This window comes from Clarias gariepinus, chromosome 21, assembly GCF_024256425.1.
Source record: "Clarias gariepinus isolate MV-2021 ecotype Netherlands chromosome 21, CGAR_prim_01v2, whole genome shotgun sequence".
Taxonomy (NCBI): domain Eukaryota; kingdom Metazoa; phylum Chordata; class Actinopteri; order Siluriformes; family Clariidae; genus Clarias; species Clarias gariepinus.
Genome location: NC_071120.1, coordinates 15,487,081 through 15,595,351, shown reverse-complemented (window position 1 = coordinate 15,595,351; position 108,271 = coordinate 15,487,081). Strand labels below are relative to the sequence as shown.

The 108,271-nt window shown below is 37.7% G+C and overlaps 4 protein-coding genes across 5 annotated transcripts; 3 read left to right on the top strand and 1 right to left on the bottom strand.

The window, feature by feature from the left end:
• Nucleotides 1-775: 775 nt before the first annotated feature.
• On the top strand, nt 776-11,976 carry erap2 (endoplasmic reticulum aminopeptidase 2). The gene is made up of 19 exons (XM_053481442.1): nt 776-897; nt 2,762-3,360; nt 3,464-3,602; nt 3,984-4,118; nt 4,208-4,328; nt 4,449-4,603; nt 4,787-4,900; nt 4,993-5,124; nt 6,741-6,872; nt 6,980-7,048; nt 7,142-7,317; nt 7,408-7,487; nt 7,567-7,750; nt 8,970-9,126; nt 9,721-9,905; nt 10,006-10,167; nt 10,332-10,472; nt 11,331-11,412; nt 11,509-11,976. The coding sequence occupies exons 2-19, from the start codon at nt 2,837-2,839 to the stop codon at nt 11,653-11,655; spliced, it is 2,835 nt and encodes a 944-aa protein (XP_053337417.1). The 5' UTR covers nt 776-897; nt 2,762-2,836; the 3' UTR covers nt 11,656-11,976.
• Nucleotides 11,977-13,704: 1,728 nt separating this feature from the next.
• lnpep (leucyl/cystinyl aminopeptidase) lies at nt 13,705-38,857 on the top strand. Its single transcript, XM_053480849.1, has 18 exons — nt 13,705-14,134; nt 17,492-18,317; nt 18,438-18,576; nt 20,110-20,241; nt 20,420-20,540; nt 20,677-20,828; nt 21,319-21,432; nt 21,695-21,826; nt 21,923-22,054; nt 22,133-22,284; nt 24,858-24,949; nt 25,139-25,322; nt 26,078-26,234; nt 26,377-26,555; nt 34,224-34,385; nt 34,469-34,609; nt 35,105-35,186; nt 35,271-38,857. Exons 1-18 carry the CDS (start codon nt 14,116-14,118, stop codon nt 35,400-35,402), a joined length of 3,048 nt encoding a protein of 1,015 aa, XP_053336824.1. The 5' UTR covers nt 13,705-14,115; the 3' UTR covers nt 35,403-38,857.
• Nucleotides 38,858-47,237: 8,380 nt separating this feature from the next.
• slc14a2 (solute carrier family 14 member 2) lies at nt 47,238-87,455 on the bottom strand. Of its 2 annotated transcripts, XM_053481524.1 has the most exons (10): nt 54,638-54,707; nt 54,505-54,549; nt 53,190-53,376; nt 49,793-49,982; nt 49,584-49,712; nt 48,755-48,947; nt 48,399-48,546; nt 47,916-48,050; nt 47,746-47,795; nt 47,238-47,660 (listed from the first exon to the last, which is right to left on the bottom strand). In XM_053481524.1, exons 1-10 carry the CDS (start codon nt 54,659-54,661, stop codon nt 47,382-47,384), a joined length of 1,380 nt encoding a protein of 459 aa, XP_053337499.1. In that variant the 5' UTR covers nt 54,662-54,707; the 3' UTR covers nt 47,238-47,381. The 2 variants fall into 2 exon arrangements, with proteins under 2 accessions (XP_053337499.1, XP_053337500.1); XM_053481525.1 differs by lacking the exons at nt 49,793-49,982; nt 53,190-53,376; nt 54,505-54,549; nt 54,638-54,707 and adding an exon at nt 87,279-87,455.
• mcts1 (MCTS1 re-initiation and release factor) lies at nt 78,411-83,240 on the top strand. Its single transcript, XM_053481527.1, has 6 exons — nt 78,411-78,588; nt 80,745-80,897; nt 81,024-81,121; nt 81,868-82,001; nt 82,098-82,165; nt 83,015-83,240. The coding sequence occupies exons 1-6, from the start codon at nt 78,578-78,580 to the stop codon at nt 83,094-83,096; spliced, it is 546 nt and encodes a 181-aa protein (XP_053337502.1). The 5' UTR covers nt 78,411-78,577; the 3' UTR covers nt 83,097-83,240.
• Nucleotides 87,456-108,271: the final 20,816 nt, after the last annotated feature.

Here is a 108,271-nt window from a genome sequence, read left to right as displayed (position 1 = left end):
CATGAACGATTCGTTCTTGAGAGTGAGAATGAGAGTGATTCGTTCATTTTCTACTGGGCGCGCATGCGCAAATAATCGCCAAACTCGCGTAGGTTATGTACTTAAAACAGAATTGAGCGGTTCTTTCTCCATGACTCTTTTACACCGAGTCGTTTGTCCTTTTTGTCACGTGACTCCCAAAGACGCTATGCAATGCAGTATACAGGAAACAAAATTGAACGATTCCAACGAACCTTCAAGTCCCGAGTCGTTCGTTCTTTTGTCACGTGACTCCCATAGACGCTTTGCAGTGCAATTGATTCAAAAGAACAAACGACTCAGACTGGAAGATATAAGAGGTGAGCTACTCATTCTGTTTATTATAATATGTCCTTAGCTTGATTACTGAAACTATAGACAAAATTTGCGTCTGTAGACATATTGGAGGTCTGTTTATTTTATTTCTTATTAAAAAAATGAACTAAATGACTCAAAAAAAGATTCGTTCATTTTAATGAACCGAGTCACTGAAATGATTCAAACTTCTCATCACTACTAGTGAACTGGCGACAGGGTTATGGGTGGCCAAGATCAATATGAATAAAAAAGGTAAATGTTGGTTGTGGTAGAAAAGTGTTAGGACACACTGCGCATCACTGGTATAGTGGAAAAAGTGGGATCTACTCAATATTAGGCAGGTGGTCATAATGTTAATATAATATAGAATCACCTTTGAATCTTGAGATGAATTGTTTGATTGTGTGTGTGTGAGAGAGGGAGAGAGAACAACACTGAGAGATGAGTGGCGCTAATCCAGCAGCAGCTGCCCGCGCAGGGGATTGTGGGTCATCAGCGGTAACACGAAAGGGAAAATGAAAGCTCAGGCTCGCGCGCCACCGTCTCGCTGCTGAAGCTCAGGTAAACGCATCTGCTTGTTTCTGTAGGATAAACCTTTCTCTATGCGTTCTGCATACTGCGCATGTGTCGTGCAGTTGAGTGTGTACGTTAGTTTCCTTGCTGCTGTGCAAACGTGTGAAGTGTCCTTTACTGAAAGTGCCTGTGTTAAATGTGACTGAGTCGCAGTGTCACATTACAGCTTCATGTCCTGAGTTAGCTGGATCCCACTATATCCTCCTAAAGCCTGCTGCACTTCATATGCCTTTGTGTGAACAAAATATGTGTCCTGTTTGTACAGGACATTCCTTCCTGCATGCCATCCCTGCCAGCTCAAAATGCAGCTGCTGGTCTGGACAGGCATTCCATCAGGAGCAGTATTTCTGCCCAATGCTGCATACTGGCCTCATTTCCATAGCTTCCTGTTTATTTAAAAAATTAATTAAAAGTAGTTTTTTTATACCAAGATGTCCAGGAGTGTGTAGTATGTAAGTGCTTTATAACTTTATTACTCCACTTCCTGGTGTCATGGATGCCAACAAAACAGGTTCAGGTTGGCAAGCACGAGGTTGCATTTACACGGCCTTTATAATTCAACTCCACTTCATTTTCGGAATTAGGAATATAAAGTATTTGTATGAAGATTTTATTAAATTAGTTTTGACGATTCCCAATCTATAGGTCCCTAGTTTGTAAGTTCCTGAAGACATCCTGAAGTCTTCTCTGTGCCTACTGTGGAGGGTTTGAGGGTTTCCCAAAAATCATCTTTTACAATTTGTAATCCCTTGTAAGCCCTTGACTCACAAACTAATAACAAGACCAAATTGGAAAAAAAAAAGGAAAATTTCTTTAAGACCATGGTGATACTCCCCATGGCATGGCCGCCATGACCATTGGAATCAACCATGCTCCAAAAAAAGGTGAAAGTCCGGGAAAAAACAAAAATTTACTTATGCAACAGGAACCATATGTTTAAGACATGCATCAGGACAAAATGTTTCACGTGGCCAACATTTTCATTCATTACAGGAAGCGGTCATATGCTTGCAACATATGACATTGCATTAGAAATGCAATGCCTGAGGAAGCTCCTCCAAGGCAACACAAATGTGATTGCGTTCAAAATTTCAACTTCTTCCACTTCGATTTTTTTAATCAGACTAGATGAATTAATTGAACTAATTGTAATGCTGGTGAGGTTCAGTGGAGGTGAGGCACTTTCTCCTGAATAGAAGCCACATTCTCTTTGGAAGTGTGGCCTGGAGCTCCGTTATGCTGGAATATGAATATTATGAAATGCTTTTCCAATATTTTTTTAGAGGGGACTGTATCTATCCCAAAATTTTGATGAATATTGAGAAGTTTCTAGGAATTTGCTGGTTATTCATCAAGCAAGGATGAAGGCTAAAACTGCTACATGATTTAAAGCTTTGAGAATGGAGGCAGCACGGTTGCTGTAGTGGTTAGCACCGTCACCTTGCACCTCTAGGTTCTGGGTTTGATTCCTGCCTCGGGTCTGTGTGCATGTTTTTCCAGTGCTTGATGGGTTTTCTCTGGGTACTCCAGTTTCCTTTCACAGTCCAAAGACATGCAGATAAGCCTAATCGGTGTGCCCAAATTGCCTGTAATGTGGGAATGAGCATGTGTGTGTGCCCTGGGATGGATTGGCACTCCGCATCCATGTACTGTATAAAGGATAAAGCAGTATTGACGATGACTTTCAAAATGAACTCTTAATGACTTGTGTCTGGTGCCTCCCGTGTCACAGAGGCTATTTTGGCTTACTATTAAAAACTTGTTATTTTTGCTCAAAGTTGTCATAGAATTTTATTTACCTCCATAAGATGCTGACACCCTTAAATTCTTCCTTTTTTCTCTCCGATTTCAGGATAAATTAAACACAATTCTTGCTGAAGCATAAGAGTATGAGAACAGCAAGTTCTAATACTACCATCCATCATTAATGCATTTTGTTCAAACTTTCAGTATGGATTTACTTTTTCCATTCACCTTATTGGCATTCATTGGTACATGCCTGTCCTCTGAAAGCATCAAAAACACAGCAGCTGAAAACATCCACATCGCGACCAATGGCCTCCCTTTCCCCTGGAGCAAGTTGCGTCTTCCGAATTACATCATTCCCATTCATTACCATCTGCTCATCCATCCCAACCTCACCACTATGACGTTCAATGGTTCGGTCAGGATCGAAATCGACGTAAAGAACAACACAAACTGGGTGGTCCTGCACAGCAAGAACATTGAGATCGTTACAGCTACTGTACTGGACGAGAGTGAAGCTCATCTGTCAGATAAAGTGCTTCCTGTCCTGGAGTATCCTTCCCACGAGCAGATTGCCATCTTCTCTCCAAAGATTCTGTCCTCAGGAGAAAAGTACTTTCTTTATTTGGAATTTGGTGCCGCATTGGTTGATGGCTTCTCTGGCTTTTACAAGAGTAACTACAAAACCAAAGAAGGAGAAACAAGGTTTGTGTAAAAATCATGTGTTAATTGTTGTTAATCAAAAATCAAAAATATAAAAGAAAGTAATAATTTCAGGGTTGATTAAATATCCTATGCTTGATTATAGGGTATTGGCATCTACTCACTTTGAGCCGACTTCAGCACGGATGGCCTTTCCGTGTTTTGACGAGCCAACATTCAAAGCCAACTACTCTGTTCGGATCAGGAGGGGAGCCTCACACATTGCGCTATCCAACATGCCCATAGTAAGTTAAGATCAAATGAAAATGATCTGAATCAAATGTTTTGGCCTTCATTAAATGTCAACTCAGTTGATAACCAGTGGTAGATTTTAGACCAATGTGTCCGACAGTCAAACACCAATAACAGGTTTCAGTTAAAAATGTTATTCATGTCATTTGATGTACTTTTACATTAGAGGCAGGATTAGGCACCTTGTACTTAAATTCATCAATAAAGTTATGAATAAGCTTAGTTTTTTGTAATAAGAGTCATCAGAATGCAAAATTAATTTAGCTGAAATGTTTATAAGATCTCCTACAGCTGCTGAATAAATTCTGCTTAATTTGTGCAAATCTGCTCAAAATGTAAGCTGAGACTAAAAAAAAGTTCTTTCTTGTGTGCAGGAGCAGACAGTGAAATTAGATGGTGGTCTGTTTGAGGATCGGTTTGAAACAAGTGTACGGATGAGCACTTACCTCGTGGCCTTCATCGTCTGTGACTTCAAGTCCAACAGCGGGCGAACTACAACTGGCATTGATGTAAATTGGACAGTCCTTAATTAATACTTTACAGGCCATATCATTCAAGGTGACCGACTGCACTCATGTTGTTAATCGTTCTTTTTTAGGTTTCTGTTTACGCTGCCCCACACAAGTGGCACCAAACCCACTATGCTCTTGAAGCTGCTATAAAAATGTTGGAGTTTTATGAGACATACTTCAATATCTACTATCCACTGCCCAAGCTAGGTAAAGAGAGCAAACTTTACTTTCTGCATACTGCATACTGCATACTTTCCCCTTCCTCTTACATTTAGTATGCTGTGTGCACAAATGTATTGTTTTTACTTTCCTGTTAAATTCCTTCAGATTTGGTAGCAATTCCCGATTTCCAGTCTGGAGCGATGGAAAACTGGGGTCTGACCACCTACAGAGAGACGTCGCTTCTCTATGACCCAGAAGTCTCCTCAACTTCAGACCATCTCTGGGTTACTGTGGTGATAGGACATGAGTTGGCCCATCAGGTTGGATACCTGGACATACTGTACATATTGTTTTGTGTTGTAATGTTATGGCTGATTGGTATATATTAGTGTGCTTCGGTTGTGCCACTCTAAAATTCAATCACCGTCCAATTACGTCCCTGATCTATATTTGATTTTTTGATTAATTGCTTTATGTTTGAAATAATTAACCCTCATTCACAGTGGTTTGGAAACCTGGTAACCATGGAGTGGTGGAATGACATATGGCTCAATGAGGGTTTTGCACGATATGCAGAGTTTGTTTCTGTCGAGGCTACATATCCACACCTAAAGGTGGTACGTTCTCGTTTTATCATGTTATAACATTTGAAGTTGAAATGTTTCACCAGGCATTTGTCAGTGTTTCTTCACTTTGATCTGAATTTCAGGAGGATCGCTTGGTGGACACCTGCTTTGCTGCAGTGGGTCGAGATTCACTCAACTCTTCCAGAGCAATCTCATCCTCTGCAGAGAACCCCACTCAGATAAAGGAAATGTTTGATACAGTGTCCTATGACAAGGTGATTTTCCACCAGAGACCTCTTTAAATCCATTTTGAATTAGCACTACCGTATGTTCAGATATTTTCCAACATCATTTTTTTAGATGCATTGAAAGTGTTTTTTTAAGTAGCTTTTAGGCAGATTAAAATTCTGATTTAAGAGTAGACTGTGATTATCTAAACCACTCAGGAGATCTGAGGTGCATTTTGCCATGTTTCAGTACAGACAGAAAGTTTCCAGACTCTTTCAAGTTTTCCACAATTTATCTTTCACACTCATCTTAAACTTAAAAAAAAAAAAAAAATTCTTATTCCTACACAATATTCCCCAATGACAAAGTACAAACTGGTGTTTGGAGAGTTTCGTATGTGTGCCTAACTAAATGCATTGGATATAATAAGGAAAGGCACATAGCTGTCTATATAAGGTGTCACCATGAATGGTGAAAACAAAGCCATGAGGTTAAGAAAATTATCTGCTGACACGATTGTGTCAAAACACAGATTTGGGGAAGGATTCCCCAAGAAACATTCCAGACCATAGAAAGCATCTAAGAGCATAAAAGCCTCCATCATTCTCAAACGGAAAAGATTTGGAGCAACCAAAAGGCTTCCCAGATCTGTTCCGCCAGTCTGACTGAGTGATCAGGGACAAAGAGCCTTGGATAGATGGGTACTATAACCAAGGACCCAACAGTCATTGTAAATGAACTCCACTGTTCACTTGTGGAGCTGGCAGAGACTTACAGAAGGACAAAATTTTTGTCAAAATGCCAGTTCCAAATTCCAAAAGAAAGTTTTACCAAGTGTGTAGGATCATTCACAATGCTTTTACTTTATTGTGGAGTATTGTATGTAGAATGATGAGGAGAGAAAATGAGGAACAAAGCCATCTGTATTTGAATTCTAGCTCTGAATTTTCTTCAGTAATTTCAGCTTCATCACTTGACTTTATAATTGGTCTAAATGTGCACAGATCTACCTACTTGGAATAGATTTATATTTTTCTGCATATGTTTTTCTCTCTATACTGACTACCCACAGCATGATGCTGCCACCACCATGTTTGATTGTAGGGATGGTTTTAATGAGGTGATGCTCAGTGCCTGATTTCCTTTACATTATGTTAAGGGAGTACCCCAAAGCCATCTGTATTTGAAATCTAGCTTCGAACATCCTTCAACTACTTCAGCTACATCACTTGACGATATAATTGGTCTCAATGTGCACAGTTCTGTTTTAACAATACCCTTGGCTATTGTATTTGTAAATGAAATCTGGTGGTTATATTTCTTACAAAATAAACAAATAAGTAGTCTAATTTTAACCACCATGACCCTGACGCAGACTTAGTGATTGACTCAAATGTCAAACGAATGCCTTATTAACCTTTCCCCCAGTGCTTCTAAAAATATATGTGGTACAAAAAGATATATATATATATATATATATAATGTGCATGCCTGTTGTATCTGTTTTTAAATCTGATTAAACAGAAGTTATTTCTGTTTCACAAACGCAACAGGGATCTATGCAATATATTTGATTATATATTGTATGGAGTTAAAAAAACTAATCAAAATTAATAACTAGATTAAGTAACTGATATTAGCCCTGTTTGTGCTTAATGTTTAGGGTGCATGTATACTACACATGCTGAGGCATTTCCTGACAGATGATGTGTTCCAAAGTGGCATAGTCAGGTACCTGAGGAGGTTCAGTTACAAGAACGCCAAAAACGAGGATCTGTGGGACAGCCTGGTCAATGTAATATCTTTTTCTTATTTTTGAGAATTATGTAATTCTGCAATAATAATAATAATAATAATAATTAGTTTTTAATGTGAAGTATTTCATATTTTTCTCCTGTACAGACTTGCTCTGAAGAGGATTTTACATTGGGAGAATACTGCTATAGTGACAAACAGGCTACCAAGAATGCCGTATGACTCATTCTTATAGATTCTTACAGATTATAGATAAAGGTTTCAGCTTCATAATGAAAATGTTTCATTGTTACATTGCTTGTTTTGTAGTATCTCTTTGCAGGGGAGCACATAGACCTGAAGAAGATGATGCACACCTGGACTCTACAGAAGGGCATCCCTTTGGTGACGGTGAAGCGACAAGGAAACAAGCTTTACATTGAGCAGGAGAGATTCATTAAGACAGTCCACCCGAGTGACCCACTATGGCACTCGATGCAAGCTGGGTACTTACCAAAGCTCTCATGTTTACGTATACCTTAATGTAAAAGTTCTTGTGTTCAGTTGTAATAATAACCCATTTTTTTACCTAAAAGCTTTCTGTGGCACATTCCTTTGACCTACAAAACAAGCCACTCCAGGGAAGAACTGCGGCATATATTAAAGACAAAGTCAGGTCTGAGATCATTTAATTTGGCATAGAGTGAAGTAAGGTAGGAGTTACGTGTTTGATAAAATGCTTAATGACTTCTCAGATATGCTGGTCCTGGATCAGGAAGTGGCCTGGGTGAAGTTCAACACAGACATGAACGGCTACTACCTTATCCACTATGACACTGAGGGTTGGAGTGCACTTATTAACCTCCTGCAAGTAAACCACAGTGCTGTGAGCTTTAAGGACAGAGCCAACCTCATCCACAATGCCTTTCAGCTGGTCACGTAAGCCATCACCACAGTATACACGAGAGACTAATCATCTTAAATGGAAAACATTTTGTTACCAGTTAGCACTGTATTAAAAAAAGTTTGTTGCATTGCTATTAAGTAGGGTTGCACGATTCGATAAAAAAAATTACATTGCGATTATTTTGACATATTATGATTGCAATTTAAACTGCAATATGTAACTATTAAATGTATATTTTAGTATAACGAAAATACTTATTTAGGCTTACTGTTAATTAATCCACAAATGATCTTAAAACGATGTTTTTCAATTAAATATTGATTAATCATCATATATATATTTATTGACAAATACCACCTACATTCCTGACAATGTGTGTATTATCTTTGCAGCCTTTTGCAATTTCACATTTCGATTTTTATGTGATTAATTGCGCAGCACTACTATTAATCAACAACAAAAATAATCATTTCCTGGTTTGGACACAAGGTGTCATACTTGAGTAAAAAGCTATCTTAAAAATGGGTCAGCTTTATATCACCAAATTTCTCTCCTAAAAATATTGAAATATGCAAGATTAAAAATGTAAAACTAACATTATAGAGATTTGCAACTTGCACAGTGACAACATTATTTTAGATTTAAAGATATTTTACATTTAGTCTTTTTTTATTTTTATACTTTAAAAGTGTATTGGTTACAGCTAGGTCTCATAAACAACATTGTAACAATTATTACTTTATTTTTGGAGCTGATCAGCGGTAATTGTTTAATTTCTCACAAATCAAAAGATTTTAAAAAGTCATGAAATTAAGTAAAATATTAAATAAATTGACATTAAACCTCACTCAACCTTAATTTATGATTCCTCTCGTCACCACCTGCTTTCAAACGCAATTGAAAGTGGCTCCCTGTTCTTCTAGCTATCATTCTTGCTAACATTTTTGGGATCGATTCTGCTCAGTCTGACAAAATGCACAAAAAAAAAACATAAAAAAATAATATTTTGACTCGCTTTACGAATTTTATTTTGTTTATTTTTGTAACAATCTCGCGGATGTACACTTAACTTAACCCAGCGCTCGGCTCATTCACTCTTATGCCAAAAATACTTTATATGCTGAGGTTAATTTTAAATTTGAGGTACCACTGTACACTGTGTTGTGGATAGCTGATAAGAAATGTTTTCTTTTCTAATGAATTTAATGATTATTTATTTATTCATTTATTAATTTTACCTGAACTCTTCAGGGCAGGGCGCATGACAATGAACCAGGCGTTGGATCTGATCACCTACTTAAAGTCTGAGACACACAATGTTCCCCTCCTTCAAGGCATTGGATATTTAGAATCATTTTACAAGATGGTAGAGAAGAGAAATATACCTGATGTCACTCAAAACCTCAAGGTATTCCACCATCACATTGATGCTTTTTAACTTATTTGTTTGGTTCATAACACACTACAGCAGTGTTTCGCAAAGTGTTCCCTCTACTGGGCATTAAGGGTACTGCAGGTGGGCAGCAAGAGGACATTTACAACAAATAAATAAAACGTTTTTAATTTTAAATTTTGTAATTTAAAATTTACATCAAATACTTGTGATTACATTTTTATATTAAATAAGTAAGTAAAGCTTGTGAATGGCTGCACTACATCATCTGTATAACTACTGTTAAAAGCGCTATTCAAATAAAATTGAATTGAATTGAATTAGTGTAGCAGACCACTGACCACGCTGTCAGTTTGTAATCAGGGGTCATGTCTTGACTTTAACTAGATTAATGTAATGTGCCAGACATCCCTAAACGAGATATTTCCAGGACGTTAGAGTCAATCTAATTTGCACCTTCATTTCCGTCTTTGGCATCTCAATTAAAGAGGGCTGTTTTTAAATGGATTTCTGGGGATTGTACAAATCTGGCCTTTAGGCCATTTTTTTCCCCAGATTGTATTAAAACGATGTGGGTGGAAAATGTGTGTGATTTTGTTTGTCCAATAGACCTACATCCTGCAGTATTTTAAAAATGTGATAGACAAGCAGACCTGGAGTGATGAGGGCACGGTTTCAGATAGGAGGCTGCGCTCTGAGCTTCTGTCTCTGGCGTGTGATCTTGGTTATTCTCCTTGTGTGGAAAAGGCCAAACATTTTTTCCAAAGCTGGATGAACTCAAATGGAACAATAAGGTATTTGATGCAGTATACTACAACATTTGATTTCATTTTTTTAAATCTGACCTACAAATTATCATAAATGCAATACAGCACTGACTTTTTGTGTCTGTAGCTTACCCACTGATGTGGCTGAGACCATCTACACAGTCGGAGCCCAGGACAATTACGGCTGGTACTACCTGCTTGAAACATATGCGCTTTCCATAAGTGATGCAGAGAAAAGCAGAATCCTCTCAGCATTGACCACCAACAAGGATCCCACAAAGCTGCTACGGTATAATATTATATACATAATTATATTTTATTTTACTCAAGTTTATCGACTATAGTATTTTAAAAATATTTTTTGGTATACTGGTATATTTTGGATTGATGCTGATAGCTTGTTGGACATTATGCTTTACATACTGTGACTAATACAACTATATTTAATTTCAGGTTGTTAGAGCTTGGAATGGAAGGCACAGTGATAAAAAATCAGGATTTATCTACAGTAATATACACTGTGGCCGTTAATCCAGCAGGTCATTACTTAGCTTGGGACTTTGTGAAGAGCAACTGGAATAAACTTGTAGAAAAGTAAGCACATTGTACACTAAACCGTTGTATCAGTGTATACTGATCAGTGTATCAGTGGGTCATTTTATATACAGTGTGAAAATGAATTTGCCCTTTCCTGATTTTTATTCTTTTGCATATTTGTCACACTTAAATGATTCAGATAATCAAATAAATTTTTATATTTAGATAACCTGAGTTAGTACAAGATGCAGTTGTTAAATGATCAATTCATTTATTAAGGGAAAAAGCTGTCAAGACCTATGTGAAAAAGTAATTGCCCCTAAAATTAATAACTGGTTGTGCCAGTAACATAGGGGCAGGTACGTTTGGAGGTAGGTTTTCCCTTAATGAATGAAATCATCATTTAAAAACTGCATTTTGGGTTACTTGAGTTATCCTTTATTATAAATAATTAAAATAAAATATACATTTTTTTGGATGGTCTAAATCATATTCGTATGACAAAAAAAGTGAAAATGGATCGGAATGATTCTAATTCTGATTTAATTATTCTAAATAGATGTTAATAAAACAAGAACACAGATTGACATTTTAACCACAAAAATCTTCTGTCCTAAAAACTTTCCCACAAAGGAAAAAAATTACATTACAAAATCTCTAAAACATATTCCATATATGTTAAATAAACATTGCAAAATGTTTCACCATTTCACCATCACAATTGCACATTTGTTTTTCCTAACTAATGATCTATAATTATATTTATAATCTGGTTATTATTATTATTATTATTTAAATGTATTGCAATACGCAAACACATAGTCTCTCTGATTTAACTGTAGGTAGTAAAAGTTTTCAAGTGAAAGCATATCATATGATTTCCAAACAAAGTCCATATTGTTTCCTTTTTTACAGATTTCAGCTTGGATCATTTTGTATCAGAAATATAATCGTAGGTACAACTGGGCAGTTTTCATCGAAAGAGGAGCTCGCTGATGTGAGTTTCATCTTATTTATTTTAAAATGATTCAGCATCTAAAGCACTTTTCCTTAAAAGCCTGACCCAAAAAACATGCATGCCATGATTTTCCAGATAAAGGATTTCTTCCATTCCATTCGGGAACACTCGTCTCAGCTCCGCGTCACTCAGCTGGCTTTGGAGAATGTGGAGAAAAACATTCTTTGGCTGGAGAGAAATGTAGAACCCTTGAGAGTGTGGCTTCAGAACAGACTGAACTAGAAAGTTTATATTCTTCAAAAAAACATGTCGATGAATTAATATAAATTACATGCATACATTTTTTTTATAAACAAATAAGCACATTTCATCTCAGAATGAAGCATTGAAAGTTCTGATGAAAAACACTGTACCTACGTTAAGCATGGTTTGAGTGGTTTATTATTTAGGGGTAAATGGAAATATGGGGAAACAAAATGCATTGTCTGTGTGATGATCAGTGTTCCATTTCTTTTAGGTTTTCTAAAATTATTTGTTAAATATTAAGGCTTAAATATGGTTTGACAACTTTGTAAAATAAAAATTTTAAAAACTGTTTCATAATTTTGACTTCCTGAGTGCTTTATGTATGGCATATCCACTCTTTATGAAGAGATATTATACTGATGTCTAATATGCATGCTTTTTCCTTTAGCCCAAATGTAGAGCTAAACCTTTTCCTGAAAGTTGACACCATGTCAAAGAAGCTGCTTTTCCGGTGTTGTTAACAGCTGACAGTGCTTGCACTTCCTTAGAAACATTTTATGCATGTTCTTAAATAACCCCTTAATGACTTTCTTATAAATCTTTATAATTAACATTTTTATGACATCTGAGATTAATTCGGAAATGAAACTTAAAGAGAACTTAAATTAACCTTTATCAACAAGTAGTTTATCATCAGTTGGTTTCAGTATTACCCACAATGGCTTTTGAATAACCTGTGATCGTACCAGTCATCCCAGCTGTACCATAGTCCTTAAGTCTTCCTATAGTACACACTGCACAAACAGATCAGGTTTCAAACCTTCAACACCAAGGCTAATATCACCATTAGCGTTGTCATCTCATAGATCATTAATAAGCTAAATCACTGCTACTGTATGACTCTTGTAGCTAGTCCACTGCTTCCTGGAACTTTCCATTATTTAGTTCCTCTATATGTCTACATTGAATTTCTCAGTGGCATAGTGGTTAGCACCGTGTCCTCGCATCTCAAGGGTCAAATGTTAGAGTCCTGCCTTCCTGTTGCTGCATGGAGTTTGCATGTTCTCGCTGTGCTTGGTGGGTTTCTTTAAAGTTTATCCCACCTTGTGCCTCCTGGGATAGGATCCAGACCTCACAGGCCCCTGTACAGGATAAGTAAAGAACAAGAGCGTGAGTGAGTTTTACGTTTGAAGTAGTTGAAATGTTTACTTCTGTTAACAATCCACCTGTGATGTCTGAGTGACTCATCGTTTATACCGCATTATCCTGTATACAGGATCGCAGGGGGCTTGGAGCCTATCCCAGAAGACTTCAGGGGCGAAGCGTACACACGATCATTCACACACTACGGGCAATTTGGGGATGCCAGTTGGCCTAATGTGCATGTTTTTGGACTGTGGGAGGAAACCCACTAAGCATACAGTGAAGAACATACAAACTCCACACACACAGACTCTAGATGGGAATTGAACCTCCGACCCTGGAGGTGCAAGGCGACGGTGTTAACCACCTATATAGAAATATGAAAAAAGATTAAAAACAGTATTTAATGTGCTCGGGGTGGAGTTTGGGGACCTCCATGCTCATGGTCATACAAGCAACAGTTTAACCTACGATCATATGACAGTACATTCAGACTATGTAGAGCCACACACAGTGAATAATAGTGAATAATGCAATTGACAGCATGTGACAGCAAACTGGTGTTTAGTGACACTGGGTGCTTCTTTACTCATTGTGGTGAGAATTTTGCTCTGGCTATGGAGTCCGATTGTGTCATAACCCAGTTGGAATATGGATCCATAGGTATGATATAGATATATTTCGTTTTTTTTTTTTAATCCTTTGCTTGCTTCTTTGGATGAATGTGTAATTCTCTTTGCTCTTGCTAATCAGTGCACAGTCCTGGTCCTATTCCTTGTCCTCCAGCGCACACACTAATACTCCAAACATTTAAAGCATTCTTTGAACTGTGAGAAGACACTCGTACGTGCAGTAAAGTGCAGAAGATATCTCCGGACCAGAGTTAGGACTAACCTGTAGATGAGAAACACTGATTTAAAGCTCAGACAATAGTTTGACAGTGCAGTTCCTTGTGCATGCCGCCTGGAGCAGTGCTGAATGGAAACCGGTGCACTTAGCACTCAGGGAAGAACATTTTGTGCTTCTAAACCAGCGACCGTAATGCTTCAACCTGTGTGTCGTTCATATAGCGATTATAATCATAGAGAGGTTATCTCTTTATTTTACTAATGCGCCGAAGTGAGAAAGCTGGAGAGCTGCTCAGGATGCTGGAAGTGAACTAGCTTGCTAGACAAGCTAAGCCAGTTTTTGGCAGCAGCTTAGTTTGTTTGTGTTTACCCGTGTGTTTGAATCAAAATTTTTAATTTTTATATTTTTGTTTTTTATTTAATTTTAATAAGCATTGACTTTGCTGTGTACAGCATTGACGGTTTTTATTCCGCGCTCGACCCGGAATTGAGCTGACATCTAAATATGGATCCGTTTGAAAGTGGTAAGGAAACAAGTACTGACTTGGCTAAGATATATGTTTTAACATGCAAGTATTCCCAAACACTACATATTAATATAACCTGCTTGATAGCATTATGAACGTTTCCTGTCAACCCAGGTTGTTTGTAAAGAAAATGCCGTTAAACCCCCCGTGTTTATTTATGCGACTTGTGCTAAGCTAATCGTGGAAGTTAGCAAACGCGCAAACAAATAGCTGTCGTCGTGTTTCTGTCTAACTGACACCAATTGTACATGCAGATGTTTTCACACCAAGTTGTTTGTTTGCTTTTAACTCGCAAATATATCGATGATACGTAAAAGGCGTCGATACAGAGCATGTGTAAATGAATTTGCCGTGTCAACAATATTCGGTGGGACTTAAGGTCATCAGAGATAATCTGCAGCTTTTGCTTGACTGGCTATACATTTCTGACTCACACTTAAAAAAAACCCTCTATGTTTCATTGTGACTGGAGCGTCACTCAATTATGCATTTGCAATCTGCAAACCTTGATTAAAGTACATAAACAGACCCGGATTTAATATTATAGTCATGTTATAAAGGAATAGTACTGTACCTAGAACCATGAAAGATATGTTCCCTAAGACATTTTTCTCTTTACACATTTTAACCTGCCTATTCTGTTCAGGACAAATGTGACCCATTTCAAGATAACACATTACCTGAATATTAGCTAGTTTTTTTTTTTGTATTGGAACAAGGTTTCAAAACTTGTCAAACATGACATTTTATGTGGTTTTGGAGGTCTCTAGAAAGAATGTCATCAAACAAATATAGAACTGGGAATATCATTTTCAGGTTTCCATTATGTGCTACATGTTAATTATTGAATTCAGGTGTTCCAAATCATGCCCCTTATCCCCAATGAAGGGCAATCTTAATGCTTTAGCATACCAAGACATCTTGGAGAATGCTATGCTTCCAACTTTGTAGCAACAGTTTGGGGAAGATCCTTTTCTGTTCCATCATGACTGGGCCGCAGTGCAAAAAGCAAGGACTATGAAGACATGGTTTGATGAGTTTGGTGTGGGACTGGCCCTAGCACAGCGCCATGACCTCAACCACCATCGAGAACTGGAACGGAGATTGCGAGCCAGGCCTTCTCGTCCAACATCGGTGCTTGAGCTCATAAATGCTCTACAGAATAAATTCCCACAGAAACACTCCAATATCTTATGGAGAGTTTTTCAATAAGTGTGGAAGCTGTTATAGCTGAAAAAGGGGGATCAACTTCACATTGAAGTGTATTTATTTGGATACAGTTTTATTGTAGGTTTGGCCAAATACATTTGTCCATATAGTGTATATATTCAAGGGAACATAGGACCCTGGGAACAATATTGAATAATTTTCAGTGCTCAAGTTTCAGGTGTAGTGTTTAACACCTCCAGAGTCAAGGATCCCGCCTCAGGTCTGTGTGCGTGGGTTTTGTATGTTCTTCCCATGCTTGAGTTTCCTCCGGGCACTTCAGTTTCCTCCCACAGTGCATAGACATGCTGATCAGGCTAATTGGTGTTCCCAAATTGTCTGTTGTGTACGTGTCCTGCTTATCCTGGCCAGGGTGTACGCCGCGTCCTGATATAGGCCCCAGGTCCTGCGACCCTGTACAGGATAAGGGGTATAGAAAATAAATAAAAGATGAATGCTCCCATTATGTGCCATATACACATATCTGAGTACCATAGGACCCAGGGAACATAGAGATAACCTTATTGTTTTAAAGGTACCCTATTAGGTAAAGGTGTTCAGCTCAATGTATGAAAGCTGTACCCTTGAGAGTGCCATTCCGTTAACAATGTTAACAATGAAAGTTGCAGGTGAGTACCCTTTTTAATCTGAGAGTATGTGTGTATTTATGCTGACCAGTTAGAAGCTGAGCTGTTCCAACTTTATCGTCAGGTCAGTTCTGGTGGAAAGGAACGACTTTTTGGATTACCATTACTCAAATTCAACATGCTCTTAAGCAAAACAGTACGATACAAAACAACAACAAAATCTGAAAAAATATCAAATGTGTTGAATGTAACTTATTAGCTCGGCCTGTGTTTTGGTAGTTGATAGGACTAGGATGGAGTTTTCACTAGGATTATTATTTACATCTTATGGATAATGGGTGTGGGTCAGGGATGAGCCTTTTTACTGTGTTTTAAGGCTTTTGGATTAACTGAATAATGATTCCAGCTAGAACAGCATGACAATAAGCATGACACATTATTGTCACACTTAATACCTAGGAATAACACTGTAGTTGAATTCACATACTCTCTCCCTTAGAAAATCTTCAACGTTGACATTACCTGACAGGCTAGTTGGCCAGAAAGGATTTCATCCTGGAATATTTTACTGACACACAAGTTAACATTAATGTGTCTCACGAATAAAATTCACACACTGTCAGTACTGTCTTGTGATCGGTCGATTTTAGAGTCAATATAATGGGGTCAGGCAAACAGTTCTCACAAGTTATAAAACACAATATTGACTTCTTACAGAACTGTGAGACATTATAAAAGATCTGTAGGTGTTCATAGCTATCAGTTAAAAGTATTTTCCATTATATAAAGCAAAGCTAAATAAGAACCAGAGGAGATTTTGAGGTTTAGCTTGATATGTTTATACAGTATCAAAGGAGAAGGAGTTATATCAGCTTCTCTCATACACCTGGGCTGCATGAGAGAAGCTGATATAACTGTTGTTTGCACAAGTGATAGATTATTCGGTTTCTATAGGCCAGAACTTTTCATAAGCAGGTGAAAGAGGAATGTTTTTAATATCTGTAAGCTGCAAAACAGTCATTTATGATTCCATTTTTACTAAATAGCAGGACTTTGATTTCTTGAAACACTCTCTTAGTGTGTTTTAACAGGATGGCACAACCTGTTTTTCTGACAGGTTCTCAGAGGAGGAAATGAAAGAAGGAAGATTGTGGTCATGTTTTATGGGTGTTGGTGAATTTACAGTACATGGAGGCCTCTGACTAACAGTTGACAAGCTAAACTTTACATTTGGTCCAGTTGTTTTCTCGAAATTTCAACGTGCAGTTATCCGACTAAAATATATATAATATGTATGGATATAAACATATAATGGCACTTACCTCTTCACAGAACTTGTCTCACATCTGACTATTTATTGATGTGGTTAATGTGCTGCTCGAATTGCACTTGAGTGCAAAATGCAGCCTACATGAGCTTTCAAAGCACTCCCGTTTAGCCTTTTTGATACAAACCCTCATGTCAACAGGAAATAACCTAATATTACCAACAGCAATGTTACTGTTATGACTATAGAATTGACGCTTTTTTAGTATACAGTATATGTTTTTCATTTTTTCAGACCGAGCTCCACTTCCCCGGAACATGATAGAAAACAGCATGTTTGAGGAGGAACCTGATGTGGTAGATCTGGCAAAGGACTCTCCCGCCTACCCAATCGACTCTGATGAGGTCGCATATGAGCCGCGCAGTTCCAGGCTGCTGGTTCGCGGCCTTGGTGAGAATGAGCTGGAAGAAGATGAGGAGGACTATGAGTCTTCGGCTAGACTTCTTGGCATGTCCTTTATGAACCGCAGTTCCAATCAGCGCAGCGCCGCCTCCTCCTACAGCCGCCAGCAATCATCTGGTTCCTGCTCGATGCCTTCTGGAAAGACCATGGTTGTGGGAGTCTTGCTCCTAGTCATCATTGCCTCAATGGCTATGGTTATCTACTTTCTGCCCAAGTGCACTTTTTCCAAAGAAGGCTGTCAAAAGAGCAGCCCCCCCTTAGAAATCATCTATCCAATTGCTAAAAGCGGAGAAGTATTCCCATGGGCAGACCTGAGACTTCCGGCCAGTGTGCGTCCTGTTGATTATGAGGTCTCAATTTATCCCAATCTAAGCATCATGACTTTCCAAGGAAAAGTAGCCATTACTTTGGTGGTCCTGCAAGAGACCCAGAAGGTTGTTTTGCACAGCTCTGATATGCAAATGCAGGACGTCACTTTCCAAGGCAAAGCGGTGAAGATCTTAGAGTACAAGCCCTGGCAGCAGATTGCTTTCAAGCCGGCAGAAGACCTTAAAAAGGGACAAACATATATGCTAAATATCAGTTATTCAGCAAACCTATCCAACAGCTATGATGGCTTCTACAACAGCTCTTACACTGACACAAGTGGAAAAAGAAGGTAGACCAGATTATTTTGTTCCTCTTCCTTATTATCACCACCACCATTACCATCATCATCATCATTATTTGTAGTCCCTGTTGGAGTGACTTGTTTATTTCTTACTTGCTCTTTTGTCAGAGTTTTGGCTGCTACTCAGTTTGAACCCCTGGCTGCCCGCAAGGCTTTTCCTTGTTTTGATGAGCCTGCTTTTAAGGCCAGATTTCTAATTAAGATAAAGCGAGAAGCGGAGTACATCAGCCTTTCTAACATGCCTTTGGTAATGACTCCAATAATTTTTTTTTCATTTTTTCATATGTGCAAAAAAAGAGATGCCAGTACAGTATTTTATTGATGTCTGTGTTTGGTTTGTGTTTCACCGTGCCATTATCAAATCAATCGTGCCTTTAATGAAAATTAAACCAAAAAGAAAAGGAAAAAAACATATAAGCAATACTAAGTAACCCCCATGATCCACCTTTAGCAGCAATAAACTGAAGTAAGCATTTCCCTTATGACTTAACATGCACAGTGAGGCCTGTAGGGTCTGAGATGTAACTCAGGTTTTTATTTATTATTTGTATTTCTCTTGAGCATTGCACTGTCTGACCTTGGGGTGGATGTGCTGGGATGTCCACTCCTGGGAAGATTGGCAACTGTCTTGCATGCATTCCACTTCTGAATAATCTCATTGTAGAACATATAACTACAAACTGTTTGGAAATCGTTTATAGTGGTCTGTACACCTGCTGTTGATCAGGTAATTCAGGGCTAATGATTAGCAGCACCTAGCTGCAACTTACTCTCTTGAATCCTTTTGAAGCAGTAAGGGGGACTTATTATTTCATGTTTTTTTTTTATTTTTTCATTATTATTAAATTTTTTTGCACAAATAATGGCATGGTGAAAAGGGTTATATGCAGCTTATCTGAGGTTGTATTTGCCTAATACAAAGACCGGCTATGATCAGATGATTTTTATGTTGTTACACAAAAACACATAAAAGCATAAAGAGGGGGTAGTAAATTTTGAACGTGTGTGTGTGTCTGTCTGTCTGTCTGTCTGTCTGTCTGTCTGTCTATGGGGGTAAAAAACAGTTTTATTATGATGCTAAATCTTTATAGACAGATGGATAGATACTTTTATTGATTCTGTAAGGGAAATTATTGTGGTATAGCAGCAGGATACAGAAACGGTGGAGGGGGAAAAAGAATGTAAATTATGCATTTAAACAATACAAAATAAGTTTAAATACAAAAGTATAATATTTAGCTTAAATTTTAATTTAACAAAAATGCTATTTTTCCCCCAAGCAGCACCTATCTCTCTCTCTCTCTCTCTCTCTCTCTCTCTCTAAACTTGGCAAATAATTGTAATACACAGAATCCTGCTAATTTGTGAACAGATGAGAGAGCACCACCTGTTGTATTATAGAGGAATAGCAACATTTCACCATCGTGAAGGCACACATATCATGTATTGATGAAAAATTAATTGAAGAAGATTGTGTGGCGATACATAAATTGCCATACCAAAGAATCATAATACTTAACTGAATCACCTCCTCTCTACTCTTCACCTCATCTCTTCTGTTTACCCTTCTGCATTTGTAAGTGTGGAACCAGTATATTTACAGCAACACATTGAGGTTATTGATGGCCTAACTCTGGTTCCTGCGAAGGTCTTGATTTTAGCGTAGTGATGAAAATGTCAGCTATTCCTATACTTTGTCCTCAACAAGAGATATATTTGATATGATGTGATGTTTACAGATTTAATCTCTCATTACTGATTTGTTTTTCCTTATTTCTAGGCCAAAACTACTAAATTGCCTGATGGGCTTTTTGAGGATGAATTTGAGAAGAGTGTCAGTATGAGCACCTACCTTGTTGCATTTATTGTGGCTAACTTCACCAAAGTCAGTACAAATGTCTCTAACACCCTGGTATGTATGTTACACTTTTTTATATATTGTTATGCATAAAATATGCATGCTAAGAGACCTTTTTCTTGCTCATACAGAGACATCTAGTTGCTTGTGTGTGCTTATGTGTTTTTCTTTAATCCAGTTTGCAAATTCCTAAACTAATTAGATGGACTCATCTGTATCACATTTTCTACAGGTATCTGTATACGCAGTTCCAGATAAAAATGACCAAGTTTATTATGCGCTGGAAACAGCTTCCAAGCTGCTGCAGTTTTACAATAGCTTCTTTGAGATCAAGTATCCATTGCCCAAATTAGGTGAGACAGACAACTGAGCAAATGGAAATAGTTGGCTTCTGTGTTTGGTTGAGAGTTTATCACCAACCTTCAGTTTGTGGTGATTAGATTTTTTCCCCCCGCAAATTTACTAAAATGTCTCTCTTTTTATGAACAGACTTGGTGGGAATTCCGGACTTCGTTGCTGGTGCAATGGAGAACTGGGGTCTCATTACATTCCGTGAAACAGCACTGCTCGTGGGTAATCATTCATCCCCCATGGATAAACAACTAGTGTCATCCGTCATTGCCCATGAGCTTGCACATCAGGTACACAAAACATTTACCAAAAAAAGTACAACATTTTCCTGCATAATCCCAAGTCACAAATTCCTTCTGGCAGATAGTACTTATTTCCAGAAGAAGAACTTGACCAGAGGCCCAACACACTGGTGGCTAGATCTCTTTGTTGATCTGTCAACATAGGTGGTTCAGTGCCTGTTATGTAACATGTTAAAACTATATATATATATATATATATATATATATATATATATTTTTTTTTTTTTTTTTTTTTTTTTTTGCCTAGTTTGCTTTAGAAGCCAAGTCCCACTATACTAATACTGCGTAAGACTTTTTCTGCCTCTGGACAGCCTCGGTTGTCTCAAACATAAATCGCTGCAGATTTATCAGCTGCACATTCATGCTGTAAATCTCCCATCCCCTCACACAGTGTGTTATTTGAATGATTGGTAACGGTGTGGGTGTGTATAATGGGAGAATGCAAAAAAGAATGCAAATTTTTTCCTCTCTGTTTAAGTGGTTCGGGAACCTGGTCACTATGCGCTGGTGGAATGATCTCTGGCTGAATGAAGGATTTGCCACATACATGCAGTACTTGTCCATTGAGAAGGTTCTACCTAATCTTGACATTGTAAGTGTTTGTTAGTCTAATTTACATGTGAGAATAAATGAGAAGCATTCTGAAGTAAGAAAACTTGGTAATTAAGTAATAAATGTGGGTGCAAAAACAACCTTTTAGGAAAATTTGAACCTTTTTCCAAATAATTCAGCATTTTTAGTATCTGGTATTATTACTTTATTGATTGCTTTGTGAGAGTTATGCTACTCTAATGTTGCTTTCTGAATTTAATTTTTTTGTTTGTTTTATTTTGTCTTACCTCACGCCTTTTCAGGAAAATGAGTTTTTGAGTGTACGTTTTGAAGCCCAGGCCAAAGATGCGATGAACTCGTCCCACCCTGTATCCGCTAAAGTAAAGGCTCCAGAGGAAGTGGAAGAGATGTTTGACTCCGTGTCCTATGAAAAGGTTACATAATCTGAGCACATTACTTTCTTGTGTACTTTTAGGCAACAAACTAAAAACTAACCTTACATCCTTACATTTTCTTATGTTCTCACTTAGGGTGCCTCTCTTTTACTCATGCTGAATGCAACACTTGGTGAAGAGGTGTTCAGAAAAGGAATTATTGAATACCTGAAAAAGTACAATGGCAGCAACACTGAGATGGAGAATCTATGGATGTCCCTTTCACAGGTACAACCTTCTTCATCCGTAAAGAATTTTTTGAATATCAATTCTGCCACATTTATCCAATTGTCACTGCTGTTTCAGGTCACGAAGCCGTCCCTTGATGTGGGACAGATGATGAACACCTGGACTGTACAGAAAGGTTTTCCTCTGGTTACCGTGAACAGAAAAGGAAACCAAGTCAAAGTAACACAAGACCATTTTCTCCCAAATGCTAGCAGCATCAAGGAACAAAGGTATAATATGTGTTTTTGGCCTATGGTGAAGTTTGCACAGTCTTCAGTAACCCTGCAGACTTAAGTGATCACTGCCAACTTCCTGCTCAAATCTGGATATGGTTCCTGATCAAAATCTTTCTTTACTTTTCCTAAGGTTTGCAATATAATTTGCATATCTGTACGCCATATTTATTTAATTCCTGAATGCCTGAATTAGGGCTTGTTTTTGGTTAAACGTACTTGCTCTGAACATCCTAGATGTTTATGTTGTAGTGGCGCTTGATTGACTTCTACACCGGCGTTCGTTTGTCTCTGTCTAACATCAGCCTGCAGCCCAAATTGTAGTTTGTGTGTTTACCTGTGGGGGCAGTGTCGGGAACTGGATATGAAAGCCCACCGCTACTGGGTTCACTCTCTCACTGCACAACATCGGATTAAAGGAAGTTTTTTTTTGTGGTTTATGAAGAAATGCGAACATTTCTGCGTAATTTTTTCAACAATTAATTTTTTTTATTTTGCCCTGTTCTGCGTTTCCCTATGTATAGCATGTAGGATCATGGGATATATCCGGTCCTCCAAAGCGTAAAATGAACGCGAAAAAACGAACTAGAAACGGTTTTCTTGCGTTCATTGGGAACGCCAAGAAAAAGCTGCATGCAACGTTTTTTTAATGCCGTATAAACGCGCAGCCAGACAAACGCACGTCACCAAAGCCCGTGTGAACACTCTCATTGACTCCTACTTGTAGAAAACACTCGCCGCTTGATCTGCGCTCACCGGCGCTAAGAACGCATGAAAAACTCGATTTTAACGCCCGTGAAAACAAGGCCTTAGAGCTTGTTGCACTTCCAGTTTTGACTGAATAACTCTGGAGCTAAATGTTGTGGTGAGCATGCTGCCCTCTGCTTGGCCAACTTCTTCTGTAGATGGGCAAGCAAATAATGGTGAAAAGAAAATCATGTTGTGATTATTTGGACAAATATTGAAATTTAAACTCAACCATATTTCTTGAGGCTAACAGTAGATAATGGCATAGTGATGCTTTTAAAGGGATGTTCGCCAAAAATTATTAGACTCTTTGAAAGTTATTTAAAATATATATATAAAATTGACCAACCGTACATAAATTCCTGACTATGTATATATTACCTGTCATAAATTACAGCTCTTTGCGAGAACATTGCACTGGTCAATATTATGAATTTAAATTTTTATGTAATTAATTGTGCAGTTCTCTATATAAATACAACATTTAAATATCTCTCAAAGATTTTAAATTTGTATTTCAATAGATTTTATTATGGATTGTGTATGAACTTTTATAAAAAAATTTCTTTGTTGAACAGCTGATTTACCTACCCCCCAGATCCAGTCTCCCCTGGACACTTTAGTTACTTACACCTTAATTCACATTTTGGTCAAGCTTTTTAATAGCTACATCCTGTAGAGACATTGATATAAATATAATTATTCATTCTGTAATCAGATATCAGCTCTCAAAATGTCTACAGTGCTCCTATGCTGCAGTCAGGATTAAATCTTTAAAGCACCATTTTTTCTCTTCACTTTAAAGTACCCTTTGTTGATGGGAACAGAGTTTGTAGAAATAGTAAAAGCCAAAAATAAGCTAATCAGCTATAATATAATCAGTGATATTATTTTTTCAGGGTGGTTCCCACATACATTTTTGCCTATCTGTCTGCACGTTTGTTTAGTTAGTTTGTTAGTGTAAATTGTAGTTCTTCCATCTTCAGCCAAATATACTCACTGGTTGATAATCAGAGAGTGAATCACAGATGACAAATAAAAAAGTAGATCGGAAAAGGTTAAATTTTTTGTTTTTAAATGACTCCAGCATGTTAAAATTCACAAATTTCAGCAGTGAAAATATCAAGTAATTCAGTTTAGATTTTTTAGTTAATATCTATTGGTGCAGTGTTTATTTACACTGAGCAAGTAGCTTATTTTAAAGTAAATTATTAAATCCAGCACATAACAAGGTTACATTAACCCCCCTACATTAAATCCCCCCCCCCAAATCCTCTGGGATATAAAATAGTTATAAGGCGAAAGCTAAAAATATGCTGATCAGCACAGCTTAGGGTATTAAACTGCTCAAACCTTCCTTCTACATAACATTTTGAATGAATTTACTGCATGATGCGGGGTTAGGGAACCCTCCATGCAAATACCAAAAGACTGGCAAAGATTTATTCAATTTATAAAAAATTCTGTTCAGCCAGTTTTACGTTATACTGTAACGGAATCTGGCTAGACAGACATGCAGACAATTTTCTGAGACATGCTATTGTCAAGTTCAATGTTATTGAAGGAGTAAATTCTGACTAATGTCCAGACAAAACTTTTCTTTTTTTTTATATAGAAGATATGCATACATTAATATATGATAACTATAGTATAAGTATTTAGTTGAGGGATACAAAAGGTTCCTAAATATCACTCATTGTATAAGGTGTTGAAATTAAGAGCAGTCTTTGTTCCCATAACTGAGGTGTATGTGTGTTCTAATCTAAAAAAGCCAAATATCTGCTGAGTTTCACTCAGATGTGGAATTCTCCTTCTTTCTCCAGTAACCTGTGGCACATCCCACTGACATACATCAATGACACTTGTAGCAACTCCATCTCCTGCAAGCAAGTGTTTTACTTTAAGGACAAAACAGGTAAATAACTGGTTTTACGCTCGTCATTGTAGAAATCTGTCTTGGTCCAATTTGATCATTTGAACTTGACCATTATGGAAAACCTAATTCATAGCATGTGAAGAAAACCACAGAACTCATGTCACAGAAGAAGTATTTTGTATTTTTTTTACCTTTTTTTTTTAATACGTTGCTCAATTTTTTTTTCAGCCACCTTTAACATTACAGGCAGTGTGAAGTGGCTGAAGTTTAACTACCGGGGTGATGGATTCTATATAGTGAACTATGAAGATGAAGGCTGGAGTCTACTGAGCCAGGCCTTAAATGAAAGCGTGAATATTCTTTCACCAGAGGACCGAGCATCTCTCATCAATAATGTCTTTGCTCTGTCAAGGTAGTTTGCATTTTATTTATTTATTAATATTTACTTAAAGATTTTAAATAAGGTCATATACAGTGGAACCTTGTATTGCAAGTAACTTGGTCTGCAAGAGTTTTGAATAAATTTAAACTTGATGAACAAGCGAGGTCTTGAAATATGAGTACTGTAGTACTTATACTCTTTATCTGCCGAGCGTCACATGATCACAAATGAGCCAATGTTTCTTCTCTCTCTCGCTCTGCAGGATTGTGATGGGGTCATCTCCCATGCTCAGTCTTCGTGCGTGTGTCACCCATATAGTCAACATCCATGCACGCGTGTACTATTTATTATAACATTGAGATCACGTGTGTGTATGTGCAAAGCATTTTTTTTTTTTTTTTTTAGTGTCCAAGTGTAGTGACTGTTCCTTAGTATCTGTACTGCAACAACAGCCTCCATGAAGAAAAAGGTTAAAAAGCTTGTAGTAGTTCGGGAGTAAATAGTCCTACACAGTAGCCCCCCTCCTCCTCCTTCTTCTCTATTTTTTGGTTGTGGAACGAATTATCAGATTTATGGGGAAATTTGCTTTGATACATAAGTACTTTAGATTAGAATATGCTTTCGAAACAATCTATGCTCTTAATCCAAGATGTAACTGTAGATGAATTACATAATTAAGTAGTTTGCCTTTTGAACATAATATTTAAAAGTTTCCAAAGGTGAAGAGAGAGTTCCATTAAGGGTTGTTGGACAATATGTTTCATGATGCATGTATGTTTGTTCAGGTTGGGGAAGGTGTCCTTCAGGCAAGTGTTAAATCTCTTGGAGTATTTAAAGGATGAAACAGAAACCGCGCCGCTGACTGAAGCCCTGGCGCAGCTCCGCTTCATTTACAGGCTGATCGAGAAAAGATCCGATTTAAATCTAGTGTCCAGGCTAACGGTTGGTTTTCTTGCAGTTCACATTACAACATCTAGTTGTGGTTTACTGAGTAGTTGCATTAAAAGAATTAAAGCTCATCTAAATTCTGGTGCAAATGGAAATAAATTCACCAATGACAGTTTATTTATTTATTTTCTTTCAGACCTACATTTTTGATCATTTTGGCAACCTGATGGACAGCCAGTCATGGGGAGAAGAGACATCAGTGTCTAAACTGAGTCTGAGATCAGATTTGCTGGAAACAGCCTGCTCCCTGAACAGACCAAACTGCACTGAGATGGCCAAAAACCTTTTTGAGGAGTGGAAATCCTCTAATAAGACGTAGGTTTGGGCAAATATTTTCCCCCATTTTCATTAGTTAGTATTAATAATACAACAGGTTTTTGGTGTTCAAGCTTAAATGGCTATAATATATTTGTGTAATTAGCTTTTTACCTATTTTTTTTTTTTTACTTTTATTAGAAACCATGTGCTCTGATTTTTATTTATTTGAAATAAGTGGAAATTGAACAAATGAGTGATCTTGACCGAATTAATCAATGTAAAAGGTTTCAGTTTTCTATGATCATTGCGTGTGTTCACATGGACCCTAAAATTCAACTAATAACCAGGGACCCTTATTCACAAAGCTTCTTATGCCTAAAAGTTGCTCTTAGTGATGAAATTCTAAGAAAATTCTGACATTAGAATTCTGACATTTTCTTAGAGTTTCCCCTTAAATTTAGGAACAAATCTTAGTAAAGATAAAAATTATTCGCAATACATCTTAGACCTGAATACAGCTTTAAAGGTAAAAATTATTAGGAGTAGCGAGAAGGACTTTTAAGAGGCTTAAAAGTTTCTATAGCATAGGACAAAATGGCGGAAAGAAGAAATAATCTCCAAACACATAAAAGTAAACTATGCTCTTATGTCTAATTCGGTTTTCTTGTTCTTTAACTTCCTTTCACCTCTTTAGGATTGTTGGCTAGATACCATCCAAAAGTTCAACTTAAATAGACTGTCCTGCAGTCATGTAAATTGGAAAAAGCTGAGTCATTTTGCTCCCATCAATCTGAAATGGATTACAAGTAATAAAATCAGTATGGTAAATAAACGTAAGAACTTAAATATAGTAACAACTTTGTGGAAATTGGTTGCTTCAAAAGTATTTTAACATTTTCAACATTTGGCTGTTTTAATTTACTTTTAAGATATTTGGCTTATAACAAACTTTGCATGAAGTCGCCTGCATTCATGATTATACAATTTCTTTATATACCATCATTATGATTTCACTGTCTGTTCTATTATCATATATTCTATTTTCACAAAGAGCGCATTTTAAGACCTTTACAGCTTTTTTATTAACCAATCACAGTTCTTGAATTGCTGCGTTATCCCTAGCAATGGGGTTAACGACACCTCCTCAATAAGATAAAGGTTTTTGTACTTTCCTTACTCGGAGTTCCTCTGAGAAGTTTCCTAAATCACTTTCATTCTAAGATTCCCAGCTAGGACTTTTTAAGCTAATATAGGAATCTTCTGAGGGATGTGTCAGGAAGATCATCTGACGTAAAAACATTTGCCAAATCAATGATGCAAATCACAAATATAATTTCCATACCGGATTGGTTGCGGCCTGGGTTAACAACGACCGCCACCGGTGCTGTTGACCTACAGGGTGGCGGTGGAAATTTGGCTACTGTTGGTCGAAAAAAAGGAGAGGAGGAAGGCGTGTTCGAAAGCAGAGAAAGAAAAGGAAAGGCAAGAGTTTAGGAGTGATAGTAGGAACTTTGAATGTTGGGACTATGACGGGGAAGAAAAGAGAGATGGTTGATATGATGCAGAGAAGGAAGGTGGATATACTGTGCGTCCAGGAAACCAGGTGGAAAGGTGGCAAGGCTAGAAGCTTAGGATCAGGGTTTAAATTTTTTACCGTGGTGTGGATAGGAAAAGAAATGGAGTAGGAGCTATCCTAAAAGAGTAGGTGAAAAAGAGTATCAGACAGGTTGATGAGTATGAAGCTGGATATTAAAGGGGTGATGTTAAATGTTGTTAGTGGCTATGCCCCACAGGTAGGATGTAAGTTAGAAGAGAAGGAGACATTCTGGAGTGAGTTAGATGAAGTGATGCAGAGCATCCCCAGAGGTGAGAGAGTGGTGATTGGTGCAGACTTCAGTGGACATGTTGGGGAAGGGAACAGAGGTGATGAAAATGTGATGGGCAGGTTTGGTCTTCAGGACAGGAATGTAGAAGGACAGATAGTGGTGGACTGCAAAGTGTTGGTAGGGGAGAGTGTAGCCAGACAACACAGAATGGTGTAAAATAACCCTGGTGGTGAGGAAGGTGAAGAGGACAAAGTGGTGAAAGCTGAGAAAGGAAGAATGTTGTGTAGTCTTCAGGGAGGACCTGAGACAGGCTATGGGTGGTTAGGAGGTGCTTCCAGTTGACTGGACAACTACAGCCAGTGTGATCATAGAGACAGGTAGGAGGGTACTTGGTGTATAATCAGGTAAGGGGAAAGTGGACAAGGAGACTTGGTGGTGGAATGAGGAAGTCCAGAAGTGTTTACAGGGAAAGAGGCTAGCTAAGAAGAAGTGGGACTCTGAGAGGACTGAAGAGAGTAGGCAGGAGTACAGGGAGATGCAGCGTAAGGTGAAGGTAGAGGTGGCAAAGGCCAAACAAAGAGCATATGAGGACTTGTGTGCTAGATTGGATAGTAAGGAGGGTGAGGTGGGTCTGTACAGGTCGGCGAGGCAGAGAGATAGAGATGGAAAGGATGTGCAGCAAGTTAGAGTTCTTAAAGATAGAGATGAAAATGTACTGACAGATGCCAGGAGGGTGATGGGAAGATGGAATGAGTACTTTTAAAGAGTTGGTGAATAAGGAAAACGAAAGAGAACAAAGAGTAAAAGAGGTGACTGTTGTGGAGCAGGAAGTAGCAAATATTAGTAAAAGTGAGGTGAGAAGGGCATTGGAGAGGATGAAAAGTGAAAAGGCTGTTGGTCCTGATGACATACCTGTGGAGGTATGAAAGTGCTTAGGAGAGGTGGCAGTAGAGTTTCTAACTAGTTTGTTTAACAAGATCTTGGAGAGTGAGAGGATTCCAGAAGAATGGAGGAGAAGTGTATTGGTGCTGATTTTTAAGAACAAGGGAGATGTGCAAAGCTGTGGCAATTAGAGAGGCATAAAGCTATGAGCCATACAATCAAGCTGTGGGAAAGAGTAGTGGAAGCTAGGTTAAGGGCAGAGGTGAGCATTTGTGAGCAGCAACATGGTTTCATGCCTAGAAAGAGTACATCAGATGCAGTATTTGCTTTGAGGATGCTGGTGGAGAAGTACAGAGAAAGTAATAAAGAGTTGCATTGTGTCTTTGTGGATTTAAAGAAGGTGTACGACAGGGTGCCGAGAGAGGAGCTGTGGTGTTGTATGAGGAAGTCTGGAGTGGCAAAGAAGTATGTTAGAGTGGTGCAGGACATGTATGAGAGCTGTAAGACAGTGGTGAGATGTGCTGTAGGTATGACAGAAGAGTTCAAGGTGGAGGTGGAGCTGCATTAAGGATTGGCTCCAAGTCCCTTTTTGTTTGCTCTGGTGTTGGACAGGATGACAGATGAGGTTAGACAGGAGTCTCCATGGACTATGATGTTTGCAGATGACCTTGTGCTTTGTAGCAAGATCAGGGAACAGGTGGAAGAAAATTTGGAGAGGTGGAGGTATGCTCGGAAAAGCAGAGGAATGAAGGTCAGCTGCTGTAAGACGGAATACATGTGTGTGAATAAGAGGAACCCAAGAGGAACGGTGAGGATACAGGGAGCAGATGTAAAAAGGTGCAGGGGTCAACGGTCCAGAGCAACAGAGAGTGTAGAAAGGAGGTGAAGAGGCGGGTAAAGGTAGGTTGGAATGGGTGGAGAAAAGTTTCAGGTGTGTTGTGCGATAAGAGTATCAGCGAGAATGAAAGGAAAGGTGTACAGTACAGCGGTGAGACCAGCGATGCTCTACGGCTTATAGAGACAGTGGCACTGAAGGAAAGACAGGAGGCAGAGTTTCAGGCAGCAGAGCTGAAGATGTTGAGGTTCTCCTTGGAAGTGACAAGGATGGATAGGATCAAGAATGAGTTCATCAGAGGAACAACCCACGTTAGATGTTTTGGAGATGAAGTCAGAGAGGCCAGATTGAGGTGGTTTGGACATGTTCGGAGGAGAGATTGCGAATATATCAGTAGAAGGATGCTGAGGTTTGAACTCAGGCAGGAGGTGTAGAGGAAGACCAAAGAGAAGATTTATGGATGCAGTCAGGACATAAAGTTAGTTGGTGTGAGAGAAAAGGATGCAGAAGATAGGGTTAGATGGAGGCAGATAATTCACTGTGGCGACCCCTAAAAGGGAACAGCCGAAAGAAGAAGAAGATGGGAGTTCTCTGAGAGAATTCTAAGAACCTTTGTCAATATGGGCCCAGAATAATACTGTATCTCATGGCTGAAGATGATACCTTTGATGATAATCCGTTCAGTTGTTCTGACTGTTTGTGTCTTGCTGGAATAAATATATTCTTTCTGTGCATGGTCCCCCACAAAATGATAGAAGTGATGAGTTTCTGGGAGGGAATCTGTAAGCTCCATGAGAAAAACTCTTCCACACCTGTGTTTTTTATCTCCTGGGTCTTTGGAAGATTAAGGGGTACTGGTTGACTTCCTATTTCTTACGTAGTGAAGCATCTAACAATTCATAGATGAGACTAAACCAACTTCTCTGATCAAATGCTTTGTGCATGTAAATACATATCTTATCATATGAGTATCCATGTTAACAGTTAAGCTGGAATCTCTAATCAGAACTCTTTCAATTGGATTAAAGAAATATAGTCCATGTTATCATAAAAAAATATTATCTTCCTGAAGTTAGTAACATCATATCTGTTAGTTCATATATATGTGTGGTTGACTATTTGTACTATACTGCACATGATTACTGAGGCAAAAAAGCATTAACTAAAAAGGCTGAACTTTTCCAACAGGTGTTGCTAGAAATCTTTAAAACTGCTTGAGAATCCTTAAGCAATTTTAAATACTTTTCTCACAGCAATCAAACCGTGCTTCAGGTCACATCAAACCAGACCAAGATGACCTCAGTTAAACTATTATGATCTTCAACTGCCCAAACAAACCCACACCGAGTGGCAAGTAAACAAGTCTTTGATGCAAATCGAGTGTATACAGTAGGTGGAAAACCAGAATGCTTATTACTGAGTCGCGCTCACTGCCGTGGAAAAACGTCAGCAGCCAAAATAAAACTGTTGGATTTAAAGTTATTCGTGAAATGACCGCCAGGTGGCGCAAAGTGACATTTTTCACTCTACGCAGTTTTAAATAGAATTAAGTCATAAAAAAGTCTTAACAATATGTTGTATCGAAGAAATACTACATTGATTATAATTTCACATCTGAGAACTTTATACAACAAAAATAAAAAATTTGAACCAGTGATATTGATATTTATTGTATAATAATGAGTAAAAAAAAACAAACATTAGTTAGAATATGAAGTTCACTAGCTAATAATTTTATTTGTACGAAGAATGAACTGTTATATAGCCTCTCTGTTTGTATCTGTTTATTATTTTAAAAATTACATTCAAAAATACATTAAACTTTAAATAGAAATAACTGGTAAAATAGCCTTTCAGAAAAAAACATTATAATAACTCAAAAAAGACGCACTAAAAATGTTGTGTTTTTGTAAGCACATCGTTGGATGGTTTATGCTGGGTCAAAATTCTGGGTTATTTCAGGTACATTAAACACATTGTTGTGTTGCTTATGTTGGGTCATATGAGATGTAGTTGGGTATAACCTGGTTGGGTTATTTTGACTTAACAACTGGTTTATTCTTTATTCTCTGGTTTCTCCAAACGGCAGCCTGCAAAATGTTTGAAATGTTACTGTTATTGTGTAAGTGTAGTTTTCGGAGATTTGAGCTTCAGGAAATCTCCCGGCGCGCTGCGCATAACACAAAGGGATAATTTATTTAGGTAAAATAGGGAAGAAAAGGGTTAAAGGAGGGAGGACGGAAAGAAAGGGGAAGGGATAAAGTACACGTGCAGATCCGGGGGCTGTGCCATGTTGGCATGCGGGCACAGCTGGCAAAAGGTGGCTGTGGGCAGAGTGGCAGAACGAAGCATGCGGAGGATCAAAGGGCGGAATTTCAGTGTCCTGTTTAAAGTCCCTAGGGCGCGTCACATCGCCCCACTCGCATGCCACTCTGTCCTGCTCCACCGCATCACGTACATCCCGGACTCAACTCCGCGCCTTGCTTTTATAATGCAGAGTTCATTATCGCCAGCCGGCCCGAATAGGCGGCTCCGTCCCTTTACATACCTGCTGCCTATCTAGGGAGCCTATGGAGCGAGGAGCGATAGTAGATTTGGGCGCACGCCCATCACTGGCGCACGCTGTGACATAAGTCTAATCAGCGCTCACCCGCACGCATAAAGTTTTCCTGCGCGCGGAGGAATTTTGTTGTAATATTTAATAATATTTATGCCGTATAATCAGAGGCTCTTATTACTATTTGCCCTGGGATGTTGTTCTTTTAGTGTTACTCTGTGTGCTTTACAATGACGGGCAACACTCAAATGCAAATTATTCACCTCCCCAGGTGTGAATTAGCTGTTCTCACCTATACATTCAGATAAACTGAAATGCACCCCTCCCCACTTTAAGACCTGGATTTTGAAGACCTGCAGTGTTTTAGGCCTCTTTATACATTTCTGCAAATTTCATCTTCTGGATTCTAGGTTCTAAAATTTACTGTTTTACTGGAATAGATGAAATGGAGATTTTCCTTATCATAACATAAATTGTATTGGTTGTAATCACTCTATACACAATGGTTTTCTTTAATAAATTAAATTAAAAAATATATTTTATAAAGAATAAAAAAAAAAAAAAGATTCCATTTGTATTTCTCATCTCTAAAATAACAAAAATCACAGGTTGTGTATAGAATGATTAAAAACAATAAAAGGCATGTTATTATGAGGAAACTTTCTATCTCTTCCATTCCGTCGTCTCCGAAGCAGTGAACGCGCCTACATTTCACTTTTCATACGAATTACATAATCTAATAATTTGATTTTCATTAGTTTATATAAAAGCAGACGTTTCGCTTTCTATAAGTATATATTTTTCACGTCTGTGAGGCGAGTACACACGGAGTTCACCGAAAACAATACAGAACAGCGCATCCTGTTTACTTTCTTTATTTAACAAAATCATGAAGTTTTTTCGCCATTGTGAGCGCACCTAAATAAAAGTAGTTTCTTATAAAGGCTATGTAGCTTTTATAGTTTTACTATATAGTTTTTGCACGTTATTCTGACAATGTTTAAATTTTATGGTCGTTTAGTTTAATTTATTTCAGTTAATAAATCTACTACAAATTTAAAGAACACAAAATATAAGATGACACAAGACCCTACACATGTAGCTTTTCTAATTGCACATAAAATCTAAAGGCTCAGTGTGTTAATGTCTACGTTGCTTAAATTCAATCCTAAAAATATTTAATTTAATTTTAATTATAAATTTGTACTGTAATGTTACTACTGTGATTATGAACTTGTTTAATTACAATGTTTCACTTGATTTTATCTGCAACTACGTGCAGCTTTAGACGAGCTGCGGCTTATTAAGTCTGGAGAGAAAGACCTGATGCCTGAGGCGTCAGTCTATAGTTATATAGCGCCACTCAGCGCTAAAAAGCTAGCAAACGCACAAACCCAAATGCTGTCGCCATACGCCGCGACGGTAAAAGTAACATACATACGGCTTGTCCACCTACTGTATGTTCATGTGGAACCACCTTATATGAACTTAGCCCTTGGTGCCAAAATTCAAGTAAACCTTAACAGACAGGTTTTTATCAAATGGCTGTACATTAGTAGGTAAGGACACAACGCCAGTGAGACAGTGAGTTGTATATTAGTAATGGGTATCTCTTTCTCCTCTAGGATTCCCGGAGACCTCCTGAGAGCCGTTCTGTCAGTGGGAGCCCAGACCGAGGAAGGTTGGAATGCATTACATGACTCTTACATAAGTTCCATCTATGACTCGGAAAAACGCAAAATACTGGAGGCTTTGGCCAGTACCCAGGATATGCGAAAAATTGCATGGTAAATCTGATGCATCTATCAACCATTAACTCTCCATTAACAGCCGTTATTACTGTGTTAAAAATGAATCCTATTTCCTACAGGATCTTAAAAGCAGCTCTTGCTGGAAGTCCAATTCAGACGCCAGAGCTTCCTCTCGTGATTAACAGAGTAAGCAGACATTTTACAGGTTACCTGTACGCTTGGGATTTTGTAAAGGAGAACTGGGACGAACTCACACAAAAGTAAGTAAATGCAGAAGGGTGTCTGTGAACATGGGTCAAAGGAATGTTTAAGTTAATTGATTGTGAGTTACTATATCTTTCCTAGCTGCTTGACCAAATCTGGACATTTGTTTCTGACCTCTCTTAAGATGTTTTAACCCACAGAACTGTCACTTATTTAAGGCTTTTTGTTCTTCACACTATTCTATGTACTGTATACTTTAGAGGCAATTATGTGTAAAAATCCCATGCCATACTGGGATTTAGTATAAAAAAAAAATCATAACCAACCCATGTGGCACCAGAAACCATGCCAAAGTCACAGATCAATGTTTTCCTTCATTCTAATGTTTTTTGTGAAAATTAACCTGGCAAGCACCTGTCTTGTACTGTGTCTGCATGATTTACAGTATGTTCTGTGCCACTCTTACATGATTGGCTGATTAGAAACTGCAGGTGTTCCTAATAAAGTGGATAGTAAGTGTACAATTCTAACAAACTCATTCTCTTTGTAAGATTTCCCCTCGGCAGTTTCCCTTTGCAAAACATAATCATGTCAGTGACTGGCCAGTTCTCGACACAGACACACCTTGAGGAGGTTGGTTCGTGTATCCAACTCAAATTGTTAAAGTCTGCAGATTTGATTGAATCTTAAATGTCATCCTTTTGCATCTCTGTTCAGGTTCAGAGGTTTTTTAGCTCTTTAAAGGAGAGGGGATCTCAGATGAGGAGCGTTCAAGAGGCCATCGAGAATATTCAGCTGAACATATTCTGGGTGAAGAAGAACCTGGACACACTCAAGGAGTGGCTGTAGGCTCGGAGGGCCAGCCTCCTTACACGCACACACACAATCAAACACACCCAAACACACACATAGCCCTCAGGTGATGAGGCCGAGCACTTGTGAGCGATGTTACAGCGATCTTGGCCAGAGTCAAATGTGTGCAGCAATGCCGAAATATGTCAGGGATGACGATTTTTTTTCTTTCTTCCTACTTATTTTACTTCTATGTTTGTTTGTTTTTCTTAGATTTTCCACCAGAAATCAGAGGTGCTAAAATCTACAGTTTAGCTGTTTGATTAATTTTTTATGTAAATTTTTGCTTTCCTGCCGTCAAGTCCATCTGGCAGAAGAGGGCAAAAAAGCCAGGACATGAACATGACATGGACTCATCTGAATATAGTGATGCATCTTTTCCACCATCATATGTCATACATCTTGTTGGCACCTCTGAAAAAAACTAGTTAAAGAAATAATGTGATTGCAATTAAGTGTGTAATGTTTCGCAGGTGACTCACTGCCTGCCCCGCCCCCCCGCCTTCATGCCTTTCCTGCTGCTTCGGGTCATGTGGGAAACTATGCTGACCTTTATAATTTTTGTTTTGGCCTGTACCTGCACACATGCGGCTGTGGCCTATGACTGTTTGCACTATTGGGAATTCCAGCTTGCTCAGGGTTACCCTAATCCGTGAATGATGGCGCATGACGGCTACAGACCAATCCTGTCAGTAGTGTCTTTACAAATACGTTGCCGAAAAAAAGTAGTCTTGTAAGAAGTTTATGACTTGTCAATTTGAGATCGTAAAATGGAAAGCTTGTCAATAGAATTAAAAGACCTTTGGTACTTAAATTGTTTGTCTGGATGTGTGCAGACAATCAGTTTTGTAAGGCATTTGCAAAACCATTATTTTTTTTTTTTTTAAATGAATGGAATTTTGCAATGTTTGTAGCGAGTACTGTGTAAATCCTCTCTTGCCTTAGCAGTTTTCCTCATAAGCCTTATTCTTTAACTTTGTTGCAGTTTGGAATGATAGATTTTATGATGTTTTATGGGTTTTAAGCAAACTTGCACATAGTGAAGTCAGACATGACAGATTATATGTTAAAGCTTAGATTTTAAGTATGGATTCTTTTTTGTATATTTAAGTTTTGCTATGCACATTGGCAATGAAGCTTATAACAAAAGATTAATATAATATTTTTACACATCAGGAAAAAAGACGTGTCATTTAGATTGACTGAACGTGCAGGTTAGCACTCGCTTCGCTGCTGTTGTTCTGTGACAGCAGCACTGTTGGATGTAGTTTGAATTTGCATATAGTCTGTTTTGGTTTCTTGTCAATTCGACCATGGCAGTTTCCTCTTCTTTACCAATGACTCACGCAATCTGTTGAAGGAGTCGTAAGCTACCTTGACTGGATAAAAGACCCTCTGGCACACAAGGACTTAATGATAAGACACAAGATTAGAATCAGAGCTACTGTATCAGTTAAGTGGAATGTGTGAAGGTTTTGAAAAGAACCTCTTGGTGGAGGTTTTGAAAAGAACTAAGACACCAAATTCATAGTGCTGGGTTGCTTCAACCATCGCAGTTCAGTAATTTTATTCACTGACAAAAACATATAAACCTTAAGGTTTTTAACATTTTCTGCCATTGAGGATTAGTCTAAAATCCCATCCTCTTTTTTTTTCCAGACATAATATTGTTGAATATTTTCAACCAGGGCACCTATAGTCAAGTAATTAATTAAAAAATACTTAATTAACACCTTGAATCTTTTCTTCTCTTTTAGTTTGTGTGCATGTTTCATGATCATCAGTAACAATAAGGATGCAGCGAAAGCTTGGCCACACAAAACATTTGCATATTTTGGCCAAAAGTCTTGTGATTTTTGTAAATGTGTTACTCTGTTACTCAGAAGCAGTACCCTTATTGGTTTGTTACACAAACATGGCAAATAGTTAACTCCTATCACACGGGATGAAAATGTGTGAATAGTTCAGTGTGTGCCACTGAAACAATATTTTACTGCCTTAAATGCCTTCAAAGTCTCAAAACTCAACTTGGCATTGATTGCGCTGGGGTTTTTATTGGAGACATGCAGAGCTTCTGTCACATTCGATGTTCGATTAGTTTGCGTTTGCATGAGATTTGGAGACCAAGGAAGATCTGAGGCTTTTAACACGTCCACTTTTTGTTAGTGTAACCACATAAAAATGCGTTTCTGTTGCGCCGTGCAAAAGCTTCTGCGCTTGGTACAGAATCGTTTGTTTTAGGGTGATCAATCCTCGGCCCCGGCCAGTAAAACTGAAGACCAGTCAATTCTGGGCACTGGCTGATCGATTTTCGATTCAGTGTGGCTATACACGAATCAGCACACAAAGTAAAATTTGTTTTTCTTTTTCCACTCTATCTTTGATTTTATATAATGATGTGTGTGTTTTGGATATCTTTTTTAACCAAGTTTACCAACACAGAGTTGTTATAATAATAATAATAATAATAATAATAATACATTTCGATAGGAACTTTAGTTGATCGCTATATAATTTTTAATTGGTATTAAAAAAAAAAAAATTAATTAATTAAATCATTATATTTAAGTATTACACATTCACGCACAATTTTGTTGCAATTTTGAGCCCATCCTTTTTTCTTTTTTTTTGCTTCTGTTACATTTGAGAAACTTCTCACTGAATGTATTAGCATGTGGCTTTAACACTGAATCTGGTGCTTTTTTAGATGCTGTTTTCTGGTGCAAAGTACTGATGGTTACATACAACAGAGATTGTAGTCAGTATACATTTTATGTATTTACATTAAACATTACAAAATTAATTTTACACTCGGTACTCATTCAGAAAATGCAAGAATGAAGACCAAAACATTTTGGACAGTGACATTGACTTCACATGTGTATCAGACTGTACTATCGCTGCATCCTTATCTTTATTGAAAGGAATAATTCAATTTGAGTAAAGGTTAGGGGCACAACTCATTTGTTTGATTATTAAAGTCACATTTAAGCCTCTACACAAGGGACTAAGGTTTGTATTTGTACATTTCCGGCTAGATTTTACTCAAATGATACTAAACTGCCTTTCAGTGAAATTCTCGCTTAGATGTTTGTTTTCAGTTAATACTCCAGAACTTGTTTCATTTCAAAATCTTTTAGTACTGTCAGATATTCATGTACAGCAAAGGAATGAATAAACAAATGGGTGTATACTAATTTACTGATAATTCTCTGATTTTCTTTGTACTCACTGTTACAGATTAAAAGATAGCTTTGGTATTTTTAGCCGCAACTATGATCACAAGGTAGGATTTCACCCATGGTTAAAATACTTTGGCAATGATCTGTTAATTTTTTTTTTTTTATTCATATGTGTAATTGTTTTGCTTGTTTGTTTTAGAAGTGTCATTTAATCAGTTTTGTCACTTGCAATGTCAAAGTAAACATAAAAGTTGGTTTATCTCTTTTATTGTATGTAGTCTTGTCCTTTGTAACTGTCCATACATTTGTGCAAAACCTTTACGCTGAATTTGCCCACACATGATTTAAAGGTACAGTGGGGCAAATAAGTACAGTATTTGATACACTGCTGATTTAAAAAAAAAAAAGTTTGTCCACTTACAAAGAATGGAGAGATCTGTCATTTTTATTGTATGTACACCTCAACTGTGAGAGACTGAACCTAAAAAACAAATCCAGAAAATCACATTGTTTGATTTTTAAATAATAAATTTCTATTTAATTGTATAAAATAAAACATGTTTTCGCTTGAGCAGGGGGCCTTTGCCTGCACTGCAGGATTTTAATCCCGTAGTGTGCTATTAATGGTAACTGTTGGGACTGCGATCCCAGCTCTCTTCAGGTCCTTGACCTAAACCTTTTGGTCCTGTGTAGTTCTAGACTGACCCCACACCGTTTTAAAGATCATTGATACTCCACGAGGTAAGATCTTGCATTGAGCCCCAGTTCGAGGGAGATTTTTCTAATAATTGGGCCAGTTATACATAACAGTTGTTGCCTTCTCACCAAGCTGGTTGCCTATTGTCCTGTAGCCCATCACAGTCTTGTGCAGGTCTATAATTTTGTTTCTAGTGTCTGTAGACAGCTCTTTGGTCTTGCCCATAGTAAAGAGGTTGGTGTCTGATAAAATGAGTGTGTGGGCAGGTGCCTTTTATACAGGTGCAATTAAAACAGGAAATGTGTGGAGGATAGGAGGGCTTCCTAAAGACAAACTAACCGGTTCGTGAGAGCCAGTGTTCTTGCTAATTGGTAGGTGATCAAATGCTTATTTTATGCAATTAAAATGGAAATGAATTATTTTTTTAAAAATCATACAATGTGACTTCTGGATTTTCTTTAGATTCTGTCTCTTATAGTTGAGGTGTACCTTCGATGAAAATTACACATTTCTCCATTCTTTATAAGTGGGAAAACGAAAAATCAGCGGTGTACCAAATACTTATTTGCCCCAATGTATGTAGATTATACACTTATACGGCCATAGCATTAAACATCATCTGCCTAATATTGTGTAGGTTCTCCCTGTGCCACCAAAACAGCTCTGACAAATCGAAGCACAGGACTCCACAATCTGTGAAGTTTTGCTCTAAAATCCAAGACTTTATCAGCAGGTCCTGTAAATTGAGGTGGTGATTTTTTGGTTATGCATGTACATAATTAGATGGAGATCTAAGGAACCCTACCTGTCTCTCAAGTAGGTTTAAGAATAAGCGAGGAACGAGAAACTTATGTGTGAGACAAAACTAGATTTTAAATTATGACGGTAAACTCATGCAGTAAAATTGATCAGGCTCCAGTAAAAAACTCAGAAGCCACAATGGCAGGACATGCTAATTGGCCAAATCTTATGTCTTACTGTCACTAGATGTCTCCCTCTCCTATTAGATCAGTCGTTTGCTTTTTTTTTTTTTTGACAGATTTTTTTTTTTGTTACCTAAAGCAAGTTATGTATACACACTTAACTATTGAGTTATGGCAGCGATGTGTAGTATTGTGTTTCCTCTGAAGATGTCAGCAATCACGTCATTATTGATGCTATGATATGACCGTCAGATGAAAGGCATATATTTTTCATGTTGGAGTGTGTATACATTATTGCCCGCTTCTTTATATACAGTGCTGTGAAAGTATTTTCCTTATTCCATTTTTGTTTGTCTCTTATTTGTCACACTTTCATGTTTGAGATCAAACAGTTTTTAATATTACACAGAGATATCCAGAGTAAATACATAATGCAGTTTTTAAATGATTATGACAAAAAAAAAAAAATCTGTCCAAACCTACCTTAACCTATGTAAGACAAAAAATTGCTCCTTGGAAAAAGGTTGGGGTAATTTCTTTTTCACAGTGCCAGATGCAACAGGAAATGCACCTTCCAAAAAGTTAAACTTTCGTCCCATCAATCCTTAGAATATTTGCCCAAAAGCCTTGGGGATAACCAAGCTTTTTTTTTTTCCCAAGTTTTTTGGCAAACTGTGAGACAAGGCTTTCACTCTGGAACTCTCCCATGGATGCCCATTTTTTTTTGGTGGTGGTATTGAATCATAAACACTGACCTTGATTGAGGCAAGTGAGGCCTGCATTTCTTTAGATGTTGTTCTGGATTTGTTAATGAGGTCCTGGATGACTCATCGTTGTGCTCTTCAAGTTTTGGCATGCCAGCTCTTGGGAAGGTTCACCACTGTTCAAAGTTTTCTTCATTTGTGGATAATGGCTCTCACCATGGTTCGCTGGAGTCCCAAAGCTTTGTCTCACATTTGCCCCCCCAAAAAATCTTTATTATTCCCAAGACTTTTGGGGAAATATTGTGTGGACTAAATAAAAAAGTTGAAAGTTTTGGAAGATGTGCTTTCCATTCCTTCTTGCATATAAATACTGTAATACAGTTTTTTATAATAAGAACATCATACCAACAGTCAAACATGGTGGTGGTAGTGTGATGGTCAGGAGAAAATCCTGAGCAAGGATGTCTGGTCATCAGTTTGTGATCTCAAGTTCAAGGGCACTTTTGCAGCACAACAATGTTCCGAATCACAGCAGCATGTCCACTTCTTCTAAATGTCTCAAAAAAACTAAATTAAGGTTTTAGAGTGGCCTAGTCAAAGTGAGGACTTGAGATTATAGTCAAATCCAATTGAGAGGCCGCTCATGTCCAAAAACTCTCCAATATGGCTGCCTTGAAGCAATTTTGCGTAGAAGAGTGTGCCAGAACTCCTCTTTATGATATGCTTGGTTGCAGTTGTTGCCAACAAAGGTGGCAGAACCAGTTGTTAATGTAACATGCAATCTGAATCATTTAAGTTTGCAAAATAAAACAAAACAACGTGGGGAAAATATTTTTTTCATAGCACTGTATACCTTTCTGTTTTATCCTCAGAAGAGTGTCAAACACAGACTCACTTTTATTTTCTCTTAATATTTTATCAGTTTATGAATGCACTTATTAAAAAGGTAGGGATATAGAAAGCCTTACCATCAATATGTAGCATTTGTGCATTTGTTTCAAAGACTCCACCACTTTTGCCCTTTCATGTTGTCAAATTTGATTTTTTTCTCCATATTTCTTTTCCTGCCGCACGTGTATCCTTAGCTTTATCTTTTTTTTGTTAAACTGCTTTATAGATCTTTTGATATATTTCTCGACTGAGGATCACTATCATAAATATTGGCAAAAATAGTTTGTAGAAAACATCTATGACTTCTCCTTTTTTTCTCTTACAGCATGATTAATGAGTGGACACTAAAGTCTATTTTTCCAATTAACAGGAGCTAACCTATAATTGGGAAGGGGATAGTGGTCAGATGTTGCATGCTAGAATGTCTGTGATGTTTGGGGTCACTGGCTTTGTGCACTGTCACCACAGTCTATATTTGAGTCTGATGTCTACGCAGAAATGGATAATCTGACCTTAGCTCTAACCTGACTGTTAGCTCTGTAGTCTGAGATGCCACTTACTGTAAGTTCCCTGTAGAAAAATAAGCCAAAAATATGTTCTGTTCTTTAGTCTCTCTCTCTCTCCAACTTTCACTTTGTTACTAATGTGATCTATTGTAATAAAATACACTGCATGGCCAAAAAAGTCGTCACCTGCGTTAGCAAATACAGGGGTTGGACAATGAAACTTAAACACTGGCCAATTTAGTGTTGGTGGTTTTGTGGCAAAATTTGATCAGCCTGGTGGCCAATCTTTATTGATTGCACCTTCCACCAGTAAGAGCAAAGTAATAGCACAGTTATGCTTAAAATATTGCAATGCACGCAACATTATTGGTGACGTATCAGAGTTCAAAAAGGGAAACATTGTTGGTGCACGTTTCGCTGACGCATCTGTGACCAAACAGCAAGTCTTTGTGATGTATCAAGAGCCACGGCTACATCACTTAACGTTTGGTGAAATCGAATCATGAACATAAAAATTGTAGAGCTCATGTTTAATAATGAAACTAAGAGCATTTCCACATGCATAATGAGAAAATAACTCATTAAGAGATTGGGACTAAACAGCTGTGTAGCCTTAGGAAAACCACTTATCAGTGAGGCTAAATTTGCTTGGGATCATAAAGAATTAACTGTGGAACAGCGGTCAAAAAGTTCAGTCTGTGGTCTGAAGAGTCTAGATTTAACTTCCAGAGTGAAGGATGCATCAGGGTAAGAAGAGAGTGATGTACCCATCATGCATAGTGCCTATCATACAAGCCTATGAGAGCAGTGTTATGATCTGGGGTTTTCTTTTGTTGGTCTGGTCTGGGTTCAGCAACATTATGTACCCAAAAAATGGTGTCAGCTGATGACCTGAATATACTGAATGACCATGTTTTCCATCAAGGTATTTTTTTCCTTGATGGCATGCTCAGATTCCAAGATGGGTTTAAACTGCAAAAGAGTGGCTCTGAGACCATGGGACATAATTTTCACACATGGATTTTGAGTCCAGACCTTAACCCCATTGAGAATCTTTGGGATGTGCTGGAGCAGGCTTTACACAGCAACCTGACTCTCCCGTAATTAATATATAGATGTTGTCACATTTGCATAAGCTTATCTTAACCATCCCACAGTCATAATCAAAACAGGGCGGTCCAATAAAATATTATATTGTGTAACGTTTTTTTTTTTTTTTTGCCTGGACAATTTATTTCTGTACAATATTATAATCAGTGGAAAAACTGAAAATAAACCACAGAATACAAATAATAGTATATTTGTTCTAAAACTTACAACAAATACTGTTTTTATTTTATTTTATGAACAGGCTGTTAGTATGACTGAAGGCCTTCTACTTAAGCAAACGTAAATCTTAAAGCAGCAATTTTAGGATTTATCAATAATCATATCTATCATATTTATACCTATTCTATCACTCAGACATTCCTTAATGCTCAAAATACTACTGTATACTATGTCTGCTAGCAAATTAACAATGTAAGAAATATGTCCTGTATCTAATCAGATCTTAAATCAGATATCCAAAACATGATATATTAATCTACTAAAAAATAGAAAAAAATCAGGAGGTCAGGTATAAATAATAAACAATGCATTAACCAGCAAAAAAAAAAAAAAAAAAATCCAGATTTCTCTTTCTCTCATACACACACACTTCTAAAAATGTATATACATAAAAAAATACATAAAAAACAACAGCCACGCCTGGGCCTTTTTATGACATCACCGATCAGGAAATGCAGAGCTCTCTGTTGACTTAGGCAGTAATGCTATTTATCAATTCAAATTCTCATTTCTGGTAACAAACAATGACTAGTTTGAAATGGCATCAGCCTCACCTTTGTGGTTAACACCATCGGTATGTTTCTTATTCTCCAGGAAGACATTACCATGCTACAACATTGTGTGTGCCCACAGACGACATGGACGGGAATCACTATAACTAATGCAGAATTTAAAAAAAACGGTTTGCTTGCATTTTTCTTATTGTGACCAGCAGTTTTGGTGTAAACTTCTTACCACTACTGTGTGTTATCCCTGAGACCTGTCAGACCAGACTGACCTAGGAGATAACTTCTACATGTGTATTAAGTCCTTTGCATAGCCTGGTAATATCTACATTTACTTAACGTGCCATATAGGAGTGTGTTTGTATTCCCTTCTTCTAAATTGTTCTAAGGTTTAAGCAGGTAAGCAAAAATCTACATGAATGCAAGATTTCCCACCAAAACATTTCCCAGGGCATTACAGTGCCTTTGCAGCCTTCTCATAATGCATCTTATTGCCATCTCTTACCTAGGTAAGCAATGCACACACACACCCGGCCATGGACATGATTTATCGGACCAGGCCACCTTCTTCCATTGATGGCATTCCAACCATGGTCCACTTCTGGTGGTGGATGCCATGACCGGATCGCAGCTTTGTAGCCTCATATGCAGCAAACTGTTATGGACTGTGTGTTCCTTTCTATCAAAGCCTTAGTTTTCCATGATGGAACCTTGGGTGCCCAAGACCCTGTCACTGGTTCACCAGTTGTCCTTCTTTGGACCACTTTTGGTAGATACTAGCTACTGTATGCTGCAAAAACCCATCAAGGCATGCTTTTTTTAAAGATGTTCTGACAATCATCTAAACAGTTTTGTTCTCAGATCCTTATATTTGTCATTTTTTTCTTGCTTCTAACCTGTCAACTTTGAAAACTGCTAATATATTTCTCTCTCTCTCTCTCACCCTCCCCAAAAAAAAGACTAATCAAAATTAGTCAAGGCACCAGCTAGTGTTTTTAATGTCATGGCTGATAAATGTATGTATAGTGCCATTAAAAAATTATTTTCCTCTTCCTGAATATTTCGTTTTGCATATTTAAAAAAATTAAGTGATTGAGATCATTATCACAAATTTTAACATTATCACATAATTAACTGATTGAGATCATTATCACATAATTAATCACATAATTGAGATCACAAATCACATAATTATATCACATAATTATCACATATTTGAGATCACAAATCACATAATTAACTGATTGAGATCATCATACAAATTTTAACATTACACAATTATAAGCTGAGTAAATACAAACTGCTTTTTTTTAATTATTATTTCATTTTTTTAAGAGAATGAAGCAGTCCAAACCTACCTGGACCTATGTAAAAAAGTAATTGCCCCCCCATTGGTGGCAACAACTGTAAACATTCACATCGCTGTGGAAGAATATATAAAAGATGTACTGTATAAGGGGTTTTTCAATCAGATTTCAGTCCGGGCTTTGACTAGGCCACTACAAACTTGAATTTTTAGCCATTCAGAGGTGGATTTGCTGGTGTGTTTTGGATCATTGTCCCACTGTATAGTCTCCTTCTTAGAGTAGAATCATAAACACTGACCTTAACTGAGGCAAGTGAGACCTGAAGTTCTTTAGATGTTGTTCTGGGTTCATTTATGAGCTCCTGGATGACTTAAAGTTTTGCTCTTGGAGTTATTTTGGTAAGCCGATCATTCCTGGGAAGCTTCACCACTGTATCACTTGTGGATAATGGCTCTTACTGTTGTTTGCTGGAGTCCCGAAGCCTTAGAAACAGCTTTGTAACCTTTTCCAGACTGATTAATGTCAATTACAAGATTGGACTACTGTAACACCTTACTGTCTGGTTGTTCAACTAGGTGCATAAACAAGCTTCAGTTAGTTAAGAATGCTGCAGCGAGAGTCCTCACTAGAACCAGAAGATACGAGCTCTTAGTGACCTTACTTATCTTATCTCATCCCTTATTTTATCTTATATTATCTTCACTGCATTGGCTCCCTGTGAAATTCCGCATTGATTTTAAAATACTACTTTTGACATATACAGAATTAAATGGTCTCGCGCCGCAGTACCTGAGCGAACTGCTAGTGTCTTACGATCCGCCACGCCTACTTCGATCAAGGAGGCTTGTCAGTACTTATGTCAGTAATTAAGTTTTATCAGTCATTATTATGTTATTATATTATTATAAGTTCTTATCAAAACTACAGCTGGGGGCAGAGCTTTTCTTACAAAGCCCCAAAATTATGGAATAGCCTTCCAAATAGTGTTCGGGATTCAGACACAGTCTCAGTGTTTAAGTCCAGGCTAAATACCTATTTATTTAGCCAAGCATTTTTAGAAAATAGATTTGCCTTAGATAAAGGAGCAGATCTGGGGGACTCATGGACGTAGAGTATTATGGTGAACTGGTATGTTTGGATGCTGTCTTCCTCACTCTCATTGATCACTCAGGTTTGCTGACGGTGAGTTGATTGTTTGCTTTACATCTCAGAGAGCCTTCATGTCTGTGTTTCCTTCTGGCTCTCCCTTTTGAGTTATTCTGTTATAGTTAGTCCTGCCGTAGTCTCTGCTTGCACTCTGCACTAAATATACATTCACATTATATATTATGTGACTGTGAACATACCTAACCGCTCCTCTTCTGCGGTTCTCCCTTTGCGACAATAACAATTGTTTAAAGCGCTATACAAAGAAAATTTAATTGAATTGAATTACTTTGTTTCTTATTCGGTTTGAATTTCTTTAGCTCATATTGCTTATGTAGATTTTTTTTATCGTACTTCACTTTGTCAGACAGGTTCTTTAACAAGTCTGGCAGTAATCAAGCCTATATAAAATATGCCAAATATGTATATATGTGTTTGTTTGTTAGTGTAAAGATGCTTTGCAATGCGTTCGTTAGGTCGTGCTATTTACAGATAATTAAATAAGCATGCATTGCTGTGTTCAATAAATATTCCCATTAAATAGTTGGGTGATTGTGTAGGGTGGTGCATGTTGCTTTTAATTACCTTACTCAAAGACAATGTAGTACTGTAATTAATCACCATAGAAGCAGTGATCATAATTAATCATAATTATGTTTAATACCTTATAAATGTAAACAATAAATGTAACCATGCAATAAGCGATTTAAATACAATAAAAGTTGCAATAGGAAAAAGCTATTTAAATGGAATACAAATACAGGCATACAAATCCTGTCCTCAGTTCAGATTTCCTGTGCCGTGCCATGACTCTCCACCATAATCTTTACTTCCACATCTTCTGTGGAAATTTGCGAATCTTTCGTTATCTGTAACTCATTGTTTATTTTTTTTACTTTTTCTGCTTTCTCCTCCTTCTTTATCTTCCTGTAGAACATGAGATTTTTCTCAGGGTAGGTCACTTTGGCAAGCGGCAGCTTGTAGATTGTCTTTGTCTCTGTTGTGATCAGGAGGAACGTGAGAGCGGACAGACAGAAGGGCCAAGTGCATGCGGGAAGCCCAAACTAAGGAATAAAACATTAAAAATATATTATAGAAAGGGGACCAAAATACATGCTATTTTGGGATTGTGAATAACAAGATACTTACAGTAGCCATCACATTGCCAATTGCTGCACCAAGATAAGCACAGAAGAATGCTACCGGGGGAAATAAGACAGGAAAGTCATTAGTGAATGGTCGCACTGGAAATGGTTCTTACATAACCATGTTAACTTAGCACTCGGGGAAAAAGGAAATGTTTATGATAGGCATCATACCACAGGCTATAGCCAGGAGATGAACCTGCCATGTGAGAGCGTAGAACATTCCACCAACTGCAATGCAAGCCAGGACACAGTTGTATCCCCACAATCCAAAGTAGATGTTCTGAAATGGAGCCGCAAGCGCGAGACCTAAAATAAAGAAAAAGGGAAAGATTATTTCATTGATAAAATTCTTTGATTTTTTTTAAATTACATGGGGAAATCCTAGGAAAGTTCTTACATTATGAGAAGGTATAAATTTGCTTCTCTATACCAGCTTTGTCATGCCATAGCGCACAATTGCCTAAGGGAGGGAGAGCATTGCATCCTTCCCATCCAGAGAGCACTGCCAAATTTGCTCTTTTGACTCTCAGCCATTAATGGCATTGTCATGATTGACACTGTTTATCTATTAATTAATTTTGTTTTTCTTTTTTGGGACATTGTGATTGAAGCCAGAGTAAATAATGAAATGTACAGTACATGGTTGGCTCTTACCTGACACCATCCCAATAGCTGATCCAATAACTGCATGCACACAAGTTATTGGTGAAGAAATAAACAGGGCCACAATGAATATGCCTCCTGTCCAAGGATTATCACAGCCATAAACCTGCCCAATGCCCACAGGAATGGAGCGGAAGAGCTGTGGAAATTGAATGCATGTCAATGGCACATGATTCAGAATGCAGTACATAAATTCTGCTGTCAGTAACTGAAGTGAAAGTTCAATCTGGCATTGAGTGAAATGGTTTATCACATTGGACACATGTAAACATAAAGTGATTCAACACTGATTTATGTTCAACATCAAAAAGCAGTTTATGTAAGCTTTCTTCGCGGAAATATCTTACCAAAGCACAATCCAGCTCAGACCATGTGATATTAGGGAAGGAGGTGATTGGCTGGATCAGGACCTGAGGGAAGTAGAGATTATAGTGGCCTGTAGCTACAATGTGAAGACACACCAGAATGTTAAAGGGTAGTGTAAAGACTGGCAGATCCCAACGACTGTTGATAGAGGCTAGGGCACTGGACACAATTGGGCTGTAAGACATGAAACATTTAGAAATTATTATCAGGGCTTTATGGCAATTTCTGCTCTTGCAAGTTTTACATGTCTAGTATAGAGACACTGAGTTTAAGAGCTATAATCTACAGAGACTGGCAAGTATCAGAAAACAATATGCAGGTGGTAGCATGGAATATATATATATATATATATATATATATATATATATATATATATATATATAGAATATCCTTCATTTACAGTACATATTAGGAAAAAAACACTATCATAAAAGATTTTTGTAAAGTTTGCAAAAACTTTACTCAAATCAGACTGAACATTTCAGAATTAAAATGGATATTCTTCCCATGACAGAAAGACAACCATGGCATTTCTAGAATTTTGCCTTCCTGCACTGTATCGCTTAATCAGGGCGACATCAGTGCCAAAAATGAAATTTACGTCACTACCATCAGGTGAAACCTGATTTCGATCTCTATCAAGTTCACATTACCCAAAACAGAGACATGAGCTTTGATTGTTTGCTTTACCAAAAATCCTAAGATACTGTATATCTCTTGTGGATCTGCAGAACATGCACGCTTATCAAAATCATTTGGAATATTTATACATGACAAGAAGGAACAGAAACATGATTGCCTGAAACTCACCATGCCATTGACAGAAAGATGTTGGGCAGCAGAAGCCACCAGTACCAATCACCTGCATTGGAGAAGACTGCCATTAGAAGACCAACCAGGATTCCATTGTATCCATACAGGCCTGCTGCGATTGCCCCTCTGAGAGAAACCCAACAATTATAACACTAACCATACCGTTGGTAAATTAGAATAATGTATGAATTGCAGTATGGAAATACCTATTTTGTTTGAGAATAAGGGCTGAGATTGTGGCAAACAAAGTGCCGACAAAACCATTGAGAGCCCACCATCTGTTCTGGAGGATCAGTCCAGCGAAGATGATCAGTCCACTCAAGGGGTTGTTTACGAACATGACCTGTGCTGCACCTCTCAACACCCAGTCAAAAATCTGAAGCACTATACATTGTCCTGGGAAAAACACATTTTACAAGGATAAACTAAGATTAGATATATACATAAACAATGATTAAAAAAATAAATAAAAAGAGGTATTTCAAATTTTAAGAACATCAGAAGAACCCTTTAAACAAATAAGGACTTTAAAGTTCCTTAGTGGGAGTGACCCCACTGTTATTATTGTGCTATTAATTAATCTGATTAATTAATTAATAGTTAATCTCCAAAATGTTTACAGTTAATGGTGGTTCCTTTATAAGAAATAAGACTGACGGTTTTCCAAAGAATTCCTGTCTTTCTGATTCAGGATCAGGCAGCCAACCTCCCTCAAATTTTGCATGCACCCAAACAAAACGTATATCAAAGCATTTAACTAAGCACTTGGCAGAAAATATTGAGCCCTACGTTGAACCCCTTTACTCCTGTGGCTCCTTGCTTGCTTGTTTTGGTCCCATTATAAAATACTTAGACAAATACGAGACAAGTACTGAGGAATGGGTTGAACAGTGAATCAGCAAAAAATTACCCTTCTCTCTTCATCAATGATTCTTCCTCAATTTTTTTTTTGTGCACAAAATTTATATCATAACTTTCAATCGGATCTCCTGACTGTTTTAGAACAAATCAGGTCTAACTGTTTGGAAGTTATGTTCATGTTGCCCATTGAACCACTTTGGAAAAACTGGCATCTTAACCCCAATTTACACACATAAAATTTTGCACAATTAAAGCCTACTCTCGGGGAAAAGTAAAAAATGAATACACTCTAGGACTAACAGTTCACAAGGCATCCAGCCAAAAAGCAGCACAAACTCTTTCTTTTTCAAGTGAGACCATGATAACTAAATGCTAAGATAAACCATGCTATCTCCACTGGTTGGTAGCTGGGAGTATAACCTGGGTGGGATAGCAACTCATTGCTGGGCACCATGTGCACATATTGGGGAGCCTTCTATCTCCCCATCTGCAAGTACAAAGCCTTGAGTCATATACCAATGTGAAAGTGTTTATTGTGTGAAAGTGTACTTTCTCTAATTATTGCAAAATATCAAATTAGCAATTAAACACTGTAGGACATTTCTGGTTTTCATAATTTGATTTAGGTTTTAAATGTATTGAACTCAAATCCTACTGTAAAGACTAATGCAATAACGATAGAACTAATCTCCTTGACTATTTCTATAAAAAAGATACTGTTGATTGCCAATTACGATAAATTTATGCCTTTGTACTTGACCGTTCAGCTTGATGTACTAGAAAGATTCCTCCACATGTACTGGAACATTCTGCCTGCCGCAGTTGAAGGAGATGGTTGAGACAGATACAGAAACATGCGTGACTGGTTTTGTAAACATCTATTAAGTTAAGCGTGCCTGCGAGATATCACCAATCAGTAAAGGTCACAGAAATTCACTTGCTTTCTAACTGGTAATAATCTCATGCAGACTAAAATATATTCATTTAAAGCACAGTTAGGGACATATTTAATATCTAATAATAAAACCCAGCAAACTCTTTATGGTATAGGCATCTGTATTTATGAAAAAAGAAAACACTTTCTGCATTTCTGATGTACTGGCAAATTAGGCATGATTACATATGCTTATCTATCCATTGAATAAAAATGCCTGCTCACTTATGGATTTAAACTAATATCCAATTACAGTAAGTTTAAGCAGAACAATGCATAAAATCATAAATGCATAAGAATTGCTTAAATAAGCTAGAAGATAGCTTTTAAAACAGGATAATTAATCTTTTATGTCTATATCTAAGATTTAAAATCTTGGCAAGCACAAAAAAATTTGCAGCGTGTGAATTTTACTATGGTATTGTTCTTGGGCTGATTGTAGTTTTAGGACACTGATCTTTTGGTATTTTTTTTTCACCCCTTAGTTAAAAGCCTTTAAAAAAAAACGGGATCAAACGTTTCTGAAATACTCAAACTAACCCATGCCATTGTTAAAGTCACAGAGATGACGTTTTCTCTATTCTAATGTTTGTGATGAACATAACATGTTGTTAAGTGTTTATTTCGTCATAGACCACACTAATTTGCCAAAAACATACTTTGTATTTTATTTAATGCATTACCTGTTTATTTAGTTTTTTTTAATTATATGTTTTTTCCTTTTTTTTTTTTCCTTTCTCTTCAGCAACCATAACAGAACACTGTTCTCGGATACAAAATTTCATTGTAGTAGCAGCCTACTTTAAAAGGGAAGAAAGTTCTTTAATCTAAAATGCTTGTATCTGTTCAGTAAGATGGTCCCTAACATCATGTAGGATCTAGCTATAAACAGTTATTCTCTTACTAGATTAAATTATGTATAATAACAACAATGGGAAAATACAAAAAAAAAAAAAAATACCAAAGCTTATCATCTTACAAAGCAACCAAAGTGCAAAGTCTTTTGCTCCGAAGACTCTCCCATGGGAGTAAATATACTTTTAGTAATCATTAGACTCCTGAGAATTCTTTCATAAATGTTACGTTAACTATTTATATCTTAGTAAAAGTAGCTTATGTGGCACATCATTGTATTACTTATTAAGTATTTAGAATATTTATGTAGATGGTGTAAGCAAGTAAGCCTAAATATACTTTCACATTATCACTTTAATCAGATATTCTTTAATGTTTGAAACTGTATGCCTTTTAAAGGAGGCAACAGTACTGTGCAAAAGTCTTTATATCTAGCTTCCAAAGAGCTGGACTTTCTTGTATTTTTAATGTAGTCTTGAAGAATCATTTTCCGGGATTTACAAGGGACTTTTTTGCCTCTAATTTTTGCCAAGGTTTGTTTCTCATCCTCAGTTCACTCCCCGTACCTGACCAGTTTCAGAGGAATGTTTTTGTTAAACCACACAGTGACATATGAATCATTCGAGCTTAAAAAAACATCTAACATAAGGTATGAACCTCTGAGAAACTGGTGCAAATGTTGATAGATGATTAGGTTGGTGATTAGTTTACTGGTGAAGCTTAAAGCTGAGTGGTGGAAACAGACGAGAGGGGAAATGAGGTTGCTGCTGAGGTAGTTACATAAACAACTAGTTAAAAATTTTTATCTTTGGGCCCTTTGCAGATTAACATATTTATTCCTGTTTCCTACTTCTACAACATTTAATTTCATTTGATATCAAAAAAATGATGGATGGCTCAAGACTTTTGCATAGTACTGTATGGGAAAGCAGGTATGATTTGTTTAAGCCTACTTTTCATCCACTCCCCAAAAGGAGCCATGTCTCCAGAGAAGTAAGATACAAATCGCATGAATTTGACTTTGATCTTCTTTGAGTCAATAGACTTGGCTTGGGAGTTTTGCTGATCATTCTGCTGTAGCTGTGACGTCTTCTGTGCTGCTGTTGGTAGAACGGTGTCAGCCATGAGGGGCTGCAGCTCCTGTAAAACACATCATATTTTAAGAATTTCTTAGAAAAATATAGAACAATTTTTTTGTACAGCTTTTTTATGTAAACGGCAGATTTTTTTTTTATAGATCTATCCAGGTTATCAGGATAAAGGTGAGGATTGCCAGTGAGATGGTCCTGAGATAATTTAGTGTACCTTTAAAGCTACAGTATTTATGGTAGGTAAATGGTCTATGAATGCACTTTGTACTATGAGCAGTAGACTGTAAAACAGAACCATTACGTTCTATGACAGTGCTTGCTTTGAGAATGAGGAAACAGATTCACACAGAAGCACAGACAAACAGATCTTCCTCTTTATAGTCACCCCATCCAGCTCCTCCAAGGGAATACCCAGGAACCCCCTGACTGGATAAGTAATGTCTTCATTTAGCCCTTAGTCTGAATCAGACTCTTCTTCCCATTGGACATGCCCAAAACAACTCTCCAGAGAGGCATTAAGGGGGCATCCTGGACCTTCCATGGAATGGCACCTTATCGTGGTGGAGAAGTTTATGTGCCCCACTGAAGAGCAATGTTTTCAGTGTGAGATGAAGAGCGATTTATAGAGCCTTATGAAAAAAGAAACCAAGAACCAATATACTTTGGCTAGAATAAAAAAACTGGGGCCGAGATCTTGGCAGGAGGTGCGTCAGGGAGCACCTGGATTGTCAGGACCTTATCCAAGGGGGACAGTCACGCACAGTCCAAATGAGCAATACGAGACTTTCCTCCAGTGGGCCCACAATCTGTAAGAGTGGTAAGATTGTGGCACATTGTGGATTGGGCAGCAATATTCATATACACAGTTCCCCATCATGTTTTTGCAGCAACACTCAAGATGTCTAAGATGTTTAAGATGCCAGAGTAAATAACATGCAGTCATTGAAATAGCCTAGGCTTAAGAGGCATAACGCAAATTGTAATTGCTGTTTTGCAATCCTTTTTTACTCATATAACAGAATGACAATTAAATATAAAAAGGAAAAAAGACATTAAACCTTAACTTCAATATGCATTCATTTTGTTAGCACACTAAATACATGTAAATATTAAGTAGATTATTTAAATTTGTACAGTAATGTAAAAACAAATAAATAAATATATATAATTTTCTTACCTTGGAGTGTTCGGTAATGGTTCTGTGGATATTCCCTGAAATACCCTGCAGCAAAAATGATGCATGTATTTATTATTAAATAGTAATTAAAAAAAAAATGTGAAAATATTTAATTAACCAAACAGAGCCTTACTTCCGGGAGTTGTATTCCAGGCATAAATAAGGCCAGTTTTTTTTGTTTGTTTGTTTTCTGCAAAAATCACAGTATCCGTAAGAGAACCAGACTTTATACTGCGCTAGACTCCTCCTTTAAACCATATAAAGCGTCCTCCTCTGCAAGAGCAAATGCAAATTAGAAAACAAGAAAGGTGAGGGTTTATTGTGAATCCTTCATCTCATTTATAAGATAATGAATATTCTTCTGTATTTTTCATGCTCTGAAGAGAAATTAGGAAAATAGGACATTGTGAGTCTATAACAAAGGAATTACCAAACAAAGGATTACAGTGGAAATGCTCAGGTGAATTATTTTTAAATGTTTGGCTATTCAACAAATGTGAAGACTAAAACTGGATGACTGTGAGTAGGAGAAAAATTTGAGAAATTAATCCGTTGTTGTATAACCACTTTTCTCAATATAAATATTGCCATTAATACACAGTGAGGTCAATAAGTATTTGATCACCCTGTGATTTTGCAAGTACTCTTAGTTAGAAATCATGGAGGGGTCTACAATTTTCAGTGCATGTTCACTGTGAGAGACAGAATCTAAAAAAAAAATTCCCGAAATCACATTGTATGATTTTTTTTTACAATTTATTTGTAAATTACTGTGTCCAAGTATTTGATCACTTGCTTATCAGTTAGATTTCTGACCCTCAAAGACCTGTTATTTTGCTTTTACATAGTCCAGCTACACTCTGCTCATGATTCTAAATTAGTAGCACCTGTTCGAGGTTGTTAGTTGTCATAAAAACACCTGTGCACCCTACAATCAGCCAAAGTCTAAGTAGCAACATGGGCAAAACCAAAGAGCTGTCAAAAGACACAAGAGACAAAATTGTCGACCTTCACAAAGCTGGAAAGTGCCACGGGGCAATTGCCAAGCAGCTTGGTGAAAAAAGAACAACTGTTAGAGCAATTGTCAGAAAATGGAAGAGGCTAATGATGACTGTCAATGTCCCTCGGACTGGGGCCCAACGGAAGCTTTCTCCTCGTGGGGTATTAATGATGCTAAGAATGGTAAAGAATCAGCCCAGAACTACACGGAAGGAGCTGGCCAATGACGTTAAGAGAGCTGGGACCATCGTTTCCAAGCCTACTATCAGTAATACACGACAAGACATCATGGTTTAAAATCTTGCATCGCGCAGAAGGTTCCCCTGCTTAAGCTATCCCATGTCCAGGCCCGTCTGAAGTTTGCCAGGGACCATCTGGATGATCCAAAGAAGTCATGGGAGAAAGTCCTGTGGTCAGATGAGACCGAAGTAGAACTTTTTCGTCTTAACTCGATTCGTCATGTTTGGAGGAAGAAGAAAGATGAGTATCCTCCCAATAATACCATACCTACAGTGAAGCATGGGGCTGGAAGCATCATGCTCTGGGGGAGTTTTTCTGCACAGGGGACAGGACGAGTGCACTGCATTAAGAAGAGGATGAACGAGGCCATGTATTGTGACATATTGGGAAAAACCTCCTTCCCTCAGTCAGAGCATTAAAGATGGGTCGTGGCTGGGGCTTCCAACAGGACAATGACCAGAAGCACACAAACTGTCGCCTTGCACCATCCAGGTCCTGGCCTCAATTCCTGCGTCGGGTCTGTGTGCATGGAGTTTGCATGTTCTCTGCGGGCTTGGTAGATTTCCTTTGGGTTCTCCGGTTTCATTCCACAGTGGAAAAGTAACCTAAATGGAAACCTGTACAATAATACTTTTGGCCCCTTTTACACTTTTTTAAGTTGCTCTTTCTGTTTCATGCAGGACATTGTACAGGGTCAAGGGAGGCCTGGAGCGTATCCCAGAAGACTTATTGCGCAAGCCAAAATACACCCTGGACGGCTTGCCAGTCTATTTTAGGGCACAAGGACGTACACACTAACTTCCACTCTATGAGCAATTTGGAAATTGGCAATTATTTTCATATTCTGCATGTCTTTGAACTGTGATAGGAAACCAGAGCACCTGCAGGAAACCCACCAAGCATGAGGAGAACATGCAAACCTCACATATACAGTCCCAAAAGTTGGACTCAAACTCTTGACCTGAAAGTGCAAGGTCACAGTGCCACCTAAATAATATACACATCATCATCCATTGATGTGGCACTTTCTATTTTAAAGCCAGGTTTAAACTCTACATTAAAAATCGACTCCAATCTACTTAAAAACTACTTTTTTAAACGTTCTTTAAAGGTTTTAGGGAATTTATTTATTTCACTTGGTGCTTGGAGTCAGAAATACTGGCAGCACAAATTTCCATGCGGCATAATTCCAAAACTAAATGTTTTTTTTTTTTATTTGAAAGCATTAACATTGATGTATTACTGAACTAGCCACAATGGATTCATCAACAGCTGGACTACTTCATTTTCTGTGTGTGCTGGTACAAAACAGACTATTTATACATCTTTTAAATATTCTCAAACATGAAGAGAAATAATTTCACTGCTTATTGCTCAGGTGAATGCTCTGGTTCTATAAGTGTTTATGAAAATCATTGCTTTATTTTACAGCTAAATACATAAATGACAAATCATAAAGCCAAAATAATAACAAATACATACTTTGATTATGTATTTAATGTAAATGCTAAACAACGATGTTCTACTGATTGTCGTCAGTATTTTACTTACGCTGTCTATATACTGCTTATTCTGTACAGGGTCATGGGGGCTTGGAGCCTATCACAGGGGACTCTAAGCTTAAGGAAGGATACATACTAAATTTATTTAATCGTAAAATGCTGTTAGATAAAACCTTGTGTGCCAGCAAGGATCCCTCCATTGTTCTATATTGAAATAGAACTGCAGTAAAGATAACACACTTTTGAAGGTTATCTCTGTATGTGTGACCATGCTTCAAAATGTGCAGAAATCATTTGATGGTCCAAGGGCATTTCCACCTGTTAAACTTTAGGATCAAATGGTATTAAAATCAAACCAATTATATATTTAAAAAAAGTTTGCACTTAGAGCGTGCTGTTGTTGTGTATTCGTGATTCTGGTTTCTTTCCAGTTTTATGTTATTCTGTTTTTGTCTTAGATATCCTGTTTGCTAATTGCCTGTCTCTGCCTGTTTTTGACCATGATTATGTTACCTGTTTTATGATCCATGATCCAAGTATTACCTGCAGTTATTTTTCAGTGGTTGGATCCCACAACTTTTTAGAACTGTTTAGAGTTTGGTAGTTGACTGTAAAAGATCAATTATTATTAAAAGCAACAGATGGAGAAATGGCCCACATTACCACGCAATTTGTTTCCAGAAAAAAAAAAGTTAGCTAATTATTAGTTATGGGCATTTAGTCATCAGTATAACACTAAATTGATTAATTGGTTGATTGCTCCAATAATAAAAACAGCAACAGCAGTAGCAATAATAATAATAATAATAATAATAAAAACAACATTTGGAGTGAATGGCTAATATCTTAACAAAAGCATTACATAATCCACCCATGCCTGCCCTCCCTTATCCATGGTTTTATATTGCAATAAAAAAAGAATTTTTTGTTATCATGGACACCTGAACTTTGACTTACTTAACTTACAACTTACTAATTGAAAACATACAAAGAGAGGAAAACATTTAAAACCAAAGGGGTGAAAAGAGCACATTTCTTTTGTTTATTTGCACATACACATTGCAGTTAATCAGCACAAACAGATTGCAGAGCATTTTTAAGATGGTTACACCTACAGTTTCCTTGCATCAGTGTTTTTTTTTACTACATCTTTATAATACATTCAGTCATGCTCATCTGCATGAACAGGGCGTTTTTCTGGAAACTGGTGATATTCTGGTTTCAGAACTGACAGCATCATGCTGCTGGATAATCCATTATTCCTTTTATGATCATTCTGAGATACAGTTTTTGTTTTGTGACCAATTTTATTTTATTTAATAAATTTTTTTCAATTTCAATGTATACATATTTCCTCACATATTTTAAACTTACTGTATTTCATTAATTTTCTGTTTGATTCTGTTTAGCTGCTTTGCAACACTATATTTGAATTATAGAAATGCATGCATAGCTCTAGCCTTCAGACTATCAATATCAATGCTTTGCCCAAGACATTCACTGAGGTCATGGCTGGATTTGCTAAAACCAGGGAAAAAGAATGATGTTCATTAACATGTAAGGCCTCTTTGCACTTTCTAGTTACACAAAAGGTACTGGCCAAAGCTTATTGTATCCAAAAAAAATAAACATGAAAATCTGATCCAGAATTCACTAGCTAACAGTTTTATTTGTACAAAGAATGAACTGTTATATAGCCTATCTCTGTTTGTATCTGTTTATTGTTATTATTTTTAAAAAATATTACATATAAAGACATTTAACTTTAAATATAGAAATAACTGGAATAATAGACTTTCAGAATAGAATAATAGAATAACAAAAAAAATACACTCTAAGAAATGCTGGGTTGTTTTCCAGGTGTGAAACAGCTGTTCTCACTTATACATTCAGAGAAATTAAAATGCACCTCTCCCCACTTTAAGACCCTCTTGGATCTGAGGCCTTTTTGAAGACCTTCAGTGCTTCAGGCCTCTTAGACATTATTGCAAATTATGTGGTTTGGCATATACAGTATAGGCCATCTTCTGGATATAACCACAAAGGGATCAGTAATCTCTGAGATGCACCAATCAGTCTGTGACTTGGCTGAAAATGAGTTATTTAGGACCTGCCATGAACATCATTGCTGAAATACTTTAATCACCAACATCACCAACTAAAAATAACAGCAGCTCAGAGATTGGGTTTTGCCAGCAACATGCCCACAATGTCTGTGTGATGTTATCAAGATAGAGTTAGGAAACCATTGTTTCCTGTTTGGTGATTATTTTTAAATCCATGTGGGAAGGCACATTAGGCAACAAATACTCCCCGATCAAGAGGGAATATCTCTTGTTTCTCTGGCATTTTTTCTTACTGCCAACTTTGATCTCTGGATATTTCTGAGCAGTTAAGGGGTGGGGGGCACTGCTGATCTTCCATGCTGGTGACCCTCCAAACAGCAGTCCAACACCTTTACCAGCTGCTTCCTCCTGACATCTAGTTGTTAATTCCGTATAAATACAAGAGGTTTTTGCCCAGTCCTTTGGTATTTGCCTGCAACCTGTGCCTTAAATTAAATCAAAAGGTTGAGTAGAAGGGAGGCTATAATCAGTTATATGCCAGATTACATCACAGCAGCCATCGCTTTATTTGGACTAATCTAGAGCGTTTGCCCTTAAAGTGGGCGTGGCTATATGCGTCACTCAACAGACCTGATAGTTTACCGTAAACACACAGAGTATGCGGAAGACACAGAAACCAACGCTTTGCCCCCCCAAAAAATTTATCAAAAGGTTTAAAGCCAGTTTGTTTCAAATTGTTCCAAACCTGTGGCGCCACTATTAGATAAAACGCGGGTCATTTTAGCAAAAATATTCACAGCAGTCTGTGGTAAGGGTGTGTAAAATACCCGAACTGAAAGTGGTATGCGCTCAAATTAAAATGTTGAGTGAAAGTAATGTTATGAACAGTTATGTGCTGAATTTAATAATCTTCTTTAAACAAGCATTGTATTTGTCTGATGATAAAAAAAATACAATTTATAATAAAAACTATTTCTACAAACTCTTTACCAATCAACAAAGGGTACTAATGGTACATGTGTATATAGTGTTAACTAACATCTGTGCTGCAGTGGAAGAGATGATGTGTGTGGTCTATTGATGCACTGTTTTATTGTTATTGGGAGTAGTGCATATTGATATGTCTCTGCTGTGCAAATGTATGTACTGGATTATGTGAGTATGTGAAGGGACAAAAGCTGCACTTAAAGAAAAGCAGAGCTCCAAATTGGGGTTCCTTGAAACAAGTGTGTTCTTTGAGTCTTCAAAAATTTGAATGTATGTAAGAAAGACAAAAAATTATATAATCTTAAAAACCTAAATGGTGATGCCCCGGTAGCTGCTAAGAGGCTGAGACATTTCTGGTAGAATGGCATGTTACAGTAGAAACTGAACACTCATCCTGTAAACCGCAGTGATGACATCTACTCCCTGTGGGCTAGTCTATTATGAACACATAATACCTTTGCGCAGTGATGAATAAATATAAGTGGTGAGCAGATGGTTTCTGCTTGTTCCAGATTGTTCTTTGGCCCGTATGGAATGTTACGTTGTTTCACGCTTGAACGTGGGTGCTGTTACCTAAGGCAAGAACCTATGGTTCATATATATACCTATTACATCATCACTGAACAAGTAATGCATGTTCAAAGGGCAAACTTATTATTATGGTAACTCTCAGACAGTTCTTCCTGAAATGATTACTGGATGAAAATCAATTTTCCATGATACAGATATTTATTTAATCCCTTTGAAAATTGGTTTGCATTTTAATGAGGAAAAGAATTAGTTGAACCCCAAGCAAAATATGACTTAGTACTTGGTGGAGAAACACTTGCTGGCAAGCACAGAAGTAAAACATTTCTTATAGTTGGTTACCAGTTTTGAACACATCTCAGGAGGGATTATTGTCCATTATTGTTCACAGACCTTTACAGATTTACTTTTTCTAGTTAAAAAAACAACATCAGTAAAATCAGTTATTACTATAAAAAGGGGGATCCAACCCACCACAAGACACAGGCACACCAAAGCACACTCCTGCACCCAGTCATACTGTACACTAAGGGAAACTTGGAAACACTAATCAGCTATATACAACAGGTTTATGAACAGTAAAGTGTTACCGAAGAACCCTGAGGAAACCCACAAAGCACAGAAAGAACATCCAAACTTCAGACACACACACCATATTTAAAACTCCCAATCCTGAAGGTGCAAAGCAACAGTGCTACCCACTGAGACACCGTATCCCCCCGCTGTCATCATCCCCAAACTGTTAACCATAGGTCTATGATGGCATTCAACAAGTGGAGTGTTGTTGTGTTTATACATTCTGAGGCCTTTTCACTGGGGGTGTTTTTACAAATGTTGTGGGAGGCGTGTCACGGCCTTTAACATCTAGCCCAGACAATTCTATGCCATACAGCCAGAAGGTGCCCTTTCTTAATTTTTTTTTTCACAATTTTTCGTTTGTTATAGCTGTTTTCTGTTTATTTAAGTATAAAAAGTGCATGGACAATTGTCTTATTGTAATGCTTTACAGTCTGCTCTTTACTTATGTATAACTCTGCTGTCTGCAACACAGTGGCTTAGTGAATAGCACTGTCACCTTGCACCTCCAGGGTCTGGGTTCAATTCCCCAGCCAGGTTTCATTCCTGAACCTGTGTGCATAGAGTTTGCAGGTTCTCCCCTGAAGTCCTAACATCTTAAAAAAAATTTCATCTGGTTACATCATTGATAATGTGTTCAGGTGCATCTGAAGATGTTTTAAGAACTATTCGTTCTGGCATGGCCAGTGACTCACAGGAACAGTCTGGTTGACAACCAAGAAGGAACTGGTGACTACTGGAGAGACAGCTGGCAGCTTGGGAAAACAGCACTGGGGGTGGGAAGGGTTGGCAGCTTGAACCACTCTCTGAGAGGAGAAACCCTTTTTAAAGCTACAGATCGACCCATGAAAGTATACCCCCAGGGGAGCCAGGGGGGGAATGAAAACCCCTATTTGATAGACCCAAGGTTACCAACCAAAAGCAATGGAGAAATGATTACGACCACAGTATGCAGGTGTGGAAAAACCTGCAAAAACAGCCATGGCCTGAAGATCCATCAAGCCAGGACAAAGTGTTTAGAGAACGAACATGTGTCACAGCACACAGATGTTACATCTGATAAGACGAAGGAGGAGCTGAACCAGGAAGCACCCCATAGTGCTCAGAGGCAGTTCGACGAGAATGTCGACAAGGTGCTTGAAGCAATAGAAAAGGGAGATGTGGATCGAAGGCTGTAGGCAATGACGACCATCATCTTTAGCCTAGCTCAGAAGAGGTTTGGTGTTAAGGAGGAGCGATCAACTCCAATCACCTACTTCATGAACCATAGAGCAGCAAAGATCTGCCAAATTCGGCGGGAGTTGAAGTCACTCAAGAAGCAGTACAAGGAGGCCAGTGAGGAGCAATGCCCCCCAAACCCCCGGAGGAGTTGAAAGCTGTCTTAAGGAAAAGGCTGATGACCTTGCGCAGAGCTGAATGGCACCGAAGGCGTCGAAAGGAGAGATCCAGAAAGAGAGCTTTGTTCATTGCCAACCCCTTTGGTTTCACTAAACAGCTTCTGGGAGAGAAGCGTGACGGAAATTTGCTCTGTTCAAAAGAGAGATTGACCAGCATCTGCACAGCACTTACAGTGACCATCTTCGGGAGGAAGAGTTGGGCCTGAGTAACATCCTTGTGGGAGTTTCCAAGGAGTTTGACAGCAGGGAGCCACTGTTGAAAGAAGTCCAGGAGGTTGTGCGCAAAACACGATCTAGCTCTGCCCCTGGACCAAGTGGAATCCCATATAAGGTCTACAAGAACTGTCCCTTGCTGCTCAGGTGACTCTGAAAGATCATTAGAGTCATTTGGAGAAAAGGGGAGGTGGCACAGCAGTGGAGATTTGCTGAGGGAGTCTGGATCCCTAAGGAGAAAGATTCCAAGAAGATCAATCAGTTTAGAATAATCTCCTTGCTGATCGTGAAAGGCAAGATCTTCTTCAGCATAGTAGCAAGGCGTCTAACTAACTTCCTCTTAATAAACAACTACATAGATACATCTGTGCAAAAGGGAGGAATTGCTGGAGTCCCAGGTTGTTTTGAACACACGGGAGTGGTGACTCAGCTCATTCAGGAAGCCCGTGAATATATGGGAGACCTCACGGTGCTGTGGTTAGATCTGGCCAATGCATATGGTTCTATCCCCCACAATCTGGTCCAGAACACCATAACCAAGCACTATGTGCCACATCACATTGAAGATCTGATCTTGGATTATTACAACCAATTCAGGATGCGAGTCTCTGCAGGAGATGTGAAATTAGAGTGGCACAAACTGGAGGTATGGAATAATCACAGGTTGTATTATCTCTGTGATCCTGTTTGCAGTGGCTATGAATATAATTAGAAAAGTAGAGGAGGGGTCCGACAACCGCCAATTAGACAGTCACCACACAATCTGTGCCAGGAGGCAGGTGAATACTCAGGGCTGGAAAAGCTCATTTGGTGGGCTCGGATGGAGTTTACACGAGGTTTAAGGTAAATTATGGACAGGTTCCATTTCAGTATAGAAGGGACAAAGATACCATCATTGTCAGAACAGCCGGTGAAAAGCCTGGGCAAGGTTTTTAACAGCAGCCTTAGAGACTTCGCATCAGTCCAGTTAACCTGCCAGGAGTTGGATAGCTGGTTAAAAGCAACAGACCGTTCTGGTCTCCCCGGCAAGTTTAAAGTGTGGATTTACCAACATGGTATACTGTCAAGAATACTCTGGCCGTTACTTGTGTATGAGGTTCCAATTTCTACAGTGGAGACCTTGGAAAGAAAGGTCAGCAGTTGTCTCAGGAGATAGTTAAGGTTTGCCTAGGAGTCTCGGCAACATCGCCCTCTATGGAAACACCACAATGCTCCGGTTGCCCCTGAAAATCCTTGGATAAGGAGTTTAAAGTGAATCGGGCACGTGAGGTGACTTCAACGACCCAAAGGTGGCTCAGGCAGAAGTGTTGGTGAGGACAGGGAGGAAATGGAGTGCTCAAGCCGCTGTGCTGGATGCACAGGCTTGTTTGAGGCACAAAGAGCTTGTGCGAGTGGTGGCACGAGGCAGTGGAGGCTTGGGGATGTTTCCAGCACCTCCTCGGCATAGAGAGTGGAAGGGGAAGGAGGAGCGCAGCCGTATATATGAAGAGGTAAGAGCTGCTGTGGAGGAAGGAAGGACTAGCAGAGCAGCTGGAATGGGGCAGCATGGGGCCTGGACCAGGTGGGAGCGTGCCATGGACCGCAAGGTCACCTGGACGGAGCTCTGGCAAAGTGAGCCGCACCGTATAGCATTCCTGATTCGGGCAGTGTATGACATCCTGCCTAGTCCAGCAAACCTCTGCATGTGGGGAAAAGCAGACATACCAACTTGCCACTTGTGCCCAGTTTGTGGAACGTTAGAGCACATTCTGAGCCCTACCCAACAGTGCTCGGCCAGGGTCGTTACACTTGGCGTCACAATCAGGTGCTGAAAGCTATTGCAGACACCATCAGCAAAGAGATTACTGTAGTAAAGGCGGCCGAGGGAGAAATACCACTCGCTCAATTGTATTTGTTAGGGCAGGAGAACAGCCACAAGCAGGCAGGAAGGCACCAGCAGGGATCCTGGCATCGGCTAAGAACTGGAAACTTGCTGTGGATTTGGAGAAGCAGCTAAAATTCCCCCAGCACATCGTCAGAACAACTATGAGGCCAGATATTACTCTAGTCTCAGAGAGTACCAAGAATATAATCATCATGGATCTGACCGTGCCATGGCAGGACCGCTTGGGAGAAGCCCACGAAAGAAAGATGGACAAATATGAACAGTTGGTCACAGACTGCCGAGCACAGGGCTGGAAGGCAAGATGCATGCCTATTGAGGTTGGCTGCAGAGGTTTTGTGGGGCGTTCCCTCCACAAAGCCTTTACTGCGTTGGGCATTGCAGGAATAACAAGGAGCAGGGCTATCAAGAACACCACCGATGCAGCCGAGAAAGCCTTGAGAAGGCACTGGATCCGTAGAGGAGCACCATGGGGCAAGTGAGTGCTAACAGAACACAAGTCGCGGTCTGATTAGCCGTGGCTGGGTCGCCTGGGCGAGGGTGTCTGATGTTGAAAGACCCGAAACGCCCAAGAACCCCTGGTTACATAACTGATGATGTGTTCAGGTGCATCTGAAGATGTTTTAAGAACTATCTAAAAACATTATCAAGGTTGAGCGGCACCTGTGGGTAAAGAGGTGCAGGTGTCCTAACTATGACTGAAAGTTGCTTTTGAATTTACTGATTCATGGAGTATTTAAGCTTTAAGTAATTCTAGCATTTTGTCTCTGGGTTTCTAGGAATGGACAGGTTTCATACAAGCTGTCACTTAGTTAGCTGCATCCAGACATTCTCATTTTAATCCTCCTGCAGCTGAATTTGCTCTAGAGCTCACTCATTTATTGTTTATCTCAGGATACTAAGGGCAAGAGGTAAGTTACACCATGGATATGATGCCAATCCATTGCAAGGCACACAAACACACACATTTACCTGTAAATTGGGAACGCCAGCTGTATGTCTTTGAAATTCCATGCACACAGACCCGAGGCGTGAATCGAACCTGAACCCAGGAGGTGCAAGCCAGCCTTTTACTGCAGAACTGCTGCTTGTAGTATGTCTTTTTGGTGATCAGGAATGTGCAGGCTGTTAGTTAAGTGCATACTGGGCAAAAAAACATTTAAAACTGATTACAAATGAGAAATTTGTGACAGAATACTTAAGTAGCCATTAAATCACCAAATGCTAAGATGATCAGAAAATGCTGAAAAGGAAATGAGCAAGGAAATTGATGTCATTGCTGGTAGATAAGAATGGCAATGGATCTTACATAACTAAAATCAATTAGCGTTTAGACAGATAAAATGTTTGTGATAAGGTGTCACACCACAGACAAGCGGGAGGTAGGGGAGGGTGTAGAACATTCCAGCAGTAGCAGTGCATGCCAAGGCACAAATGTGCGAGACCTAAGCTAACAAATTAACGATCAGAAATTTAGCTGTTTTGAAAAATAAATGACATAGTCATCCTGGATTATTTACTTCCCAGATCACTTATAGCATATTAGACAAGGCAATCCATCAAGAGACTGAAACAGGATCTTACCAGATATCATCCCAACAGCCAAACCAATAAAAGCATGTAAGCAAGTTATTGGTAAAGTAATAAAGAGGGCCACAATGAACATGCCACCAGTCCAAGAATTGTACATCCATAAACAGTGGCGCGCAAGAGCTGTGTAAATGGAGTTTATGTCAAGGGCACTTTATTTAGACTGCATTACATTAAGTGCTGTATATAATAATTAAAGTCAGATTGAAAGAGCTTGCACGAAAGGTCTTGAAGCCTCATGCCCTAAGAATAATCTGTTTCCCTTAATCAGCTATATGGTTCCACAATAGATAAAGACACCATGGTTTTCTCATGACAAAGAGGTAACCTTGGCATTTATTAAAATTCTTGCACTGTATCGCTCAATCACATGCACCTCAATCTTACCGCAGTCTATATTAACGTCATCAGATCACATGCAACCACTGATTTTACCACTGACAAGATCTGCTTGATGTTATCTGTTTTCTCTTAATTTTTGTCTTGTGGCAGAATGTTACCGTGAATTAATTTGAATGCCTTCTAACGTATTCATACTTAAATGACAGACCTGTCAGGGTTTTAATGGTTAAATGCTCATAGTTTAAATTAACCATGACAAGAGAGACATGAGTTTGGACTGTTTGCCTTTTAGAAAATCGGACATGCATGCTAAACATCATTTACAGTGACATAAAATTTTTATTTTTTTTGCATATATGTCACACTTAAATGATTCAGATCATCAAACAAGTTTAAATATTACACAAAGAAAAAGTACACAACGCAGTTTTTAAATGATGATTTTTTTTAAAGAAGAAAAGTTATTCACACCTGCTTGGCCCTATATGAAAAATAATTGCCCCTAAACCTAATATTTGGTTGTGCCACGCTTGGCGGCAATAACTGCAGTTCAGCAATTACTGTACAATAACTGGCAATAAGTCTTTTACATTGCTGTGAGAAACAATTTTGGCCCATTCTTCTATGCAGAATTATTTTAATTACGCCACACTGGAGGGCTTTCTAGCATAAACGGCCTGATTAAGCATCTCAATTTAAATCCAGACTTTGACTAGGCCACTTCAAAACCTTTTTTAGTTTGTGTTGAGTCATTTAGAGGTGGACTTCCTAGTGTATCTTGGGTCAATGTTTGCTGCATAACCCGAATGAGCATGAGCACTGATGGCCAGACATTCTCCATCAGTATTTTCTGGAGGAGCGTAGGATTAATTTTTCCACCAATTACTGTATGACAGTTCGCCCAGGTCCTGAAGCTGCAAAGCAGTCTCAGACCATCACACTATCATCACCATGTTTGACTGTTGGTATGAAACACAGTGTTAGTTTTTAGGTGCAATGGGGTGCACATCTTCTAAAAAGTTACACTTTTGTCTCATCAAACCACAGAATATTTGGCCCGAAGTCTTGGGGATAATTGAGATGTTTTTGATGATACATAATTCTATGTCTTATAGCAAAGCCATATGAGAATAGCCAGCTTAATAAAGTTGAGCAAAGTGAGAAGCACATAAGAGACTCAATATTCATTAACCACCTTCTGTGTACCCCACACAAGACAGAAGTACTGGTATTAGGACCACATGCAGCTAAAAGTAAGCTTTTTAATCAAGTTAAAAAAAAAACTTGGTTTGATTATAGATATTATTACCAGGATAGCTTTTTTTATCTCAGAAATATTGCCAAGATAAGAAATATATTGTCACTAAACAATGCAGAAAAATTAATCCATGCTTTTATCACCTTTAGGTTGGACTATTGTAATGCCCTACTGTCTGGATGTTCAGCTAGGTGCATAAATAAGCTCCAGGTAGTCCAGAATGCAGCAGCGAGAGTCCTCACTAGAACCTGAAGATACTAACACATCAACCCTATCTTACCACCAGTGCATTGGCTCCCAGTGAAATTTCGCATTGATTTTAAAATACTACTATTGATCTATAAAGCTTTAAATGGTCTCGCGCCGCAGTACCTGAGTGAATGGCTGCAGGCTGCTTGTCAGTCAGTTATTATGAAAACTACAGCAGGGGCAGAGATTTTTCTAACAAGGCCCCAAAGTTATGGAATAGTTCTCTAGTGAATGTCCAGGTCTCAGACACAGTCTTAGTGTTTAAGTCTAGGCTAAAAACCTATTTATTTAGCCAAGCATTTTTGTGAATGGATTTGTAAGTACCTTTTTACATAGTTTGAGCAGCTGGGAGTTGAGTCATGTCAACTGGACTTATCTTAGTACAGTAGAATCTTAGGAAGTAGGATTCTTCCTAAGATTCTTCCTAAGCACGGAGCTGAACTGAACCGTGCTGTGCCGTACTATGCAGTGGAAAAGCGCCATAAGTAGTACTCATCCAAGTAGCTTCTTCAGTCTTAGGCAATTTGGAAAGATCCTCATATTAAAGTCCTCTGAAGTCAAAGGATCCTCCCCTCAGTCGTTAAGGTGTGATGACCAGAAGGGGAGTCCTTACAGTAAGTGTGGCTTTCTTGGTGGACGTGTGAAGAGGTCTTGGTCTTCCTTGGGATAGATGAAAAGGCAACATGAAAAATAGAAGACCAGTTGTGTCTAAGACCTCCACCTCTGTTGAGAAAAGGATTTTCCACCGGCAGACATACAGTATGGCTTCCTTTCACCGATCTCTTGAACCATCTATCCTCTCTGTCCAAACTTCGTACATTTTTATCCTGTAATGTGTTTTTTGTCCTTCATGTGAAGGTATACCGCTAATTCCGGCCATGAGATTTTAGTCCTTCTGTTTTAATACATCCTTTTATGAAAAGGTTGTTTTTGTAGAGCTCTGAACACTATCCACTGCATTGAATCGCATATATTAAATGTTTTGGTGTGGGTTCTTTAAGGTAGACAAGTCTCTCTCTTAGTGTGATGGTTGATTTGAAGTAATCCAGTATATTGTGATTCCCAAAAATCTTTTAAGTTTTTCTGACACTTCAGCCATATGAGATTTTTTCGTTGTGTCCGGGTGTCAGCTCTTTTTGTCATCCCTCTTTTGGATCTGGAAGCTATTTTGGTAGGCGCTGTCTTCTGTCTCTTTCTAACGGCTGTTACATCAGTGGTAGGGATGCTGGTAAAGACCGATGTAACATCAAAGTAAACCATAGTTTTCTCAGCATCCAGTTTTAGGCCCCTGATCTTGGAAACAAATTGTTCTGAATATAGTGGTCAGTGTGTCCCACTAGTGGAGCCAGAATCTTTTCCACATATTTAGCAATGTGGTAGGTTATGAAGTTAATATTGCTGACTATTAGTCTGAGGGGGACTGCTTCCTTGTGTCTACTGGGAGGTTCAAGATCTTACCTTTAAGCTACTTAGATGAGTAGTGAAATGTTTCTACTGCTTTTTTCCCCTTAATAAATTAATTGATCGTTTAAAAACTGCGTTTTGTATTTACGCAGGTTATGTTTGTTTGATCTCAATCAAGTGTGATGTATATGCAAAAATAAATTAATAAATCCGGCAGGTGGCGAATACTTTTTCATGGCACTGTATTAAATTTACATACTGACAAGAATAAACAGAAACATAAGTGCCTGAAACTCACCATGCTATTGACATAGAGATGTTGGGAAGCAGAAGCTACGAGTACCAATCGCCCTCATTGGGGAAGACTAACCAGGATTCCATTGTATCCAAACAGGCCTGCTGTGATTGCTCGTCTTAGGAAAATGTAAACTGAAATCACATAACCAAAGAATACGCAACTTACAATTTATATGTTTAGAAGTCTGGAAATATTTATTTTGTTTTATAATAAGGGCCAAGGTTGTAGCAAACAATACACCAACATTTTTTTGGAGGATAAGTTCACTGAGGTATGTTTACAGTATGAACATAACCTGTGCTGCGCCCCTCAACACCCAGCCAAAAATCTGAAGGGAGATGCATGCATAGTATGTAGGGTTTGTCTTGCAGTGTAATATGCTACTGGCATCTAGTGGAATCAGGGTGGAAGAACATAAGCTACTCAAGAAGGCCCTACATAATAAACCTATATCAACTATACATTGTATGTTATTTACACATATGACAATGTACAATTAAGTATATAATTTTATTATAATAATATAATTAATTACTGCTATCACTCTTTTTTTATGAACTAGGCCAGCAGAAGACCGTTGTAGGTCATTCTCCCAAAAGACAACATAATTGCTTTTTGAAGGTTGTAATGTGTTTCTTATGTCTCTTGGACATTCCACTCGAGATCTGGAGAATTTGAAGGCTGATCCAACACCTTGAACTCTTAGAGTACCCTGATGCCATCTTCTCCCCAGGCAAGAGATGCACACACACCCATGCCCATTGTAGGTGCATTTGATGGTAGACACAGATCAGCATGGGCACCCTAAAAGTCTATTGCTACGCAGCCTTTTACACAATAAAATAAATATTTTCTGGGGTCAAGAAGATTTGTATTACTAACTGTAATTAATATACAGTATCAGGCCCATTTTTACATCAAATACAGTACATGTTTTTGAGTTATTAGGGTCAAACTGAGCTTAACCTTATCTAGAAGAAGCAAGAATGTACATATAAATTCATGATTCATTTTTTATCATCCAAACCACTGTCTAATTTAGCTGTCTTACCTTAGAGTCTTTAGTACCAGATGTTCTTTAGAAACTTATGATATACCCTGAAATACCCTGAGTGAAAAATGAGACAATAATCTGTCATTTATAAAACACAAACTTGCTCACTAGTAGGAAAATATATTACTTTCTGAGCATACACTGATTAATGACCAATAGAATTATTAGAAACTAAAGCCTTACCTCTGAGAGTTTTATTCCAGGCATGAATACGGTCAGTTATTTTTCCTGCAAAGAGCTGCTGATCAGACTTTGTATTGTGCTAGTAAAACCTGCCTCATCCTCTACAAGCACAAAAAGGCATGCAATGCTCTGATAAGGTCCTGTAATACCTAATAAAGTTCTGATTTTACTTTTTAAAATACAATTGCATGCACTACCAGTCAAAAGTTTAGACACACCTTCTAATTCCTATGGTATTTCCTGATAATGACATTGTCTAACAATGTAAAAAAAAGAAAAAAAAGGCATCCAAGATCCTCAAACTCCATTAAACAGTTGATATTGAGATGTGGCTGCTCTTTATGCTCTGGAATGCCTTTATAATGGGTTTATGATTATATATTCATAATTAATCTGTGATGCTTTTAATTGGCTATTTTTGAGACTGGTAACTCTTAAATGAACTTCTCCTGTGCAGCAGAGGTAAGTTTTGGTCTTACTTGTCTGGGATGATCCTTCATGAGAGTGAGTTTCATCATTGAGCTTGATGGGTTTTGCAAATGCACTCGACAATACTGTTCTTGCAAGAACTGTTCCAGAACAGCTGAGATTTATGTCTTAAAGTTACAACTAACTGTTTTTGTCATTGTTGTTGTTGCTACATACTTACGCCATATGTGTTATTTCATTTTTTTTTTTTTTTTACCAACATTGTTCCAGAATGTAAAATAAATCCAAACTTGTGTCCAAACCTTTGACTGGTACTACTGTATACAGTATGCAGCAACAAATACAGTACATGTTTGTTATTATTGTTTTACATTTTTCTTGCTGAAAATTAAGATGTTTGTTATCCATCATTGTTCACCATCCATCCCTCCATCTAGAATTCTCTGTAGTCCAACTAGTAGTGATTACCACTGTATTTATTCCCATTTTACGATGGGATGGTAGGACCTCTGGTCAACATTCACACACACATTCACACACTATGGGCAATTTGGGAACACCAATTAGCCTAATCTGCATGCCTTTGGACTGTGGGAGGAAACCTGAGTACCCAGAGGAAACACACCAAGCACGGAGAGAACATGCAAACTCCATGCACACAGAACTGGGAATCGAACCTGGACCCTGGTGGTGCAAACTAGTTATAACCTCTAAGCCACAGGTTAACGTGTAAATATTATGCTTATTCCTGAGGTACTCCTCACACTCAAGATAATGTGTCTAATTCTATGGAATATTTAAGCAATATCACACAAAGTGTGTCTTTGTACTAAATATAACCCTGGTTGTTTTTTTTGTTTTTTTTAATTCCCAAAGAGGCCACAGCTGGAACAGTTCAGTTCAGTTCAGTGCGAAAGTATTAAAGGAAAGGGGAAAACAATGCAAGACATCAAAGTAGGAATTAACAAAGAAAGAATTTCAGAGGAAATGAGTACGTGCCTTATTTCATACAACCTTTAACCCTTTGCCACTGTAACTGAAAGATCAGAAAGACCTTGAGTGGGAGAAAAGAAATGAAATGCTGTAGAAAACCCTGTAGAAAAACAGCATGACCAAAACTGTTGGCCTCTTGAGTCGTCTTCTTATTTTTTTCTTTAAGTTTCATACAAGAATTTGTAGAAGTTGTTCTAATTTCCATAATGTTAAATTTCTACTGCCTTCGCAAACAGCGGCATGCATTCAATGATATACACAATATCCAATAGACCTGTCTTTACGTTGTGTATAGAATGTATGCTTTTAATTAAATAGCATCAATTGTTTTCTTATTTCTACACTCATATAAAATATCCACAAGTTACACAACAGTTTTTATTTAAAAATCATTAGTTAGTATTTTTGGATAACAGCCAAAGGCTCTTTTAGGCTCTTTAGGCTCTTTTAGCCTACAGTAAATTTGCACGTCAGTTGCATGTTAACTGGTGAGAAGCATGCAGCCATGTTTGTACAGTAACTTATTTCACACCTATTCTATTTCTTTCAGGTTGCATTTTTTACATTTACTTGTCCTTGTCCTAGATCTTTTCCCTTTAGTTTCCCTTATTTAATGCTGTGAATTGGGACAAGTGGTACCAGGTTCCTTGGTGGAACAGTGGTTGGCATTTGGTGCCTTCGACACTGTAGCCTGAGTAGGGAAACCAGTCAGTCAGACAACCAAACCCAGCAACTGGAGTTACACAAGTCATTGCACTGGAAAGGCATATTTTTTCTCAAACTGTCACTGAATAATGTCTATATAACCCTTACACAAGACTTTATTTCTTTAGATTAATGCAGTAAGTCCCCTACATACTAAGATACATTTCAGTTACGAAATTTCAAGTATATAAAAATCAGTTAGATCACATGTCTATAATACATTGTCACGTGCGGCCAAACTTGCATCCTCTGCAAGTGGTTGTGGTCTAGTGTACAGTACCGCACTGTATAGAGTACAGTAGTGCAGTAGAAGCCCAGGATCTCTGGAGGCAGGCGTAAAAGTAGCGACAATTAAGCTGGAACTGCTAAGAAGGAGTCGCCAAGCAATTTATTTGTGTGAGAAGTTATATACTGTAAACCTATTACAGAATAGTGCTATACTGTAATATACTTTGTATAGCCAACTGTGTTAGCATCCTAATACTAATAACAATGTTGGACTTATGAACAAATTGGACTTACAAATGAGCTCTCATTCATACTGTATATACAGTAGTGAACTTTCTGTAAACATTTTTCTTACACAATTTGGGTAATAAAGTTCTATAGGTTTCTATTTTTTCTATAGTTCTTTAATAATAACCTAAAACAGTCTCTCTAAAGTGGTTATGGTACTTTTGGTACTACTGTAATGTTATTAAATCATATGCACTTAATGTTAAGTGCATATGATATGGCAGTACTAATACATTATTCTAATGACAATCTCTTTTTGTTTCAGGTGCTTTTTATACATACTGTACATTTAGTGATCAGTTGTCAGGGACTATTGAACTAGTAACTTACTCACAGACATAATGATTTAACATCATTGAGATTCATTGTAGCTTTTGCGATTGCACAAAATGACATGTAACCTCACATATGTACTGCAAACCTGACCTGTTACTTCGCCTTCAGGGGCATAATAATGGATTTCACAAGTTTAGTTTTGGAGAATATACAAAGAACAAATGTGGATTTTTTTTCCCCCTGCATCATAGCAGCAGCCTGATTTACAAGATTAAATAAAATTAGTGAAAATGAGATGTTTCTAATGCACATTCTGTTTAACATACATTCTGCACACTACTGGGACATTTTTAAAGCATATTAACATACTGTTTAATTTACATTTTTTAGTCTTTCTTTAATATGTTTGAAAAGAATAAAGAGTCTGCCCATGTCATCAATATGATGTCTAGATGGATGCACATTTTGGGATGATTTTTTTTTGCATAGTGTTAAATTTTTTGCAACAATTTCAGTTATTGCTTTCATTTCTTAAATTTAAAGCTATAGGCAAAAATTTAAAAATACCATGTTATGGCACTGTAATAACTGTTTTGTTTAATCTATTTGTGTTTAAATTTTTCACATTACTACTGAGAAGAAAATATATTCTATTGCTAGGAATTTAAGTCCAAGGCACAGGGTCAGCAATGATCTGATGCCTCTAGAGCAGTGTGGGTCAAAAGTAAACGTGGTGCTGCTTGGTACCAGTCACCAGTGCAGCCAAATAGTTACTGTTGAAGTATTATCCAGAGCCAATACCAATTAGCTTCCTAGATCAAACCAGATCAACGGTCTCCAGAAAGATGGCCATAAGCAAAATGCAGTACATGGAATGCCAACAGATTACATGTTTTGTGTGTTTGATAAGGTGTGAGACATGCCTACAGTAGAATGTCAGTGACTTGGTGCTGCTGGTCGAATGTACAGTACATTTTTCATGATGAGAAACAAAATGATTTTACTTCAAACATTTTTTTTTTTAACAAATATGAAGATTGTTGGACACAAATGTGGATTTATTTTCTACATTCTAAACCAATACTGGATTTTTTTTTTCAAAACTATGAAATAACATGGTCGAAGGTCAGCTGTTTAGAATTAGTTTTTGCAACAACAGTATTGTCTAGTGCATTTGAAAAACCCATCAAGCACCATGATAAAACTGGCCCTCATTAAAATCCCAGCAAAGTAAGACCAAAACTCTGCTGGAAGTTCATTTAGAGTTACCGGCCTTAAAAATCACCAATTAGTAGCACATTCGATTTGAGTTGTTATCAAGGCTTTACAGAGCTTAAGTAGCAGACACATCTTAATATCAACTATTCTGTGCTGTACATTGCTGGTACCATTCTGGTAAAAAAAACAACAACAAAAAAAACACAATGGTCCCTGAAAAAACTTGAACAAAAGAACATTCAAAATTAACTAACAAAAATCAGTAAATGCTTTTGAATTGTGGTTCAACAGAAATAATAATAATTAAAAAAAAAAACATACTAATGGAACTGGCCTGTACATAAAGGATTGTACTCCTAGAAAAGATGGGAAATGAATTGACCACAGGGACATGGGGTAAACTAAAGTGTGTTCTGTAATCAGTCAGTCTGCCTATTTAAATGGTGAAAAGTAGTCAATGTGCTGCTTGGGATCATGTTGTGTACCACAGTGAACATGTACAACAGAAACGTAAGGAGAGTGTTGTGTTAAAAGATTAGAAAGAAAATTATAGAAAAACATGGTAAAGATAAATGCTTAAACACTATCCAAAGCAGCTTGATGTTCCTGTGACCAAAGTTACACATATTATTTAGAAGTTTAAGGTCCACAGGACTGTAGCCAAACTCCCTGCATGTGGCCACAAGAGGAAAATTGATGACAAATTGAAGAGAGGGATAATATGAATGGTAGCCAAAGAGGCCAGAACAACTTCCAGAGAGATTAGAGGTGAACTCCAAGGTTAAGGTAGTGTCAGATCACACCATCCATCGCAGTTTGAGGTAAAGTGGACTTATTGGAAGAAGCTGGCTGGAATTTGCCCAAATGCATAATGACAAGCCACAACGCTTCTGGGAGAATGTCCTTTGGACAGATGAGACAAAACTGGAAGTTTTTGGCAAGTCACATCAGATCTTTGTTCATAGATGCAAAAAGTACGCTTACAAAGAAAACCACACTGTACCTACTGTGAAACATGGAGGAAGCTCGGTTATCTAATAGGGCTGCTTTGCTGCATCTGGACACATTGGGTGTATTGAATCTGTGCAGGGTGCAATGAAATCTCAAGACGATCAAGGCAAATTTTGGAGTGAAATGTGCAGCTTGGTGTTAATCGCAGGTCCTCCAACAGGATATAGACCCAAAACTTATAAGAATGGCTAAAAACAAAACATTAGCCTATTCTAAAGTAGTCTTCCATGTGATCTAATCTAAGTGCATCTGTGGAAAGAGTGGACACATGCAGTCTGAAGAAGGCACTCTTCAAACCTGAGAAAGCTAAAGCAGTTTGCTCACGAGGACTAAAATACCTGTCCACAGGTGCGAAAGTCTCATTGGGAGTTACAGAAATCGCGACATTACAGTGATTGCCTAGTGCATTTGCTCCAGCTAGTTTCATTGTTTTTTTTTGTATGTTTCTGAAGCAATATATCAAAAGAATATACGTTACTCATTTGTGGGTTTTTCTTTCCTAAACAAAAGGGTACATATATACAGGTGCATCTCAAAAACTTAGAAAAGTTATAGAAAAGTTGATTTATTTCTATAAATACCTTTAAAAAGTAAAACTCATATATTATATAGATTCACTACACTCAGGCTAATATATTGTCAGGCTGATATATGAGTGTTTATTTCTTTTCATTTTGATGATTATGGCTAATAAAAATCCAAAATTAAGTATCGCAGAAACTTTGAATATTGTGAAAAAGTTCAATATTGGAGACTCATGGTGTTACAGTGTTACACTCTAATCAGCTAATTAACTCAAAACATCTGCAAAGGTGTCCTGAGCCTTTAAATAGTCTCTCAGTCTGGTTTAGTGGGGCACTTTGCTAAAGAAGCTTTAGACACATTAATGGAAAGTTAAATGGAAGGAAATAATGTGGAAGAAAAACATGCAAAAGCAACAGGGATAACCGCCGCCTTAAATGGATTGTGAATCTAAGCCTACAGTATTCAAGAATTTGGGGAGAGATTCAACAGAAGTGGACTGCAGCTGGAGTAAGTGTTTCAAGAGCCACAACACAGACGTACTGTATACAGAACGTGGGCTACAGAACTGTTGCATTCCTTGTGTCAAGCCCCTTTTGAACCAGAGACAACATCAGTGGTGTTTTACCTGGGCTAAGAACAAAAAGGATTGGACTGTTGCTCAGTGGGCCAAAGTCCTCTTTTCAGATGAAAGTAAATTTTCCATTTCATTAAAAAAAACAACGTCCCAGTGTCTGGAGGAAGAGAGAAGAGGCACAGAATCCAAATTGGTTGAAGCCCAGTGCAAAGCCTGCAGTCAGCGGTGGCCCGGGGAGCTCTGCCATCCACCGGCACGGCCCACAGTGCCCCATCAGGTCCAAGGCCAGCACCAGGAAGCCCTAGAGCCTTTATGGCGATGCTGATCTCATCCTCCAGCATGACTTGGCACCTGGCCACATCGGCAAAAGCACCAATACCTGACCCAAGTACCACGGTATTCCCATGCCTGATGGGTTTGATGAACATGAAAGTAAAGTTGAACATCTCCCATGGCCTGCACAGTCACCAGATCTAAATATTATTGAGCTACTTTGGGGTGGAGCGAGTCAGGAAATGTTTTCCTCCACCAGCATCACGTAATGACCTGGACACTCTACTGCAAGAAGAATGGCTCAAAATCCCTCTGGCCAATGTGCCCTTCACCATACTAATGAATTATTGTGGTCTAAAACCAGGCGTTTCAGGTTCATTGTCCAACCCCCTGTATAATGATATATAGTATGACGTATGTGTGTGATATTTATATCATAATAATACACACAATATATATGTGATATTTATATTATATTAATATAATATACATCATAATTTTTACTTTTTCTGAAGTGTGTATACATGTTTTTGACTGACTCTGTGTATGCTGTATATCGCTTTGCTGACGATTTGAGTTTGCCGGAAAATGTTGCCGACTGTCGCAAAAAACGTCGGCTGTTGTAAAGTTTGCTGTCCTGCTTTGCTGCACGTCGTGGGGACTGAATCGTTGATTTCATTGAGCTTCATCTGCTATTTGTTCCTTATTAATTGTTGATTTATAACTGTTTTTTGGTTTTTACCGTCACTAAACATTGCATTGAGGATATAATTACGACCAGAATAATGTTTAAAAAGTAAGTATGTGCTATTGGTCTAAAAATATAAACACAGAGTAACCCATGTAACAGTTAGCTTATCAACGTTCGCGTGTGAATTTTCTACATACTGTCATTAATGTACTGGCAATAAGATGAAAGATCACTTTAGGATTTAAACGGAAAACAAATCTTTTGTTCAATATTTTTGCGCATGCTAGTTACAGCATACTAACCTGCTAAGAGTTTATGAAACAGGTTTTCATGCTAGCTCTAGGCAGGAAGTTCTGTAGTAATCTCGAGTTATATTCATCAGGTATGGTGATGTTTAATAAAGTGATTTTACCTAGTAAATTGTACCCTAGGTCTGCGACATAGACATCAGTAATGTAACATGTTTGTAGTAAGCAGATGTGGATGCTATATATAACTATTGCGCTGTAAGGTCAAAGCTACTTGAACATCATGTCACAGAAGACTCCTTAGGAACTTAGTGATAGTTTCAGGATTCAGCCATGAAAATTATTTCATCATGCTCTTGTTATGTCAAAGACAAACTATTTTTTGTTGTTGTTGTTAAAAAATAAGTTATTGGTCTGCATCTAACAAAGAAAAGACATAAGGAGATAAACATAGTAGAATTCTGGTTAAGATTTTTCAAATCTGAAATGATAGTGCTGAAAAATCATCTTTATTAGAGAAATGTGGTTTAAAAAATTCATGTGTGGAGATCCACACCAGAAATCACAGCTTTGTTTAATGATGAAAGTAAGAGCATCTCCAAAAAAAAAAAAAAAAATCAAAGGATTGGGACTAAATAGCTGCTTGAACATAAAAAAACACTTATTACCACTTATATGCCCCACTTCTGGTTGGAGATCTCGTCACATGGATGCCCCGTGTGTTTCTTGGGATGTGTCTGGGGATGGTTTCACTCTACTATTAAAATGGTTCTGGTCTTGACTAATGTTGACGGCTGTTTCTCTGAGAACTTGACTTGGCTGCAGTTGCTTGTTAGTTCAGAACTGGAATTTCCTATGAGTCTACCTGAGCCTCCAATAATTACCTGGACTCCATATTACCATCAATTAACATCAACTGTTATAGCTGAACTGCCTGCCACCTAACGCACAGTATAGATGCAAATCAATTCTTGCTCTCTGTTTCACCCAAATGAGAATGGGTTCCCTGTTGAGTCTGGTTCCTTTCAAGGTTTCTTCCTATTACCATCTCGGGGAGTTTTTTCTTGCCACTGTCGCCCTCGGGTTGCTCATCAGGGACTATCTGGCCACATTTACATTCCATACAAACTTAAATAATTCTTTTGATTGTGTAAAGCTGCTTTGCGACAATGACAACTGTTAAAAGTGCTATACAAATAAAATTGAATTGAATTGAATTGAACTTATTAGTGAGGCTTATCAGAAACAGGCTACAGTTTGTAGATAGCATAAAGATTGGACTTGGTCTGATAAGTCCATATTGCCCTGATTCCAGAGTGATGGGCGAGTCAGGGTATGAAGCGAGACATTTGAAATGATGCACTAATTATGCATAGAGCCCACTGTAGCCTCTTGATTCAGTTTTAGGATCTGGGGTTGCTTTAGTTGGTCAGATCAAAACAAGTCATCTGATGACCTGAATGTACTAAATGACAATCAAAGGAGTTTTTCTTGCCTGATGGAACAGGTATGTATATTCCAGGACTTCATGCAAGTCAAGAGAAACGTGAAACAATGTTAATTTCCATATGTGTGGAGACTTTTGGGAAACACGGTGGTAATGTCCAGATGAAGATTGATTTAAAAATGGCAGGATTTTTCATTTAGATCCAAACTAAAATGGAAACTCAAATAGGCACATGACTTTAGACTGTAAAAGTTCGTCAGAATACTTGCCAAGAATAAACAGAATTGTTTCGTGCTGTTTACCATGTTAGTGTTTGGCACCATGTTCACACCCAGCTCACAGCAATCTGTTCTACTGCAGGGATTCTTTAGAAGAAACCAGAGCTTAACCTCATGACAATTATACTGTACATTCATCCACAACAACTCCTGACAGTCAAGGCTAAACAGGGACATAACTAAAGTGCTAGCATTAGGGTCTAATAATCTTCATCTGAGCATTGTATCATTTTCCCAAGTCCATATTTTAAATTTCATTTTAACAATTGTACCCATTTTTCTATCCAGATTTGATGAAAAAGAAAATGTCTCCAACTGTATCCAGTTAAAGACGTCTGTAATCAAAGGCATTAAGGGTCAGCTTTTTGAACAGTTCCCGGAGATTGAGACATGGCTCAATCAGATCATGCCCAAAAAGGATCCGGTCAAAATTGTCAGATGGTATGAGACATTAAATGCTTGTAAATTATTTTAATTTACATTTGTGCAGTTCCACATCTTACTTAAGATGATGTCTTGATGATTAAATATATTGATTCTTGTTTTTTTTGTTTGTTTTTTTTGCAGTCATGAACACATTGAAATTCTGACAGTAAACGGTGAACTGCTCTTCTTCAGGCAGAGAGAAGGACCTTTCTACCCAACCCTGCGACTTCTGCACAAATGTAAATCTTAAAGAAAGCATTTAAATGCTTTTATAACTTGCATCAGCACAAAAATATGTAGAAAATAAGTATTTCAAATTAAAACTTTTATTTGTCACATATACAACCATACACTATGATATGCAGTGAAAAAATTTTACAACTGTGGAAAACAGAGGTAAGGAGGCAAAATGCTACTAGGAAAGAATAAAAAGTCTAAAATAAAATATCAAATTTAAAATGAAAAAAAAAAGGAATATCTACATATATAATCCATATTTCCATATGAAGTTTTTAACCATTGTATGCATTCACGTGCCTCAGACTTCCTCATACAGTACATGTTTCTGCTATATAGCAGTTGCTTGCGTGCTAAAATTAATGATAACATGAAGTTACTTATTTTGTGAACTTTCCTACCAAATAAATCAAGAAAAATTATAGTGTCCTTCCATAAAAAGTAATAATTGTTAACGCTGACAAATTACCTTGGTATTAAACAGCACAAAAAGATTGTAACCATAATAGCCTCAGATGATTTAAAGTGTATTCAGAGAAAAACAGATTTTTTAAATTACAGAGAAAACAATGTTCCTTGCATTGAAAAGTGTGTATATCTTTGCTTTCTAGTGAAAATTGCAACACACTGTGTAAGTGTTATGTGATGTGGTATTTGTAAAACAAGCAAACGCTGGTTAACCCAGAAGCCACATTATACAGTGTCATTTGGATGTTTTTGATTTAATGTGTAATCTGTTATTTTACAGATCCTTTTATTCTTCCACACCAACAAATTGACAAAGGAGCTATTAAATTTGTTCTTAGCGGAGCGAACATAATGTGCCCCGGGCTGACGTCACCAGGAGCGAAACTCAACCCTGCCAAAGTGGGCACAGTAGTCGTATCCTCTAAAATGCTGCATAGAATATTTCAGAAATAGATCTTCCACTTTGTCACAAAATGAATGGTTATTTTCATCCTTGAGTCATTTTGTCAGGCAATAATGGCAGAGGGCAAGCAGCATGCACTCTCCGTGGGAGTCATGAAGATGTCAGCAGAGGACATGTAAGTGGCCTTGTTTGTTTATTTACACACACATGAAATTCATGTACAAGCAAGATAATACACTGCCTGGCCAAAAAATAATAGTTGCGCATTTTAGTACTTAATTTGACCGTCTTTCACTTTAATTGTGGCATGCATCATTATGAAAATGATTCCCTATTGTTCCAGAACTTCCTGGACATTCAGTTCATTCAGGTCATAAGCTGACTTAATTTATTGCCACATAACGATGCTTAGCCTAGACCTGAGCAACTGAAGCAACCCCAGATCATTTCCCTGCCTCCAGAGGCTTGTACAGTGGTCACTATGCTTGATGGGTGCATCGCTTCATGTGCTTCCCTACTTCACCCATCACTTTGAAATAAGGTTTATTTGGGCTTATCAGACCACCTGATCTTTTTCCATTCCTCCAAAGTCCAGTCTTTGTATACTTTCTCGTATAGTCTTGCTAGCAATTGGTTTTCTTATGTCCACACAAATTCTCTCATGTCCAAATCCTGTTAGATGTCCTCATATTGTGTGACACTTCTAAACATAGTTGCGATCTCTGACAGCGTGTACATGATTTTGTATCTTTTTTTTTTCTGACCGGGTTTTCTTTCAAAGTTAACATTTCAGCACTATCCTTCCAGGTTTTAATAGAACACTGGACAGTTCTTAAAACAAAATTTATGAATTTACATATTTTTTAAAATATATATATTATTTTTCGTTTCTTTTTTTTAATAAACTTTTAACTTAGGCAGACTTTTTTTAACAGGCAGTGTACTTTATATGAATGTTAATTTTAATTGTGTATGTGGCGTATTTTGTTTTTATAACTATAATTATTATTATGTCTAAAAACAGAGGAAAGGTCAACAAAGGCATTGGGATCGAGAACGTTCATTATCTCAATGACGGACTGTGGCACATGAAGACATATAAGTAAAAGCACCATAAAACATCTATAGTGTACGTTATTAACATCTCTGAACTGCCAGACACCACTCTCTGCCTGTCTGCTGTACATCAACGGCAAACCATGCTACAGATTATAAACCCGATGCACTAATAAAACCTGCATTCAAGCCAATCTGAACTGCTGTTTTTACTGATCACAGTGTTGTTTTTGGCATAACAAGCTGTTCTTCTCTAAGTCGCCAGTCTAAACAGCAGTGTAATGTAAACTGATATCCGGCCTTCCAAGGTAAAAAGAGCTTGTAAATTTTCTCAGAGTTTCTTTATTACACATGTAGCTCAGTAACCTGTACATTAGGTCTGTAGTGGATGTTGCTGTTCACATACAATATATTTCATTCATTATGCAATTTAGTAGTTAATTAAGCAACATCATATAAGAGCAAGTAGTGTTGTGATGAATATTAGCATAGCTGTGATGCCGGTAAAGGCACAAGGGAAGGCAGTTGCTCTCTCGTATTGACCTACTTTCACCCATGCTGGAACCAACAGTTAATGTGGTTTATGATTATATAACACCTGGAACGTGAAGTGATGTAGTTAAACTAATGACAGATGAGAAGTTCTGAGGTAAAGTCAGTGTTCCAGGTCATTTAAAAGGTGTTCAGTCTGGTTGAGGTTAGCGCTCTGCACAGAACAGTAGAGTTCTTACAGTTCAGGGCTGGTAAGGTGTCTTCAAGGGACTCATGGTGTGACCAAGGTTATTGTCATACTCTCACTCACTCACTCATCATTTACAAAACGTTATCCTGTATCCAGTGTCACTGCTGGAGCCTATCCCAGGAGACTTGGAGTGCAAGGCCGGGGAGGAAACCCACAAGAGTCAAGGCAACAATACTAGCCACTAAGCCACCGGTCGGTGTGTCCACAAAGTTTGGCTATATAATGTACATATAATGTTTGTTGAGATTGAAAATAATAACCATAATAACATTTGGCCAAGGCAGGCCTCTGTGAGTTCCTTACACGCAAGAACTTGAAATAATTGAGACATCATGTAGCAACTGTTATTTATGATTTAGAAAAATACCATTGAACTATCCTACCCTAGTTAAAGATAGTAATAGTTCACAAGTGATGCTCAATTTAGGATCATGTCTTCCATCTTCTAAGTTATGATAACTAACAGTCTTTACTAGCTAGCTTGTTCCCCCCAACATAAAAAAAATTGTAAAATAATAAAGAAGATTTAGTTTTTATTTAATCACAATTATTAAAAAACTTTCTTTATTAAAACAATATACTGTAAATGCAATTGTTAACTATTCCACTGTACATTACAGCATGTTCAGCACTGTCCTGGACCCATAGCAAGGTTAAATAACCAACTTATTAGTTAGTATTTTCAAGAGCATTATTTTGGATTAATATGAAACCAAGTGCAATAGCACCACCAGCAGTTGTAAGGAAAAAAAAAAAGCAGTGTTATGAAGAGAGAGTGCAGGGTGGAAAGATCGCACGACAAGATGTCAATATACTGTAGAAGTCAGTGAATGTACTGCATATAACTGTAGGTGACACACCACCGAGTTTTAATATGAATGGTTTTTGTTATGAACATTGTGTATTATGAATTACAATATTTCTATTTAACGAAAATGTGTTTGGAAGATAACTTAAATGTGAAATTTCCCTAAAATGTCATGCTTAAAGGTGAAACATACAGGGCAGGTGTCTTTTTGGACCGGAGTGAGAACCACAGTTATAGACAACCTTGTGCATGAAAAATATAAGTAAAAGATTGAAAATGTTGTTTACCATGTTTTGCTCTCAAACTGTTCATTTATCATACATTCAAAAATGCTTGAACCATTTACATATTCTCATCGTACATTGTTGGGAGATAACCCAAGTCAATTGTCTCCACTTTGAGTGAACATTGCTCTGGAATTTGCTAATTCATACTTCTGTTAATTGTAGTGTAGTTATCTTGTAGTTTCCACTAATGGATGGGTTTTTCAAAATCTGCCCTCTACGTATCTCAGTGCAGACATCCTGCTGCTCTTGGTTCTCTGTCATCGTTTTTACACCAATGTCTTTTGTCAGTTGTGCCTCTTTCTCCTTCTCCTGCAGGATTTCCTTTTGGGCTCTCTCTTGCTTTTGTGTAGCCTTTTGTTCCAGCTTCATTATTTTTTTCAACATGAGGTTTTTCTCTGGATAGGTGACTACAGAAAGAGGCAGCTTGTAAATGGTCTTTGTCTCTGTAGTGATCAAGAGGAAAGTGAGGACTGACAGGCAGAAGGGCCAAGCGCATATTGGAAGTCTGAACTAAGGAAAAAAGGCATTAAACACTGATTAACAATGGAAAATTTGGAAGTTTTATCATGTGAAATACAAAATACTTACGGTTGCCATCACATTACCAATTGCAGAGCTAAGATATGCGCAGAAAAATGCTATAGAGAAATAAGAGAGGAAATTTATGTCATTGGTGGTGGCAATGATTCTTACATAACTAAAATCATTTTTTTTTTTTTTGCGTTTAGAGAAAGGCATCATACCACAGGCTATAGACAGTAGATGGACCTGCCAGGTGATGGCATAGTACATTCCACCAATTGCAATGCAAGACAAGGCACAGTTGTATCCCCACAGTCCAATGTAGATGTTTTGAAATGGTGCTGCAAGAGCAAGACCTAAACGAACAAATTAAAGATGTAACCTCTTTAAGGTTTTTTGTCTTCCTGAATTGCTTAGGTTTATATTATTAGGTTATATATTACATAAAGGAACAAATTTGCTTATTTTATTTTTAGCGTTGAAGTGGTTGGCTCTTACCTGACACCATACCAACTGCTGAACCAATAACAGCATGCACACAAGTTATTGGTGAAGAAATAAACAGGGCCACAATGAATATGCCTCCTGTCCAAGGATTGTCACAGCCATAGACCTGCCCAATGCCCACAGGAATGGAGCGGAAGAGCTGTGAAAAGGAAATGCAATTCATGTCGAGGCCACATGATTCAGAATGCAGTACATACTGTAAGTGCTGCTGCACAATATAACAGCTGTTTTTTTAAGCTAGCTAAAATTTCACATAGAATGAAGAAAAAATTGCACTCAGAACTTCCCACTAAATCTCAGCAATCTTCTGGCATTCTTACCAAACTATAGTCCAGCTCAGACCATGTGATGTTAGGGACAGAGGTTTGTGGCTGGATGAGGACCTGGGGGAAGTGGAGGTTGTAGTGCCCTGTAGCTACCATGTGAATACACAGCAGCATGTTAAAAGGCAGGTTTAAAACTGGCAAATCCCACTGACTGTTGATAGAGGCTAGGGCACTAGAGACGATTGGGCTGTAAGACATGAAACATTCAGGATCTATTATCAGGAATGATAATAGCACAGTCACTGCTCAAGCAACATTTAAATACCGTCGTCTACAATCCTGAAAAAAGAGGAGCTGAACACATTTCCGCAAGATTTCTACTATTATTTTCCAGTGAATAGGGCAGCATGGTAATGAATCTTCTGGTAGTGCTGTATACACTGTAGGAAACAGGTGACCTATATCTGTCATACAAGATTCTTGAAAAGTTTGCAAGAATGATGAAACCTTATGCTTTAAGAAAAATCTATGACCCAAATCAGCTTTATGGTTTGGTACAAATATGACATTTGGCATTTCTAGAATTTTCTATTCCTGCTCTGTATCACTTAATAAGAGCTGCCCTGGTGCCAAAACTGAAATATAGTATAAGTAAAGAGGTTGATCTTAATTTTGTTCTGAATTCCCAGGAATACTTTTCAGTATTGTTACATTTAAATGCTGAATGTAAAATGTCTAATAATTTATAAATGCTCTTAGTTCAGACTAATCACGACAGCAAAGATAATGCCGGTCAACATTATTACAGTACTTCATTGTAAAACTTTATTTCATATTACACTAACTGACAGAAATGAACAGAAACATGATTGTCTGAAACTGACCATGTCATCGACATGAAGATGTTGGGCAGCAGGAGCCACCAGTACCAATCGCCTGCATCAGAAAAGACTGCCATTAGAAGACCGACCAGGATTCCATTGTATCCATATAGGCCTGCTGCGATTGTCCCTCTGAGAGAAAATGAATGCAAATTTATATGACCAAAAAGTTAGCAACTCACAATTTAAAAAATTGAATGAACGGCACTATGGAAATACCTATTTTGTTTGAGAATGAGGGCTGAGATTGTGGCAAACAAGGTGCCGACAAAACCATTGAGAGCCCACCATCTGTTCTGGAGGATCAGTCCAGCGAAGATGATCAGTCCACTTAAGGGGTTGTTTACCAACATGACCTGTGCTGCACCTCTCAACACCCAGTCAAAAATCTGAAGCACTATACATTGTCCTGGGGGGAAAGACGAATAACAAAATTGGCATTACTGTAAAACATGGTAAATCTCTTTAAGGCTGATAAGATATCTCCAAAGAGGAAGGAGTGTGTTTATTACAATTCTTTAGATTTCAGGGTAATAGAAGATAACAAAATAAATGTTTTTATTTGAGGTTATCCAAGTGAAGGCTTCAACACTTACTGCAACAATTAAAAAAATGAAATGTATTACAGAGAAACTCCAATTGGTGGAAACACATTTGATGGAGAAAATACCAATTAGTGGAAATGATTGAATAGACATTATTTTAGTGGGTATGTCTAATATGTTAAAACTAGCCTACTGTAAATGATTTACATGCTTAAGCAGGCTCCTTTAATTCAGCCAATGTGAACTAGGAAAAATATATAGTTAAATGTACTTTTAGTAATTCAACATTACGGCAGGTTGACGGTATAGCAAGGGTTAATGTACACTGCACAGGCTTAATATTTATATAGTTAAAATATTAAAATTAATTAATTGAAGAAACATGTCAGGGGTTTGGAGGTGGTTACCAATAACCAGCAACCTTGGTGGAAATGGTGGAAAGTTAGACAAAATTAAATCAGGGCTTACGATAAAGAGAACACTCTTAATGTATGCATTCCTTGTACCCTGGGAGATGATGGCACCATTCCAGCAGTGCTAAAGGATCAAAGGGAGCTTTGAGCCAGTAAAGGAAGTGTAGACATGGGGTTGAAAATGCATCTGCATTCTGGATGTAACCAACCTTCAAGGTAGGAAGCAAACTCATGAGAATAGACGAAATGTCTTGTGGTTAACTGTAATAAACAATGCTGAAAGTTCAAGAAGGATAAGGACTAATAAGAGTTTCTCTGATCTAGTAACATAGAGTTTTTCCATTGAAAGCCACATGTGAAAAAAGATGTGATATGGGTGTCTGATGGATACAGAATGGGTTTCTTCAAGATGGAAGTAACCCTTGACTGCTAGCCTGAATGGAGTTGTTATATGACCAGATGTTATGGAGTCATTAATGAATGTATGTAGAGATAAAAAAAAAAAGAAGGTCTTTTAAGTTGTCCTGAAGAATTGTGAAAAGGATGGGATCTGATAGACAGGTGGTGGGTTTGTAGGAGAATCTCAAGATAATCTCTTTTGTTGCTAGATTAGAAAAAAAAAGTGCTGATTAAACAGAGGTGGAATCCTGAATGTGTAGTGTAGGAGCTGGGAAAAGAGTAAAGGTCTGACCGATTTCTTTTTAATCTCCAGTTAAAGAGGAAGAAGCAGGAGTCGTCCATGGGTTAAGTTGTAAAGACATGATTTTGTTGAGCATGTGCAGACCTTGTGCAGATGTTTTTACCATGTCTTTGTGGATGCCAATTTTAGCAGATGTTACTTTATATCGGAATTTGGACAGGTCAATTTCTTTGTGCTTCAATTCTCAGTATGTGTCAATCAAATGAAGTCAGCTGGATGAAGTTATCTCATCCGTATTTTTTTTTCTTTCCTGACTGCACAGGGATATTTCAAGGCTCAAATTGTGAAGGGGGTGTCTCTGGGAGGACAAGGGATTATTTTCAAACATGAATTGACCACACAGCATGACATAATCAAAGCTAAAGATCGACTAAAATATTAGAATGTGCAATATTTTTCTGCCTAGTGAGGGAGTGTACAGTATTGTAGCAAGTAAAGCAAGTCAAGCTTATCATTCCTCAAGGATATTTTTTCATTTAAATGCACACATGTGCAGCTAAAGCCTACCTTTCATCCACTCGCCCAAAGGAGCCATGTCTCCAGAGAAGTAAGACACAAAGCATATAAGTTTGACTTTAACTTTCTGAAGCTTGGATAATCTGGCTTGTGAGTGTTGCTCCTCATTCTGCTGATGTTGTGACTTCTCCATAAAGGCCTGCAGTATAATAGGAAGGGCCTTTTTAATTTAATACACATATATTATTATGAAGGGAAAGGTGTTTGTGGGATGTTCCTGGGTTGCAGTGATCAGGACATACAAAAGTGATCCAAGAAAGTAAAACTGGTGTGCCGGCAACAGGGTAATGGGTGGCCAAGGCGTACCGATGCACATGGGGAGCGAAGGCTATAACATGATTCCAATAGAAGTGATAGTGTAGATCAAATTAAGAGAAAGGTTATTGCTGGTTGTCATAGAAAGGTGTCAAAAAACACAGTGCATCACTGTTACAGTGGTGGGGTGGGGGGGGGACATATTTAATATTAGGCAGGCAGTCATAATGTTATGGATGATTGGTATACTGTATATATACTGTATATGCATTATATGACAGCTCATAAGATTTTATTCAAATCATTTGAGGACTGGATTGCCTTAAAGCATTTAAGTTTAAAATGTGTCATTTTAAGTACAGCTAATGACTAATTTAAAATAAAACTATGCTAAAAATCTAACTCACCTAATCTGTTTACCTAACTGCCAAGTCTTTTTTTGTATCCATATTTGGATCTTTTCACATTTTAATTAAATACATCAAGCCAATATTGTTCACCATTTGTAAAATAATAATAATAATAATAATAATAATAATAATAATCTTTTTTTTTTAATAAAAGGTTTTAGTCTATATTTAGACTAATCAAATTCGATTGATTAAATGTAAGTCACATACAGAATTGTTGTACATTTTACACACAAATACAGTAGCTCACTCAAACTCAAATACTTCAAACGATGTTTAAGTTATAAGCTCTTATACTAAGTAGGTAAATATGGCATGTAAATAGGTTTGAGGAGTGATTACTTATTTCATGTAGTGATTTCTAATGCTATCTTTTACAGTGTATGTTTTTTATTCCTTTGTAAAGAAAATTAAACAATCTAGCCAGAGACAAATATAACCTAAGTATATGATGTTTCCCAAGTTTTCACATACTGTATAAGTTATATAGGTTATAAGGCTTCGGGCATGTTTAAAGGCATTAACTAGACATCATCTTACTGGCCTGTTCACACATCTAGTCAGCTTAATAAAAAAAACAGGAAGGTTAAACCTGATTTCGGCCAAGATAAATTAATGTAAATCAAGGTAGAAGCAATATGGAAAAGTTTAAAATAACACCTGGTTAAAAGTGGCTTAAACATTTTAAACCACTGATTTTTTAAAATAAAAAATGCTGTAGTCTCTCTACCGTAACAGCAACAACACCTTTCCTCATATACGATAGATTATCTATTTATCAACTGCATTAGATTTACAATCTGTAAATCTCTTATTATGTTGTAAGATTTACAGATTACCTGGGGTGTTGTCGACAGTGCATTGATCGCTATTAGAGATAATTTGTTCATGTAATAAGGTATATAGTATTTCATAGTATAAAATATGTATACTTAGTATAATCAACAAAAGTGTGATAAATAAGCCAGATTATGTTTTATAATTTCGAGTCTTTAATAAGTAGCCATGTTTTGCTTTGATGACAGCTTTGCACACTCTTGGCATTCTCTCTTTCAGTCTCAAACACACACATTACTTTATTTCGCAATTTTACTGAAATTCTTTAGAGTGTAAGTATCTTTTTAATTTTGATTTTTCAATCATGCATATAGTATAAAAAATTAGTTATTAAGAAGAAAAATGTATAATTAACTAAACATAATTAATTACATTTATTTAATATTAGAAACTAGAGCCTTACTTCTGAAAGTTGTATTCCAGGATGCCAGGATTTTTCTTGCAGAAGTCACAGTAACTGTGAAAGAGTTGTTAACCAGCGGTTTATATTGCGCTAGTGAACTCCAGGCTCCTCCTTTCGCTGACACAAATGACAATTAGGAAACAAGGCAGATAAGGACTAAATGAACCCCAGACTCTCTGTATTAACCTGTTATGCCTTGACAAGGTATTTATGTATGATGTATTTATGCACTGTTTATGTTGTAGGCAGTGCAGTTTTTATGACTGGATTCTGGGCACAGCCATGCGGTTTAGTAATGTGAGAGGAGGAAAGTTGATCTTTCACATTGCATTGCTCATTGCAGTACACAAGGCAAAATTTCTTAAAGCTGGTGTAAAATTTTCAATTCATTTTTGATGACGTGACATTTTTTCCAAGTTTGTAAAAAATTTTAACAGTTGTATATTATATTTGTAAACTCTCTCTCCCTCTCTCTATTGTTTTCACATACTGTACCTAGTGTACAGTACTTGCTTAACCATGGATCCAAACCTTGACATTAAGCTTTTTTTTTTTTTTTAGAAATGTTTTAGTGACCTCATAGCCAAACTTGTTTGTTCAAACTGCAAAAAGAAAGTTATTTAGTTAGTTAGTTTGTATAATTAATAGTGAAGGTCTGACATATTTTTTTTTCATTTCCCCAAATTAAAGGTTCAGTAGAAGAGCAGGAGGAGCCCAATATATTAATTATTATTTTATATATAATAATTAATATATTAGGCCCCCCCTGCTCTACTACTGAATAAATAAGAAATCTGAGATTTATAAAAAAATAATATTTAAAAATAGAATATATATATATATATATATATATATATATATATATATATATATATATATATATATATATTCCTTTTTTATATTATTTTTATATTTTATAATTATATATTTATTATATATTATATACTTTACTCTTTTTTTTACCTTACAATTTAGGAAATAATTGCTTCTTAAAATTCATTGTCTAATTTTAATTGCTTCATTAAGTAGTCTAACTTTACTATATTCTAAGAGTTACGATGAATGTATATTTTACATGTAATCTTTACATCGATAATCGCAGGTATCAACATGATTCAGTTTCTCAAATATATACAAATTCAATAATACATACATACAATACCATAAATGTGCTTTACCTTGTGCAAGATTTGGTGAAACACTCAATGTCAATATTATTTTAAATTTCACAGTTATGGAATAAAATATTGCTAGAATATAACATACCCCTTCTTGCTTATAATTTTTAAAATTAGGCTTGGAGCTTATTTGTTAAGCCTATTGTTTTATAAATTCTATTCATATGTTGTCTAATATATATATATATATATATATATATATAAAAAGCTATATTATAATGCTTGTATCTGTATTTTTGCCTTATATTACAGTAAATGTATTCAATGTTCTTGTTTTCTTTTTTTCTTTCATACATAAATGATGTTTTAATGCATTGTATATTTTAAATTTTAGTACATTACTTATTTTTTTCTCTCACCTGTGTATCCTTTTTCATTTTTTATTTTTATAAAGTCATTAGGCTTTCATTGTGCACATAAATAAAATCCAACATAAAAATACAATAGTATTAAGAAATCTGAAATCAAATATTTTTCCCCTGCTTCTAGTGGCTTTAAGCATTTTAATTATATATATAAACATTATAATAACACTACTTTACTACCATAATATTACATCAATAATTATCATTCAACTAATAACCCCCAAAAAAAATTTTCATGGAAATTGCCCATTTAAAATTATGCTTTGATTAGCCTCCAGCATCGAAAAACCTCTTAACATCCAAAGTGTACTTAATACATGTCAAACAGGAGCCTTATCTTAAGTAATGTTCCTGAATGTCAGTGCAGCTTTTGAGTGTCACAGTGTTAATATTATTATAGAACAGGGCACGTGATCATTTTGATTTGTAGTTAGTAGAATATGTAAGGTCAAAACAGGAACTGTTTTTGTTTCGGGTGCCTTTTATACATACTGTACATTTGGTAATAAGTTGTCAAGTAGCTACCAATACACATAATACTTATTTAAATAGATACTAATTCAACATCATGACAATTCACTGTAGTGTTTGCTATTGCACAAAACATCACCTTGTGTGTGTATCGCTGACCTGTAAGTTTGTCATTAGAAGCACCCCCATGAGTTCTGGTACATACATAGAACATAAGTGAAATTGTTTTCTTCAATAGCAGCGGCCTGATTGACAGGCTTAAATGGTGTTAGTGAAAAACACTTGACATTTTCAGTGCTTTCATGCATTCTGTTTAAACTGGGTTTAAATGTGTTTGTTTAATATGTTCAAAGGGCATGGAGATCCTGTTCACCTCATAATTCCGATGTATAGATTGATGCACATTCTGGAAAAGGTTTTCCATGTTGTTCAAAATCAAGCATACATTCTATATTTAATTCTATTATTCTGTCCTCAAGTAAACTGCATTTTGGCTGGATTTGTTACACATCAGAATAATTAACAAAATCCTGCAAAATATATTTGTATTTATACAATGCAATAAATCATCTGAAACAGATTATGACGCATTTAGCAAGGCATACCTATTTTAAGATACTGTAGGTATGGCCTTGCTTGGCAAATCTGTTCATTTTCAGTAGCCCACTATTTTGAGGCAGCAAACAACTAGAGCATTTAGCCTTGAACCTGAAGATGTTAATGTTTTTCCACATTTTTACTATACAGTACATCTAAGCAGAGAGCATAATCCTATACACTTTTAGAATTGATTTTGTTACTTTTATCAGCAGCCAGCTCATCACCAGTGATCCAGTTCCATTAGCAGCCATACACACTTATGCCATAACACTGCCTGTCACTATTTTTGATGTGACATGCTTTGAATCATGAGGGGTTTTTTTCGACACTTTTTCTCCGTCATTCTAGAAAAAGTTGGTTTCATTAGCCCCTTTTTTGGTAAAGTTTAATCTGTCCTTTATGGTCATGATTGTTACCTGTTATAAAGCTTCTGTATTTGCAGCCATGGCCAAAAGAGGATTTTGAGAATGACACAAATTTTAATTTTCACAAAGTCTGTTATTCCAGTGTTTTTAGATCTTGTAAGATGTTACTATACTATACTGTTAAAATTAGTATAAATAGTATAATCAAAGAGTCAATTTTTGCAGTGTTGATCCTTCTTTTCCATGCAACTCACCAATTTGTGGGTTCTTTGTTTGTCCACTCGTCTCTTGAGAATTGATCACAGGTTCTCAATGTTCTTAAGGTCTGGGGAGTTTGCTGGCCATGGACCCAAAATTTTAATGTTTCGTTCCCTGAGCCACTTACTGTACTGTAGTTATCACTTTCCCCTTATGGCAAGGTGCTTCATCATGCAGGAAAAGGCATTGTTTATCACCAAACTGTTCCTAGATGGTTGAAAAAAATTGCTCTCAAAGGTTGTTTTTGTTCCATTCTTTACTGATGGCTGTATTCTTAGGCAGAGTTGTGAGTTAACCCACTCCTTCGGCTGAGAATCAACTCCACACTGAATGGTCTTAGAATGCTTTTCTGTTGTACTGTCCATGTCATGACACAGGACTGATCCCAACCATCAAGGTGCTCCATCATGCCTTTTCCAGCATGATGGAGCACCTTGCCATAAGAGAAAAGTGAGAACTAAGTGACTTAGGGGACAAAACATAAAAAATTTGGGTCCATGGCCAGAAAACTCCTTAGGCTTTAATCCCATTGTAAAACTTGTGGCCAATACTCAAGCGGTGGGTGGACAAACAAAAACCCACACATTCTAACAACGCCAAACTCCAAACAATGATTATGCAAGAATGAGCTGCCATCAGTCGGGATGTGGCTCGAAGTTGACAGCATGCTATTGCAGAGGTCTTGAAAAAGAAGGGTCAACACTGGGTTAAAATATTGACTCTTTGCATGAACTTAATGTAACTGTCAATAAACCTTTGACACTTATGAAATGCTTATAATTGTACTCCAGTATGCCATTGTAACATCTGACAAAACCATTTGTGCATAGTGCATTTATAAAGCTGTATCTTGACTATAGACTTTGACACGCCTACTGTACCTCCTCGAGAGTGTTCTTGACTTGGTTAGATGTTGTGAAAGGGTTCTTCTTCACCATGGACTCGCATGGACCAGTTGTCTCCTGTTGTCTTTCAGGCCTTTTGCAGTTGCTGAGTTTGCCATTTAATTCCTTCTTTTTAAGAATGTTACAAAATGTACTTACCACTCGATATGCTTTTTTTCTATTGCTCTGGTTTGATTTTGTTGTTCTTTGTTTTTTTTTTGTTTTGTTTTTTTACCTAATAATGGCCTCCTTTACTTACTTAGACATCTCTTTCAGCTTCATGTTAAGAGTTCAAGTGAACATCAAATACAAATCTAACACCAGAACCAGCTCCAGGCCTTTTATCTGCTTGATTAGTCATACAGTAATGAGGAAACCGGTCACACCTGACTACAGTATAAACCATTTGGTCCATCATTTATCAGCCCCCAAAATGTGTGTGTGTGTGAAAATGGTTCATGCCACATTTTATTTAAACTCTTAAATGAAAGCTGAAAGTCTTGCTTTTGCTCACATCTTAAATGTTTAATTTGGCTTGGGGCCTTGTTGTCCTGTTACTTCATGGCTGTGTTCTTAGGCAAAATTGTGAGTCAGCCCACTCTCTTGGCTGAGAAGCAACTCCATACGTCAGTGGTCTCAGGATGCTCTACTGTTGGCATGTTGAGGTAGTGTCTACTTGCTTTGTGCTCACTTCGCTGCTGGAAAATAGTAAGTGAAGGTATTGGCAACCCAGAATAAAGGCCATGATTGGACGTAGGTTATTTTAAGGGTTTTTTTGTACTAAAATGTGTTAATGAGTGGACAAATGTTTATTAATTTAAGAAATATGACTTTTATGAAAATATATATAAATTTGTCCAATCAAAGGCAGATATTATTGTGGAATCTCTCATTCTGGAATCAAATATTTTGCATGTAATATGGGACAATACTGAACATTAATGGCCATTTACAGTAGTGCTAATACTCTATGTTAATTTAATTAACCACCAGATGGCAGTATTGTAACTGACTAATTGGACCCTTCTGTTTGGTTGGTTGGTTGGTGTTTTTTCTTGGTTGTATTTTTATATTAACCTTACCACAATTGTAAAGAATTATTCTTTTGCAATTGCATAATTGCAATACTTAGTAGCACTTAGAATGAATTCTGAGTCTGAAAATTATTTAACATTAACCTAAATCACACATGTATTATTATCCCATCCATTACCGTTTGTATAGTAACAGAGTGATATCACTCCTCCGTCTCATGATTAATGTCCCTATACAGCACACCATGTAATGTTCTATTTCTTATATGATATGTTGCCAGTCTTGATTATGCACTTCAGTATGCAGCACAGCTTGTGTAAAGCTACAACTTGTGGCAGGGTTTGCCTTTACAGCTAGGACAAGAACAAGATGGATTGTTTGAGCTGCTGGAAGAAATCCTAGGCTTACATAACAGCCGACTGTTTACTGTCTGAGTCAGTAGATTCTCTGTGTTGTCATGTCGGTCAGGTTGGGTAGACTTCAGTGAGATATGGTCTGCAGAATACACAGACGGCATCTTTAATCTATCTGGATTCTCACTCACTCACTCATCATCTATACCGCTTTATCCTGTTTTCAGGGTCGCAGGGGGCCTGGGGTCTATCCCAGGAGACTCGGGGCGGCCAATTCATCGCAGGGCACACACATACACATGCATACACTCACACACTCATTTACACACTACAAGCAATTTGTGAGTGGCAATTCGCCTAATCTGCATGTCTTTGGAATGTGGGAGGAAACCGGAGTACACGGAGGAAACCCACCAAGCGAGCCTCAAACCTGGACCCTGGGGGTGGGGTCCACCAGGCTGCCTTATCTGTGTTTTGTCTTTCTATATTCTACTTAGTGTGCAGCTCTACATACAGTAGCAGGCATCATCAGATCTCATTACATTTAACGACACATTCAAATTATTGGTCTGAACAAAAAGCTTCTGGATATTTAATTGAAATAAGAAAAACATTTAAATCCTAAACTTACTGGTTAAAACTGGTGACCTTATTTATTGTCTGACTTCTTTATTAGGAACTGGATAATTTCATTTACCTGTTAGTGAATGTCAAATAAAATAATTAACTCAATCATTGCTCATTCTCTATACCGTTTATTCTGTTCAGGGACACACACTGAGTGGAATAGGGTGCCAAGGTCTTTGGGTATTACTAGGTAAACTTCTTAACTACTGGTTTTTTAAGTAGGCATAATAATAATAATAATAATAATAATAATAATAATAATAATAATAATATAATAATAATAATAATAATATGTGGTCTTCGGTGGCATCCCAGGGTTGACCTTAAATGTTATTTTTCTAACTTTGTAACATTTCAATAAAATGTAACTTTATTAGATTTTCACTTTGATTGGTGGGTTTTTACACTAATAACAATGCTGTCTGGATTCCTGCCCCATGACATTAAACGTTCCTGGAAAATGATGTGAGAAATGTTTTTTTTTTTTTTCACATTTATACTGAAGTGTTATCATTAATTTTCTCACAACTTCCTCTTATCATTTACGCCTTCATTTTAATTGGGGGCAATTCAATTACAGTATGTCACCCTGTGACATCGGTCCAGCTGTGAACAGCCAAGAACAGAGAAATCTTATATCACATCATGATAATGTGAACACCAGGTGTCAGAAGAGATCCACCTGAAAAGCTCTGCTCTGTCTTTTACATAATTATGTATGCAAGTCCCTATTTTTTAAGATGCCACAAACATATACTTGGTCCATGTGCAATGCAATGCAATGCATCTTTATTTATGTATTACAATATTTTTAATCATTACAGTTTTATTTTATTATTTTATTTTTTTTACATATCTTACAAATGTAAATACAGAAAAAGAAAAAAAAGACATTTTGCCCGAGAGTGCATTAGCTATTCAGGATGTGAACTGCATGTTCTCTATGTAGCTGTTTTGGTGGCAAATGCTTCCTGCTCATTGGTTTCTCATTTCAGAGTTTAATAAGTTTTAACCACTGAGCTTTGGCCAGTGAGTGCAGCTGGTCCTGGAACAATGTGAATGCAGAACCTTTTCCATCTGTGTTTCTCCAATCCCTGCCAAAGTCAGACCAACTTGATACATCATGACTCCCAATTGCAAGAATGCAGCTTTGCCTTTCTCAACAGAGGACTTGGCAAACAGCTTGATGAGATATCCATATGGACGTGTCACTAGCAATTACAGTAATATTCCGTCTAGCAAGAGAGCTCTCTCAAGCAGTGCGGTGTTTGGTGTTTGACTTGGTTCATAATTCAGCACCATTGCTTACTTCTCCCTCCCTAGTCTCATCACCTAATCATTTCAGACCATTTGGCTTGTGGAAAGAACCAGGTCATTAAATAAATTCCAGCTCCCACACTGACAGAGGGAAAATATGTTGTGAATAACCATATATATATATACATATAAGGGTAATAAATTAAAGGGAAAACTAAAAAAATGTTTTAGTGAGATATTGGCCACCATAAGCGCCTTGACACAAATTAAACACCTCTGCAACTAGAGTTGTTACCAGGGGTATTCAGGCAAAAAATGAAATTCAATCTTTTAATTTCCTTGTCAATTTTTGAAAAATAATGAAAATCAAGATAAAAAGGACAATTTGTTATTTATTGCAATGAAATTGCTATGCAACAATCAATATTTCCTTCATTCTTCAAAATCTCCTGGATCTGGCCTTGGGGGCGGGGGGGGGGGGGGGGGGGGGTGGAAGGCATTTGCAGTACTCTGCTATCACTCCATGGGTGCTTGATTGCTTCCTAAAGATTATGTACACTAATTAGCAGTGCTCTTGACAATTCTCTAGTTTAAGCCATTTTTGTGCCGAGGTGGACAGGACGTCTCCATAAAGTAAAAGCACTGCCACACACAGTATTTGTGCGATCCATTAACTAACCAACAGATTGTAATTGGCACACCTCTTCAGCCAGACAGACTTTAATTACCAACAGAGAGAACTATAATACGTCATTGTTTTAATACTTTTGGCCATTACTGTAAAGTGTCTAGATGATGGTGGTGGAGATCATAGTATAGCACATCAAAAGCATCATATCATGTCATATCATATCATATCATATCATATCATGTCATATCATATCATATCATATCATATCATATCATATCATATATCGTACCATATCATATCATATCATATCATATCATATCATATCATATCATATCATATCATATCATGTCATATCATATCATGTCATATCATATCATATCATATATCGTACCATATCATATCATATCATGTCATGTCATATCATATCATGTCATATCATATCATATCATATCATATCATATCATGTCATGTCATGTCATGTCATGTCATGTCATATCATATCATATCATATCATATCATATCATATCATATCATGTCATATCATATCATATCATGTCATATATCGTACCATATCATATCATATCATATCATATCATATCATATCATATCATATCATATCATATCATATCATATCATATATCGTACCATATCATATCATATCATATCATATCATATCATATATCGTACCATATCATATCATATATCATATCATATCATATCATATCATATCATATCATATCATATCATATCATATCATATCCCATGTAGAATTTTCCCACTCCAACCATCCAGGACACAGACCAAGTGTGTGTGTGTGGGGTTGAACTCATCTGAGTAAAATGGCCTTTACTGACATAAAAAAAATAAAAAACCCTTAGAAAGAGGGTGTGACTGAGACGGAAAATTCGGCACAGATTTTTTTTTCCCTTTGACATATAACTGAAAAAAAAAATCCCTCTAAGCTTGCCGTCTGTAAACACTTAAGTGCAATTTAAGAAAATAATTCAGAAATGACAAAACACCCTGCCAGTGTTCTATTTTAACAGCTTAAGTTAACCACTCATCCTCTATTTGATGACAAAGAATTGGCCCTTCCAGCCCTTCTGCTTTCCACCAGTTACACTTCACAGCTCCCAGAAGATATAGCTGAACTTATTCACACCTGGGATCAATGCCTGTGTACACACTCCCAGTCAGAGAGCCGACCACACCACTCCGACTCCCGTCCTTCCTAATTACGGTGCGTGGCACATCCGACAGCGAACCTGTGAGGTCATTATTCAGCAGCGATCCCGAGCTAAGAGACACCTACTTGCCTGTCTGCACATAGCTGTCCCACATTCCACGCACAATAGGTTGGCTATATAAGGCCAACAACCTTCCCCACACAAGGATTCAGACAGGCGAAACAGCAGAAGTGGTTTCCAGATGTTGACACAGACAGACAGTAATTGGAGTTTGTGATGGCTTCCAGCCGCCGTGGCGCACAGCCAGCGAATTCTCAAAGGGAGGGAATGTTCTGTGCCATAACTCACACAGAAAGGTTTGCAATAATAATAACATACTTTGCCGTCCTGTATAAGAGAGGAAAAAATATGACTCAGTGATTGCAATAATTGGTTTATTTTGTTTATATATAATTTTGTAGGTTTTTTTTGTTTGCTTCACAAAGTTGATGAAGAGACAGAGTGTTTTAATCACGGACTGTTCTTTCAATTAGTGGACAGTTGTCTGTGTGGGTTCATTTCCATTAGGGATGCAACCACAAGTAAATACATTAAAGATAATATTTAAAGATTTTCGGTTCTTCTCTTTTTTTTTTTCGTTTGTTTGTTTACTTGTTTAATCCAGTTTGCCAGGAAGGTTAAATGGGGCATTTGTTTGAAACTTAAAGTATGCATCAGGACTGGTATCCTCTGGCAAGCAAGAAGAAAGTAATGTGTGTGGAAGGTTTTACCGTCGTCTGGGTGAGTGATGAGATATGGCACTCACAAGACACACATGGCCTTCTTAGTAATTGCCTGGTCAGGGTCCTGAAGGTTCGAATTTAGCTACCGGTTTGTTTAGGCGGATATTCTGAAAAGTAAATAAAATGTTGCAGCAGGTAGCAACAAAAATAATACAGTAAATGCACAATTGGGATTTAAAAGACGGCCCATTGCAGATTACTGTTTGAGAAAAGAAGGAAGAAAGAAATCCTTTCAGTATACAGTAGGTTTAAAATGCAAATATACACCAATCAATCAGCCATAACATCACGAAGCCCAGTATTGTGTACTGCCTGGGTGGCTCTGGCTGCACTGGGTGTGTGGGAACGGACCAACTGGGTGCTGTGTGTCACGGGTGGGGCCTCTGTAGATCGGAATAGTTTGTCATTGCATGGGTGCATCGCATGGGTGCTTGATTGGATTGGGATCTGGGGAGTTTGGAGGCCGGGTCTGTGGTCTGCCTGCTGGTTCTGTACTGTACGTGATGGGCTGTGGTGCACTAAGTCTTCTGCTGCCTATATCATGGCCAGAATCGACTTTTTTGCAGCAATTTGTGCTGCATTGTTTTTTTCTGTGCCCACGATTCTGTCACCAGTATAAATAATTGTAGGTATATTATTGTAATCAATGTCAATGTGTTAATATTTCGTGGTATTAATGTTATGGCTGATACAGATATGAGTGTTGAAGCATTTTCAACAGAAATAACCTTATAAATAAAATCTATGTGAACAATTATAAACAGGAATTATCTTTGCAATAGGTGGATCTATTGACTGCATCCCAGCTGGGCAACAGTGAGTCCTCACAGCTGTAGTGCCATGTGATTATGGGAGATATATAGAGACTATCAGGCTGAAAGGTGCGGGGTTAACTGTTATTGCTGTCTGTTTGAGGTCATTTGAGTGAAAGAATAATGTGGTGATGATATGGTCTGGTGACGCGCTGTTTATCTCAGCAACTTCCATATTGCTAGAGAGCCTTTAAGCCTTCTAGATCCCCGAGCCATTCAGCAATAGTGAAATATTAGAGATTATTTTTAGTTTATTCACTATGGATAATTCAATTCCAATCAGTTGCTAATTAATTTAGTTGGCAAACTGAGATTCCAAATAGGTTTTAGTTAAGCAATTAGGTTTATTATATCTTTCCTTATAACGCATTTTATAGTTAGGGCCTTACACTGGCACATCTGGATACTCCATCCGGCCACTGCAACAAAAACTTGCTAAGACTTATTGAAACTGCATCTTTAGTTGTTTTTTTTTTTCATTCATAAAATAGTGCAGTCCTCTGCTCTAATGATCAGGAGCTATACTAAACGAAAGCTCTATGTAATAGTATTGGGTTCTAGTGGGTTCTCCCCCTTACACTTTATCCACATGCATCAGGCTGACTTTAGATGGCCCAACATACTGAGGTAATGTGTGTCTCCCTAAACCACCATCACCTCCTTTAATCTAGCCCGTTTCAGGATATTCTGGAAGTTGGGGCCCTGTTATTAACGCCGCACCTTTGATTAATTAAAGCCTGATCTGCTTTTTATCCAGTCCTTGACAGTGGACTCCAGTTTGACGAGCAATGGCTCGAAACCTTTAGCTCTGACAGAGACCAGATGTTGGCCGCATCCCCAGTTTTACTCCAAATGTAACGGAGGCAAACAGCCAACAACCTGAGCTGCGTTCACGATGAAATTATATGTTTACAATAAAGCGTTGCGGCTAGGGCACAGGGGTGTAGTTTCTCAAAGGAGAGGGAAAGCTGAACCAGCTGCAAATGGTCAGGACCAGTTTTGGTACAGTTGAAATATCAGAGGCACCGAAGGGAGGATTGAAGACTCTTTTCATTAACATCGCCATTTTGAGATCCTCTCTTTTTTTTCCTTTTTAAATTCCACATTATTGTCCTTATGTGCTATTTGTTGCTTACGGTTCTTAACAGTGCCAGAGTGCACATGGAAAGATTGAACAGTTATATAATACATTTGCCTGGAGAAGTCCTGAATTCCAAACAAACAAAAAAAAAGAAGAAAAGAAAAGAAAAGAACTTGCTCTCTGTGGAGGGAATAATGTCAACACAAGTAACATAAATGACCGACTGTGGATGATCATGAATTAAATGAGGTACAGCTTCGTGGTGTGTGATTTTTTAGACAAGTGTTGATAATCACATCATCACATGATAAAATTCATCATGAATAAAATAATACATGTGTGTAAGACGCTGATTTTTTACACTTGAGGAAAAGGAGAAGCTTTTCTTTTCAACCTCTTACAACTCTGTGGTCTTTAGTGAAATTTCAATAACTTGCATGGAGGAGATGTCAAACGATGAATACGGTGCCTCCAAAATAAGGTTGACAAGCAAAATTCCATAGCAGTGCAGTTATGTTTTTAAAAGGTGGTCTCAAGGAAATGTCTCATTTCATAGCAGGAGAAACTCACAATCCTCTTTCTGTTTAGAGAGAGAGAGAGAGAGAAGTCTGCACGCCCTGAGTTTGCTTCACTAATTACACAGAATAAAAGCACCTTTTTACAAAACAGTAACTGGAGTATTCCACTGAGACAGCGTTCCTGTAAGTAGCGTTTGGAAAGACCTATCAAACACCTGGAGTCTGGAAATAAGATGTAGAGAAAGAAAATCTTAGTTTTCTCCAACTTTGTCTTTGGGAGGGTGGGCTAATGAAAGCACCATAAAAAAAAACCTGTGATTGACGGCTTTATAGACATGGGACCCTTAAGTAAGAAGAGAAAAGGTTGATTTTTATAAACCAGAGGAGAATCAGAACAGTCAAGCGTGGCTGAATGTACAGTACTGTCAGACACATAAGTCTTGAGCCATCATTTCTTCATATAAAATCGAATTAAATTATGTAGCTTGAATTAAAATAATACTTAGTACTTTATTAATCCCATTCATTTTTACATATCTTACTGTAGTTAGGAAGCGGGGGTCAGAGCACAGGGTCAGCAAGGATACAGCGCCCCCTGGAGCAGGTAGGGTTAATGGCCTTGCTCAAGTGGCAGTTTGGCAGTGTTGGGACGCGAACCCCCAACCTTCCAATCAAAAACCCAGGAAGCCACAGTCTTAACTGACAGGCTACAAATTTAACAACCTCCGCAGCAACCTCATTTCCCCTCTCGTCTTGTTCGAACTTATCACCGGCCTGATCATCTGTCATCATCTGCACCTGTTTCTCACTGGTTTATGCATAATGTTTTCTACGAATGAATGATTCACATGTCAGTAAGCACTGTCACCTTGCACCTCCAGGGTCCAGGTTCAATTCCCACCTTGAGGTCTGCGTGCAGGGAGTTTATTAGCTGCATGTTCTCCCTGTGCTTGGTCGGTTTCCTCTCACATTCCAAAGACATGCAGATTAGGCTAATTGGCGTTCCCAAATTGCCCGTAGTGTGCATGTATCTGTGTCTACCCTATGATGGATGGCACCCCGTACAGGGCCCTAAATCTCCTGAGAGAGGCTCCAGGCCCCCCACAACCCTACTGTATATACAGGATAAAGCAGTATAGACGATGAGTGAAAGAGGGAATCATAGGTCCCTGTGTGGCTTAACAACCCAAAAACATTTCTCTGAAACTGGTCAGGTACTGGGACTGGTTCTGAAAATGAGAGCCAAAAAAAAAGTCCTTTGAGAGCTATTCCTCAAGACTATGTTAAGAAATAGGGGGTGGCTCATGACTTTCACACTACCGTATCTTTATTGCAGATATGTCCATCATTTTACACAGCCATTAATGATTTTTAAAAAATAGTGAAGAAAACCTATTAATCTTTGCAATAGCATTGTAATAACGGAGCTCCAGTATTTGGCCACTGCTGCGTTTTGTTTTCACACCTTGTATTTAAAGTGAACCGAATAGAAGTAAAATTCTTAAATAGTACAGGTCAGGCTGTAGAGACATTTCCATGAATATATTTAAAAATATTACTGGTTGAGTGTGCCTTCCCCACCACATGCACACACACACACACACACACACACACACACACACACACAGAGACACTCACATACACATACACATAGCCTGCTCATCGCTGTCACTTTCAAGAACTATGATTTACCTTGCATGGGGTAAAAAAAAGCAGCACGGGGAAGAAAATTGATATTCTGATTGTGTCGTTACTTCCATCAGAAAAAGAGAATGAGTTGGGGATGGGAGACCATTTTACACACACCTTCCACAGCCTCGCACATGCTAACAGCTTCATTCAGTAATCAAATTGCCACAAGTCACACTGTCACCGTAGCAACTGCAGCCTCCGCTCCACCAGTTGCTGTCAATAACGAATAGCATCCTTCCTGTCCCGCGACACAAACCGATTGATTGCCGTGCATCGCCCCCAAACAGCAAGTGGTGCTTTGAGGGGTGCGCGTGAATGGGAGCACCACGAGAGGGTGGAGATGGAAGGCTGGCCTCCACACAAGCTGTGTTAATAGATGGGGTTTGAAGAGGAAATGATTTACTGTGGAATATTTCTTCTTCGTGTAGGGATTTTCTGTCAGCGCTTGTTGCAATATTTACATATCAATGAGACTCTCGTGGGTCTATCTGTTTTCAAGCCAAGCGCCTCGAGCCCATGGAAACCTGAGTATTTTACGCTGTAATTAATTATGTTGCTCTTAGAGTAGATGTTTCTGCGATTAGGTTTGAGTTAAGTGTCATGAATCAGAATTTTCTGGGAAAGCCATTCTCTTTCTGATTGGGTTAATTGCAGGTCTGGGAGGGCTTTTCGCTTCCTTTCTTATTATATTGCTGGTATTGGATCTTCAGCGCGTGTGATACATGAAGGTCACAAGGGTCATGTGTTCATTTGCATGTAACTGCTGCCACTGATGAATTTGCATGAAGTGGGTGTGAAGACCAGTGACAGTTGACAGTTTATTTTATACTGGCTTTTTTTTTTCCCTCCAAAAAATATTACTTTTTCGTTTTATGTATAATATGACTTTATTACAGTGTAATAAATATAGAGGTTGTAAATAATACACTGTCGTATAAACTAAAACGTTCAGACAAACTGGATATTTCAGTGCAAGCAAGATGTTTATCACGTCATATCACGGATAGTCAGGATCTCTGTAATATCTTGAGGCTCATGACCCGAAGATGAAGATTTTATCACCAATGAAGATACACATGATTTCTGATATGAGAGATATAAGATCCTTTTTGGTTACTGTGTATACGTGCACACTGCACAGAAGGAAACTACATACTGTACATTATTCAGTTTATTAAGAACACCCGTACATCTGCAACATTCATGTAATTATCAGTCATGTGGCAACGGCTCAATGCATGGAATCCCATAGATGCAGGTCAAGAGCTTCAAACTGTGTTCAGATCAAACAGTAAAATCTCAGTGACTTTAAACCATGGCATGGTTGTTGGTGCCAGATGGGCTGGTTTGAATATTTCAGAAACTGCGGATCTCTTGGGAGTTTCACTCATTACAGTCTCTAGACACGAAAAATGGTGCTAAAACAAACAAATAAACAGAAATCATCTAGTGAGCAGGGGTTCTACAGACTGATTTTTATTATATATCGATTTATGTGTATCGGTTTTGCTTTTCTGATCAGCATGGTACTAAAGAGTGCTTATTTTAGTTATTATAGTTATTTCTAGTCTATTCTGAGTCTGGTCTCAACTTGTTAATTAACAGGATGTTTCACCCACTGAACTGGTGCCCACTGAATGGATGGATGGATTTATTTATTGCACCATTCTCTGTAAACTCTAGAGATTATGGTGCATAAACATATTAACAGAATTTCCAAGAGATCAGCAGTTTTTGAAACAATTAAGCCAGCCCATCTGGCACCAACAGCACCGCCATGGTCACCTGTATGAAAGTTTTTTTTTTTTTTTGCTCTTGACTTGTATCTGCTGCTGACACATGGTTGGCCAACTGCGTAAAAAAACATGGGTGCAGAGCTTACTTTTAGTTCCCATGTGTAATAATAAGATTTTTTTAAAGCAGATTTTTTTATCTGTCGTTCCTTGAAAACACAGTGGTAAATCATGACGATAATTCTTGCTGCCGAGTTCAAGACCGTGAGCGCAGATCTCACAGGAGCACCAGCCTGCTCATCTCTGTGCTTTAATTTTATGCAGTCACCAGATTGAGTTGAGACATTTTATCCGAGCCAAGCACTGCACCAGAATATTTGGGCAGTTCACCCAGCTGCCATGGCAACAGGAATTTTACAGAGCGGCACAGGCCTATGGTGAGGCACTTTTCACTTTGCTTCCACCAACCAACGGGCGGGACGCGGCCCAATCCATTTATCTCTCCTGTGCAGTGCTGAAGTAATACAATGACGGGAGAGCATGAGGTGTAGACCTTGGGGAATGGGGATTCCCTCTACTACACTGCCCACCACTACAGATTGCACAGACACAAGCATGATGTACTTGGCGAAATGGAGCTTCATTTCGAATGAGCTTTTTTCTCTGTAATCAGATTCCGTCTAATAAATTAGGAGAGCTTGCATCTATTTGCGTTTACAGGCATGTCATGTGATTTTTTTTAAAATAAATATTACCTGTTTTATTACTTATATAGGGGCGTTCCAGGATTTGTGATGAACTTTCTTGTGAATGAAGGTGTAAAACTTACATTACATTACAAACTTCAATGATGGTGCGAACATTTCAAAGAAAGCATCTGTGAAAGAAGATACCAGCCGTTACTGTACACACGATCAATCACGAACGCCACTTGCACATTACAAGAACTTGGCTGGGAGTTATTGCCACATCCCCCCATACAGTCCTGACCATTTCCACATGTTTGGGCCATTGGAAGAGTTCCAGAAGCCAGATTTTCAGACATGGTGTCTGGTGTACTAAAATAAAAAGTTCTACCTTGATGGTATCTGAGCACTAGTGAAACAGTGAGATTAGTGCATTAGTGTAGCAGGGGATTATATAGAGAAATAAAGGTAGGTTACTCTCATAACTATGTTCTGCTATTCCCGGTTTGACTTGAACACCCCTCGTATAAAGCCTTAAAAGTCAATTCTACATCAGGTTATCGGTTAACATGACGACATTTAGATATTTTAAATTGTCTTGCAAATAGTTAATATAAA

Coding starts and splice junctions, on each gene's coding strand:
- erap2 (XM_053481442.1), top strand. CDS start 2,837: ATGCATTTTGTTCAAACTTTCAGTATGGATTTACTTTTTCCATTCACC. Junction 5,125..6,740: donor ATACAGTGTCCTATGACAAG/GTGATTTTCCAC, acceptor CTTAATGTTTAG/GGTGCATGTATACTACACAT. Junction 9,127..9,720: donor ATGTCACTCAAAACCTCAAG/GTATTCCACCAT, acceptor TTTGTCCAATAG/ACCTACATCCTGCAGTATTT.
- lnpep (XM_053480849.1), top strand. Junction 22,055..22,132: donor TATGGATGTCCCTTTCACAG/GTACAACCTTCT, acceptor CTGCTGTTTCAG/GTCACGAAGCCGTCCCTTGA. Junction 26,556..34,223: donor TGGAAATCCTCTAATAAGAC/GTAGGTTTGGGC, acceptor TTTCTCCTCTAG/GATTCCCGGAGACCTCCTGA.
- slc14a2 (XM_053481524.1), bottom strand. CDS start 54,661: ATGCCTGGAATACAACTCCCGGAA. Junction 49,713..49,792: donor CTTATTCTCAAACAAAATAG/GTATTTCCATAC, acceptor GGTTTCTCTCAG/AGGGGCAATCGCAGCAGGCC. Junction 47,661..47,745: donor TTGGCAATGTGATGGCTACT/GTAAGTATCTTG, acceptor TTTATTCCTTAG/TTTGGGCTTCCCGCATGCAC.
- mcts1 (XM_053481527.1), top strand. Junction 80,898..81,023: donor CCGGTCAAAATTGTCAGATG/GTATGAGACATT, acceptor TTTTTTTTGCAG/TCATGAACACATTGAAATTC. Junction 82,002..82,097: donor CCAAAGTGGGCACAGTAGTC/GTATCCTCTAAA, acceptor TCATTTTGTCAG/GCAATAATGGCAGAGGGCAA.